This window comes from Diuraphis noxia, unplaced genomic scaffold (assembly GCF_037042655.1).
Source record: "Diuraphis noxia isolate RWA-SAM2 unplaced genomic scaffold, SU_Dnox_SAM2 contig0002, whole genome shotgun sequence".
NCBI lineage: Eukaryota > Metazoa > Arthropoda > Insecta > Hemiptera > Aphididae > Diuraphis > Diuraphis noxia.
Window position 1 is genome coordinate 55,012,764 of NW_028301712.1, and position 116,450 is coordinate 55,129,213.

The 116,450-nt window shown below is 31.4% G+C and overlaps 4 protein-coding genes across 10 annotated transcripts; 1 reads left to right on the plus strand and 3 right to left on the minus strand.

Moving 5' to 3' along the window:
• Nucleotides 1–3,543: 3,543 nt before the first annotated feature.
• Brf (Brf RNA polymerase III subunit) lies at nt 3,544–7,115 on the minus strand. Of its 2 annotated transcripts, none has more exons than XM_015509375.2 (3): nt 6,740–7,115; nt 5,167–5,831; nt 3,544–4,675 (listed from the first exon to the last, which is right to left on the minus strand). In XM_015509375.2, exons 2-3 carry the CDS (start codon nt 5,813–5,815, stop codon nt 3,849–3,851), a joined length of 1,476 nt encoding a protein of 491 aa, XP_015364861.1. In that variant the 5' UTR covers nt 5,816–5,831; nt 6,740–7,115; the 3' UTR covers nt 3,544–3,848. The 2 variants fall into 2 exon arrangements, with proteins under 2 accessions (XP_015364861.1, XP_015364862.1); XM_015509376.2 differs by having other exon boundaries at nt 6,768–7,114.
• Nucleotides 7,116–17,704: 10,589 nt separating this feature from the next.
• On the plus strand, nt 17,705–21,824 carry LOC107162450 (abasic site processing protein HMCES). Of its 3 annotated transcripts, none has more exons than XM_015509353.2 (9): nt 17,705–17,946; nt 18,010–18,146; nt 18,227–18,378; nt 18,481–18,574; nt 18,869–19,103; nt 19,286–19,480; nt 19,887–20,108; nt 20,194–20,339; nt 21,638–21,824. In XM_015509353.2, the coding sequence occupies exons 4-9, from the start codon at nt 18,555–18,557 to the stop codon at nt 21,738–21,740; spliced, it is 921 nt and encodes a 306-aa protein (XP_015364839.2). In that variant the 5' UTR covers nt 17,705–17,946; nt 18,010–18,146; nt 18,227–18,378; nt 18,481–18,554; the 3' UTR covers nt 21,741–21,824. The 3 variants fall into 3 exon arrangements, with proteins under 3 accessions (XP_015364839.2, XP_089077601.1, XP_015364840.2); XM_089221475.1 differs by having other exon boundaries at nt 18,010–18,126; XM_015509354.2 differs by lacking the exon at nt 18,227–18,378 and having other exon boundaries at nt 17,705–18,146.
• On the minus strand, nt 21,750–24,366 carry LOC107162446 (nucleoside diphosphate kinase-like). The gene is made up of 5 exons (XM_015509347.2): nt 24,199–24,366; nt 23,284–23,450; nt 22,353–22,454; nt 22,171–22,283; nt 21,750–22,096 (listed from the first exon to the last, which is right to left on the minus strand). Exons 2-5 carry the CDS (start codon nt 23,416–23,418, stop codon nt 21,973–21,975), a joined length of 474 nt encoding a protein of 157 aa, XP_015364833.1. The 5' UTR covers nt 23,419–23,450; nt 24,199–24,366; the 3' UTR covers nt 21,750–21,972.
• Nucleotides 24,367–25,221: 855 nt separating this feature from the next.
• Nucleotides 25,222–108,095, minus strand: Egfr (epidermal growth factor receptor). 4 transcript variants are annotated; one of them, XM_015509360.2, is made up of 18 exons: nt 61,830–62,170; nt 42,377–42,976; nt 31,861–32,196; nt 31,464–31,789; nt 31,174–31,371; nt 30,811–31,112; nt 30,505–30,740; nt 30,311–30,443; nt 29,950–30,238; nt 29,458–29,823; nt 29,223–29,365; nt 28,865–29,141; nt 28,477–28,774; nt 28,179–28,409; nt 27,806–28,089; nt 27,512–27,725; nt 27,210–27,392; nt 25,222–26,893 (listed from the first exon to the last, which is right to left on the minus strand). In XM_015509360.2, exons 2-18 carry the CDS (start codon nt 42,513–42,515, stop codon nt 26,574–26,576), a joined length of 4,275 nt encoding a protein of 1,424 aa, XP_015364846.2. In that variant the 5' UTR covers nt 42,516–42,976; nt 61,830–62,170; the 3' UTR covers nt 25,222–26,573. The 4 variants fall into 4 exon arrangements, with proteins under 4 accessions (XP_015364846.2, XP_015364843.2, XP_015364845.2 ...); XM_015509357.2 differs by having other exon boundaries at nt 28,865–29,144; nt 61,830–62,169; XM_015509359.2 differs by lacking the exon at nt 61,830–62,170 and adding an exon at nt 44,585–44,730 and having other exon boundaries at nt 28,865–29,144.
• Nucleotides 108,096–116,450: the final 8,355 nt, after the last annotated feature.

The window sequence follows — 116,450 nt, forward strand, 5'->3', positions numbered from 1 at the left end:
TTTGTGTGTGTTGACGTGAATATTGAGTGTTTTTGAAAAGGAGCTATTTTTTCAAAGTAAGTGTACTAAATATTACATATCTTCAAGTTTCAATTTCATGCTTGACAATTTTGTCATTTAGAAATAATAATGAATTTATTTAACTATTTATTTAATTTCAATAAATGATTTAAACGCAAGATTGAACAACGAAATAAAAATATTTTTGCGCATCTTAACCATACGAACCACATTGAATTACCAATTTTCCTTATGTTGCTGATGTAATTTTTCTCTCAAAAAATCTCTTTAGAAATAATGATCCTGTCCTCTAGAATCAGTAGCGAGCCCAGCTCCAAAAAATATTCAAAATGTGGGTGTAGTATGGTGGGAGGGGGAATAACTAATAATAAATTGTAATTAATTATGTTAATGAAAATATTATAATAATAAAGATATAAATAATGAAATTTATCAGGCCCGTATACAGGGGGGGGGATTTAGGGGTTTAACCCCCCCAGAATTTTTTTAAGTATTTATATATTTATAATATGTTAAGTATCGCAATCTTGTCGGAAGACGGACTTAAAATATTTTACCCTTCCCCTCCCATCGAAAATTGATCCTGAATACATGCTTGGAAGTTGGAATTTTCAATTTATAAATTTTCAAGACTCTAGAGGATATATATATTGTTAACCTTTTCTTCAGTACACGCCATCCACTGTGTATTATTAACCAAATTTGATTATCTATCCTTATATATAAAATAAAATGAAAAATCTAAGTTCAATTTGGGCTGTTAAGCCTTCCGCTTATAAAAAAAAATCAAACTTCAAAATCTAATGACCACCCGGGATTTTTAGCAATATATCCTTGCCACACATACACAAACACGTGTTATAACTCAACCCTACCCACTTAAAAGCCTATAAACAAATATACAAAAATAACCCCTACCGTACTACCCCACACCCAATGGCCTATGTTGCCGCGGGTTCTCCTTACAAAAAAAAAAAAAAAATAGTCAAGACTAGAAGATATATATATTGTTAACCTTTTCTTCTGTACACGCCATCCACTGTGTATTATTAACCAAATTTGATTATTATTTCATTATTTAATAAAGGCAAATGTTCTAAAGCTTACAGGCTTACAGTGAACTCAGTTCTTCAAAATTATGATTCCAATAAGATTAATAATATTATGTATGTATTTAAAAGTTTAAAAAATTAATGTTAAACTTTTTTTACAAATTAGGTATTTTATCGGTATCTACCATTATATATAAAATACAATGAAAAATCTAAGTTCAATTTGGGCTGTTAATTCTTCCGCTTGGGTAATAAAAAAAAAAAATCAAACTTCAAAATCTAACAATTCTACGAGACTTGGAGTTTTTCATTTAAACTTGAAAGTAATTTATGTTAATGTAATCGTAAAACACCCTTTCTCATAAATAGGTATCAGGTCCAGGGTCTAAGGGGAATAAGAGAGACAGCCTTTTTTAAATGTTTAACATAAACATAAATTATACTTTTAATAATTAGATAATGTATGTTAGAAAATCATCAGCTATATCGCCAGGATAAAATCATTTGACTGCCACTGAGATCAGGAAGTAGATAAGCGAATGTGTTATAAGTAAGGCGGTACTCAAATTTAAAATATAATTTTCAATTTTTATGAACTAGCGAAATATATATTTAGAAAATCGACTCCCTCTTCCAAATTTAAGTATTAAGAGTAGTCAATGATATTATGTAATACAATACAAGAACAAAATCGTTGATTTAAAAAAAAAATACCAGAAAACTAATTAATAGGTATAAAGTAATACAGTATTAGTATCATTAATTACAATAATAGCTGCAAGGTCATTTATGTATTCAAAAATAAAAGTTTTATTCAAAAACCTCAGCCTATTTATAAAAAAATTATTTTTTGTACTTACGTTTACGAAAATATGTTTCCATAGTTAGAAAATACTATTACCAATATTTAAGATAAAAAAAACATTCATACTTGACCATACTCTATAACATTCAAGCCAATAGTCAGGATGAATATCGAGGCCTCAACACTATTGTAGGTTTCTAATTCTATCACACATTTGACATTTGAACATTTCTCTGTATATTATGATTTCATTATCAGTAACTTGGAATATCGAATATTATGATTTCTTAGATACTAAAAAGTGAAAAACTTTTACTTATAGAAATAAAAATATAATTCCCAATAATTATTATTTATTCTATTACAGTAAAACTTACAAACAATACATTTTCATTTAGCCGCAAAATTTTAGCGAGATATTGTTTGTGAACCAAATTAATTAATTTCTGTTAATTTCTCTGTAATACAAAATGTTGTTTTGTTACTCACGTCATTTCAATAATATGAAAGTTTCACTGTGTATGCATTCAAATAATAAATTAATTGTATAAAATATAATTTATATAAGTCTAGTACAGAGATTAATTTTCCTACTGGAAAAGATGCTGTCATGCTGATGAAGAAAATCGTGGCATTTTTACTGACCCAAAAGGTAATGAGACTCAAAAACAACATACATCACATTAATTAAAAACCGATTGTGATTTTTTTCATTAGTAATATTTTTATATTTAATATGACAAGGTTAGAATAAAGAATTTATATTAGTGTATTAGGTTTAATAAAATTAGTTATAAATAAGTATTTTTCTGTCCTGTCTTCTATGGTATTCACAGCAGCTGAATTAAGTTAAAAAATGGGCACTGTGGAACAAAGTTTGGGAACAGCTGAGTTCTAGCCTAAGCTAAAAAAAAGGTTGGAAATAAGTGACTGTAGTGTAAAAAATATTATAAATCACTACTATAGAATACTTTTATCTGCACAGCTGATTTGTATTATCTATGATTCTGTACTGTCTAGTGTCAAGACTGAAAGCCAAAGATAGCATGATATTAATAATACAGTATGTTCATAACATTTTGACTACAGATCCTTTGACAAGCATGTGGAATCTAGTTTAAAAAAAGTTCAGGTTAGAAGTTTTTGTCTATGGGGAAGATTAAATATCATTAAATATATAGTATATTCATTATAGTAGTTATTAAGTAATTTTAGGTACCAAAAAATAATGAAATAATACAGTACATACCTTATAAAATTAAAAACAAATTAATCACATCTTTATAATATTTCGACTTACTGATGTTAAAAAAACTATAAACTATTACACTTTTTACGCTCGTATTTTATACCTACATAAAAAACTTATAAATCTAGTTAACGTTTTCCATGGTAACAGTTTGTACAATCTTTTTTTCTGCTAATTGATATTTGATTCTCCTACAGCATCTAAACATTCTAAGCCTATTCAGCTTCATCCGTAGAAACTTTCACTTTTATTTTCCTAATTTATTTCCAATAGATCTACTTTTTGTAAGTGGACATTTTCCATGGTTATTTTTACCTCAACTCAGGAATGGGACAAAAGAAAAATGTTAATTAGGTCTTATTTAGTCTTGTATACAGTAAATATAATAAAAAATATCATGAATAATATAAACTCAATTAAAACAAATAAATTTAATAAAGTAAAACAAATTGAGTTTGTAACAAATAGAATGTAATTAGACGAAAAGCTTTTTTTTTAAATAAATGCTTGTTGTAAAGAAAATATTAGAGTTTGTGATACTATTAAGTGCAGTATTAACTCATCTAGTTCTTTTCGGTTTTAAAGTACATTATTTTAAAACAATATCATAAATAAATATATACATTCTTAAAAAATTATATGTACATGCCTAATTTATAAAGGAACTAAATAATATAACAAATTTTAATTTATAAGTTATATTACTATAAAATAAATCAAGTTATAGTCCAGGTAAAGATGAGGAATCAGAATTAACAAAACTGTCAAGATTGTCAAGTATATCATAGTTAATTTTTGATGATAATTTTTTCTTTTTCAATACTCGTTCCACAGCTTCAGCTGCCGTCTTTGCTGGTGTTCGTAATGCATTTTTGGCTTTTTTTTCTTTAGCTTTGATAACTTTTGGGTTTTTAGCTCTTTCTTCCCTACTCAATTGCATCTTTCTGAAAGCAGTACCATGCATTTTCATCCACATATTTCTTTTGATTTGATGGCTTTCTTTAGACAGAATATAAGAATCTATTTCATCTTCATCTATTACAACATCACACAATGAATCCTCTTCGTCATCTTCTTCATAAGATCGTTTACTTTCAGATAAGCCCATAATTTCTAAGGAAGGCCCTACACTGACAGGTTTGCAACTGCTTCCAGGTTCAGGGGATGCTGCTGCTGCAATTTCAACTAAGTTGACACCTAAGACTGAAGTATTTTTTTTCTTACTTAGTTCTTTTTCAATCGCAGTTTTTACTTCATCAATCACTTTTTCACTATCATTAGCTTCAAAAAATTTGTCTATGCGCTCTTTGTCTCTAGCACGGGCAACTCGATAGGATGGAGGATCGTGGGTTTCCTCCAAGTCAACAGTCATAAACTCTTCAATTGACAACATACTAGAAGGTGTATCTTTAAATTCCAGTAACCGTTTCTTCAGAGTGGCATGGTGACAGTGAACAACTTTAATAATGTCATCAGTTGTACGATTAAAATCGTGCATACGCCCCGAAATCAATAAAGCTGCACCACATAAACTTGACGGTCTTCTACCTAAAATATGAGACAAAAAATTAGAGATAATTTTAACGTAAATTGAATTACATTCTCTTCCTCATAAGCTGTTATTCATATTTATGCATAATTAAATAATTTTTACAGTAAATAATGTGTTTAGTAATAACAGAAACAATTTGACTTCAACTAATATAACTATGGATTAGCATTCTATTTTATTATTTAAAGTCTGATAATAGATATCTATCTCTGGTTATTATGAAATCTAATTAATATTTGATTTCATCTCAACTCTCAATATTGGTGTAAGAAAAGAATTATCAAAATATATAAAATCTAATTATGAATTGATTAAGTATTAAACATAATATTAACTATGTAAGTTCATGATTCTAATCGAAACATTTACAACTAACACTACGATTATGATAACTCTGCAAAGGATGTCATGGCATACCTCCTGAACACACCTATGATGCAGTAAAATTAATGATATAATGATCAATAGGCTTTATTAATAAATTTACCTGTATGAATTGAGTCTCTCATCATTCTTTGCAGTAATCGCATTGCTGTCGTATACACAATATGGGTTTTATCACCAAAATCCAGAGAATTAACGAAACGCATAAGGAAAATACTGGGATCAAGACTAGGCACTGTTAGAGTCAATGTTTGCATCATTCTCAGGTATGTCTTTCCTAGCTCAAATGCATTAACTTCACTAGCATCAGCTACATCTAATAGCATGTGCATAGTGCCTTCCATACGGCATGCTATGTAAACAGATGCTGCATAAATTAAGGCATTCTTTCTGCCTCGAGTGAAGTGTCTTTTCAATGCCATATTGTAATAAACGCAAGCGTTTTCCAAAGTTTGAGGACTAAGGTTGAGACTGTTGCTTAATACTTGTATACCACGCCTAGCTTTGGCTTGAGTCATTTCTCGAGATGGTTGCTTCATGCCATGGTGGAAAGCACTGCCAAAGTTATGGAAATTAGCAGCTTGAGAATCAGATGATAAAAACTGTCCAACAGCACGCGATCCATGATCAGTTTCTTCAAATTGGACTTCAGAGACAATATGAGATTCATCCATGACTCCACCACAATCCATGCATACTGTTGGTCCATCGCTGGAATCGAGGTTCAGAGAACCACAATCTGAACACTTCATGACTGCTGTTATAAACCTAATTATTCAAAAATAAAAATATTAATTATTGGTAAACAAAAAAATGTATTTAAAACGAACATAACTAAAACAGAATGACATAATGTAAATTATTAAATGTATATACATATTAATTTTCAAAAAATTATAAACCAGGTAAGAGTATGTGGTTTCATATTTCAAAGAAAACATAACTGATATAGATATACATTTCTCATGGAAAACAAAAATGCCAACTAGCAAAATTGAAAATATGTAGTTCAATATTTGGAACAAAAATTAATGTGTGGAGTAGGTATAGAAAAAAAATCAAAACCAATCTCATAAAGTACCAGAACAATATACCAGAATATTTGGAGATAGGAAGTTCGTTAATAACAGTGATGAAGTCTGTACTTCTAAATGTCGTTTTATATCAATGTCAATGTTAGTTGTCAGGTGAGGTAGTGTACAAATGTGAGTAAACAGTAAACACAAGTGAGACTGGTTGATGGAAGTATAAATGTTCTATGGAATCAATTCATTTAAAGAGCAACCCCTAAGCGTAATAGGTAACACATCATAATTAAGTGTAATGTATCATTGTATTCATGTCCAAATCAATGTACAAGGACTATTAGACTACAATATAATATCATTGATCGCTGCATAAAACAATACCAAACTCTCATATGGCCAAACATGCCCCACTGTTTAAAATTGATGAAAATTTACAATTCAACATTCTAACCATCTGGAACTGGAGTGGGAATTGGAAATAAAATAAAAAATAATAGTGTCTACTTCAACTGACAGATATTTAATTATTGTACTTTCGGTGGTGAATGGTCCAAGTGTTTCAAAAGTGTACTGACCACCTGGAGTCGAATCACATGGAATTGGTTAGTGTCGAAAATAGGTTAACACTTGGCAAAAAAAATAGCTTACTTTATAGTAATTAGTTAAGTAGTTTCACCTTTCAAGTTCGATACTTCGTAGTTTATATTTCTACCACATTACATCTACATACACTAAACGACTGTCACAGTGCCACGGCTACCAGAGATAAAGAATAAGAATAATCAAACTTGTCCAGTGGAGTACTGGTTGCTGAAGTGCTGAACTGACGAGTGACGAGTGACGAGCGCTGACGTGCAGAGTGCTGAACTTTAGTCTTTACTGCTGACTGTCTCGGTGTTTATGAACAGTGTAGGGCCGCAGGCACGGGACACGGGTATGTTGGTATGCTGACTAGACAGTCAGTGACTATGCTGAGCATAGAAAAGAGATTATGCTGAGTATGCTGACAAAATATAGATCACGCGTAATCGGACGATCCCGGTAACCATTCTGATAAGAATTGATACCAGGTCTGGGTCATTCAGATCCAGAGACAAAATGATACTGAGTCATATACTAATACCACAGAATAGATGAAAGCAGAATGGACACTCTCGGTTTTGGCTGATAACAAGCTTAAGTCGCTCAGTGTTGCCACGTAAGAAAAAAATATTTTATTTTTATATTTAGGTTGGTTTTACAATGATTGATAAAAGGAAATAAGCTTTTGACATAGCTGAAAAATTTTCACTGGTTCATAATTTTAATAAAAAAAAGAAAAACGAAAGAATAATTTATAATAATGATGAATCAGGTTTTACTACTGTAAAAAAAAAATTCAAAAAGTGATCTCTTTAAAATGTAAACAAGTGGAGAAAGAGGAGTTAATACTAACACTGTTTGCTATCTGGTTTCTATATGCCACCAATGATTATATTTTAAATAAGTTAAGTTTGGACTTTTAATTTTCTAACAATATTTAATTAATAATATTGTGATATTAATTCATGTTAGATTGGTCTTTTATATAAGTGATGACGTGATGTTATGTTTTGTATCGGAAAAAATGTTAAGTTCAACAATTAAGTGCATTTTTATTTTCTTATAAATTTGTTTTAAGCAAGGCCTGTTAGTATTGATTACAAATTTTGATAACTTTGGTAAATTAGTACCTACTCTTTTATTTGATTGTTTTTTTTTTTTATAAAATGTTATATTTTAAAATAAGTTAAGTTTGGACTTTTAATTTGTTAACAGTATTTAATTAATAATGATGTGATATTAATTTATTTACAGTAATGTTCCTATTGGTTTGTTGACAGAAAAAAAAATTTTAATAAATTTGAATGAAGTTATTATTTTGATTGTTTTTATAAAAGGTACATGTAGTCTATTTTAAGATACCGGTTGCTTGTATTGGACCACTTAAAACATTTTTCTTAAGTTATAATATTTCAGAGTAAACATTATACATTTTAAAGAAATGATCTGTGAAATTGTAGCTTAGAAGTCTAGATATATTTGTAAATTGTAATACAGTTTCATGAAAATCTAACAAAAAAATTAGCAGAAAAACTACAAAATGTCATAAATGGTTCAAATTAGGTGGCTCTCCTCTATATATATACACGCTATAGAGTATTATTTGTTGTAGTTAATGGTTTATTTAAATATTTTATTGTATAACTAAATCTATATATACATATATAAATGAATTTTTGGCTGTTTGTTGTGTATGCTTTGATCTTTACTACACTATTAATTCGGGGTTGGCCACATACACCACGCTGTGTGGGCATAGCTATTAGTACGTATATGTAATAAATAAATAAAATCTATAACAGATTATAATTTTTACTATGCGAATATCGTACAATAATTATTCTGTAAATATACATTTAGAGTTCAAATCAACCGTCGAGATAAAATTTTTGTACGGTACAATGGATTATGTACAATTTTTGTTTTTCATTGTACTGGTGGTCACACTGGGGGGCATTTAGCTCAAAACTGTCGTACTCCCATAAGACTACATGTAAATTTTAAAAGAGTGTCCATTCTGCTTTCATCTATTCTGTGCTAATACTACGTTTACATGCACAATTAAGGTCGGTTTAAAAACTTAAGCGGTTTAATCATGCATCATGTAAACGCGTTAAAGCGACCTTAATTACTTAAACCGCTTTTATTTTAAGGACGCTCGAATATGTGGTTTAACCAAATTAAATCGGTTTAATAAATAAAGTCGGATGTATTTTTGTACATGTAAACACTCTAATACAGATCCACCGACATAATATTATATTAGTCTATTTGAGACATATATCCATTTGCAATTACGGCGGTATTTTTAAATTTGTGAAATTTCAAATCATATCACCCAAAGTTTGTTTGAATATATATTATGCTGTTATCCCAATTGCATGTAATGAGAAATTCTTACTACACAATGGCTGGATTGGACGCCATCACCAAAACGGTATCATTGAGAGGCTGAGTGATGACTTCAAAATCTTCAATATGGCTTGTGGGTGCAGCAACTGGTTCAGTGGCGCCGAATTATATTTTAAAAAGGGGGGAGCAAGTAAAAAGTTATACGGACCACCACCCCTGTTTACAAAATAAAAACCATATATATTAATAGCTTGGAAGTTAGGAGTTAGGAACATAAATCATAAATAGTTTGTTGGGGTACGGAACTATGGACTCCTACGACCCCACACACCGAAAAAAGGGGAGACGGTCGCATCTCTTGGGTTATAGGTTCGACGCTACTGATACTGGTTTATTATTATATTTACTGCATCAAATTTTGGTAACTTAGTATTAAAAATGTATTCCATTTCTAAGTTCTAACTTAAAAAGTTCTCCTGAATAGTTACAAAAATTACGTTAGAATCTTTTCATTCTGAGACGACGAATTTAGTGCTTTCAAGCAGGGGTTAAAGTGGGGGGGACGCAGGAGGACTCAGTCCCCTTACCTCTGACGGCGGTTAAAAAGCGTCCCCTTTAACAAATTAGGATTTTATACATTAGACATTATACCTAAAATTATATATGGAACAATGGAACGCTTAAAACTTTATGGAGACATTAGTCCCCTCTGGAATTTTACCCCACTTTAACCTCTGCTTTCAAATACCTACATAAGAAGTGTCAAGTACTACGATTTAACATAAATGTATCTGAAGACTGAAAACTTTCTGTTTAGAATAAAATGTACGTATAAAGTATAAATAATAATTGTTGAATTTTACGGGGCATAATACTGTTTATAATTATATTTACAAAAATAATAATCACATTATTTTTATACTTCAATGCAGCAGTATCTGATGCGTTTCCATGTCAACGTCGAGAATATACATACACGTCACGGACTCCAACAAAGCCCGAAAGAATTCATATTTAAGGTACCTAACATTGTTTTCATACCAATTTTTTGCAACTTAAAATTATATTTTCTTAACTGATAATAACTATAAAATTATCAAATGCTTTTGAACATAATTTATTATTATTTAAATAATATAGGTAATACTTTTTTGAAACACAATGTAAAAAAAAAAAATAGTTAATTTTTGTAATTTTCATTACCATACTAATTAAATAAGTATAATTTTATTAGGTGTATAATTTAATCTTATTTTCATAGTTTTTTTTAAAAGATTTTATAAAAATGATTGTAAGTTCTGGAATGAGTTTAGCTTTGCACAATGAAATTAAATCTTTTGTTTTTTAATTTGCAAGATTCCGGGCTCTTCAGTAAATGCAAATTTCAAATTTATGTTTGATGATTTTATTTTTGAATATTATCTAGTTTTCTTTAAAACTATAATTTCTTTAAAATCTGGCTGCCCATAATTTGTTTGTTGTGGTATAAAATAACCTGTCAGAGAATTCTTTTGTAACTTTAATAATTTTAATATCCCTCCATAAAAACATTTGACCCATAGTGATTTTATTAAAGTTGTTACCAAAATCTTTACTAAGAAACCTTGTTCATTCATATAGGTAATCACTAATTAAAATGTCATCACATTCTGGTTTAGACCTTTCTGATGATGTTTCTGAGCTTTCATCTTCCTTTTAGTAGGTACTTACTGTTCTCATATTCAGGTATCACTGAAGTTGTAGTATACTAGTATTTAACCATCCAATTACTTTATTTCTCAAAATTTAATAGCTGTTAATAGTGTAATAGCACAATAACACAATTAATTAAAACTCGTGGTTGTTAAGGATTTTGTATATTAGAAATTATCAGAAAATCATTTATTGGATAAATTACATTAGGTATTTATTATGGTACCTATATAATATTATACAATATGCATACAAAATATATTATACATTAAGCCAATAACTCACATAGGTTAATTTATTACCTACTTATACTTTATATTTATAATGCATATTGCTTAATAGTTTAAAAACAATTTTATATTAAATTAAATTTTTACAATTTACTGGTACCTAAACAATTTTATAACTATTTTGTATATTATATATTGGAATTGCAATTATCATTTATTTTCTAAAATTAATAAATAATAAATTGGAATAATATTTTTAAATTATTAAAATAAAATAAATAAACAAACTATAATAAGCAATAATAATTAAGCTTTGTATAAAAAATTATTAAAAAAATAATGAACTGATATCAGAGTTCTAGTAGCCAATAGGCGTTGTTGCTGCTATTGAAGAAATGTTATATCTTTATATACATACAAAATTGATAAGTTCTTGAATAAAATATTTAAAACACATATAATCATTAGTTATATACGGTAAAAATTAAACATTAAATGGGTTATTTAGCTATATTTTATATTATCTGTAATGGTTAAAAATGAATAGATCATAAAATATTTTATTGAAATTTCAGAAATGGTATTCATCAGTTAAAATTTTCCAATTAAATATCATATTCAGCTGTGAGACCTGTGCGAAATGTGTTAACAATGTTTCGAAGATGAAGTTTAATAGTAGATTCAGATATGGGGTAAGTAATCTTCTATTTTTCAGTAGGTCTTTTTATATTATTAATTTATATATTGATCAAGGGATAAATTGCCTGCAGTCTTTATAACCACTGGTATAACACAATTTTATGATTAACAATTAAATCATGATAAAAATTAGGAAGTTGGTCAGGTGTAATAATTAAAATTTTTTTTAAAAATATTTTCACCAATTATCAGGTGACCTGTAGGTACTATAGTGACTGGAAGTGTGAGAGAGGGGTAGAGAAGGATAGGTAGAGGGGATGAGAGAGAAATAATGAGAAGTAGAGTAAAGAGGTGGGATCAGTGAAGCAGATGAAAAGGCGAGAGAGAAAGGGGAAAGGGTGTGAGTGAGAGATAAGTGAAGAGGAAGGTTAGGTTAGGTTAAGATAGGGATAGGGTGAGAGAGAGGTAGTGTTAGGTGGGGGAAGTGGAATAGTTAGGTAGAACAGTTATGTTAACAATTTAGAATACGTAGGTTAGGATCTTGAATTGCAAAGGCCACTGGACCCTTTGAGTGAAACTACCAGATTAGGTAAGGTTTACAACCTTCGACTTATGGGATAGAGTAAAAAGAGAAGGTTGGTTAGGCCGTTTAAGAGGATGTCATTGCATGATTATTGTGAATGTAATATTTGGTAACTATGTTGTGCGTGGGACAAAAAGAGAGAGAGAGTGAGAGAAGTAAAAAATGTACTGACATCCTCTTAAGTGTTATCAAGTTGAAAAAGCTATTGGTTGTCGATTGTTTACATTGTGAAACTTGTGTGACTTGTGAAAAGTATGATTTTGGTCGATATGTATTTTATTAAAATATCACATCAATCAAATGAATATTTTATTTAAATCTTTAAAATAACAAAATTTATTTATATTTAAAGATTTACAATCTCATTAAACATATTATAATTTTTATTGTCTAAAAAACAAAAACGATTTTAAAACTTTAAAATTAATAGCATAATACATAATGATAACTTTTTTTGAAAATGTGTGTTTTAAATTCTTTAAAATAAAAAACACATTAAAAAAACGTTCACACTATTTTAATTATGAAAAGTATTGTAATACTCAATAAAACAAAATGTACTAGAATTTTTGTTTGATAAGTAAATATATGTATACCTATAATACTCAAAATATTCATTTTATTAGAACTTCAAATTAAAAATAAAGAATTTGAATACTTTTATTTAATAATACTTTACAAGACTGGACTATAATTGTGATTAAAACAATAAACTTGAAAGTAGACATGATTGGATGTAAAAGTAATTAATAACTGTGGAGTGAGGACTTTTATATACTAAAAATTCATCAAGTACCTATATGCAGTTGAATATGCCTTAAAAAAAATTACATTCTTTTATTACCCTAAAAACTCCTTAATTCAATTTTCTATGTATCTATTATGTATGTTTAAATATATATACGGTGTGTACCCTCTGTTTTTTGGGACACATATATTTAAAAATACACAAGATATTGTGTATCACAATCATATACAATATATTTTAAAACAAAATTAAAGAGCTAAGTAGTACAAATTTCACTCTTCATCCATATTTAATATATTTAATGTAATTATACCTTGATTCATAAAAATATTTACTTAAGTGCTTGATTTTTGATTAACTATCAATATAATATGCACTAAAAACATTTATAATTTGATCACATATGTTTTGAAATATGCTGTGTACAACTACTAACCTAGAAATAAGCATATAATAAAGCTAACAAAAAAGAAAAAATACACAAAAATTCCTTGTTCTAGTATATATACATAAAATATTGTAAAATAAAAATGCGTAATATTAATTTATCAAGGTAAAAGAAAAACAACTTTTGAAGGTGATTAAGAATTATAAGAATTTCGTTACGACATTAAAAGCAACTTCTATTAATAGTTTTTTTAAAATTAATCCAAATCTCTAATACTGAAAAGAAATAAGATCTTGTGATAGGTAATTTTTCTGAGAAATACAATCATTTTTAAAGTATTATTTTAATCGAGTGCTGGAATCTTTACTAGTTTTAATAGTTTACTTTTTTGACTAGGTAGTCTAATTGACTTTTTAAATTTAAGATTTTAGACAAATTAAAAAAAAAATATAGTATACCTATTTCATGTACGTATTTATTACCTGTACAATATTTTAAGTGAAATACGTGTTGTTATTATTATCTAGATAAACAAAAAAAACATTCTCGAACTTGATGAAAAATAGACGGTGGTTGGCCGAAGTCACTTAATTGTTCTGAGGTCAACGTGAACGCATAGACCGGGGTCGCTAGCTCTCGGATGGGTGACCACCTGAGTTCTTAGTGACGAATCCTCGTCCTATTTACATGTGTTTTAAACCAAACTGTAAAATCAGGCCATGCGGTTGATCCCTTGAAAAAGAATTGCCTCTGACCTGGTATATGCACACACTAGTCGTATACTAATGTAAGAATAGCAAAAAATAACATTTATATTTGGAACACACAAAAATGTATATTGGGGCCTGGTGTGGCGCGATGGTTTGCCTTGGTCAAACATCACCCGGCGTCACTAGCTCCTGGATGGGTGACCACCTGGGTTCTTAGTGACGAATCCTTAACCCACATGCTCACGTGTTTTTAAACAAACACACGTAATATGGCCATAGTTGCCGATGGATTTGTTAAAAATAAGAACGTGTATTATGTAATAATAAAAATAATACTAATCAAATTGTACATTGGTTAAGTCTATGTAAGATATTATAGTTAATGATATAACTTTTCAATAATAATTATTAACAATAAGTTTGTAGGTATTTTGAGATATTTTAGATGATTAAATTTTCTTTTGGCCACTTGAACCTTATCATTTAAAAAAATACAGACACAACGATGTAAAGATTACCTATCACACAACAATATGTTATGTAATATTCAAAACCGTAATAATTCAGATTTTGGTGTCGAGAGTCGTTATTTTAGTTACCATATAAAAATTTAAGATAAATTATCATGATGCCACATGAAGTTTTTTTGGCCAGAAAAGCGTAATAACTATAATTTTAATGTGTTGGAAGAGAACATTATTTAGATATTACCCAATTTATATAATCATATTACAAAAGTTGTTTTGCTTTAATGGGGATGTCTCACTTGTATATGTATTCAATTATTCATACAAGTGCAAGACATAAATAATTTATGTTCAGCAGCTCCCAATAGGATCATAATTATTTAATATGTAATAGATATTTCTCTTCAACAGGACTTTTCAAAATGACAACAAGTCGAAGACAAAACAAACAGATAAATCTTTAATACTTATTAGTTATTACTTCTACAATTTACGTCCAATCATATTTCCGAGTTTAAATCTTATTTTTTAATTAAAAATTATAGTATGTACTATGCGTATGCGCCTATATTCATTACGGTTCCTCTCAAGTCATTACTACCAGACACTCGTCTTATGAATATCTGCTTGAAATTATTTACACCAAAAAGTTTGGCATTGCTCTATCCATAATATACCGTATTATCTAAGAGGTAGTGGCATCGAACTCCTAAAAATCTAGTATCGCGAAAAAGGCCCATGTCCTTATAATTAAAGGTGTTTCTAAGAGGTTGACAATCAATAGAACAATTTGATAAGTAAACACATATATCGGAAACCAACTAAGGATCTTTTTATTCCTAGTGTCCTAGTTAACCATCCGTTTGTCACGCGTTACACAAATACTATTAATCTTTCTACAAACATTCAGATTGATACTTGAATTGAAACCCAGTGTCATAGTCAGCCTTTTTGAGGGGTATTGGGTGTATAGTACTGTATACACTATTCCCTCCCTAAATCCTAACCCTGGCCTATGACACTGCCTTCCCCGCGGACATGCAGATGGTTAAACAAGTCGTAAGAAGGTTAGTTTAGGTTTAGGTACCTATAGAGAATGGTAAGTTGAGCTCAGTTGATGATAGATGACTATCATCACTGGTCGTGGCATTTGCATTGATCTTTTCCTACTATTAAGGTATTCGAACTTGTAAGCATAACAATGAAAGAAAATGTTTAAAAATTAACGGGGAAAATATTAATACAATACTATTAATATATTAATATATAATACATACTTCTTTTTTTTAGCTTATGCAATAAAAAAATAATGCTTAAATCTTAATATTATTTATGCCACATGATTAATATTTTCGTAATCTTTATCACGGTTTTAAGTCCAAATAAGTGTTATACCAGTATTTCATAAGTACTTAGAAATGTAAATTACAGTAAATAATGCATCCTCTGATCATAATTTATAATATAATTTTGATTTATACAATACAAATTCATATGTAACTTAAAATTGACGGCAGACCATATGACTACAAGCCAATATATTTCCTAATTTTTAAAATTGTTTGCAATTTAAAGGGGTTTTACTCACGTTGCTGCCTTCATAATATATTAATATATATATATTCATTTAATAAACTAAAATTGGTGTAATCGTAAAAATTATTCACAATGATTAGATATTCAATAAATTTTGAATAATTTTCTTATACATCACATTCTATAAAGGAGCTGTCTTAATCTTCATTCATCAATGAAATAATAACTTTAAATAAGTTTTTGGGTTTATGAGTTTGAAGATTGTGGATTGCAGTCATAGGTTAGGTTTCCTAATTTTTTTTTTGCTTTTCGAAAAACATTTGCCTACAGGCGCTAATCCCCCCTTCCCATTTTTTTTTCATTATTTAACATAGTTTATAATTTTGTGTACACAGTTTTTGAACATTAGTAATCATTTGTCTCAAAAAAACTCATTCTATCACGATTTTATTATTCTCAATAGTTTATTTCGTTTTTTTTACTGGAATTATACATATTGCAGTCTTCAGTGTGTATTCTTACATCATAATTTTTCAAATTTTTTATTTTTATGGCTTCTTGAAAAACACTTGCCTGTGGGCGCCAATCCCCCCTTCCCATTTTATTTTTTGATAATATAATATAGTTTATTTTTGAGTACACAGATTTTTAATTAATTATAACCATTTAACTGAAAAGACAATTATATCACGATTTTATTATTCGAATAGTTTATTTCGTTTTTTTTTATCGGAATTATACATTTTGCAGTCTTTAGTATGAATTCTAATATTCTAATATTTCAAATTTTGTTTTTGCTTTTTGAAAAACATTTGCCTGCGGGCGCCAATCTCCCCTTCCAAATTTTTTTCCATACTTAAATATATTTTATTTTTTGTGTACACATTTATTGAACATTAATAACCATTTTACTAAAAAAAATTCATTCTATCACGATTATTATATTCTCAATAATTTAAGCTAGAAATTCATAAAAATTTTTTTTTAAATCTAAGATTTGAAAATTTAATACAAGATTCCTTACAAATTTGTCAACCTTTATCACAAAAAAAAAATGTCCACCGGAAATTCAAATTAAATTTTTATTAGCATTTGAATTTCAAATATTGACAAAAATTTGTCAAAACCATGAATATTTGCAAATTATTTTGTAGTTCAAAATTCCTAATATTGTTTGTATTTATATCTAATGTTATAAAATTTAACACGAAGTTTTCCATAAGTTTTGCTTCAAATAGCTATACGGAAAATTTGAAGCGTTAATATAGGAAAAATGTTTTGAGCGTTAGAGTTTTAAATTTTTATGAAATCGCGTAATGATAACGATTTATCCTCAAACCAGGTATATATATATCCATGATAATATAAGGTAATATGAATTATGATAACTATACATGCAATGTTTTTGGAAAAATTGATTAACCATGCCTTATGCAAAATGCGTCTTAATTGAAAAATAAAATATTCGTTTCAAAATAGAATATATGACAATATTTAAATATAATATATCCTAGACTGACAAATTTTATTAATTATCATCTATGGTTATCAAATTACCGCCAAATATCATGATTCAAGGCGATTTGAATATGAACAGTGATAACGAATTTGAATAATACATTATCACAGATTATATAATCTGTGATATTATTATATCTATGACATTATATTATTATACACTATATTATTTTACTATAATATTAATAATATCATACACACTACACAGTAACACAACCACGTGTTTTAAAAATTATATTAACTACAAGTACCTAAACTCAAATTAAAATGTGTTGGTTTAGCTGTACCAACCAGTAAATATTTGTAGTAAATACAAAAAAAATGTATTTCAAAATATATTTATAACATGGTCATCTTGGGTTTTGTAAAAACAATTTAAAAATATTAAATATCAAATATGGATGTTTCAGGTGTTAGACATCTAGATAGATAAGAATACTTTTATATTATTTGTATTCTTATCTTTCTCGTAGGTATTTGACGTCTGGTTTTTGGTGGTGAATGCCGAATGTTGATGCTGTTGATGGAGTGATGGTGATTCCAACTTTCAATTCCCAAGTCCAAACAAATAGAGAACATGCAGTAATACGGTATTGCTATTGCACTAGTTGTAAGTTATGGAGTGTAGACTGATATACTTATATTAAACATACCTACAATATTATATTATTATATTCTGTATCTTTGTAGGAACTAATAAACACGGTATTCTCAACTCTTCATTTACACTAATACTCTTCAGTGTTTATATGATTTTTATCACTTTAAAGTCTGAATTTCTTAACTTGAATTGAAACTACTGAATTTTGGAGTAATTACTATTTCATACCAACATACAAATGGTGATTAATATTTGTTTTTTATTTAATGAATGTGGTAGTTCAGTAGCATATTATTATCATATATTATTTATTATAATTCATAATATTATTATTTATTTTTAGGGGAGTAGTTGATATTACTTAGATGGTGAAAATTGTCCAATTGTTTTGTGTCAGAATTAGAACATAATAAGAAAATGTGCGGCCGAACTGCTTGGTGAGTAGCTTATACCTTTATCATTTTTCTTTAAAAACGTGGAAAAATGATTCACATTACAGCATAAATATATTTACTTTTCATATTATGTAATAAATAAATGATTTTTCATTTATTTTATTTTCATCGTCATAAATGCTGGATGTTGACAGAAGACTAACATAACAATATTTTGATTTTTTTGACTAATAAGTTATGACACATTTTAATATAATGTGTCATAACTTATTACCGCAGTCTACCAGTTAGTGATCCCTACACTAAATTATAAGTATCTGTTTTGTGTTTTATTAGTAACTTGAGACGTGAAACTTATTGCAAAGCGACAAGCTATAAAAATCGTAAAGGAACATTGTATTGTCAACCGGAATGGCATGATGAAATGAATGGTAACATTGAATTTAAGCAGTCCAACAACATAGCGCCTACTGATGTAACACCTATTCTTGTTTCCGGCGAAGAATTTGTAGGCTACCCGTCCAGGATACTGACACCTATGGTATGGGGTATGATACCTCCCTGGCATAAGGTATTTTACTAGAAACATATTAAATTATATCTGTAACTAAAAAAAAAAAAAAAAAGCATTGAGTAAATTGTATAATATAATTTACTCAATGATAATATAATATTATATTATATTATCATTTAAATAAGAAAAATTGTATCTAGTCATCTTATTTTTAATATTAAATTTAAAAATATTTTTAGGGAAACTTTAACAATCATGGATTGAGCACAAACAATTGTCGAATAGAAAATATAACCACTTCAAAACTGTACAGTGAACCTTTGACTAAAGGAAGGAGGTGTGTTGTAATTTGTGAAGGTTTCTATGAATGGAAAACTACAGAAGGGGCTGGAAAAAAAAAGCCTTACTTTATACACATGCCCCAAAAACATGGAGTTAGTAGTGAATTAAGTAATAACTTTTTTGTGATTAATCAACAGTAACAGTCAATCACTGAACAAATAATGAATTAAAAAAGTTATAACTAAGTATAAAATTGAAACATAAATCTCTAATTCTCCCTCTTTCTCTACTCTTTATATATTTACCTAATACAGAATTAATCATACTTTAGCCAAAATATTTTATTGGTTGGGGTTCAATAAATATTACCTAATTGTTTTTAGAATCAAATTAGATTTGTTTTTTTCATGGCCTACCCCTAATTATTCCATTAATATTTTATGATTTATTATATATGCCTGTTTTTGAAATACCCGGACCAGGCAATACATCCTTGATTTGGTATAAATAAAAAATAAAGTTAAAAATATTTATCTTATAAGAAATATTTTTACGAAGGTTTCAGTATATGATACAAATGCTTGGGAATCGGCTTCATGGACAGAGCAATCTGGGTGGAATGGACCATCTCTACTTCAATTAGCTGGTATTTACAATAAATGGAAGTCACCCAATGGAGAAGTTTATAGTTATTCAGTTATCACTATGGAATCGAGTAAGACATTTTCTCAACTTCATCACAGAATTCCAGCAGTCTTAGAGAATGGACAACTTATAGAGGTTAATTTTGGTCTATGTAATTAAAATATACATTTTTAAACATTTATAATTTGTGATTTTTTGTTATACAATTTTAACTACCTAGGATTGGTTAGATACCAGAAGAGTATCTGCAAGTCAAGCCATCTCTATGCTTCGTCCAATTGATAATCTAATGTGGTATGAAGTGTCAAGTATAGTTAACAACTCTCGTAACAAAAGCGAAGATTGTAATAAACCAATATCAAAAATGTAAGTGAACATTTATTTTGACAATTTAATTATTTGTTTGATTTTAGTCTAAATGAATATTTATTAGTGAAGATTATTTTTATTTTAAGTTTTTAATCTATCAATATCAATTTATACTAATATTATAAAGCCGAAGAGTTAAAAAAAGTTTGAATTGCTGGTTCGAATTTTATAAATTATTTTATTGTTAGGTTTTCCATTTATCGACTATGGCTATAGGCTATAGAACATTTTTTGACAGTTCACAGGTTAAGTCAGGAGTCGGGATTTAAGATTTTATAAAATATTTATGAACTAGCTATTAAAAAAGCCATAAAATTATTTCCGTGTATCAAAAATTCTATGATGCAGTGGCACTTCAGTAGGATCAATTTACTGAGTATCTCGAATTCAAACCAATTTCGATGGCCCAACATTTTTGAACCGTTTTTACATTTTTTGTTTTCTTTATACTTAATACTTTTATACTTATTTCAGTTGGTCTAGAATTCGTCACATCTCTGGAAAGTTTAATATATAATAGTTCATTGGGTCAGCTTTAAATAATAAAATAATATTTTATCCGTTAAAAACTATGCGTAAAATTCCGTGAGAAATTAATTTTGATGTGGGTATACCAATGATATGATAAATATATTTTTGTTTATCATAGGGTTGCTATTGGTTATACAACATATTATGAATGAAAAAAATATTAGCAATTTATTATTAGGTACAAATTTTAAAAATTGTTTCACCTTTGCAAAGCTTAAAATTCGAGAAAATATTATGATTGAGTATAATTATAGTCCTGTAAGATTAAGATAGTGAAAAATTCACAGGAATTTTTCACGAAAAGTTTTGAATATGACTAGCCAGATATTAAATGACGAATTAAACACAAAATATGAATCATATAGAGTTGGTATTTTTAATAAGCAACAAAATGCACGGGGATCAGCTAGTATTATTATAAAATAGAATTATTGAACATAATAATTTTAAAAATACAAGGGTTAAATAGTAGTATAAAATATATACTTATACAATATTGAATATAGGCTAAGGATTTGTTCTAAAGCACTAGCCTCACTTGTCTGGTTATTGCGGCCAACTACCATTCTTATTTTGAAAAGAATATAGTCTAATTACAGCACAGCGAATTGAAGACAATAATTTGGGTGTTCATATTATAATTTAAAATACATTTGTTACAATAATTTATATTATTATTATAATCAATTAACTATTTTAAGTTAACTTGTTTATTTTAAGATTTTCAATTGAAAAGCAGTTTTAAATGTATTGTTTATTTACAGAATTAACAAAAGCAGCACTTTTATGACGTCTTGGTTAGCAGGAAAAAATAAAAAAAGTGATAGTAATGATGAAGATCAAATGAGGAAAAAACAAAAAAAATAATATTCAGTATTATAAAATTTCAATTGAATAATATATTTATAAGAATAATATTTTCAAAATAAAAGATTTTATATTTAATACATATTTTAAAGAATTTTAAATGAGCACGGAGCATACTTCATAATTTTCATAATAATTAGGTACATTTCTATTACCCAATTATAACTAATTTAATTAATGACTAATGATCATGTAATAGTTTATAAAAGCTCGAGAAATCAATAGTTATATTTTAGTTTTCGCCATACAACCAAGAGTCACTGGACCTTGACCATGATACTACTTCATTCTCTGAAAACCACAAAGCAATTTCTTTGTTGGCTGATTCTACAGCATCCGAACCATGAATTATGTTGCTAAAGTAATTTTAACCATTATAAAATAATTATTAAAAATATCAAAATTTTTTATAGGTTATAGAAGTATTTACCGGCCGACTTGAACACATAGATCCCCCCTAATTGTACCAGGGTTTGAATTTTTTGGGTCAGTTGCACCAAGAATGAAACGTCCAGTTTTTACAACATCCAATCCTTCCCATACCTATAATACATAACATAATTATTACGAATTTTAACCATATAAATTATAAACAGTATAGTGCTTAATAACCATTGGTACTACTGGTCCAGAAGCCATGTATTTGACAAGACCGGGAAAAAATGGCCTGCTTGATAAATCAGCATAGTGTTTTGATAACAATTCTTCAGATGCCTAAAATAAATAATATTAGGGTTAATAAGTAACTTGATTTTAAACTTTAAATACATTTTTTTAAACTTAATATAATATGTTACATGATACATATTTATTATTTTTCAAAAGAAAACGTAAGAAATTAACATAATAAACATTAAAAAATGTTAAGCAATTTAAAAGTTATTTTTAACTACCTCAATAGGTACTATTATTAATTAAATTTTTTTATATTCTTCATAAAAACTAAGTTTATTTAGTATTGCCAAGAAACAAATAATGTATGTAACATTATTTTAAAAAAAAATTGAATTTGTTGGGATTCTAATGTTCTACTTAAAAAATACATGTATAAATAGATATAAAAAATATGAATAAGAATGTTCCAAATAGTGCTATCTGACAAGTTTAAGTTATGCTAATCTATTGTTGTTTTTAGCAGTTCCCTGTATCATTGTATCAATATATCATTGGCCTGTATCATTTTTAACCTTCTGGGTACATTTAAATTGTTGTGCTATTTTTTTAGTTTAGTTATAGGACTGAAGGCCCCCATCCCCCAGTCTTGGGGGAAAACCCCAACTAAAATTTTGCATTCATTACTCATAATATTTACAATTAAATTAACCTAACTCACAAGTTTGAACTTGATAAAATTATTACTGAAACCTAACTTTTATTAATTAATCCAAGCTAACACTAAAAGTGACAAATACCATTACATTTTATGTACATGGGTAAAAGTAGTATTTGTTTTTTATTTAGTTTCATGTCTACTTTTAGGCATATAATATTTTTTGAAAATAATAAATGCTGTTATTGAAGGTTCTTAACTAGGAGTACTTGCCCACATAAACTTCATTGCGACTAATTTGAATCCTTTTTCTTCAAAGCGCTTAATTATCTTGCCGACCAGGCCGCGTTGAACACCATCAGGCTTGACCATGATGAATGTACGTTCTGAATAAGGGTCACCGCTCATTTTTGTGTTAATTCACTTAACACAAACACAATCTATATGAACAATTTAAAAACATAAATGATCATGTACCTTATTATCTTATCTTTGTACTTAAATAAACTTTTAATACTGAGAAAATTAAATAGGAAGTCACAAAATTGAAAAATTTGATACCATTGTGTATTTTATAAGGTATTGTCTATTATTATTATTATTATCATTATTATCATAACACAAGGCGTTGGCTGTCTCAAGTCTTAAACAATACAATGTCATTGTTTTTACAATATCTGGATTAGGGAAGTATGTAAAATTTATATTTTAGGTATATGATGTCGTTAAATGTTTTAACTTATACATACCTAAGTTATTATCGAGGTTATTACGTACTACTAATTTGTTTGTTACTAAGGTACAAGTTTTTTTTTAAATTTATTATTAGTTTTCAAAATTTAGACAAGAGAGTAAGTGGACAGTGGACCACTAATTTTGCATAGTAACTAGACAGATTAGTGAGTAAGTAATTTTCACATTTCTGTCAAAAGTGAAAGAAAATAATGTTTAGTAAGTTTAGTTTGAATTTTGAAATTGAAATCTAAAGAACTTTAAAGGTACCAACGATAAAGAAATACAGATGTCCTAATTCATACATAAAAACGAACATTGTCTTAATTTGATATTTTATGTAACTTATCGTCTCTAATACTGAAGTCTGTAAACAGTATTATTGTTTATTTTAATGAGGACTCGCAATCCGCAAAGGTTTGAAATAATATACAATTATTGAGAGCTAGTACTCACCGAAAAAACGAATATCGTCAATAAAACGTCGGGCGATCGACAAGCGAACAGTGTCGACGAAACAGCGTGTACGTCAGCGGATAATGACTACAGAGAACTGAAGTCGACTGAAATCGAAGTGCCGAACCGCCGAATAGCTTACTACTGTTACTACTCTACTAGCGAGTGTGAGTGTGTGTGAGTATCGTACCTAACCAATGACGCAATTGACGCGTGACGGCGTAACGCCGAAACGACAAAGCACTCCAACGGTAAACACGCTAACTAATACTCACTTATAAAAAATAGTCGGACAGTCGGCGGTAGCAATGTAGCATACGCGGAGAAAAACAATAAGCACATTAATGTCGGCAGTAAAGTTGTAGTCGCGGTGAAAACGCAAAACTGTGTGTTCACTGTTCATCTTATATTGTGTACTTTTGTCAAAGTCTTTGTGAGCGAATAATACCGGCCATCGACGAGACGACGCCAATGACAAAATGTGATATATAAATATGATAAAAAAATATATATATATATATTTGTCACGACGGCGCCAACAATAAGTTGTGAGTACATCAAAAGATATATTTATAGAATATTATGGCCTCGGATTAAATAGAGTGGGAGACGTATAAAGACAATCGACAAAATTGAAATTCTCTTATCAAAGAGCAATAAGAGCCGAGGAAGATATTAATGTTATAAAATTATTAAACATTAGTTATTTATAATTAGTTGTTTAGTTCGCGATTTTATTATGATTAACTAATTTAATTTATCATGGATTTTTATAACTTAACTACTTAGGTCTTAAATATATATTATTGCCTTTAAACTTATTCAACTGTTATCAAAATTATGTAACAAGTATTTTATCAAGTACCAATAATTATCCATGTGAATATTACATTTAATTTATAATTAAATCTATTGGCTAATATATATATGAAAAAAAAATTGCCAAATAGGCACTGGATCACAACTTAATTTTATATGATACGAGTTATGATAATTTGTAAAAAAAATAACTAAAACCATTACTTATATAAGATCAACTTGTTTTTATTGACACTTTACAGACTTACAAAATGAATATTACAAGTATACGTGTAAGTATACAATGTACACAAACACACATAGGTTTATAAATCACAAACATGCCTATCAAACAGACTCATTAAAAGATTAACATTATAGTAAAAAAAAAAAATGTAAAATTAATAGCTACCGCACAGTAATTCATTTTTCTAATATTCATAGTGAAAAATACATTAATAAATGGCACTTACTATTATTAGGTAAATTTATAAAAACTAAAACAAAATAGTATCTTTATTCTAAACACAAGTAGATATTAAGTTCAAACTTGTTAAAATTCATACTCAGTATGTGTGTAGCCAATGGCAAGTATTGTTTTTGTATGTGTAATCCAACAAATACAACTATAAATTATGATGATACATGGAAAATTAAGAGATCTAAAAAAAAAATTATACAATCAAGGTTTAAATTAATATTATATAAGTACAACAGGTCAGTTTAAAATCTCCATGTATCCACCTATTAATAGGTACCTAAAATCTGAATAGGTCACACATCATAAACTAATGGATAGCTGGTAATTATGTATGCATATTCATATACATAATATGTTCGGTAAGAGTCTATCTTAAAATAAAACAAAAATATTGCCGTAGTTAATAGTAATTACAATGAAAAAATATATAGTTTATTGTTTTTTAAGCCTAAAATTTATGCAAATAATACAGTAAATATAACTAAATGTTTTGAATAATTTCAAGAAAACCCTATTTACATTAATAAAATAAATATCACAGCCTTTAAAAAAATATTTTTAAATATATATTTGTTTGCCCACAGATATCTTAAAGGCAATCGGTTTTCATTTTGGTGTAAATATGATTTGATTCTTTTTAAGTACATTAACTCAGAGGAAAACGGTTCCATTGTTTGATCCGTTTTGCTACATTGTATTATGGGCAAACTACATAGTCATATTACACAATAAAATTGTTGTATACGCTAACAATAACAAGAACCTTACAATTAGTATAAAATATTTCTTTACAGTTATCAAACGATAATGATAATAAAAATAATAATATAATGTACAGTCGGGATAGAAAATGGCACAGCGTCATACAAACATAAATATATAATAGTTTTAAAAATAAAAATATAAATAAAACAATATTATTATATGCATATCGTATAATAATATATCGAATAAACTTGTAAAAAACTTGTCGTTTCATGCGTCATCTCATAATAATTTCTTAATAATTCTTAAAAACGAGTCAACAGAACAAAACTTAAACTTCTACAAAATGGTTCGACGCCACCAGGTGCGTACCCGGTTTGGTAGCCGGTCGTCAAACGGTTGTTTCGTTTCGTCTAAGCGGTTGGAGCTCTCTTTGCAGACGATCAAAGTCGTTGTAGTACTCATGGTCCGACTCATCCTCCAGACTTCGGCCGTTGGAGGTAGGCGCAGGTGACTGCGGTTCGCAGGACGCCTCTGCAACAGAACCGCTACCGTCACCGGAGATTGTAGATGGTGTCACGGCGGAAGGTTCGCCACCGGTCAAATGGTACTCCGGGTTGTCCACGCTGCTCACTTGGACTGGCAAGAAGTCTGGTTGGTAGTTTTTGGTCAGACCAGGAGGCCTTGGGAGGCTACCGTTGGCGTATTCCACTGCAACGCAAACGTAATAATATTTATTATAAGGAAAGAATCACAATGTAGATAGCAAGAGAGGGAATTTATTATTGATGCGATAAAAGATTTTATTGTTGGGAGCAGAGTTTATACTTCGTAAGATTTCGGAGAGCCGAATAATTTCTAGCTTTAAAGTGGTTCAACGGTTAGGTTATTTTTGAATGCTACTTTGGTTAATAATGTAGGTTAACTATACCTAATAATACATATCTACCATAAATTCTTTTTTCAATTCGACGTCTTCTGATTTTATCATTTACAAAATGAGATATTAATAATTAAGATGACTTACCTTCAGCGTGTTGATGACCAATCAAATCGATATAATTGGCAGGCGCGTGCCGTCGTTTGTTGTCGATTTCGTCGTTGGCTGGAGACGGCATTAGGTAATCGTCCTCGTCCAATGGCAAGTCTAATTTTAACGTGCCCACTTGCGCCTTGCTTCCATTGCTGAGATCTTCGGAAGTATCGCAATCTACCAAGAAAAGTAATTTAAGGTAAATATAACTTTTTTTATAAGTACTGTTTGTATGTTATTGTGGGCGAAGCGACTATCACCTGTTATCATTATGAATTATTAAAACAATTTTTTACCTAATCGATGTATGTCACCGAATTTTCTGAGCTCTCGATCCCAGTTGTGTCTACCATGCATAGATCCTAACATGTCAGCACCCGCCGTGCTACTCGATCCAAGCCTCGACGGTCCCGGCATTCCCATTTTTGGGTTCATGCAGTACTCATCAGATTCCATGATACTCATATCTGCACCTTCAGTCGCCAGGTTTGATAATATCTCGTTTTCGTCCTACGCGATAAATAATAAATAACCGAACCGTAAAAAAGTGAATCAACGGTCAAAATCTCAAATAATTATCGACAACTTACCTGCGACGAGTACGACGGCAACCTCATGTAACGGTCACCTGGTATGACCAGGTATCTACCCGGATCGATTGCCATTTTGGCGAATTCATCGGCAAGTTCCTCAAAACTAGGACGGCTATCTTTTTCGATTAACCAACATTTTACCATCACCATGTACACATCAATGGTGCAAATTGGTGGTTGCGGCAATCGTTCACCTTTTTCTAGCAGACCCAAAACTTCTTTTTTGTCCACGCTTTCATACGGTTGTTTACCGTACGTCAACAATTCCCATACGGTAATACCTGTAAAAAAAAAAAAAATATGAAAAATTGTTGATTTACTACGGGTATGTGGTTGTACTTGTACAACGTGACGACGAAAGTAAACTTACCAAACGCCCAGACATCGCTCTTGTGAGTGAACACCCTGTACTTAAGACATTCTGGGGCTAGCCATTTGACCGGCATCTTTCCACCGTCAGCAGTGTACTCCAGTTGGTCAATTTCCAACAGTTTAGCCAAACCAAAATCGGTGATCTTCACGCAGTTGGTGTTCTGCACGAGGACGTTTCGGGCTGCCAAGTCTCTATGCACTAGTCGCTTTTCTTCCAAATAAGCCATACCTGCATGAAATCGTTTGAATTTAGAACATCCATTGATCACTCTGCATTTATTTTTAAAATCTCTTACCTTTGGCTATTTGCGTGCACCATTTTAGGAACGTTTTGGAACCAATCTTGTCGTTGTTGTTTCGCACGTACTTCAATAGACACCCGAGTGGCATGAGTTGGGTGACCAACATCATCTCGGACGTCATACATACGGCCAACAATTTTACTAGATTGTCGTGTTCAACACTAGCCATTATATAAGCTTCATCTAAGAATTCTTTGCTAGTATTTTCGTAACCACACGTGTCGTCTTTTTTGTGTAGCTTTTTGATTGCTACTGGTATTTTAATGTTCTCGCCTTCAACAACCCAAACGCCCTATAAACGCATGATATTATTATTATTTATCCAATTCAAATTATTTAAAATCATTCAATACTAGACTGAATATTAAATTTTGAGTAATACCTTGTAAACAACTCCAAAAGCTCCATTTCCAAGTTCAGCGCCTATTCTCAGGTCTACTTCTTTGACGATCCTTAGTTTAGCCGTGTTGGGTTTGACATTCGAAGGCCTTAGTGGTTCGTTATCTTCCATACCTGTTAGTACCATTGTCATTTTTACTGCTGTCTCTTTGGCTCGTGCACGTCTTCGCCAGTGCCATACAAGAATCATGAGTAAAACCATCACCAAAAACGTGAAAACTACAACCGCGCTCAGTATCAATGGTATTTGCTCCGAATCACTACTAAAATCAAACAAAAATAATGTCACGAATGGTTAGAAATTGAATATCAGAGAAGTCAAAATATTACGACGAACTTACAGTTTAGAAGCCATTCTGACGTCATCTGCGGAACAATATGGGTCTGGGTCGTCCTTAGTGTACACCTTGTATGGAGCAAAAGACGGGCAGATAGGACCAGAGCAGTTGAACGCCGTACGGTTATCCGAAGGGTTGCCGCTGAGCTAGAACGTTAAAATAGAATGTACCGTTTAGGTTTCCTAAGGATTTCACTATTTAACTACTCTATTAAGACTCGTTTTTTTGTGGTACTTACCTCGAATATTTTGAAATGCCTACACGCCTGGCATTGAGATGCGTGTGGTCCGTAACATCCTCTACATAGAATGTCACATGGCATACATTCACGCTCTATTTCTCCATTCGGTAACTTGTTGGTTGTGGCATAGTACTCGATTGGACAATCATCTGCACAGTGATCACCACGTTTGTAGCCCGCGCAACGTTGGCAGACTTGATCGTGGAATCCGAAACCTGTGCACCTCAGACACCGCGGATGACATTTTCTGCATACAGCTTTGCCGGCTAATGCACGTAGAGCAGCACCACCTTGCTCCAACGGTCCAACCCATTCGTAATAGTAACCATTTGGACAAGTTTCATTTTTGTGTAAACATCTCTCCTATAAAAAAATATATACACATTACACATATATTATTTAAGTTGTACGAAGGAAAAACATTAAGACAGACTGTTAGATTTTCTTATAAAACAACAAAAAGTAAATTAATAAGAGACAAATACTTACGACTGAAGCATCGGCATTCAAAACAGCTTTGTGACAAGATCGGCACCCATTAGGTCCAATTGTGTTGTCCGGACCACTACAACCTCCAACACAGTTCAAATGACATGGTAAACATTCACTGGGTCTGGATTGGTTAGCACTGTATTTATTCACTGGACATTGAGATACACAGTGAATACCGTCGAGAAGATTGCGGCATGATGTACAGTGTTCGGGGCCGGGCCCGTGACAACCACCGTCACATTCCGGATGACATGCCGCGCAAGTCTTATCACCAGCTTCGTATAGCCTGCATAGTAAATAACAACGAGAATAGTAAAAATCAAAAACTCACATTCATAACCTTAAATGTTTTACTTACCCAGGTACATGACTACAATTAGGTAAACATTGATTTTCGTACTGAAAGTTTCTACAAGACAAACACTGATGAGGTCCAGGACCCCAGCAACCTTGTTTTGAACACTCCGGATCGCATATTTCATTCTCTAAAACTATATAAATACACCATGAAAACCTTAGATAAGTGTTTAATAATTATAAATAATGACTTACTGCAAAGAGATTCATTTTTGTTATTTTGCAAAAGCTTTGGATGTTCCGATGATTTTTTTATGGACTCCCAGTCAATAGTTTGGGCGTAACAAAGTCTTTTATTTTCTAGTATTGCAACACTCCCAGAATGGATTTTCTTTAGCGAACGCAAACCCAATGAAGTCAACGAAGTCTTAACAATATACAATGATGCAAAGTATTCGGTAACAGTGCGACCACCGATAACTTCCAAATTCCTGTTGAAGTAAAATATAATTAATTTAAACAATAGGTATATTATTGCTATTGTAATTTTATAAGACTTACCTAAAGTATGACAGGTTTTTAAAATCTTCATGGGATCCTTGTATGTTTATGTAACCTGTCACTTCTTTCAACGTGCTAAACACTTCCAAACGGTCAGGATGCATAGCTTTGATACGTTGGCCGAAACTGAAGTTAGCAAAAACTTGTTGGAAACCTTTGAATGTTTGGTCTAAGATAGTTAATGAACCCTCGATTACGGTGCAGTCTTTAAAACCATCAATGTTGCTATCATGTATCGTAGTTACACCTTCACAAGTTTTCGGACATGGGCCGTCACACAATACACATTCGCCATTTACAGCCTAAAACAAGTTTTAATTTAGAAAAATATATTTAAATTAAATTAAGCATAATTATTATTACCTTTTTCTTTGGTGGACAACTTCGTACACACGCCCCATTGTCTTTGAGCAAATGTTCCGGGCAGTTTTTCACGCAAGTCGCACCATAAGCATACTTTCCATTTGGATTTGTTTCCCAGGAGTATGTTATGGAATTATACCGTTGCATCGCCGGACATTCTTGAGTGCATACACCGTCATCGTAAAAATTTCGACAAGCCTTTAAAATTATAAATATAATTATTATTTTTAATTTAAGACATATTATCAAGATTGAGTTATAATGAACATATTATATTGTAATATACTTACGAGGCAATCACTTTGCTTTGGTCCCGTACAACCACCAGCACAAAACAAATGACAGCAGTCTCTTGGCTTTGGTCCAAAACAACGGCCCTGATAACATTGGGGACTACAGTTGATCTTTGAGAACTTTTGGCAATTGTGTGGACCTTCACCCCAACAGCCACCCGTACACGACTTGTCACAAGGTGGACATTCCCGTTCAGAGTTCGAGAAATTATACATGTACATCCACTTGGCCCCCGGTCCGGTGATGATCTCATCCCAGTTAATGGTGCGCATATGGCACAGATTATAGTTATCGATCATGCCCACATTGCCAGCTAATATATCTGAATAAATGTATGGTATGAGTAATGAATATTAAAAATTACATACATTCAAGAATAATAGAAATGCTTACCTCTTAGAGCTGGCAATTCGAGATTGTTCATTTTTGATAACATGACCAGTAACGAAAACTCTTCTTCCTTGACGGCCAATTTGAATTGAGTTCGGCCTCGAATGATTTGCAGCCGAGGTAACACGATTTTGTTGACGTCCACATGAGTAATCAAAACGTATCCGGTAACTTCTCGTATGTGTTGTAAGAAACTCAGATCCAAGTGTTCGTCCTGCAACCATGTCAGTTCCAGGTTGCCATCCACATAGGTGCAATTGGTGTAACGGTCCCTGAGGTTTCGGTAATGATGATCCCGATTCGACGGCACAGAAAGACGACCGTTGGTACCAATGCATACTGCAAGATAAAAATAAAATCGAAATTTAATAACATGTAAAAATTATTTTAAATTCTAAGGGTTGATATAAAATACATTATGCATGATGTATACAACCGTCACACACAGAACAGTGTGTTTAGTAGCCAGTAGGTATAAAAGTATTTAAAATATATAGTAAAAAATTATAGTTTGTCATATTATTACATAATACTTTCACTGGAATTATGTTGTTTTTTATGAATTCCATCGCGGAAACTCCTTTCGATCGGGAAATACCATTAACCTTTTCAATATTTTCTTATACGCCACGCTCACCAGTCCACCCAATATATACATACACGTCATATACTCCCATAATAATTGTGTTAATCCTCATCCAATGGTATGTGTGACCGCGACGGTTTTGAGTACCAACCAAACAACAACAAATAACAATGATGATGACGATGATGTTGTGGACGACGCTAGTCATTCTCACGTTATTGTTATGTTCAAGCATTGTTGTCGTCATCGTCGATGGTAATATTAATAATAGTAACAATAATGAAATAATATTGTGTGTATTTGTAAAGCAATACGAAGTAATAAACGGGCGTTGTGTTATCAAAATTTTAATTAAAATTCAATGCACTGCAGGCGCCAAAAGGCAGTTTATTTTGTCCTACTCTGCTTCTCCGTCCACTTAAAACCGAATTCCAAAGCGCACAATACAAAGTTTTGACAGAAACAGTTAATTAAAAACTGTCTTGTTCCCCTAGGGTATTATTGACTATTGATCGATATACGTATGTATATTGATCTTGTGCTTTTTTACCATCTATTGCGGGCTTGTTAATTGCGGAAATACCACAAAAGTCTCAACGGTTGGGCGAAGATGACCGACCCGATAGAAATGAGAAGACATTGTAATATATAGAGAGGAGGAGTATATAACAACAGGTACATCTATACAGTTCGATATCAATACGCATCTAGTCCAATAAAATGTCAATCTGATTGTTTAGTAATTTTCTTATATTCCATACCTTTTGCAGCTAATAACAATAAAGAAGAATTTTCATTGTCGAGTTTACAATTAAAAAAATATGTAATACAATACACTAAATACAAAGAAATGTATCGTTCTTATTTATTTATATTGTTGCAGTACACACTTTTAAGATTCTACTCATTTGTATTACGAATAAATGCAAGCCAATTAACTTGGAAATATATGCTGATAGGTATCCGTGTAGACTGTTGTAACCAACAACACGTGTAGTAGAAACTATTAACATTATATTACTATCGAACGTTTCTGATATTATCATAAAATATGTCTACGGTGCTTAAATGCTAACTGAGCTCGATTTGTATTAACCTATAGCGATTCGCACGAAAAGGTTTTTAATTGAGTCTGATTTGAGAAACCAGTCGTGAGTTCTTTGCCGTTGTAATTTACGGTTCAATGTGGCTTTTATCGGTCTACTAAATTTTAAAAGAATTTGCAAGTAATTGAAAATACCGGTTTTGATTTCATGTTATTTTACGTTCGTTGGAGTATAGCTTTATCCACAAAATTCATCATATAGCAGATTATTATTGCTTTATAGCGAGAAAATAACTGGTTTCAAGATTTAAATCGGATACCTTCAATTTTTGAAAACACTAAAGTCACTACCTATATATTTTTATTATTATTATATTAAAAACTATTTTCTCCTCTCCCTTTACATCGATTAATCACATAGGTATTAGTCGGTATTATCGTCATCATTTAACATTATTTTATCCACTAGTCTCTATGCAACGTCCAATTTATATTATTTATAAATATTATTAAGTCTTAGGGGAAATATAATATGTATATAGGTATCTACTTAACAAGTTGTCAAAATTGTTATTAATAAGAATGAATAATTTTTTGATATAACGTATAATCCGCAAGGGGTCTAAGATATTTTTCCCCGGCATACAGATTTAAAATTACTTTGGTGTCCTGCGGTGAGGGATCCCACAAAAATGCAATTGACGAACGTCCACGTCTCGTCTGTATCATTACAATAATCAAGACGCAAAGAAATAAAACCGTTAAAAATATAGTTTTTATTATGTGCAAAACACGGATGAATACATAAAAGAATAAAAGATATAATAATTTTGTCAGGGAATCTTTTTTTTTATATTATGTTACCGAGACTTTAATAATATTACGAGCGCAAGTCAAATTCTAGTAAATTCCATTTTGAACACTTTCTCTGTTTTCGTGACGGATGTCTGAAAATATGTCTAAGTCATAATTTAGAAATAGAAAATCTCAAATCAATTTTTCAGTAGGTATATTTAATATTCGATTTACTTATTGTTATTTGAAATTAGTTGTAGTCTTTTCACTTGATGACACTTAAATTGTTAGTCTTGGAAAAAAAATGGGAACCGTATATAACTATGAGTATATAGTAATAGTACGCATATAAAATACCAAAGAAAAGAATTTACATACTACTTTAAAACCAACGGACAAAAAAGTGATAATTCAATTAGGAATTGTGTTTATTTTATAATTTTATGGCAACATTTCATCACCAAACAAATAATTTGTAACACCTGAAATGAAGTGTTAAATCATTGAAAAAGAATTTAAAAAACAATTATATTACCAACTTAGTTATAGTATACTCGCTAAAGAGTTTTAAATATTTACAAATATTTGAATATATAATGAAGTAGATAGTTAGGTAATATACCTATTTATTATACTGTATATTACATCCAAGTATTAGACATAGCATGCATTTTTATTTCTCAAACAAGTGTAATGTCTATATGATATGTTTTTAACTATATTCGAGTGACATGGTAAACATTTTCATTGTAGGTAGTAGATTTGTACGAAGCTATGATGACTACGAAATTGTTGCTTAAATTAAGTATAAAACACCAACCGTATAGTTTTTTTACAACTGTTTGTGCGTCAATTTTTTAACGACGTGTCTTAGAGTCTTTCATTCGGGATTTCACAAAACGATACGATACAACATTTAGAATCGTCGTGTGTTTAGTCATGAATTTGTCAGTTTTATCATTTTATACCCATCATACAATTTAACACATATTTTTAGATCACTTGAATTTTAAAATATCGTTGTTTTACAGGGTTGGTTAACAAGTTCACTGTCATGCTAAAAATATCATTTTTTTTTATTATTGCTTTGTGCGGTAGTTTACTCAAAAATATACAGTTACATCAGGCTGTGTGCGGATAGTATTCAAAACTATATTATAAGTTAAATTGATTTATAAACCCAGCAGGGTTATGAAAATCGTCAAAATAAACTGATTCGTATGGAGACATGTTTAGACAATTAGTATTGGTCTCCTTGGATATCTACTAAGGGCCATTCTTACAATGCTCGGTTAGTGCCTGATTACACTAACCGGAAGAATTTATCATGAGTTAACCGATAGAATTCTACCGGTTAGTCTTAACCGACACTTAACCGGACATTGTAAGAACGGCCTTAAGTGAGATAATAGAATGTGTTTGACTTTTTTGAAATTAATTTCTAAAAGATTAAGTTTGAGCCGTTTGAGAATAAACAATAAATGGAAAATTTCAATTAAAACGATAGGTAAGCGTAAGCGATGAGTAATAGGTCCTTTATGTGAAATCAACCTATTAAAAAAAATCATTCACTTCGCTTTCGTCCAGATTTAAACGAAGAACCATACTTAAAAAACATTATATTAATAATAATGCTATAACAGTAAGTACCTACATATTATAATACTCGGCCTGTTCTCGGAAACATATATAGTTTACCGTCATCGCACATTTACGATTGCACGTATACTTATATTATACAATATTATCAACGTGTAATAGGCATGTAAAAATATATGCATTGATAAAAAATATACATTATAATCTTATATAATATTGTGCGGTACACATAGGTAAAACGCAGATTCGAACCAATGCCATCTCTCAACTACTCTCAACGTGACTGTTGACAAAAATGCGCGGGTCGATCAAGGCCAACAGTAATTATGATATTTTTACACATAAATACACGATTATTTCGTGAATATATACCATCACCGAATTGGCTTACCAAAAAATACACGAAATTTGTATAGGTACTTTGTTCAAAACACGTATGATAAAAGAGATTTGGAAACGAGTGCGAGTGCAGAACGCGATATGCGACCGGTGTATTGCACTGATCGGGTCTTAGCAGCAGCTGTATGCTGCGGGTCGAGGGGTGGTTGTGAGCGATCCGCCGGTCGCGATAACGATCGTTTTCGGCCTCAAGAACCGCAGTTTCGTCCGTCTCCACGCTTGCAGTCCGTCCGACCGGTTTTTATCAGTCATTACAGCGACGACGAATAATTATAAATTATAATATTTGGTATAATGTTTTTATATTATTTTTATACATTATATCTGATAAGGTATAATAATATTTTAGTCCGACGAGAAACAACAACGCGTTTACAGGATAAAAATATAATATAATATTATTAAACCTACTGCACATTATATATCCATACGCACACGACTTGATCACACGCGAGTCTGTACCACCGGGCTGTATCATGTTATCCCTACCTGTACGCAACACGACGAGAGAAATAATATAAGACATAAAAATATAATACACTAGAACCACCTGCAGCACACACGCGGCGGTGAGCCCCGACCAAGCCGGGGGCCACCGGTGCACACACACACACACACACACATAAGCACAATACAACACGCGGGCGCACAGACTTAAAACCGGCCGTCGCCGAGTACAATAATAATAATATTAATAATAATAATGCGTACGATATGTGGTACATGGTATTCGGTACGCTTCGAGTGGATAGGTATGTGCCCAGTCATCGTCCCCGGAGGCTTTGTGTATAATAATTATACATATATATGTGTGTGTGTATACGAGTACGGTTTTTTACATTCTATTCGTTTTTTCTTTCCATCTCTTTCTCGCACTCTCAAATTTTTATATTTTTGTTTTTGTTCTACGCATGGAGCAAGGACCATTACGCAGTAATATTATGTATATCGTAGACTCCCGTTTAGTTTGCAAGAGCAAGGACACGCAGTTGTCTACGCTCGAAGGATATGAAGAGCCGAACGAGCCCTCGAGTGCCCTCTCCTCGATCATCGTCATAGCTACCACAATATCCACCACCCCAACGGCGAGATTTTTTGATAAAAATTATAACAACGATTGTATTATAATATATCGTAATAATAGAACGACTGGACGCTAAAATACGAGCACCGTATCGTCGGCGGTGTTCGTGAGAACCGCCACCGCGTCAACATGTAACGCGTATACATGTATATGGGCTTGAAAACGAACTAACCCTCGAGGTGTAATTATACGATTTTGATTTCTGACACGTACGGAACGATTAATATAATATTATGATATTGTATGTACTCGAATTATATACGTGTATAACGTCGATTCAAGACGATATCTGTTGTCTTATATACAATGTATATATAGAGACTAGAGAGCAACGATTTTTGAGCCGTGCGGGGTATATAATTCGTGGTTACATGATTTAAGATGATATACATAAATTAAATTAACCACGACAAAAAAAAAAAAAAATACATAATTATTCAAATACGGTTATTGATATATTATTATAGGGTAAAAAAATGTAGGTACCTATATACCTACATAATAACAATGCATTTGATGCCGGAGGAAACGACAACCCCGACATAATTATATACATAGGGTAGTAAATAGTAATACTATAACATAGTCTCGGACAACATAGGTATAAAAAAATATAGCTTTACCTATAGAATGATATAATATATTCACAACACATTGCTGCAGGTGGTGGAGTTTAAACTCCACGCTGAAATATACTTAGCTGTAGTAAGTCCGTCTCTCTGCGTATTATCATATTTAACTATAATACTAAAAATATAATGTGCAGGTACATTATGAACGTAACTACATATTACACATAGATACGTTTTCCCCGTGTTATGATATTGAAATAATGATTGTATGAAATGAATGAAACAATTATGTACTTGTGCATGATGTGCATAATATAAATAATATATATATATATATAAATTATAAATGTTATTAGATGTATATTATTATATTATAACTAATAAGGTTTCTTATATCAATACATATATAATATTTACATTGCAGGCACGTTACAACAACAGCTAAATAGATTACAAGGTTGTTAATACGCGCTGAGAAAATATTTGCAGAAAAATGATCCTGTACGACTTAAAATATTAATACTGTACGCGATGATTCACGCGGTTCGTTATATGCACCTGTACATATTTTTGTAATAAATATTAAAATATTATTAATGACTGTCACTCGTACATTTCTAACGATTGTAAGCCTCTCGGGAAATAATTCAAAAATTTAATATGAAAACCAGTCTGGGGAATTAATCAGAAGTTTTTTTTTTACATTTTTTCAAAATACAACTCGAGTAGGCAGACAAATCGAAATAAATGGTCATCATAGCACAAACACATTCATAGAACTCGGAAAAAGTTTATATTTAATTAATTTTCAACATTTCGAAGGATTTATGTATAATATTATACAACGTGCTGGCTGTGAAGTGGCCCGTCAAACGCGAACGGACGCGTGTGCCAACCGGGTAACAAGCTGTTCTTATATTCTTGACGGCGGTCCCGGATTGTCCGCTCGGTCAAGCGTGAATTTTTTTTTACATTTTCATTTATATAATTCAATATCTGATACGCACACATTAGCAAACCCGTTCTTCCTTTATACTAAAGTCCGAAGTCATGTCCGAAATAATTATATTTTATTCATCGTTATTATTGTTACTGTTAATAATATTCGATATTAAAATATGTTTGCATACACGATGTGACTCGAGAGTCGAGACGGCCCAAAGCCCCCTTTACAGGACACATACGCACGAGAGATCGGTGAGTGGTTCAGAAATCGCACACTGGCACACTATATGGTTGGACATAAAAAAAAAAAAAACGTTCCGAACATGGTGCAGTATACAATGGTGTGTACAATTATATACATATAAATACCTATAAACCTTTATTCAAAATTGCAAACAATTGTCGAGTATCACTCACATCCCACCAATTTTTATATAAGTATATAATATGTATTTATAATAGATTCTATTGAGAATACAGTCTATTTGTAGGCATAGTTTGTTGCGAGCATTATTTACTACTATACAGAGTGATTCTTATATACATTTTGAATCAGGTATTATCTTAGGATAATGCATTAATGTACTTCATCCCCCTCAAAAAATAACAACATTTATATTAAATAATAAATCATGAACTTTTTTTAACGAGGCAAACAATTAAATGAGTATGCGCAAAACTGTTTCTCAAATTTTGTTATTATTTATCTTTTATATTAAAAGAGATGTTATCAATTTAATAAAGAATGATAATTATATTGTAAATATATCATTTAAAAGTCAGTAAATTTTATTAATTAAAATTAAAATTTGTTGGCTAAAATAAAATAAAATATAAATATGTTACCTATATAATACAGTATTATATTATTATATTATAGATATTACAATGTAAATTTATATTTATTTTAAGATAATTACAAATATGCAAACTTAGTAGGTACACTAATTCATATACTATAGATAGATTAGATGTAGTCCCTATTGTCAATTGCACGGGATTTTTCATAGAGATTAATAAAGAAAAGTATGAAGACTATACGTTCTCTAAAAATTTGGTCCTAGTTGCACCCATATTCCTAAGGTATTCTTTGATTTTCAATAAAAGAATCACTCTGTATGTATATATTGGGCGATTGCCGATTTGAATACGAATACCAAAATGGTTCAATGTAGGTACCTATAATGGATACAGAGTAATATAATGGCGATGACACGATTGTTTGGAAATCACTAAATAAATTCATCATATTATTTGTTACGAGAGTAAGACAAAAATATGTTTTAACCAACGGAAAAAAAACAAAAATAAATTGCTCCGCTGCTCGGTTTTGCTGCACTACGGCGAACCAAATATATACTGTCTGTATTTTAAAGGTTTACGAATTCCATATAAATTTAGGTATAATACTATCTTACAGCTAACATAAGTTATAATATTATGACGACCACACCATAAAATAATCCTAACCAGCATTTTATCACATGTACATTTTTTCTCTACCATAATATAGGTACTAAGTACTCACATACACATCACACGAGAGACGTTGAAATTAAAACTGCTGTCATATTCACGACCTCCGAGATTGCGTTCGACACGTTTCGCGGGCGTTTGGTAACACGTATTTCATATAATAATAAAAACATGTACATATATACGATAAGCCTACACAATAATGTACGACTTTGCTGAGAGTCAGCTAAACACGCAATTTTGTGCGAACTTATCAGCAGCAACGCGCCGTCACGAGACTAAAGGTACACGAGTACTCCTCAGGCTCGACAGACGTGAAATTAGTCGGAATAACTATATTATGGTTTATATCAATGTCATTATATTCATTATTGTCACTGTTTATGTTTATGGTTTACAGACATTAGACATAACTCACATAACTAAATAGATTCAAAATTTGATACAGCAAAAGAAAGGCATGATGGTTAATATAAATGTTAAAAAATGACATCCCCTGATTCCAGATTAACGTAATGCTACAAAATAATTACGCTACGGTGATAATAAGTTAGGAAACAACGAATTTTATTTAAAAAAAAAGTATCAAGGAAATCGCCCGCTGTATAAAAGGTGTCAAATATCATTGAGTAATATTATTGAGGTAATTCTCTAAAATGGGTGTGTTAAATTTGAATTCAATACTAAGTCATTGTATAATAAAAACGATTTTGAGTAGAGGCTGCAGTCTAATAAGGTCTTAATTTAGGCATTATAATAAAGGGTATTATATATTAAATCATATTTATACCTATTGCTATAAGTATTTTTTTTCCTATTATAGTCATAAGGTGGATTGAACTAATTTTTACCAAAAACAAACTTTTAGCTTTCTGTAAAGAACCATTTGAAGGACATACAATATGCATAAAATTAAATGATTCAATTAATTGAAGACTTTTATAAAAACAAAATAATAAACATACTTTTGTGCCTCTAAAATTAAACGAAATTCGGAAAACTTAGAATTGTAAAGATGTATAAAGAAATAAAATTGAGGTTATCTATTTTTAGTAAAATATCTGGTATGATACCTACATGTTGTATGAGACCTCAGATTGGGAGACATATTATACTACACAATATAGATGATTTAAAATGAGTTATTTTAAAAATAACAAAAAACAAATAACTCTAATTATTACTACCTAATGGTAGGTACTTCAATTATTGTACGATAAATTTATAATTATTTTGAGATTGCTTAATTGCACACTCCAGAAGATATTTATACAAGGAAACTATTTGTAAATTCTATCGCCATTGCCACTATCATAGTGATATACTATGCAATTTTCTTTTATTCACTCTATACATACGTGTAGGTAATTAAATTAACAAAATAATATTCTAAGATACTATTAGTTATTACTTATTACTATATAGAACAACAGACAAAAACAAATTAAGTGTTTTTATAGAGTACAGACGTTAGTTGTAACCTATAAGATAAGATAAGATGTTTCTTGTATTATTTTACAATAATTATAGATAGGTACCTATTAAATAATACGCATCACTAAAATATATTGACCAGTAAATTAAAATATAAATATTATACATTTAAATCTAATTATGTTTTATATAAAAACGATTATTTTCACTGCTTATGTACGCCGATCGTCATTCATAACCACAAATTTAATTTTTAACGTTTATAGTATAATATATTATATTATATTTACTGCTCTGAGCAAATAATCATCAATTGATGTAATTTTACTAATGATCACGAAAAACGAATAAATAACACACGATAAAAATATTTATAATTAATAAGTAAAGTACATTTAGGGTTATCAGAAATAAGTAATAACAATTGGGTACATTGAGGGAGGTAAATATCTCTTTGCAACTCTTTGCGTGCTGGGAAAAGGTGGGCAATAAGCAAATTCTAAAAATAAGTAGCAAAAGCGTTAAGCATAATGTTAAAGGTGTAATTGTGTAACACACAACGGCGATCGGAAGATAACACTTACTTTTTCCTTTGACGAACTCTGACGTTTTCTCGACACCGGCCGCAGTGGCCGTGGCCGCGTGGAACACCAGGACGGCAACTAGCAACAGCCTGCACCGCCATAGTCGCCGGAGGAAAACGAACGGGAAAACCGCATTCATGATAACATGTTATCACAGTGCACGGACTGTGGTTACACAGGCGCATCGCTCGTCGCACGACATGGTCATCGCAAAGTCTATACGAGATAATACGATTCGTAACGGGAGACTGTATTGTGCCGTTCTGTTTGGATTTTATTTCTCAAAACAATCGGAGGACCATTACGCGTCGTACTATTATCACACCATCACTGCGACACGACGGACGAAAAAAAAAAACGATATCTATTGTGCCTGTTATGAGAATAGTGTACGACCAATATATGGTGATACGTCATACACGAACGAGTTAACGCGGCCGTCGGAGAGTTCACGGTTTTTATTTTTTCCACGACGCTCGTCCCTGCGGTTTCTGTGCCTACTGGTTATAAACAAAATAAAGCTGAGGTCGGCAGGCGCTAATGTCGCGTGCAATGCGGTGCTCTGTCGGTTCGGACTGAGCCACAGGCGCCTTATCGGTTCTGTAAAAGAAAAAAAAAACATCACACACACATATTCTGTATAGAGTTTGTTATTTTAATTTCTTCCGTCGACGGACGCGACGGGGGAAAAAATGTATTCAGCGCGAACACAAATGTAGGCCATTGTTTGAGACGTGACCAACGTATATGTTTTAATATTATATCACGCATAAGCGAGTTATTTATTATTATTATTTTTTTTTTCACCACCGACCGCTCGAGAGAGTATATGTGTATAATGTCATAGGATCATAAACACTGACTGCGGAGTTTGCCGATTTTGCATATTATTTTGTTATAATATTTGTTGTGTACACATTAAAAAAAAAAAAAAAAAACTCAGCGTAACGTGTTGCTTATTGTTTCTTTCTGTTACAACCCCGAATAAAACAAAATACATTTTGTATACACTATACTAATAAAAATAATATCGTGGCATTAGAAAACACAATACAAAACTATAGCAGCAGACATTCCGCGGGCGTCTCTACGCAGTGCTCGTCCCCCGGGGGCGCTGACGTTGATCCCGCTGTGCCAGTGCGCCACGCCGCCGCCCGATAACGCAATGACGAATATATGTATACATATTATATTAATAACAATATATGGCCACAGCAGGTACTATTTGCCGTATGTGCACCGTATATGTAGGTATAATAAGTATAGACACCACACACACACACACATATAATATATATATATATATATATATATATATATATTTAGTTTCGGCCAACAACCATCGCAGGAGAATCCACCGTCGGAGGGTCGTAATTAAATTTTTCAACGTGACGAATTATTATTATATCATGCCACTTCGATAAATATTATTATCGTATATACCTACATGCACGTTTGACCGAGAGCTGGGTCTGCAGAGAAAAATCACAAAAACCAATTACGTTCCACGTACGCGTATTATATATAACGATATATAATAAATATACCTATATGTATGTGTGTGTGTGTGTGTGCTTCGAGGGGTCGGGGGAGGAAAAACAATGATGCGCGCGCACAGCGACGATCAATTGTACGAATATAATATATCGTTATTGCCGCGAGCAATAAGGATACATTTTTATAATGAGATATTGTCAAATTGTCAAAGGCGAAGAATTTTCACCGCACGGCAGAGTAGGTAATGAGCATGATAATAATATTATTGTGTGTAGATATTATGTTTATATTATACCTACGCGCAACCGAGTTCTGCACCGTTGTCTTGTATATTATATTATATTATTATAATGTTGTTATTGCCTACTTATTAAGTATGCTAAATTCGGCGTAACTATTCGTAATGGCAATTATTTTCGGGGACCGTTTTCAACTGAGAAAAACATTTATAAAAACGAAATCGCAACAGTTTATGTTTAGATAGATTTTCTAAAACTATATTATAATATTAACGACTCAAATGTATACTATATATACCTATATGTACCTATATTTACAATTTGTCTATACGTAATACTAAACAATCCATGACTAATATGCTTCATATTTCGTGTCTGTGTTACAATCGAACAATATTATAACACCACATGTTATAATATATCATACCTACGTTTAATAATTAAATCAAAAAACCTACCTATAATAACGTACCTTAAATCATAGTATCTCATCATCTATAATGGCCATTGTAGCCGTTGGTTTATTTAAATAATCATAAAAAAAAAAAAATCATAGATTTTATAATAGAAGTTCCTCGAAGTATATTTCAACTTAATTCTTTTCAAAAATGTATAACTTTAACGGTGGCGCACTGACAACATTCGTTGGCACACACGTACGATCATATTGTGTATACTACATAATATTATTATTATTCGTCGACTAACGCTCTGCTCGTTATCATTGCAGTTATTATGCTGTACATTAGTCACATTACAACAGTCGTGTTGTGTGCGCAAACGTGCAGTCGTCAGATTTTCCGATTATTTATTATAAGTGCGTAAAATTACATGGGATTGCGTAAGCACATATGTTTAAAAACGGCGCCGTTAAAAAGTGTTAATTAACGTTCGCATTGAACGAAACCAATATAAATGGCTTTTAATCGGCGAATTCCTAAATAATGATTTGAATATTTGTCACAGCAGTTAAACAACTAAATTACATGTATAATAATAGTTGTTGTTACAAAATATCGAAATACTTCGCCTCTTCCTCCATCAACCCTTACCCAACCTCCAAACTAATTTAATATATGTAAGTATGTAATAATCGCTGCAAATGCGACCGCGTTTATCAAAATGGACAGTATATATGGCGCCAGAAATATTGCTAGATATTGACATCAGCTGTATCATATAGTCTTGAAATTCTTGCCGGCCTTGGTATACGGGAGTTCGTATATAGTAGTGGAAAACATGCTGTACATGCTATCGACGGCATAAAACTACTCCAGTAGACTTTATATATTATTATTATAAAATAGAACACTCCACTCATTCTATTTTATGTTATATACATATTAATCTTTTTATTATACGTGCTCACTAAGGCTTTGGTTGTTTAATAATATTATACATTATTTAATTGATATAAAAACGAATTTCCTAATAATCATAAAAAATGTATAGTCTATAATGAGCTCACGAGTGCTAACAGAAGTTAGCTCTTAAAAGCATAATGTATAATATTATATATATTTAATGGCTCCGGCTAAGTTTGTAATAAATTACCAACATTATTCAAATTGATTACCATCGCAGAATGTCTGTGTGTTGTGTTTAACACGCAGTAACCCGTCATCGTAAAATTTATTTTAAACATAATATACTTATAAAAACCAAGAAATCACATTTTGCAATGTACCTACATCGAATTATGAAAAACAAAATACGTATAATTTATGGTTTATTATCACATTAAGAAACATACCACATATTGTGTAACTTTATTTGATTAGACTATAATGATAAGCCAATGCAGTTAATTTTATTTAAATATATATGTATATTATCTATATAATTATAGGTACCTATAATATGTTTTAATAGATAAATGATTTTTAACAACTAAAATTGTTTATAAATATTACGTGATTAAATTTGTCTACTGCAGTGCACAGTTTCACACGGGAAATTTAGCGTAGGAATTCAATAAAATATGTCAACAAAAACCCACCCACACGACCATACACACTAATATTATTATATGTTAATCGATAATAAGAGTATAAGACCAAACACTATTACGACTTTTAAATTACATGTTATGAATAATGACATATTTAAAATGTTATTTTATTACATCCTGCATATATTCCATTGATTATGTTTTGTAGCGTGTACGCATTGCTATATGAAAGTATTATACGTATAGATGAAAAAAATTGTTTTTCTTATGGGTGCACAAACCGTTGTCCACACGATACAAGAGTCGATGTCTTGTAGCTTAAGTGCATGTGACAATACGTGCGTGATGTTATTAAAAGAGAAAACGTGCAATCTGCAATCAATAGGTGTGTTCATAATATCATATAAACATGTTTAAAATGTATAATCAACGAATCAACCGATATTATTTCGCCGAATCTATACATTAAATACGAGATAAAACATAAAAATGCAATGTAATTGTCGAAATATCGTGACTAAGATACATATAGAATATAGAATACTATATAGATATTTATCAAGAATTCTTTGATTTTTTTAATAGTTTAGTATCAACGCAACATATCAGATGAAACGAAAATTTAGATTTCAGACGTTGCTGCAGGTATATACTACTTAGTATATAGGTTATACGTACTAGCTGTAACAGGCTAGTGACAACGGTTACTTACTCAGTAAATAACCGTGTTTGGGACCAACGCTGCAGAAGATATAACAGAAATGGAATACATAATTTAATGCTCGACGCGGCGGTCGTATGGTTTAAGGTTTTTAAGTTTTTTCGTTTTTCTTCTAGAAAACACGTCCGACCAGCTCCGCCGCCTTGACGGTGGCGACATAGTACGTCAGTAATACCTCCTGAAGGTGGTAGAGGAGGGGAGTGACGTTGGTTCTTATTTCTGGCCAAAGAGAAAACAATAAAATATTATTCTTATATTTATAATATATACCTACATACAAACGATTTTAATTTTTTCAAAACGGGTCGTAAATTTTTTGTACCCTTTTACCTATATAATATAATATTACTATCTATATACCCTATTGTATACAACATAATATATATATACCTGCTTAATGTGCATAATATACTGCAGGTACGTAAACGAAAATGTGTATATGCGCAGCCTGTATACTTTTTAGCTGCTTTATACTCGTAATATATTATAAGATGAGGAGGAGGACGCCCGAAATTATATATTAATAAAAATGACATGGGTTCACCACTGCAGGAGGTGATTCGAACGCGTTAATTTTAGGCCTACCGCCAGTGGTGTAGCCAGGGAGGGGTTACAGGGGCCATGCCCCCCATGGGCCGTATCATATAATATCATACAATATAAAAAAAATAATCGTAAAATTATTAATTTTGGCTATGTACCGGTTGGGTGTTAAAATTTAAAAAAAATGTTATATTTATTATTTATTAAAACACCGTAGATTGACGAGCGTGTCATTGTCATCAATATTTTCCAAATATATGGAAAATTAAGAACACTGTTATTTGAACATTATTTATTTAATTTTTGTTTGGCCCCTTGTGAAAATTCTGGCTACGCCACTGCTCCTACCGCCGCCAATATCGACTGATGCTGTAACGGCGGCTTCAGTAACAATATTTACACGTCCAACAGTCGACGCGATAATTACTACCTTTGGGACAATGTTCGGCGATGGCAGAGGGGAATAAAACATATTTTGGGAACCAAATTGACGGCGGTAAACGACGTTTAAAGTGGCGGTTGCGGCACTAAGGGTAATAAAGAGTATCGTGGTTATTATTATCGATAAACTATTATACGTCGCGGACGCTTAACATGTAATAAATTATGTGCATGGGTAGACGGGGGGCGGTTTTTTTGGCGAACGGATTTTTTTCGGCATTTACTATTAATCGTTTTGTACACGCCAATAAGAATGACCGCGGAACGAAATGAAATATAGGTATATACATGAAAAATAATTTAATACATATATGACCTGATGGGTAGGAAAACGTTTAGGTACCACGAGCGACCGTTTTCGAATGTAGCGGTGGCAGATGGGTTTCGCCTCGGGATAATGTCCGCCGCCGGCTGATTTTTTTTTTATAGTTTTCGCGGCGAACTCGTAGTATATATTATATACATTCGATTGCCGGTGCACGGCAATAATTAGTCAGACGGCCATACATTATAGTATATTATTATTATTATTACTATAGAAGTTAACCGCTGCCTGTGTCTTTATACATATATTCTTCTTCTCCTCTTGAACACATATTTCTTGTCCTTCTCCGCAAGTCCTCGTCATCTTCGAACCACTCATTAGTCTGACACACACTATACCTTAACATTCGACACGATTGCTCGCTCACGACACTCGCCACACGCGTTTTTTTCCGTACACGTATTTTCATCCTCTGATGACTGTAATACGTATAATATACTATTCAAAAATGTTACACCAATCGTTGAACCTGCACGGCCTGTACATTTATATAATATTTATATATTGAGCCAAATGATAATACACGTGTGAGCTGCCTGTAGGCATTATTACAATCACGTAAACATTTTCGGATCTATATAGTCACTGCAGCGTGTGCTCGTCGAAGATAGGTATACTTGGGATCCTTCGCGCGATTGAGAAATCGAAATTTTATGTAAATCTAATTTTCGGTTTGGTTTCTTTTTCTAGTCTTATTGTCGTGGGCGGCTATGATATTGCAGCGCTGTATATATATATTATAATAATATAAACACTACCTACGTAAGTAACAGTTTTAAAATAAAATAACGCGTGTGTTCGTTTTTATATTTTTTTACCAGTGATGTCAAAACACGGTACACAAGTTTAGGCAATATTTTGTTGAATAAAGTAATAATATTCTAGTAGAACAGGCTACACCGTTGTCAAGTACCTACGGCACTGTTATACCTTGTTCACTATATTTAGGTTGTATAAAAACATTAAAAACTGGACGGAATATTTGTCAGAGGAGCAAGCACGTTTTCGATTTGATATTTTGGTGTGCAGTATATACAATGACCAACAGCAATGACCATAATATAGTAACATCTAGTATTTCTGGGGTCGGAATTATACATGTATCTGTCTGGAGATCAGGTGACAGTGGTGTTTCTGTTTTTTAATGAACTCATCTTCGTATAGCGTGTATATATAATATAATAATATATTATGTAGACACGAGTAGGTACAGCGGTCACCAGTCGGGTTTTTAATGGATTTCAAACAATAAACTGGTATTCGTGTCCGACATGAGTTTTAATGGCGCACACGATTTACACGGATTTGATAAATAATATTATAATGCACATACTATAGATAATGATGTATTAACACAAATAACAAAATATTATGTCTGCACTTAAAACAACGGCGTACTTTGCAATTATACACAAACGCACACAAATATAGTTAATATACGAAAACGTCGTAGTGGGGTAGTGGACGAGATATGAAAATTATATTATTATTATTATTAAAGCTGCGAACGCGCCCGTGATACGCGCTATCAGTGCGTCGTCTGGTGTCCTTGGAGCGAGGAAGAGAGAGCGAGCGGCGCACCACTTATAACAATAGTGGGCTGGAAATATCGTACCTATATATGTTACTATTATAATACGGCTGCACATAATAATATTATGCGATCGTCTTATACGTTATATATATTATAGTTATTATAATACGCTTGTATATATGGGTATGTAAAGCGCACAAGCGGTGTTAAGATTTATGGGCCGGTCAGAGATATATAATATAAACGGGCGGGAAAACAAACCCTGTGCTCCAGCGTGTATCGCGAAGACAATGGAAGTGCCCACGATTGTCGTGATCGCGTTTACTCTCCATCCCTATCTCTCTCTCTCTGTCTATCTCACTCTCTCTGTGTATAGGTACTTATTGTATACACATACATATTATACACGTATAAATACGCGTGTAAATATATACATATACACGTTATATTATAATGTATATATAATATCTAGACGATCTCGCGCGAGCGCGCCCCGCCCACACAGTCGCCAATTAAACGACACACGGCGCGGAGATCCGACTGTACGTGATGCATCCGTTGCACTCGCGCGCGCATAACAATATATATTATTATTATACGTACATGCGTCGTCGGTATTATATCGCGCGAGGTTATTTTGCATACGCGCCGTATTTCATGCCACACATATAGATACAAATATATTATTATCATTATGTGAATATACATTGTACCAATAATATCGTATATTTGTGCGTTTGTCGTTTGTGCGCGCGCGTAATGTAGCATTGTGTTTGTTTCTCCGGACGACTCGCTTTGGCGTATACAACTCGACCGTGATCGTCGTCGCCCGAGCAGTACCTACAGCAGCAGCGCGGGGAAACTGGTCCGGCGCATTCCGACGAGAACGTTTTTACACCGCCGCCACGGTGGCGACCAAGTCGAACACCTCGACTTCAGTATTTACCGCGGTGCCTCGTGCACACAATACCTACATATTATACTACGAGTGACGGAGGACGGACCAACACACATAATAATATATTATAACAATTTATGTAATGAGTGGTGTGTGTGTGCCCCGAAAACACACCGCTGCACACGCTTGTATGTTATATGTATTATGCTTAGAGAGGCGCATATGCTGCAGGAGCAACGGTCGTACTCGCTCAAGCCCATAAGTACATAATATTATGTGAACGACGGGTGGCGGAAAAATTGTATACAAAAATGAGAAAAAAAAATAAGAAACTCGCGAGTAATCGCGTTATAGGTACCCACTAATTTTCGACGGTTGCCGCGCAGTGGTCGTGATGTACGACCTGCCGGATTATTTCTCTCTTTTTTCACAGTCTTCGATTTCAATATATAATATTATGTATATCAGTATATCTAAATATATTATTATTATAATGTACCGTCGCGCATGGACACCCGGTACACGATGCAGCAGTAATAGCAACTATACTACACATAAATATATACCACCTATGTATATTTGTAGCGTCTCTATGTATAATATTTAGTACTCCGCTGAGTCAAAATAATGATCAGTTGTCCATATCAGTGTGTTAAGATAAGATATCGTCGATCGTAGCGATACAATAATTAATATTTATAAATTTGTAATTTTGTATTAACAGTTAGTCGTCGTCTGCAACGGTCGAAAGTTGTCGTTCAACGTCCGTGAATCGTAATGTCGCTATGAGCCGATATTAATTAAGTGTTATTAATTATAAATAAAAACAATAAAATGTATTTGATAATAATAAATTATAATTATTAAATCGAAATATACAGCCCACTATCCACGAATTAAATACATATTCTTCATGGCTACATATATTGTATATCATATAGGTACATTATACATTTATGCATACGCATATACACGCTAGTCCAACGGTGGATACAACACGCAAAAAAAGATTTATGCGAAAGAAAGAATCTGACGTCAAGAGTGACAAAAAAAACATCACAAGTTTCTCGTCTTATTTTTTTCATAATTTCCATCCTTCATCATATACATATATTATATTACGTCGTGCCTGCGTGGAATGAACGACGGTGGATGATGTAATTCTTACGTGCATTATAATATTATATACAAATACGAATCTGCAAATATACGTATTGAATATAATATTATAATCGTATTATTAGTATTATTTATATATATATATATATATATATATATATATATATGTAGACGATCGCGATGAGCCGATATACATATTATTATTATATACTCTCGGGCGGCTCATATAGGGGTATATATTATGTATATTAATATGTCGTACTGCGGTGATATTACAGCTCCGGTCGGCGGAATCCGGTGCCGGCGATACCATCGATAACCTTGGTCGAGGAGAAGAAGAGAAAAATACAAACCAGAATCCAATTAAAAAAACTTTTACATATTATATTATTATCGTGCATGTGTCTATGTGCATAGTTGTCCGCGGGCCGCCGTTCGAAAACAAAATAATATCTTGCCCGGACAACGACGGCGACGATGATATCGATCTGATTCGCACTTTCGGTCGAGAGCGTTTCGGTGGCTCTGGTAATTAGCCGATCGAACTACCCTCCCCCCCCCCCAAACGGTTTTTGGTTTTTACACGGTGCGTGCATGCTCGTGACTCCTCCCCCAAATAATATATTCGTCGACACGGTCTGTTATATAGGCAGCGCGCGCTTATCGTCTATATAGGTACGTCGCCGACCCAACGCCCAGCCGAACTTCCAAAGTCTTTGCTTTTACCGTTTCCTCTCTTCGTCGAGGACCAACTGTTGCCGCCGTTTTTGGTACGTAAATCACACGCGGCAGTGGTCAAAGTCGTACGCGCGTACACAGATACGCGTATATTACACTTATTATTATTTATATTATTATAAATACATACACTCATCGCACGCACGAATACGCATAATATACCTATATAGAAAATATATACGCCCACGGGCAAGTTCCACCTATAAACCAGAATCGTCAGTCTGCGGCGACGAACAGGCCGCGGGTGCCGGAGAGGAAGGTTCGGAGACCTTGGACGGTACTAACCTCCGAAAAAATGCGCCTATGCGTATATCTATTATCGTTATAATTATTCAACGTCCGACATGAGTCCGCATCTCGTATACCTTTATACATATACGAGGTGTATGTGCGTATGATAGGCGTGTTTGTGACGCGTGGATATGCGTACCGACGATCGTGAAAATGTATATAATATGTATAGATGGCCAGCCATAGGTGGTATTCGTCGAATAAATAATAATTGATTGCTTTCCGATGAGAATCGTCCACGCGGGATATGTTATATAGGCGGTTATTAAAACGGCGGCGGTCGAAAGGTCATCGCGCGCGGCTTATATTACACATATGTAGCTTAATAATAATATATATAATGATAATAGTATTATATAGAGGTATAGTACTTGTGCCGACTGAATTACTATGAGCGTGTGCGTGTGTGCACTGTGCGTGCGTGTGTGGCTGTTGAAGAGACGACCCCGTTTTAAAAGGGAGAACGCCGACGAATTAATACACGACTACATATAGGTACAAGCGCGGCGTGGTGCTGCGCGCCATATTACGCCGCGGTGCAAACGGCGTGTCTGATTGTTTCACGTCAGTCATTTTATATACGATGATAATAATATAGCCGTATACACGTCTCGCGTCAAAACTGTAGCTCTAAAACATTTTAATTTCTCACGCGTCTTTATATAATATAATAATGATCTCGAGAACGGCCCGCAAAGATATTCGAATAGTCGTCGATTATAAACTGCAGCGGTATATACGGCGCGTACAATGCAGTACATGAACGATATTAATGTACATCATATAGACACACTCGTGAATCGATGTGTATGGAACAAAGGACGAAGGTAATATTACATATTATTATAAATGTATAATGAACGCTATTGGTCGCGTGCATGTTGTACGAATAGAACTTCGACTGTACGTGTATGTATATATATATATAAAAATATATAATTATAAAGCACTTATTAAACGCGAGTAAAATGTAATAGGCTATATATACACGCGGAGAACGAGTATAAAATGATTTTCGTTCATTCGATGTACCTATTCCTATGTTACGCCACTATATATGTATGTATTTATAATGTATGCACGTTGGTTATGACGTACACTGAGATGTAGTGGTTCGAGTGAGTTCGACGATATAAAAAGAATGCGTTGGAGAATTAAGAAGAATAGGTATGAGTCGTGAGGTGTGGAAATAAAACATCGCATCCAGGCAGTTCTGTGCAGTGGCCACAACACTTTGATATCGCCACCTTCGTCGTTGTTTTTTCTCTTATTATTTTGCAAATCTCTGTGGGTGAACCTGCATGCTGCAGCCGCATACACTCGCGAGCTACACTTTCACCTATTTTCAATGAGTGTTGATATACAAACACGATTTGGCTGGTTCTAGAAAACATTTTTTTCTCATTTTTTTTGTACGCGGGTGGCGAATATGGGGTTTAATGGATGCCAGTGAATGATAACACTTGCCACTTGGGGTTGAATGGCTTGAACACGAGATATTGGATTGCTATCGCTTGTTTAACGAACTTTTTTAGGAGGAATATAAACGCGGGTTGTATGTTATACGAGATTAAAATAAATTAATAACTATATTAACTAAATACAATGATTATATTAAACTTACAAACGAGTATAGGTATATTATTATAATATTAACCGAAAACAGTTGTCATACATCTGAGTATATTGATATGAACACAGGTGGAGAAACACGCGGAGAATAAAGAGAGTGCAATATCAATCAGTTGATTAAAGTATGACGTATACTTTAGCGTCTTCGTCATCAGCTCGCCGTGAAATAATATAATATAAGTATATTCATTATCGTTTATTAGATTATTATAATATTATGAATAGTTTTGGTTTTTAACGTCTACGAATAGAGATGGGGATAGGGAGAGACTGGAGAGAGTGATTGAGAGAGAATACATCGTGGCGGCTCGCGATCACCAATGGCAAACGAAGATTTCGACAGGTGTGTGTGTGTGCTTGTGATTTATCGATTCGGTTTATTGCCCATTTGGCGTTCACGGTTTAAGTTTCCTCTGCATAATTCCCTGCAGCTCGTGTATTCTAGTAATCAACAAGTAACAATCCCCCGCTGTGAGACGGCTTCACGAAGAGGGGAAAAAAATAAATACCAATATTTTTCATTTTCTCGTCGTATTATAATATTATGCATCATGGAATCCACGGACGTTCCTAAAACTATCTTTACTGCGAACGCGCGAATGCAAAACGCTTGTTGGACGGTTATTTCGCATATACATCGCTCGATACATTATTGTTGTCTAATATTTGAATAAACAAATGTAATTGTTTGTACATAGATAATGGTTATACATGTAAGTTATTCTTGTTTATTATGGTAATTTTGGTTAGTTAAACGGAAACAATCAAAATAGCTCCCATTATTAAGGATATTCAAAACTGACCATTGGATTGGTATTTATATAGTTCTATAAGATAATAATATCATTTAATAATTGGTTCTCAAAAAAGTAGAGTAATTGACAAAAAACTTGGTATTAAAAAAAAATAAAATATAAGTCTATAACATTTTATACGTATAGTGTTCAAATCTGATACAATAATTATTGTAACCAACACTAATATAATAAAACTTCACAAGAATTTAAATTTTTAGAAAATAAAACCTAGAAATATGATTGGAATAATTTTATTATTGTTTTAATAGTATATAAAACATAAAATAAGACAATGTTATCAAGTAATTAATTTACTTTTTTATTTATGTTTAATAAATAAATTTACAATTAATATTATAGGTATTTTCTTTTATATTAAGATTATATTATTTTAAGAAATATATTACATAATATAATGTAGAATATACTATATACAATATACTTAATATTAAAAATTATATAAAAACATTATTTCTAAAATGTCAAACTGGAGATTTTAAGTTTCATTTTTTCTAACATTAGAATATAGCTAAACTTAATTATTTTAATACCATTATGGTAACCAATATAACTTTAAAATACATTTATTGTGAGCCAAATAGTTAGCCAAAAGTTTACAACCAATTCAATAATACCATTAAGATTAAAATATTGACTACTAATAAAACTTAGGTGCTAATTGAATTTTTATTAAAATAAGAGGCGAAAATGCTGAATTCCATGATGTATAATTACAATTATTAATAGTCATTAACGTTGATATTTTATTGTTTTATTTCTGTATTAGTGTTCTATTTATATACATTTTATGAAGATTGCAAAAAGTAATAAAATTAAAAATGTTACCACAATAATGAGAATAAGATATAAAATGAGATATAAAGCTAAAATGGATTAAAAAATATACAACTTTCCACTATAACACTATACGATGCATACATATACGTGTGGCAAGTCATGGCAACTTGATTTTTGGGTCAGGAGTAAGAAATAAATTAAATATTATTCCATTTTATTTTATTATTAAATACTTCAATTGATCAAATGTAAATATATGAACTCAACATGACATCATCCTTAACAAAGATTTGGTGTCTTGTTAGCATTTTCAGTTTTCACAAGCTATTGAGTAATATTATATTTTTTATATTGTAGCAGATAATTAAGAAGCTTTTTATAACAATAATGCAGCATAAATTCTCAAATAGCCATCCACTCAAAAACTGAAAATTACAAAAGGAAAACTATATTTTGCTCGTATAATAATATATCGTCGACACTGTATGTTAAAAAAATACATACATACATTCGACAGTTTGTCGAATTAATCAATGTCTTATAAATATTTTGCATTGAGGTATTAGTTTATTTATTTTTTCTAATTAATATTCAAACATTAACCAACATATTGATATTATTATAAAAGTTTATCTTGTCATAAAAAATGAGACGTTTAATATTATCGTATAATGTCGTATTTTTTTGTTCGATGAAATAAAAAAGGCTAGCTTTAATCGGTCGGCACAAACTTCAGAAAGGAAGGGTAAAAAAATATTGCATGAAAAATGTTATTTGTCTTCGAGAATTCGGTGTAGACAATCGCGAACAGAATATATACTTACACTTATTCTTTATGCCGATTCCTCTTGGTCGGTTTTTTTGTCTTATATAGCCCGTAAACAAAGACCAATTTAAGTTACCCAAGAGAAGGGTATAGGGGAAGCATGGGAACCGGAATTTCGACATTCTAGGCCGTATAAGACGTTTTGACACTTCCAAAGACCTTTCTAAATTGTATTCAAATATTACGCTGTCGTTTAAAATATTGTACCCCTTAACATCGTATACATAAACTGAACACGAATGTTAAGAAATAATATTTTTAGAAGAGATAAATGCACAGCGGAGGGAAGAAAAGTTGTAAGTACTAAGATGAAATCACTGACAAATGCATATCTATATACATATAAAAAAAATATTTTTATTTTTTACGACTCAGGCACGCATAAACCGGTTGAATAACTTGCGTAAGAAGTATACTCTCGCATTTTATTGCCTACACCGACGGTTGACTGTACGGGTAATGAGAATTTGTTTAAATTGTTTAATAATTCCATTAAAATCTCGAAAACCCATTTTAGACTTAACCTAAAATCATAAAATAGTCTTCGTGTATCAAAATAACTGCATGTGTGAAACGACAATATAATATATAATTTTTATTTTCTAAACCAAAATATCTATACAAAGCAATATTTATACAGCGGATGTTAAGAAAATTAATCATAAATTTATATTTCTATATAATATACAAAATAATAATATATAGTTATTTAGGTATATTATGATAGATGAAGTTTTTTAAGTAATTTTAATAAATTTTAATATAGTAAAATAATATTTTTCAGTTAAAAATGAAATTAATATCAACTATCAATATCCTGAGGAGTAAAATGTATGTATATATGATTAATAGGTATATAATACACGTATAGAGCTAATTTTAGTATGGTAATATTATTTCTTCTCCTCCTAATATTTTTGTAAGGATTTAACTAATCTATGATTACGTTATTATGATATAGTGGCCATAACAAATCATGTACTCGTATAACTTTCAACAAATGCTGATCGTGTTTTATTTTTCCGTAAAAATAAAAAATTTCTCTGGTGTAGAAAGAATGCAGTCGTGACTGGTGTGCGGTGTGAACGTGTATAATATATATACAACTCGAGAATTGCTGTGAACTATGCAGCTGTCATTTAATTTTTTGATCAACTTGTGTCTTCCAAAATATGAAAATTATTCGGAATAAAAACAAAATGTTAAACAAATGTATTTATTACACGTATTAAGCTGACAGTAACATATCAACTACGAGTATATATTATATTATATTATTCAGGCTTTGAATTATAATTTCTAAACATGAAAATTATTTTTATTTGTGTCGATTAACCGAGTTATATAATACAATATTATTTATTATACAAATAAAATAGTATTAAAGTGTTGAACTTTTATATTATACATGGGCGCTTCAGCCTAATACTTCCTTCCCCTGACCTAGTTTCTGTTTGTATTTTGTATGGGTGGGTAGTTCCTCTATCTACCTACACAGATTTTTTTTTTATAATGCAATCAGCAATCGCTGTTGCTCGTCCAAAAATCTACATACAACTGCAGCTTAAGAATAAATTGTAACAAATGATTATTTTGTTTTTGTCGATTTCATAATGTTGTTTACTATATTTTTACTTGTATTTTAAAATGCAAATAATTATCGAGTATCAATATATTTTTAGATAGGTACAAACGATAAAATTCGAACAATAGGTCGTTTGATTATTTACTGATATTGGCTTCAACTTGTTTTTCTAAACTGTATAATGCGTATATCTATATACATTTTTTTAAATTTTAAACACGTTTTATTGCTGCTATCACGCAAAAATGTTTAGTTAATATGTGAAGATCGTTATTTAAAATGCCTCACGCGTGCAGACACGAACTAGATCAAAATGTTCATTATAAGAAATATTATGTTGTTCGTATATATATATATATAAATAAATTTTATAAGTATTATATATTAATATTATCATGTTATATACAGACATATTTTTATCTTAGTCATGTCCATATAAAATGTATTATATTAATGTTTAATTTAACACTGGCTAATAATAAAATAGGTACGCTGTATCTTGGCCGTGTGATCACGAAGTGTTCGTGGGCGGTTACCAAATAATAGCAGATAGTAATTTAATTTTGGGTCTGGATTTTTTTCGTCTCTCGAACCGAACATAACAGGTGTAAAAGATGTATCTGTGACCCTCGCATATGACAGTGGTGTGGGTATTTTGGCGCCAGCCGATATAATAGCCCCTCGGGCCCCTCTTCTTCATACACCTACCTACTACACGCATAATCTCTATTGTGCGTACCGCCGAGGTTCGATTATTAATATGAAGAGATGCGTGTATATATAGGTACTCGCGAGAAAATGAAAAGGGTCTCTAGATGTATTATAATGATATATAATATTACATTTACAAGCACGCACAAAGGTATATATTATATAATATATATTTTATAAATACGGGTGGGTATAGCGCAAAAATGTTGGCATTTCGTTTAAAAACTATTTTCGTGAGAACCGAACACATATAATATTTCGATGTGTTATTCATATTCACGAGCGCTCGATGGTAGTACATTCTAATATTATAATCCCAATAAGCTACACTATCAACTGTCCATATCATGGTTTATGGCCGAACCGTGTTGAGTCTTCGTGTACTTGGCTCCCGAACTGATACACGAATAAGATATGTACAGCGTGTTTATGTATTTTTATTTATAATAATGTAATGTATAAACAAAAATAATATATAATATAAATAATATATTATATCTATTATAAACATATACATATATGAACATACATTATATAATATATGAGAGCGTGTGTATAGAAATTCAAGATTGAGAAGACCATTGTATGGGTCAACAATGTACACCTAGAAGGGGCTGGTTGAACTGGAGGAGAAACAGAGAAGGAAAAAAACCGAGCCTTGCGAGATAGGACAATGGAACCGGTATATCATGGCTCCTAGTTCCTACCCCCGCACTTGCATAAGCACATACTCACATCACGGGCGCGCGCGCGCTCACACACACACATACTTGTCATGTGTTATTGTTATTTATAACAATAATAGTTACGACTGGCATTGTGTTTGTATAGTTTAAAAGTATAGGCCACCGATCCTTTTCAAAAAAAAAAAAAAATATATATAATTTAAAAACACAGGCATAATATGCATCTCAAAGCTTGGGCGGTGTTTACCGCAAGTTCTTCCGGCTGTCGGAAAGTATCATGCATATCTATACGGCGACTATACATACATAAATACAAACGACAATTCTTTTACAAAATATTGTGGTTCTTGATTTGATTTTACACAAAGTAACATGCGGCTGGAACATGGCACTTGAACGTTGTAATAATGAACCTATTTATATACAGAACACATACAATGCGATGCGTTATATAGTACATAGGATCGTTTTATATTATGAACGACTTGGCAATAATAAAGAAATAATTTGCACAGTTAAAATGGAAATTGATGATAATAATAGATCAGCCCGACATAGGTATTATTATTGTTGTTATATTACTACATTATATACATTATTTATCTATTATTTTGTTTTATTATTGGTGTAGTGTACTAGTACGTTGTAATGTTTAGTTTGAGAAATGAATGATACATTTGGTTACATTTGTATTGACGATAATACGATTCACGAATGAGTTTGTAGGGAACCGGTAGAAATGTCACTTATGTGACCTGGAGACTTTAACGATGGTATAGCTGGAACGTTGATGTTCACAATATATTTTACCATTTCAGATAAATTCACGCTGGGAATATGATTTTTTTTTAAACACCCACACTATTCACTTTCCTTGGCGATAGCGATACGCGTTATTTCTGACAGTTAGGATCTCTCCGAATTTAGAAACACAGAGATGAAGAAAATGACACATCTCGAGTGCAGATATATATAATGCAGCTCTTGGTCGTGTGTATATGTGAATAATAACATAATATTAGGTCGAACCAAATAGGCCGTACAGTGCGTGTGTATAAATTGTAATGACGTATACGTGTATGTGTGTGTGTGTGCACGCGCTACCTCCACAAAACGCCTACCCACCTTCTAGAAGGAACGACATGTGCGTGTGTGTGCTGCGCGAGTGTGTATCGACATTGTGAAATAATTACAATACGAAAACGAGTATATACATCATTTAAGCTATATATAAATGCGCGCATATGCATATATTTAAGAAAATCCGGAAATGATAGGTGTATTATTTGATGTTATTACGACTTGGTTGAACAAAAATTGAACGTATAACATTAGTTTGTAAACATAACTACAAAATATGTACGAATTCAAGTATAGTGTTGCGTGACTGTAGTCCAAAGTACCACATACACTAACACATTGTATACATATTATGCCAAGCAGATACTTCAATTTGCGTATGTAAGTAATTTTTTTACACAGAAATAAAGTTATATTATAAAAACAGCAAAAATTTAAAAGTTAAAACGAAAGTACAATAACAAATAATATCATTGTACAGCTACCTATATATTAAAAATTATATCATATCTATTACACGTAAGTGCGTAATCGAAGCAAAAACGTTGTCGACCTATTATAATTATTATAGAGCTGTGTGTTTGGTTTGAATTATATGTATATATTAATGTGATCACGCAGTTTTGAATGTTAATCGTGGCAATAACACTCGAACAAGTATCGCATTACTATCATATCATCGTCGTCGTATTATTATTGTACAGTCGCGAGCATCATATTATAACAGGACGCTTGAAGTGGTCGCCCGCCCGGCGTACCTGCGTTTATTTGTTCAACACACCGTGTCAAAATTGCGACGTTCTGTAAACACGGATTTAATCGTTCACCGTATCGTATATACCGTACATAATATGCGGCAATCACGTTATGATAACGACGACTTTGCAGTGATGAAAACTGCAGTTGTATAATATACTCTGGTCGGGCTGTGATGGTCGAATGAAAAACTGTGGGTATACACTAGGGAACCGGGTCATGAAAGTTGGTCACGTCTCCTGTTCGTTTTGTTAAATAAAATATAATACTGTCTGGTAGACTTACCAATATTAATATAAAACAGCCTTTGGCATTGGTTCCGATGACGATAATGTCGTTATCCTTTTCGCGCACAGACGAAAAACAGCGCGCACTAAAATTGAATGCTGCATAAAAACGGTATGCCGAAAGACGGCAGGAAGGATTAGTAAGAAATTAATAACTAAAAACAATATTATTATTACAATTATTGTACGCAAATCGGACGTTTACTTAATTATATTATTATTAATGCAAATTACTGGGCGAATCGTTACGCGTACGACGACGGTCCGAGGATTCGGTTACAGCAGAACGAACGACGACGCACCGACGGGTCGGGTCGCGGACACGGACTGAAGAGCGCGGTCTTGAAAGGAGGCGCGGAGGCTGTGCGGCGGCGGATTGGTCCGGGCACGCGTTGGTGAGTAGGAGTGAGAGACCGCGTCGCCGTCCGACCATATAACATGTATACACTTACAAACATTACCACCAGGTATGTGTCAGGTAAGTGGCGTGCACGCACGCACATGTGTGTGTGTGTGTGTGTGTGTGTATGCGTCGAATGGCGTTGGTGGGTGTATAACGGGCGAACAACAACCTGGTCGAGTGTGTTCGAAATCTACATCGAGTTTTGCGCGCATCAGCCCTCGTCGACGCCAATGTTTGGGATCAAGGGTTTCAGAACACGGACGACGGGAGGGGCGCGTGCCCTTATCCAATATTTTTCGTTCTGTGCGTGTATTGAGTGAGTGAGTGAGTGAGTGAATGTGTGTGTGCGATCTACAGTGTGCACGAGGAGTGTATATAGTATATATTATATAGTGTGCCGTGAGTGATTGTGTATTTGTGAGTGCGTATGCGCATGAGACGTGTACACTTGACGACTACGACGACGTCCAAATGTCAATAATACTGTATATGAAGGTTGTTTGTATACATAATAAAAATAATAATCGGCTGGAGATAAGGTGTTATGCGTATTTACCGTGAGCAAACGATATCGGTTCTTCACGTCGTGTGTACAGAGTATTATAATCCTTCGGTTGTGTTGTTATTGTTTTTATTTTTCTGGTGTACAGCCACACCGCATCGACTTATTATATATATTATCGGCGACGAAGAGTCAATACTCAAACCACATTGACACATACGATCACGACTAATGAAAATTTAACCCATGAAAAAAACGTGTACACGACATTTAAACGTGAACGCCGAAAAATCAAAAAAAAAATCTCTCTAATTACTATTTGTATATTAACGTGCACCGTTCGAGACGGTCGTTTATAATTTTATATGTATATATTTTTCGGTGTATGTCGTGACTGTGAAATAAACAAATTATAAGGTTCACAGAGACAACGAAAAAACGCCAGCGATGTATAATACACCTTAGCTATTATGTTATAATACAGCGCGAGTTGAAAATTATCGCCTCGCAGTGTTTATAATTATAGACATTCCTTTAGTGAAGTAGGAGGACCGCGTATTATCACGAGTGCATAGCGTGTTACTTATTCTTTTATGAGGAACGTTGATTTTTGATGGTATTTATCTCCGTTCAGTTCAACGATGATAACACCGATACACGATATATATAGTTATTAGAACAGCTTTAAGTTCAGTCTTCAAACGATAAACGTATTTTTTAAGTAAAAACTCTCCGCGTATATCCTAAAATTCACGTTGATAATATTACGATATATAAATTTAAAAAAGAGATAATGTATACATAAAATAAAACCATATATTAAGATTAAAAGGGATATAGATGGGTTTATAATAGTGTTAAATTATGAATTATTCGAAACGCACAGAATTCGTAACTTAATACAGACTAAATAGAACGGGTGCTATTATTAGGAAACCAACACTATAATATATGACGTATATGATAATATTTTATAAAAATTAAAACGTGCTTATATATCTAAACAAGAACCTGCAATGTATATCTGTAAAACTCGCTATATTTGTCCTAAGCATCAAAAGTAACTAATACTTCTAAAACCAGATTCAGACCCGAATGAAATATCTATTCGCTGGTGCTTATATTATACACACACACACACACACACACACACACACACACACGACGTATATTCATCATTACGGTCTGAAGGATGCGACGACTGTTCGAATGACGCGTAGTTTAAAATTAAAACTCCAAAACTCATCATAATGCTTATAACTATACGAACACACAATAATATATACATAAATGCAATGTACTAGAAGAACCAAGAAAGATTGTCCGTCATTGTACGCACATTCCATTTCAACATTCCTATTATACCAGTACAGTATAATACCTATATACGATTTTATATGTTATTGGTGTGCCGCGGTAAACTGCGTCGGACACAGCATATCAATAACTAATAATTGACGCGGCATGCGCATATTATGTATATTATATATAGGTATAAATAATTTTTAATTAGATGCTAATCGGATTAAACGAGTTGGGTACAAGTCGTGTACGAAGCGGTCGTATATAAAATAAAATATAAGCTATATATATGTATAAATTATATTATTAATTATAATATAATATGAATGTGTAACCTACAACCATAAAAATTAAAAAGTATCTATATAATATATGTTGTTATAAAATACGTGTATACACGATGTGTTGGATGTATTATACAGTCGAAAAATAGCTCTGCAGTGTTGGTCGCCCGTCCGTCGAACATATAATATTCTAAAACCTACCAATATCATATTATTTCCCATGCGTGTACCCGGCGCCGATATGCGCGGATTTTTCGAGCCGCCCACAATAACTCGAGCGCCGTTTTTTATCTGATGCTGCCCCGGTGCAACGCACACAACTGCACGCTTTTGGCTGGTGCGCGAGCGAACAAAAAATGTAGAAACAAAGAGAGAAACAAGGTGAGAGTAATGGAGACGGCGGAGAGGTGAGCGTATAGGAATGCGTACAACATTTAACTATATAGGTTAGGTATATATAACTACGTATATACGAAACACACATTTTAGTGCAAACGGTCGGAATATTGGAGACTAAATTAAAGGTATATACAGGTAGGCACGTCAAAGAGGCCGTCCAACGCCTGTACATAATATATTATTATACATATTATTACATGGCCGAAAAAACTAAATACGTAATTAAAAGGAATTGTTTACCTGGTAATTTTGAAGACCGCATCATATAAACCGGGGGGCAAAGCACGCTAGGACCGGTTGCAGGACGAATTAAAAGATCTATTAAAAAATTGCAACCCATTTTTTGACCAATTATTTATTTGTACGGGAAAATTATCGTTTTTATAAAATGTCCAATCTATAAAATAATATACCTATTAAATATTATTTTTAATTGTTTGTTATTTTTTTGTAAGTAAACCTGAACGGTATTGCCGCTAATTTAAAGCACAGTTCAACACAAATGCTGAATTATTTTATTACAATCAATAGAAAAAAGAAACATAACATGTGTATTTTATCATTGCAGGTGCTAACTTTATCAGATCAATTACTAAAATATTAGATAGTATAGTGGTAGAACTTAATATATGCACAGTTTTTATCTATACTAATTACATCGTCATAGGTTTTCTGATTTGTGTAATCTTTACTACATGCATATATAAAAACCATATTTTTAGACACCTAATTTGATATTTTATACCATTTAAGAAGTGCCCTGCATAGTAGAGAACTAGAGATACAAATATATTTTGTAACGTTAAACAATAAATGCTAAATAACCGTCATTTAAGTCGCTATTCCTACTAAAAACCTGCAGTAAACAACATGGGGTGACTGTATAGATGATGTGCATCCGACACTTACGTAAGAGTGATACTGATGAGTAATTGCGGTTCTAATAAAACTTAAAAAGGAGTAAGAATTTACTATTTAGTACCACTGTCACTGTATATGTTAGAAACAAATATGCAACACTACCTAATTGTTTTTATCATATCTTGCCAAACTTACTCTCGTTAAACTTTAATTTTTTTTTTATAAACTTTATTAAAACGTTATTATTTGTGATATTTAAATATTAAAAAGAATTAATAGGTTAAGTTTCAGAGCGACCAATCCCCAGAAAATCGCCAATTAGGAATCCTAATTTAAGATGTGACTCGTTTGGGACTTTGTTGGTTTTGGATCGAAAATTGTGGCCAGAATTTTGCCACACTGCTCGCACTCTACATAAACACACTTTTGGACGTTGTAGACCATCGTCGTACTGTCGTAATTGTGAAGCCGGATTTCCACTATACCTGTCGAGAAATGTTGAACATATTGAACTTTTTAATAACGAGTTACCAACATTCAAGAAAGAACATCAATGAGAACTTTAATACCTCTCAGGAAGTATACCACGGTATATCGATGTGTACGGTGCAGTTCGTCTAGGCCGAGCTTATTACGAACAGTGTATTCGATTTATAGAACGTATCGGTTGGTATATATTGTAGAATTCTCGGGTGGAAAATATAGTCGTCGAAATATGTATCGGCTGAATTGCACGCGATTCGACCGACCGCACATATTTTTTATGGTATACCGTGTACATAATCGTGGAAAGCCGGTAAACGCGATATTTCTCAACGGTCAAGGAGGATTTCCATACTGAACACGTTCCCTTAAATTCTTTGCTTTGGTTGTGGTTGGTTATGTTAGATTATATACCACACAATTAACCACGTTACCGTGTTGTTGTTCATGAACATTGTTCGTGTATACACACGTATATAGCGGAAACCCGTCTTCAGTCTTATGAAATGCTGCAGGTCGTCGAGGCCATAGACCACGTCCAATATTGTTAACCGCGCCGTTTTAGCGTCTGCGAGTACGTATATATTATGCATATAGTGTAGCGTGTTGCGTGCAGTGGTCAGTGGCAAAACTATACACGAGTGCAGTTGATCACACCACCGGTACCACATTTTCCCGTGGATTACACCGGACGTCAAGGTACGATGCTCAAAGTCACACATATTATTCATGTGTTTTTTTTGTAGAAATAGTGATGACTTCACACGCCCATACGACCGTTATTTATAGACATTTGAATTTATCGTACCTATATATATATATATTACAACAATACGCGTATAATTGTAACACGCGGAAAACCTTGGTACTGCGATATACTGCGATTACTCCAGCACGCTGTACCTATGACCATTTTTGGCACATGCAACGTATCACATCATAATAAATATCGAGTTTTATCGTGCATTAACGTCGTTTTATTTATAATCAATGAGCCGGTGACACATATAATGCACAATTGTACCTAACTGATATGCATGAAGACTAGAGATATCTCTAGTCTTCATGCTGATATGAGTATTGACGATGATGGTACTCACAGTTTTCACGAATCTAATTAAATGTTAATAGGATCCGCGTTTTTATTATAATAATTAATAGTTAAAACGATAAAAATACCACACAAAAATTACTTAATTTTAATGTGTCCCCACAATCGACCCAAATGGGATGTAATTTTGTTTTTTCGGTCCAAACGTGCCCTGGCCCGTTACACCGTGCAACAACAGCAGTCCACCGCCACCACAAAATATGTTAGGTACAACAACATAAAATAATAAAAATATAAGCATGCTGCAGCACATTATATATTTATAATTATATATATATATATATATTATATATATTTATGTTGGTAATTATGTTAAAGCGTATTATACGATGGTATACAGTATTATAACTTATATTATGTACGTGTACTTACAGTAATCAAAAGAGTTGCAAAGAGATTTTTCGCAGGGGTAGTTATATGTGGATATTGTAAAATACACCTGCAAATCGTGTCCTTACCTGAAAAATAAAAACAATGCGTTAATATAAATAAGATAAAGTATACAATCGTGAACGACGGAGTTAATACAATATATTATTGTAATATAATATGATCAAGATAAAATATGCATGTATATAAATATCGTGCGTATGATTGTTGTAGAACAAGTCGTTCGCATTATAATAAACGGTGCTGCGCAGTGGTACATTAGTTTTTAATGCTATATAGTCTATAGTACATTATTATTTGAACGCGTGTTTTGAATAATATGCGTCCGTTGAAATAATATAAATAATATAACAATATGCGTATTGATTATAACGAATATCATAGAAATCGTTTTACAACGAGTCGGTTTTTTTCTTGTTAAGAGACGTTGTGCAGCTATTGTAAAAAAACGTCGCATCGACAAAATACAATATGTATTATTACCATTATTATTTTTGTATGTACTGTAAAATATCACACGCGTAAACCACCATGTTGCGGTTTAAAATATTACAATTTAGCCGAAACAAATAAATATATCGGTATATTATGTATGGTTTATATACGATTGATAACCATGTTTACGAGACCATAAGATGACGTCTCCCGCATCCATCATGTAAAAATACGAGTTTTTTTATCGTTGTCAACAGTTTTATTGTTCAGTCTAAAACAACTAGAAACGGGCGAGAAAAAAAAAGAAAAAATCGCCCACATTTGCGTTTTGACAGATTGGTAAACTGATATGTAACCGAAAATGGTCTAGACAGAAAAGAAAACTTCAGCGTTTGGTACCATAAAAATTATAATATATAATGATTTTAGCTGATTTCGTTGTATGCGCGGAGCGCGTGTGTAAAATGTATTATCTGTACCTTAATCTTTTAAATTATGTTTGTTAATTATAATATTATAATAATCGTTATCGAACGAAAAAAATACACGTGTTTAACATTATATAATAATATTCTCTCCATATACAATAAAAATAAATTTTCAACCTACTATTTTTCCACACGCTCGCTATTGGTATTCGTCTTTCAGAATTTTGTTGTTTACGAGGTGTGCCCGGGAGATATTATTATTATTATTATGTATTATATATTTATATAGTGTTGTGTTTGCTTGCGAATGATACCTTTTATTCAATTATTATTATATACGTGGAATAATATTTCGAGGGTTCCTAAATAAACCCGAATATATACATACAAGGTATACATTGAAAAGGGCCGACCGCGGCGGACAGACGATCCCAGAAATCCTTTAGATGCGTCTTTTCAATCAAGTGATGTTTTAGGTAGGCCGAACCCCGACGAAGGGACTGGTCTCGTATGGTCTTCTGTTTGCGAATTCATCGATGTACAACATTTAAGAAAACAAGTATTGTATGAATATGAAAAATAGCCATTCTTTATATTATTATATAGCATGTGAAGTAGGTACCCGGTATATCATCGACAAGACTACACAATAAAAACATTTTACCAAACTCAAACTAAAACACTCTGATATAGCAACACCCTAATAACATCACCCTTGACTACATATCGGTATTCGACGAACACAATATTTTCTAGATAAAATGGAAGGGCCAACATCAAAGTAAACATAGTACATATACACATATTAATATTACTTCCCTTTTCGATAAATATGCAGATAAAAAATAATATTGTTTGTATAAATAGCAAATATTATACGTATATTTTTTATAATAAAAATAATATTTTAAAATATCTATATGAGTATAATATACAGACATTATTATATTGTACAGTATTCTAAAATATGCGAATAATTATTTCTTCGAAAATAATCTAATATTTCCTAGTTAGATTTATAAGTGAGATATAGCCGATATAGGTAATACGCTTATAGGTATATTATAGTATATTATATTGCAAATCTATTTGAAAACCCCGATTAATATGTTATTATAGTATAGCAATATTAATTGTACATTTTAACAGTATTATTAGTTATTAGTTTCAACAAATTATATACTACCCAAATAGGTTCGTTACCCTCATGTGCGTGACGTGGTCCATCACGGACCACGGTTCATATACATAAACATAATATACTCTATACATATATACGTAATAAAATGTATTATATATATACACGTTATATTCACACGGTGGGTTTCAAAAATATATTAAATATTAAATAAGATACGAAGTTTATCATCCAATATTCCAATTCGATGAATTTATCTGTATTTTACAAATGCATTTTAACGATAAGCTGTTATACGCGCAAACATATTTTTATGAACAGCATATCATTATAATATACATAAAATTATGACGCGATTACAAAATCAAAAACAAACATTTAAACGATAAAAAAAAGTTAAATATTCAAAATATATATAACGTACTATATTATATATAATACGTATTTCAAGTAATGTCTCGTATATCCATATATGCACCTATACCTAAATCTAAAAAGGTGGGCATTAACTATTAACTTATTTTCTACTCAACTTAGGGACTCAACTAGTTTAATTAACAGTTAAAATAATAAAGTTTTTTTAGTTGACTTAAAAGTAATCTATAAGTTAAAAATATTTTGAAATTCTTGTTTATACGTAAAGATATTAATATAAAATAAATAAATAATCTAATGCTATAATAATAACATTTCTGTTCCTTTTCTTGATGAAATAATTTTTTATGTTGATATATTTTATAAGAATAGATAGACATAGTTACTGTTTATGTAATTTACATACTAATTAAAAATATATGTATTACATGAGTAGACTTTTTTTTTAAATAAGTTATAAGTTAATATTTGTTTCCAATTTTCCATATTAACTTTTATAACTTTAACTTAACGATTATGACATGTCCTCTTAACTTAACTCGAGTTGATTATTTTCATTATATTTGGAACTCACCTTTGCCTATTTATAATAATGGGTACTATAGCAAACGGTTCTTGAAGTATTTTATCAACAATTAAGACTGAAAACGTCAGTTGGTGACATCAACAATACACGCACAATGATAATGGGATTATACATTAATTGTTCGTAAGTGAAAAAAAATCGTTTAATTAGATCCTGACCTTATCCACAAAGCGGAAATAATTGAAACCGTTCGTTACATAATATAATTACGAGGTCGCGAAAGTGTTGGTTTTTTTAATTTGTTTTCAATAAACATATAATACGCGTGCCACGTTCAAAAAAATAAAAAAGTAGTGCGTTTGTTAATGTATTACATCTGGGAGGTACCTACAGTTGAACTGGTTTTTTGATTCCCATTACTTATTATCAAATAACTGTTCGAATTGATCCCCAATTCCCATAGGTACATAAATATAAGTAATATAAATTATTACAATTTGATGATTTTAATTTTCCACCATAAATGTGCATGTGTCTAATTTTCATCTAATATTATCACAGAACAAATACACAATATTATTGCGAATCGTCCGAACGGAAAACTTGATTCAGAATTTTATTCCCATACAAAATTTCAAATGGTTTTTAATAATTGAAAAGGAGACAACATGTAAAACATATCAAAGAGGTAAGCTAAAAGTGAAGATTTTGGATGCGCACAAGCAGATGAGTAAACAACTTACTGTATATAGTGTTTTCACATGAGGCGCGCAATATCAAAAATGCAATAATATCATCCGATTGATTGCAGCCGCAGCGTCATCGCCAACGATCTACCTTATAGGGAACGAACAATTAAACAATACCTACCTACATTTTATTGTAATTTTTATAGTAGGTGTCAGTTAAGCCGCAAGTTGCAGATGTTATCTACATAGCACATACGATGTGATATACATATATATATATATATATGTGTGTGTGTGTAACGCGCGCATTTTTAAAAATTTACAGAGCTTTGCTAAATCAATGTCTGAAGAAACTGGAAAGAGAGTATTTCAGTATCTGCAGGTGTTCGATTAAATTTAATTGTTATATTTAACATGTAAACTACTGCGGAAACATCATCACTTAAAGTTGTACTTATTATTATACATTATGTAGACAAGGGAGGCTATAGATATAAAAGTATATTACCTACCTAATATTATGTATGAATCAAATCAAGAACAAACAGTGTTAGAAGCTTAAACTTAACAGTCAGTCAACACTTCTAAATAATACGTAGTATAGGTATATAGTACGCATAGTATATACCACTTGAATGTCTGTATATAATAAAAATTAAATGCTGTCCATTGGCGCTTATATAGCTAGGTATATATCTTTTGAACGGCTGGACCTTCGTTTCAAGTCCGAATGAGGTTTTGACGGACTGAAGTTGCACGAAAAATTATAGAATGATTAAGAAAAATTAAAAGTTTATATTATGATTAAGTAACAGCAGTTAAGATAAATCAGTATATACATACATATTTTTTTTTAGCAACCTATAACTAACCGTCTGTTTGAAATAAAAAAACTTTTAATATTTTCTATTTTGTTTTAAAGTTTTTAACACCATCACACAAAATATTAAATAATGAATTAAACTAAGTTTGAACCACATGAAAGAGTTGTAATTTTTTCGAACAAGTGCTAGCGCGCGGGGTCAGTTTTTACTGTTTTTAGTACAATATGATTACATGATTTATTAACAAATATAGTTTCAACTAACTTAAGTCAAATAATACTTTTTAAGTATATATATATATAATATATCAAACCATAAATATATCGTAGACACTATTAACAGAAATAAAAATGTCTGCCTTGATCAAGAATTTTTAGAGCCTTTAATAATTTTAGCTTAAAATATATTTATTTAGCACGTGCTTTTATAAATATTTCAAAGTGCAAAATATGCATACCCAACATAATCTGCAATTAATATACATTCCAGCATCCCAGCGGCCTCATTGCTGATTTAAATAGCGTCTTTTAAGTACAACAATCGTCCCTTCCGTCGGAGGATGTTAAATTCTATCCTTATATTTATATATATATATTATAAATGATGTACCTATAGAGGATATATGTATGTCTGTGTGTATTACTTAGTATGAAAACTGTCAAGGTTAAAAATAAACGACGGAGACGGTTAGAAAATATTTTCATCGTTGATGTACTACGCATTTGGTTTTATGGAAAATAGAAACTAGGCTTGTACCTATATAATAATAATTTATTCTACGGAACACCTTAAATAAAACAAAGCGTTGGATATATTAGTAATACGATACAGACTATAACCTTAGTGTTGTTATATGGCTGGATGGACGTACAAAAATATTTAAACGATCCTTCACAGGATCCGATAAAAGAGTTTTTAAATACCATCGTCTACCTTATTTGTGTACAAGATTATAATTCTGACTTAACCATAAGAGATATATCTTAGGTATTTGCAGCCTAGAGGTATCACAGGATTTCTTGATGGCCTCAACATTAATCAAGATATGTATAATAATTAATAATCGTCTACACGAAAGCTAAATATGTTATGGATTATTATTTAATACCTACCTTATTATTCTTGGTATAAGTGACGAGAATTAGTTTATTTTATTCGTAATTAAAATAATATACACAATTATAGTTTTTAACTTTTAGAACTGTGTATGTAATTATGTTTCTTAATCGACATCAATAGTTTTTTTTTTATCAGGTACAATGATGATATATGTCTAAAGCGCATTTAACGACTATACACTTAAGTGCCTATACATACATGTTTATAATATTATGCGCAAGTGTTTCAATAACGTCATAAATTACAATTTATTGACACATTAATCAATTTTTATCGAACTACTTCAACAGGTAAATACCTAATTGGCAAATACGTTTTAAACATGCGTGTAATGAAATGAAAACATAATATCCATAATGTAATTAATTGATTATATAATTAAATTATACGTCAAGTGCTCACATTTTCATTTCACGCCGTCACAAAAACGAAGATTAATTTATTGATTTTTTTTATTCAAAATCAGTAAATGACAATACGGGTTCTAATGATGTTCAACAATAACTATTACAGAATAACCAACGTTCTGTCATCAGTTTTGAGTTCGATTGTTGCAACATCCATCCAAAAGTATCAACAACTATAATATTGCATTTGCGTTTCATTTTGCGTCGTGAATACAACCTAGCAATTAATATCAACAATATTGTTAAACATATACAGACGTCATATTATTCTGTACGAACATAAAATGATTGGTTCACTTATTAAGTGATAAACATTGAGCCAAAAGTCCATGATATCTATAGTATATGGTATTAAATATGAAATATTGAAAAAGTATGAAGTATTAAAAAAAAATATTTTAAGTTTTTAAAAGTATTGAATAAATATAAAGTATAATATGTATTCAAAGCATTTATATATATTTTTATACTTTATTATTTCCTGGGCAGGGGAAATTTCCCGCTTACCCCTCCACCAATGGGCGCCCTTGACAGGAGTTTCGATATGTGCATCTAGCCATAAAATATGTAATCATTATTTGTCGACAATTTTGAGAGAATGAGATTTGAAAACTGTACATATAGTAGATGTCCACATTTATCAATATATTAATATATCATTACCATATAATGGTATGCCTATTTAGTATTTAAAACCTATATACAAATAAGCCTATTTTTAGAACAATTTCGCACGGACCTGCCCAGTCATGAGTTAAGCTTCTAGTCCTATCTATAAATTCAGTTCTCACACTATAGGTTGGTACCGACATCAAAAAATTCTAAAAATTAGTCTCAAGAGCCAATTTAAATTCATAGGTGCTGTATATATTATGGCCTGCAAATACCTATTTAATACCTATACATATATGTACGTAATGTACGTTTATACCGCGAATTGTTTGGGAGAGCAATAATTGCACAGTAAATAGATAATTAAAATAGTTATGGTTTCGAGGCTTTTTTAGGAGAGAAAAATTCTTTTCCGCGGACAATATTCGTTTTTCGTACACTGCGAAAGTTGAGCACCCGACCGACGCGACGTTGCCCGTTGGCCGAGTCTGATTTGGCGAGGAGCGAACAATCGCGACGGGCGGCGATACAAACACAATGGGGAACAACGAAAGGCCGGACAGGAATGTATGGCGTACGCGCATGCGCACATTTTTCAATAAGCGGTTTCCAATACGCCGTGTACAGGGCGGTTCGCGTGATGCGCATAACTCGACGGTTGGTCGTTGCAACCAACGTCGCTGACGGGACGGTCGACAGATAATTTTCTCGGAGAGAAAATCTGCCACCGGACCTAGAAGTCTGTATGGAAAGAGTGATACGTTTTTTTGAAATTTGTTTTTTTCAGAAACGAATTATTGTTCTAATGATATATAAACACAATCGTATCACATTATATATTATATCTCAACAAATAAATGCATAGCAATATATTGTATTACGTACAAATGGTGTGGATGGGGGCTAAGCCCCGTAGATTCGCGTATACTGCGGATAAAACTACGAGTGACATCGAGCACGGATTTTTTGATGACTGCGAAAGAGGAGCACCTGCCTGAGGGGTTCCAGACATCTCTGTAATTTATCCGATACGATATTTTTATAAATATTATAATTGGTTGGATTTCTTCGGTCATAAGTTACACGTCTTATTTCGACGCGATTGTGATGGACCGTGTGCCATTTATCACGCACGAGGGGGGGTGTGGAGACGATTAGAACAGGTTAGAGTACGAACATCGCGCCTGGAAGAGATGTCTTGGATACCGCGAGTGCATATTATTTTACCAGTAGTATATGCACCGAATTCTGAAATCACAGCCCAATGACGAGACGAGTGGGACGCTACGGCAGCCGCTACGAGCACTCTGTATGATACATGCGGCAAAGACGGCGGTGGTCGCGGTGGGGAATAGCACGGAGCATAGTACGTTAAAAATTAAAATCTCCTCACGATAATAATATTATTGTACACACGCGCGCAGAGGAGCGGCCAGCGTTGGGTGTCTTCCCCACTCCGACCGCCAAGCAGTTTACCTGTGCCGCCGCCGCGACGACGACACTTGCTCTTTCCTGAATACCTGTGCGTGAGTGTTGACCGGCGCGCGGCTGCGGCGGCGGCGATCGTTGCGCAGCGGTATAATAATAATATGGGGTTAGGTATGGGCTGGAAGGTGAGTAACGAACGATTGGTGAGTGGTGAAGGGGAAAACCAGTTCTCCCGCCGTCGGCCGACAACGATCGCCCCTCAGATCGGCGGCCACTTCTCATCGACCGCACCGGCGGATCCTATGTCTGTTGTTGTTATTGTATTGTTTTTTTTTTCTTCTCGTCGCGGGGCTACTGAACCGAGCGGCGATTGCGTCGCGGTACACGAGGCTGAGACCCGTCGAGTCGCGATACACGTGTCGCCATCTGCCTGCAGCAGTGTGTTTCGAAATCTCAGTAACGATTCGTGAACCAATGGGACTTCTGTTCTTGTCTTAGCCAGTCTGCTTATTCCATCCAAATCGGTATGATTATAAAACGACAGACTTCACCGAAAACATTTTCTATTGAAAGCGACTCGAAATCAAATAAATCAACGTTTTGTTCGGTAAAGAAATGCGAATTTTCACTAAAAATTCGTTCGTCGGTTACGTTACCTATCGTTAAATAATTATGAAGGGACACCGAAACACACTTATCGATATGTTTACAAATATTTTGAAAGCTTCAGAATCTATAATAGTTCCAACAATCTACTGCACTATTATGGTAGGCCATAAAACAATTTTTAACCAACTACACTTAACACAAGTTTCAAATAGATTTCAACAAGGAAAAAAACAACCATATAGGAGTTAGTATACGTAGCAGTTCAAGTGCATACTACACATGTCAATCTAAATTAAATAAAACTATCATTGCATCAAGATTATTTTAATATCATTATAAATGTTTTTATTCGATAATTTTAAAATAAAAAAAAAAAAAAAAATGTATATTAAATATGAGAAAATATAAGAGTAAAAATGAAATGAAAAGTTTCGTTTTTCAAACCTACCCATGACGTTTAAATTTCTCCTTCAGTTACCTATTTGGTCTTTATTATTTTCTGAATACTTTACAAATATTGTAACCTTAGGTCTTTTCTCGTGTTATAATCGCATTTCTATCTTCTTTTAAAATTATTTCTTATTATTATACATTTTATACGTATTGTATATCACTTTATATACGATGTGTTTGAAAAAACTGCTTTTATTGCAGCCTGTTATCAATTTACAAAATAAGTCCTCTTACATTTTGTCCATCTATTTCCAGAAGGAAATTATTGATCATTATCCAGTACACCACGAGTGACTTGCGCTGTTCACTTTATTATTAGACATTTTCCGACATTTATCTTTGTGTTTCAATAACCCAAACGAAAATCGTACAGATATAAGAGTAACATGAAATATTATTATTTATTTCGTACATGTTTCAACCGTTCGGTGATTATCGTAAATTGTACACTATAGTCGCGAACGGCCGTCATGGCATATACGTCAAGCGACGAGTGTAGAAATTGTTTTTTATCTGACCGCAGTAAATGCAGTCAAGTATGCAGCAATTTAAGTGCAACGGCTGTTTTTTTCTAAGCTTATATGCATATAATAATAAAAAAAATATTCAGACTTGTTCCCGTTTTGGTCGCGTTTCTAATATTTTATTCATAAAATAATTAGATTTAATAATACATAGATAGGCACTGGTATACTAGTTACTGTTATTTACTATTTAGCGCGACGCGTTGCTGCAGCCGATTATAAATTGTAACGATATATCATAATATTATTATTATTATATGTACCGCACGGAAAACGAGCTTGTTGACGTGTGTTGTAAAATATAATAATAATAGTTTAATATTATGGTCGGAAACGTAATTATACCTTTTCAATAATAATACACGTTGCACGGCATTAATGGCAATAATGATGCTTTGTGTCATATCTCGACTTTCGTAAATTAATATTAATTAAAGAAATACCCATAAACGTATAATATAATATTATGTACAATGTTCGTATAGACACGTAGTATATTATGCAGTAACGAGTACTCATTTTATTATTATTATTATTATTATTACTTAAGTCGTACGACGCGATGTCAATTAGTCACTGTTATTTTTCAACCGAAATGAAGCTCGTATACGCGTGCCACTCTGCGTTATAATTAAAACGTGTTTATTGACGTATTTCTTGCAAAGTTCATGGGATTCTGATGAAACGTCTAGAAAACACAATGTTATATTATATGCCATTCAGCGGGCAGAGATTAAAACGGAACAAACGCCCTCAGTTTAAAAAAAAAAAACCGACAACAATACGCACAGGAGACGTCATATTACATGACATTTTGGATAAATAAATTCAATAGGTGTCGGAATCACCACTAGAGCGCGTTGCGTGTTAGAATTTGTGACATTATATTCCCACTCAAGGCGTAAGAACGAGCTACACATTATACAGTAGTTTGAAATAGAATAGTATTTTGCTGTCCGAAAATTTACGACTACGAACTATAAATTATGATGTTATTATTATGCACCTAATGCGTTTAAATCAAAAAACATGTTCGAAAATCGATACGAATCGCGGCCAACAAAACTTAAAATGGATAGTAAAACACAATGAATAATTCTATAATAGAGGAAAATGGCAATTATTATAGTATTAACATGACAAGCAAACGGTCAAGGAGAACAACAACTACTAACCAGCGTAAACTGTAAACATATTTTTTTTAAATTGAATTCCCATCAAACGACGATAATAAATAATAACAATCATTTTTATTTTTTTATTTATGTGGGAGATGACAAATCGACTTTGAGCGTTTATATATTTTATGAGTGGATTGACCGAATAATTTCTACAGGCCATGTGCGGACGAAAAACCCCACCACCAGTCGTCAATGTGTAGAACATTGTTTTTGTTGGTCAAGGAAACGCGTAGTCACCACCGTCCACCACACAAGGAAACTGTGTGTTTAATCATATAATATGATGGCGTTTGGAATTTTCTGATTGTATACTGAAATATCATCGTACTGTACGAGCTTTGCTCATAGTCTAAATAATATCAAAATCTTCGAATTTCGAAAATTTCCCCGACTATCTGCACGTTACTAGGCACAGAACTCTGAGACAGTCGATATTAATTCAACCACATGATCTATATTATAATTTTTCTAATTTCTTATTAATTTTCTTCAAATTTCAGCTGTATTGTTTCCAATTCAATAACTGATCGAAAAACCTCTCATTCAAAAAGCACATCGAAATAAGTAAAAAAAAATATATTTTCCGTTACTTTTATTAATATTTATGTAGTAAGATGTGTTTTATACCAAGTCTCTTAGCTAGTGTCAGGGGCGTACTCAAGGGGGGGGGGTGTTGAACATCCCCCATGACCTCACTAACCTATGTAGTCTTGTGCTTTCATGATTATATATAATATAACTCACAGGAGCAATTTTATAAAAAAAAATTTTTTTTTAAGGGAAAAAATAAACAAAATATATCTATTTTAAATTGTATGTCAACGATAATAATAATAATAATATACAACGATTGCATGCATTATCTATTAAGAACCGTAAGATTAGATAGGTAAGTAAGATAAGTAAGATTAGATATCTATCAAACATCAATGTTGATAATCTATCAACATTTTTAAAAAGAAGGTGACTAAGTCCCAGTGATAAAAAGCAAAATGTTCAATGTTCCCCCCCCCCATTTAAGACTCTGGCTAGTGTATATTAAAATTCAACGAATAATATTCATATTAAAAAAATTTGATGGAGTTCATTTGACTTAAAATTATAATATATTTTACCAAAATATGTCGAATCTCATCTACGTGTTCTACTCTCGTGACAAACGTCTGTTACGCCAAGGGACCCTGCTACATATTATTATGAATCGTCGTGGCCGGAACCGATAGGGTTTATAAATGCGGGCGGGAGAAACGATATACGTATAATGTCATAATAATATTATAGTGCTGTAACAAAATCTATAAGACCCGACGACGATGAGGGATATCGTGTTTAGAAACCCACATCGAATTTGTAAATCTTTTCACGGCAGCAAGCAGTTGAGACGCCTCATCGTATTATATGTGGGAATTGACGAGTGTTGATAATGCATTATTGGAAGAGCCTATAACAGTTATAATTATGACGAGGAAAAATCTTACCGTGATTAAGCGTTCACTCAATATCACGGCTTAAGATAGAATGGTTGCACAACGAGTCATTATTTTGTGATCACCAATTGTTCTTATCAGAAATCTGTTAAAAGTTACGTTACACCGCTATCTAGTTGCTTACATATACATCATCAAGATTCTATTCTTATTTTATATTGTGGTATTCAAAAAGTACTAATTAGTAATTTACAAATTTTATGGATAATCCGATAAATGATAATCCTTTAAAGTTTCAAACTCATCAAATTATGAAATAAAAATTATTTCATCAATAATAATAAGGTGCTTATAGTGGCTTCGCATATGTAATAAAACATTATATCCCAAAAAAAATAAACACTAATTTAAAATTTACTATTTGGTAAATAGCAATGTGTGTAATAGCCTCTATACAATTTATACATATTAGTAAAAGATATAATATGTATCAGCAAATTGTAATTGCTATTTACTAAAATATCCACTGGGTCCACTGCGGGTTCTGAAGTTTCTGGTTCACACAATTTTAATGGAATTGCTCCCTTTCTTAATTTGTGTTTTTTTAAGCATATCGATAAATTAAAATAATACCTACAGACTACAACATATTTTAACACATAGGTACATAGTGTATTGAATAATATCATATCATTCATAATACAACAAATTCTTATTGTATGTAGCTCAATAAAGAAGTAAACTTATGGTGTACTTATTAAGTCCTTCACCAGACTCCCATGTGCTAATAATATCACATTCTTTAAAATGTGAGGCGCACACTCTAAAACTTTTTTTTAATTTAATACCTAGACCATCCTCCCAAAGTTTTTATATTTCGTCCTCTTTAGGAACGCCAAAAAGAGTTTTGGACGCACAATGAGACTCATGAATTGCACAATAATTAGGCATAATGACCAAAAAGGCAATAAACGTAATTGAATATTCACAAAACCAATTATCAAACACAGACTACAGTGATGAGATTTCGTTTAAAAGATAATACATAAACATAACATTGTCATTTAATTATTATATAGATAGAGTATGAGATCAGTGAATCGTGATTATAATAATTGAGTTACTTATTAACTCAATTATATTATATTTATTATTGAAAATGCAATAATTTAATATTATGGCGGGAAATGGGAATATTTTAATACTGTAGTACCAAAACAACCACCAAGAGCGTTAGTAGTAGTTCACTTTTTCGTTTGTTAGATAAGAACTCTCGTATACGGTATACCGCCTTCTAACATTGCGTAGTATAGCCCGATGTGCAACCATTCTATCTTAAGCCGTGCTCAATATTAACAGGCAATAACGTTCTATGATTATCGTTATAACATTGTGTAACTATTAACCGTTCTGCGCGCGCCTTCGATTATTTTATATTTGCAATTGTATCGCCGTGGCTTGTAAAACAACACATAATAATATTATCGTTACTGTGTTCGTATGCAAAAAAAGAAAATTGTATTTATTAGCCATCCGTTAAAACACAAATATTACACGAGTGGAGGCAGGAGGGGCATTATTAAATTGATTACACGCACATTTCTTCGTATTATCTGATATTGTTGTAGACGGCAAATTGTTATTTTGTATTGACACGGCGCATCGTGATTGGGTGAATATGCAACACGATTAATTACTATACCAATAGAGTTTTTGTCATTATGTTATTTCTAGTTCACTCGTGACTGAACAAGTTACCACAAGTCGGCCGATAAAATACCAAAGTCAAAAATAATTTATTACAAATAACTAACAATCGCATAAATAAAAATTGACTGCAAAATAATATGGCGCCCACATAATTATTAAAACTTCAACATAATATCAAAAATAATATTATACACGCGCGTACGACACACACAGTGACATATCACGAGTTAAATGATTGTGTTAACATTGTCATTTATTTAAGAGGACGTTACACCCGCATGACGTGATGTCGCCGACTCGACGTTGAAAGTACAAAATCGGTACAACATGGAAAATTAGCGTTAAAAAAAAAATCAATTTGTGTCCTTTAATTGACTATGAAAGTAGAATTGTTATCTAGGGGCGTCTCGCGTGGGCTTTAATTGATATATTGATTTTATAGCGAGTAATAACTAATGAGTAACGAGTAATAGTTTACGACGGTTAAATATAACAATATTCAGTGCACAAAATGATATGAAAAACCAAGTCGGGCGCGCGCACAACTCAACGAACACGTTTGTCGGCCGATGGCGGTCAAGTTGCCTACACAGTGCATCGTCAGGCGTGCTCGTGGTCTGTTGTTTTAAATTAATTTTTCCGCGGAGTGAGTCGACATACCTATTTTATCGACGGACAAATATATTGGTATTAATCGACATGGCCGTCGATCGGTGGAGGGAATAACCAAATAAATAACAGCCTAATCATCCGTCATACAACGCGTTAAGTAATAACAAGGATAAAGTCGCAGTATCAAACGACGACAACAACAACAAAAACAATTTAGAACATCAATAATTAATAATTATATTGAAAAAGACACTGATATAGAATTCATAGTGGACACTAAACATTTGTAAATTATTTCACTGACGTTTCGTTACTCGACACAATTCGGGAGTGTAAACATCGACGTCCGTGGAATGTGCGTTTTTAATTATTCTACATTTATAAACTTCAACAAAAATGTTTTTTACTAAGGATAGTATTCCTTAAAAATGTTACAATATCAAATAACTAGATATATTGTAATACGTGATAATATAGTAATATTAGATTTAGTATTTCTTATACTTGACTACTTGAGGTGATTTACAAATTATTCATATTAATCACCACAATGTTCATATCACTTTCATGTCACCTAGTCCCTATATCTTTCAAACCCATCATTATCGTAAACCTATTATCCTCAGTATACAAAGGTCAAAATACAAAACTACTCGTAGGAATTTTGATTTTAATACGTCAACAATTTCAGATAACTTGTCCATTAAATATATAATCTACAGTAGAGATAAGGGGGCGCGGTATATCTCTGTAAAACATTTCTTAATAAGTTCCAAAAAAACTCAAGGTGGTCTGTAAGTAAACTTAAAAATTCCAAAAGTTTGATTAAGAACAACTGTATTGTCTGATGTAAAAAAAGAGTGATGATCATGCTTGGTCATTTACGCAGAAAAAAATACTATAGACGATAACAATAAAGACAGTGGTGTCATCCGTCACCTATTGAATATTATAATAATTATAATTTATAAGTATACGTAATCGGCAGATTGAAGTATTTTAGAACGTCAAGTATGTTATACGAAAACGACACTTGGCGAAGCATAATATTGTAATAGCTAAAAATATTAACATCAATCGCGTGTTGTGATACGACTTGACATGAAAAAAGTAAAGTTAATATTGTCAGGTGACGTGGACTAAATTAACTGTTATTATTACACATTTTAAAACATTTGACCATCGATGTGCACGTGACGATTTTTTGCCTCGTAATAATATATAACAATATCATGTCTGTGTCGTGAACGGTCATTGGCGATGTTTTGTTTATTTATTTAGTTTCTCGCTGACGACGAAATGTGCTCGTTTCGGAGTGCTGACAACACACACACTTACGTAATTATATATTATGTATAAATATCTACCAAAAAATGCAACGACATAATATAATATTTTATTATTTTGACAGTCGCGCTCTCCCCGACGTCGTATGACAGGCCAGAGTAGAGGTGAAATAATATTTTGATGCGCGTGGGATACGACTACGGAGAGAGCAGCTTTCAAGTCTCCTCTATAGCAGTGGCCATCGTACCTACTCGACGGCTGATCGCGCATTACGATGACACGTTAGAAATACACATCGAAAACGGTTTGAGTGCGATGACGGTTACCATCATATTATGTCATGTATGCATGTATATTGGACCGGTCAAAATCTGTATACGAAAATACGGTGGCATGCTGCATGCACTGCTGGCACATCGTAGAAACAAATGCGTCTAACGTAATCATAGATATCGCGAAAAAATACCGCTAGAAAGAACGATCTCGTGGAAAAATAACCACGTTAAAAATAAACCCACATGAAGTCTTGAAATTTTTTACCGGTGTAACGGATGTGTTAAATTTGAATTCAAGTAATTCAACGATAGACAATATAAAATATTTATTATTATTTATTATTAGTATGATATACGTAACATGTTTAAGTCTCCAAAACGCCACGAATGTTTTTTAATTAAAATAAAATAACTATTGAAAAAAACTTTAAACATAGATTGGAAATTTGAATTTTTTGTTAAATTTAGATTCTTAAATAAATCATTTTATTCACTTACGATAAAAAAAAAGATACTATCAATTATTATGAGTACAAAAGTGTTTTATAGTTTATGTTAATAAGAATGTTATTGATTATTTTAAAGAGAAAAAATGTAATTGACACAATAATATGATCATTAAATAAAAATTATAAATTTAGTATAGTTTGATCGTACAAAATATATTAATAATACAATCAATTGTTTTAGCATTGAAATGAATATCAAAGTTGAAATATGGTATAAATTAAAATGATATAATATTATTTTAATATCGGGTACATATTATAACAATAATATTAAATTTAAATTACAATACACAATATCGACGGAGAACAAAATCAAGTACTGAAATCGGGCGATTGGTGCCTGCATTATCGTATTATCGCGTACTCTCCTCGGTTCAAGTGCCGTGACATTTGACCATCGTCAGACTATAAAGAAACACTATAAAACGAACATATTTTCATTGATTTAAAACGAAACCAATAATAATTACTACAAACTATTTAAAATAATATAATTGCGACGGTCCTATATGTATACGAAATCGTATTTCTAACAATGTTGATCGGAAAAAGAGTTATCTCGAAAAACACGAGACCTAACAGAAACTTGCTGCAATATTTTATAATCGGACAAACAAAACCACTATTGGCGGCTTCCACCAAGCGTGTGCATAATGAAATAACAGTAATAATAATAATCATAACAATAACATACTTTTGTAATCGAACCGCGACAATTAACCCAGAAATGACTACATTATAATAGTATTCACGCCCACGCGTCGACGTATCGGGTAAGCGGCAAACCGTGTGCGTCGAAGGACTTCCACGGTCTTCAGACGCGGAGGTAGACTTGGCCGTGGAGGCTCTGGGTGCTAAACGTACGACAATGTGCGCGGTCACACTGCGCGTAGGCATTAATTATTATTACGACGACTTACGAATCGGATATCTTGCGCCGTTATGATATTATTCTAATAATACGCAGCGGACCTGTACCATAATATTGAAAAATACCTATAAAATATGGCATAATAATATATTAAAATAACTGTATAATATGTATTATAGTACCCAATTGAATCGTTGATTATCCTGTACCATTGTTTTGGGTCGGTTTTTATCTAAAATTCCGATCCCGCCACCGACGACCACCACCACAGCAAGGATTGTCGACCATCATACCAGCCAGGAGGTAAACCACCGCGAGACGAAACAATATTATAATATAATATAATATATGGCATAGAGTGTGATGTATTATTAAATATAAATTATTTTTATACGCGACATTAATTATCCGCAGGTACACGCAGGATTATAATTTATGACAATGATGTATTGATGTCTAATGGGAAAGTAATTTTCCGATAGTAATTATCGCATCGAAACAACTTCCTATCATCGATAATGAATATAATATTAATTATATCTAATAAAATATTAATATCGCCGATAATATTTATAAATATTGTGCTCGAGTAATAAATCGATAAATATTGTGATAAAAATACAAAAAAAAGTAGTAGAACATAATTTAATATAATAATAATATCATAATAACTATACTATAAGGTATACGATGGTTTTAAAATAAAATAAATAGATGCCATCGCCATAACTGAAATCTTAATAACATGTAATCGCAGTCAATCGCAACTAAACAAACATACCTAAACGTTACCTATTTGAAATAGCATAAATCCCTCGCAGGTATGAACCACGCACTGCGCAGGCCTATGATGTATTATAATAGACAATGCAGGGCCGTATAATATATTTATTTAAAATATATGTAAGCGCTGAATTCTTACGCATTGTACTGAATTCCTTTTAAATAATTACGCAATAATATCTGCAGACGGAGAGGAGATTGTACGCATGCAAGACTTCTGTCCCGCGTTAACAATGTGCACAGCAGGGGTGGGCGCTATTGAGTGAGTCCGTATACATTATTTTACTCCCTGCACTATTCTCTTACACGCGTGTCACCGGCACGATTCAAATATTTTGTTATTACGTCGTTTTTTTTTCAAACAAGTAATATAGGAACGATTCTGTTTTGAGCACTGACATGACGCAAATTATAATACGTACAAATTCAACGTGTCGAGGGAAATGATAACGAAAAAAAATATTATGATGTCTCGAAAATGTTGTTTAAAAAATCACTTCAGATTGTGTATACAAAATACTCATACTTCTCCGTTATGAAGCTGAGTGGTAGCTGTTGAAAATAATCACTTGGCTGTGGATATACGTCATACGTGCTTATATGTTATAAGGAGATACATAATAATATCTACCAAAAATAGGTACCTATACTTAAGACGATATTGAAAAAATTGTTTGGTATTATATTGGGTAAAACGATCGGATCCATTTTTCAAAAAAGGTGTAGAGTTCGAACGAGTTCTGAAAGTACCTACGTGAGCAACTTGTCGGCACGGCGAGTAGGTACAAACAACTAATTTTTGAACGAATTATTTTTTTTGTTTTTATAGCTATTATAATGTGATATTAGGTTCGATATTGATGGCTAAATCATGCAAGTCCAAGAAAAAAATATGAAACCATGTGTTTAACTGCCTGACAATGCGTATTTTGGCGGAGTGTTAAAAAATTCATTGCCCAATAAACCGGCAAATTGGTATTTTACACACGGACCCGTCGGCGTCGCCGTTACATTTTGTCGACGTAGCATACACGCTCCATTGGCAATGTATCTGGCAGACGTTCAAAAGCCGCTGTCTTTGGTTTTTTTGTACTTGGTTTTTGTATTTTTTTCATTATTATTATTTAACAACAGCCTTGTTTACATGTGACGCGATTCATTTCGTACACGATTAGATTTCAAATTAACGTGTTCGTTTTTATTATTTTATTTTTTTTTCCACGGACCAATCGCACAAACATAATATTGCGGTCCATAATATATCTTTCAAACTTCTGCACGTGTTGATATTAAACGGTGTATAATAAATAAAATTCAATTTCCCTTGACTATAAGTCGCCGATTTGTTCAATAACCACTCAGTTTTAATTTATAAGAATAATTGTACAATTTTCAATTCGTAAAACAATGAACAATATTTTACTATTATTATCCACGGAGACTTATATAGCTACATGCCTACATGATATTATTGTATTTTTTATTCGCCAAGCTGTCTTATGATATTGCGTAATATATGCTGTTAATATAACTAACTAATTTTAACGTACGCATCGTAAACGGCGTCCGATGAAACTCTGGAGCACGTTTTGCCAGCTATAATTTACATGTATGTATATTAAATCAGCCATTTCTAAAATTGATTTTCAAAACAAAAAACAAAAACTATAGTGGTGCGACAGATAATGCAGTAGATTATCAATATTTCAGTGTATCTTTAGTACCTATACCTACTTCTTGTATACCTAGCTCGTAAGACCGGTGCACGACGACAGAAGGAATGAAACGTTTCGGAGAAAGGAGATATTTTTCCTTTCGTGTCCACTATATACGTATATAACACACACTTGTCACACACACACAGAGTAGAATTGTGCGCGTTCACTAGGTTTTTTAACTGTCGGCTCGGCTTTTTTCCTTTTATTCCCCATCAATCCAAAGAGTATTGACTTTGATTCGCGTTTCCGCGGTCATGAGTTTCGTTTCTGTAAATGGTCAACCGTCGAGCAAAACCGGTCAGCGGAGACCTGTTTTTGGTCGACGACCCCTTGCTTTCCCCGTTGGGCACAAGAAATGCGACGCTTGTGTACCGCGGCGGAGATATTGACGGTAAAAATATACTGTCACCGTTAGAAAAAGACCAGACTTATAATATTATATATTATTTTGTGGTTCACATAATATTATTGTGGTGTACATATGAGACCTGGGGGAGTACTTCCTATGTGCTGTTTTTTTTTTCTGGGGAAGCGAGATCGGGATCACAGGTGCAATGTTCCGGGTGCTTTGCACAACCTCCCTCCTCCGGCATTAAGGGACACCAAACAGGAAACACTAACGAGCCGTCAAAACGCGGTTTCCTCGGGGGGTACTTTTCAATAAACTAGACGTGCCTTCTGTATTTAAAAACAACCTAATGCTTGTAGTAATATAGTCGGTAGTAGGCGGTCTTGTGAGAATTTAATTGGTTTCACTTCACGGCCACGTGAATATGATATTCGGTGAGCCCGCAATAAGAATTTAAAAAAAAAATAGAATGGTCTTTACACATTCATTTTTCAAAAACAACGATTTTCAGTAATAGAATATCTTCATCCTCATGTCATAATACAATAGGTATGAGTAAAACAGCTAGTGTAATATATAGGTATTAACCTACGTCCTACACCTCAAATATCCTCAACAGATGCTCCACATTTCAAGATTTCCAGTCACCTATGCAGATAACATTGCTAAATTTATTTCTGCTTTGCAGTTTTTGACATGATAACATATGATATTACAATAGTCGTTCGTTAACTATTTAAAGAATTAGATCATATTCGTTTCATTTTGAATGTTGCTAAAAACCAATACATTTACTAGACATCAGCTCAGTGTTTCGGATCATAATACATAACAATTACATAGATTGACTTCGCACAAATATTTGTTTTTGGAGGATTTAAAGTAAAATGTAGTAATAGTTACATGGTTGTGATAAATGTTATTATTATAGACTAGTAGATTACATAATATAGGTACTTAATACTTACAAAGTACATTATTTTGAACATGTTTTAAATAAGTTACACCCTGCTCCCTCACCGCACCAAGTTGTAATTAATTTTCGCGTAACGTACTTAGATAATTATATTGCATTACATATTTGAATAAACTAGTAAACATTAAAAATTTAATAAAACTAAAAATATGGTGAACAAATATACATTGCACTTCTGGATTACATTACAGTTTAAATTATTTTATTTTATGATTATATTGCATGTGTTGCCTTGATATTTAACAACCGCGACCGAATTCACAAGGTTCATCTTAAGAATAATAATACAATCTGATGAATATTCTAGAGGCATTAAAATAAAAAATAAAAGAAGGGGAAAGGTAAAAAATAAAACAAAACAAATAATATAACCATTATTGTTACAAAATGGTTCATGGAGACAGACTGTAGCCTTACCGACCTAGCCCAGTTATTAACCTCGTAACAATTGCATACAAGTTATAGGAAACGCAATAAACAATACAATTCACAACCGACGAAGCTGCAACTGTATTATAATATGCATAAATGATTAAAGAATTGGCCATCGTATCAAACTATTGTTTTGCTGACTTCCATTATACTACACTGACATCTCTGTTTAGAATATATTATCTCAAATAGCAAGCAGCAGTTATGATTTTCTTACAACGCATATTTAATTTAAATCATTTCATTGGAAACACGTTAATATTTATAGATTTATCCGACGTAGTTAATAAATAAAAATGAGTAGCGTCGTCTGCAGGTCAGATGTAAATTCTAATGCATAATACATTTCTCTAAAATCAAAATCATTCTAAGAACATGGTATAATATGCGATAAATGATAACTTCACTGCGTCCCATATTAAATTTTCGATACAAACTTTAATACAAACTTTACGATACAAGTGACACAATATATTATATAATGAGGTGTATAAATGACTATCGGTACGCGCAGACAAGTACAACGTATACGTGAGCTATGGCCTATGAATCGCGGTTTAGAATAAAAAAGACAAATATTACACGAAGGTACAAGTTACACCAATTATACATAATATATTACCAGCAATGCAGCGAAGGTACTATGTGTACATGAAAACAAAAACGTCGCCCGCGCGCATATTTCAAAAAGAAACTCATTCGTTATCATATGATTATACACGTATATTGCAGCCACGTCGTGGTCGTGTCGTGACGTTTGAAGACCGCGGATCCAGATATAATATGTAATCGATTCGAAACGATTACCTAAACGGGTATGTGGTCGAAGGGGGTTGGAGGGAGGGATAATAATAATAAGAACGTGAATAACCAACGGCGGCCACTGAGAGGAACACACAAAATGTATGTTAAAAAACCATCATACCCGTATCGTACATAACATATAAATGTCTAATGATAATAAACCCATTTTATACACATACACATATTTTTATTATTACATGTACGCCGCTGCAATGACCGTGTGTGCACTCTGAGACGTTGCGGTCGTAGAATGGAATTCGGACGGGAATCAGTACAGCGATAGGTATTAGGCACACGGTAGCTACATCGGAGTCGCGACTACCTGTTGGAGAAGACGCACACGCGATGTCGTGCGGACCGGAGCAATGTGGCAACGTTGCCGGGACCGAAAACGACCGGAGAGAACACGGCCACGCTCCGCCGACTCCCCTTGACAATATAGCTGCTGCCGCTCCAACCGTATGGTGCATGTGAAGAGTATATGCGCCGCCGTATACCATCACAGTCTCACATAAACACACACACACATACAGGGCCCTCCTCGAACCCGAGACAAGTCTTCCTACCACTGTGGAAAAAAACGTTTATTCCACGAAAAAAATGATTTATTCTAGAAATCACGTAAATGCACTATAACATTGTATATTATATTTTATTATAATGGCTAGGTACTTATATGCTCTAAGCTACACTATATAAATTTTACAGAAAAATATATTATGGTAAATGACACTATCAGGTACTATGTTGTTATAGTGGATCATTTGTGCAAAAACGTGTTACGATTTTCGTTATATTTTAATATTTATAAATTTATTTAGATTCGAGTTAAATGAAAAATTTTAACGCAATAATTTTATGAAGTGTAAGGTCGTCACAATTTTATTTATTTTATTTTTATACGACATAATATGTGTAATGCACTTTGAAGATTCAAACAACTGAAACAACGAACGTTTCGAATCCCGGGACAACTGACCACAGCGAATTGCGATACCAGCTATTAGTAATTAGTTCATTACGTACCATTTGCAATGAGTATCTTGACAAATGCTGTTACCTTTAGACCTTTAAAACCTAGCTTATCCGGAAAACTTAAATTTCCAACTTTTTTACACCTTACGCCGATAGTTACACATATTATAGAGTATGCACTAGGTACGACAATGAATTATCAGAGTAGTTTTTTGTAGAGTAAAAAAAATAATGTAGGTAACGTTTTAGATTAACCACCTTCTATTATTGGTAGGTATTTTGACATAATCACATATTTTAAGTACACAATTGTAATGCTATATTTATATGCATATTTAATGACACATCCTATAAAGAATTCGTGCAACCGCCGTTCGTCAGCTCACCCCGTAGTATTCCAGCTTCAACAACACTATTAAATAGGTAATAGTCGGTTCAGCATATAAAATTAATTATTATTACATCATAAATTATAATATATATATATATATATGCTGCAAAATGTATGGAACCTCCGAGGCAGCAACCTAAAAACTCGATGTGAAGAAAAATCATCATTGATAATTTGAATTTGCATAAGTTACGACCGTTTTGTTTACATGCGTGAGCGTGGGTATAATATTAAACTCAGGTTGGTTTTGATTTTAACGAGCCACATTTCAGAAAAATGTACTGTGAGAAAAAAATGACGGACGCAGACGTGTGTAAACGACAAATGTGGGTCGTCCATATGGGATTTCCGGATTTCAACAGTAATTATAAGGGTGTCTATAATATAAATCCCGCGCTAAGTTGAAAAATATGTCTCAATGATGGAGCCGTACAATATTGTAATCCCTATAGACTATAGAGAATATTATTTTTATTTTTTATTTAAATAACATACATTTTTTTTAAAAATATTATGTTGAATATGTTGTGTAGCACAGTGTTGTGATTCAGTTGGAGTTCTAATGATTTCGTCGGAAGTGATATGATAATCGGTTTGATAGATCTGGATAAGAAGAAGAACCGGAGCAGGCGTGGTTTACATTTCTATTACCCTCGCTCGCTAAATAAATTGTATTGAGGAGGTTCTCATCGTGACGACCGGAACTTAATCAAATAAAGAAAATATAACGGTCTTTCGGAGTACAATACATTTTAAAGAAACTTCCTCGTGAATGTATATGTCAGTCAGAATATTGAACACATTTTTTAAGTTATTTTTTTCTTGTTTTTTACTGTGGGAACAATTTTTTTTCAACGTTCTTCAAAAAATCCTTTCTTCGGAACAATTATTTATTTAAATAATCTAGTTATTTTGAAATAATTACATTTATATCCAATTTACCATATGTACTTGTACTTGAAACAATAACAATCCTTAAGAACTACTTATTATGTAATTTAAAAACTACATATTTATAGCATGCAGTTTATGTGAATAGACATAAAATTTACTTAAACGAGTTTTCACCCATTTTTTAAACATCTTATAAATATTTAAATTGTAAACATAACTAAATTGTAATATAACTTATATAAGTATATATTATTATATAGTTATAAAATATATATATTATACCAATCGAAAAATTGTGAAAAAAATATGCATTTTATGTTGATATTAAAATATAAAATGAAATCATTATTTTTGTTACCTATTCAAGAAAAATAATTATTCAATGATATACAAAAAATATTAGGTACTTTAAAATTATTTATTACATATTTGCGTACACGACTCAATGTTTATGGGCCTCACTATTGGTATATTCATGCAGGTCTTTGAAAGTGAATAGTTACGTTATAATCTGGTCACGTATTTGCCTAGATTATTATCAGCGCCATCATCAAAATCTACCTCTAAAACAGGTTTAATTGTTTAGACACATATCTTTTTCTTTTTTAAAACACTAACTTTTTCATTTTTACAAAGAATATTAACTCTATACACAACACATTACTAAAAGTTATTTTGTTTTTTTGGTTTAAGTTAAATTTAATATTTAATAGAAAATCTAAGAACATACTGTATAACATGATAAATTTCGTTATTTTTATACATATTATATGAAAAAAATGGCGACAAATTCAAAATTAAAATTTTATAGAAATATATAAAAGATAAATAAAATATTATTTACCAACCAAAAATATTTAAATTTTAAAAGCATTTTTACGTTCACAAATTATTTATTTATTTATCAAGTACCATTAGAATTATTATTATATCGAATAGAAGTATATTATGGTATAGAAGTAGTGTGAACAAATGTATAAATTCTCCTGAAACAATAACATTTTTTTACAACTTTATGATAATCAATTTCAAACCTGTTTAATGTGTCCACAGATTTATAAGTAACAAATAAAATATAATTTAAAATTATTTTGAATACAATTTTAAATGATTAGATTCTTTGGTTTTATTGTGTTTGAAATTTAAATATAGATTAAGTAGTAGGTCTTATGTTTATTGTATCATATTTTTATAATGTTAGAATACAGTAACGGGCTTAAAATATTTTAGATGCATCGTGATGAATGGTATTTATATGTTATGTTTATTTTTTACGTAATTAATTAAATTTTACAGAAGTATAATAAGGTATTAAAACAAAAATATTAAGTTAATATTGTTCGTTATTCCATCTCAACATATCATACAGATGGCATAACATTGACATGGTTTTATCCGTTGGTTTTTTGTCAAGGAATCGAGAAAGTTTTGAAATAAGTTTTGTTTGTAGTCTTTCAAGTCTTTGACAATGAAATCGGTTCTCGTATGTATACTGAAAATATGTGAGCGAATCCAAAACCGGTCGATATATTATGTAAATATAACAGAATAATATTATGATGAATGAAAAACGAATATGTGGAAATAAATCGTGAGTAAATAGCTAACGGGGACGAGATTAAAAAGCAGAATAATACCGATTAATATAAATTAAGTTGTCGGGTGAGTTATATGCATGCAGTGGGTTACAAGACAATATAGGCAATAATTATAATCTACTTTGTATTTGCGCCTCCGGGAACGATGAAACCGGTTCTGTTCAAAAGTTCCAGCCATCATTATTATCGGTTAAAACAAACAAACACTCGAGGGGGTCTATGCAGCTGACGACGTCAGTGGACGACTAGTATGTGGTCAAAAATCTTCGTGTCGAAATAATCCTTTGACAATACACTGTATTAAACCATCTATATCAATTTACCAAATATTTTTTTTTAATAATCAAGTTGAAAAAGCAGACAAGTGTAAAAAAAATGAGTTCAGTTCTAATAATAAAAACTAGCCTACTATGACTTATATAAGTGTCTTCTTAACTAATAATATCTTTCTATTAGTATATTATAAATTGCTGCGTTTTAAATATAATTACATATACAAAATATAAAACAAACCTGTGTTGTTGAAGCCTTAACAAAAAAAAAAAAATAACAGAAAACCTTATTGAACTTACCTAACTTAAGTAACCCTAAGTGGTATATATTTTTATTCTCAAATCATAATAATAATATGGTGTATAATACATTTGTACTTAGTATTGTACACACATTGATTCTCAAATTAAAAAAATATAGTCAATACTTAATTGTACGATACATCTGAAATAGGTAAGTATCGAGCGAACAAGTTAACATGAAAGTGTCACTAAAGCTCTGTTAAATTACAATAATTCGTTATAATATACGTTATTATTGTTAGTATATCACCCGGTATATCATCTTAAAATGCAGAGATTATATATGATCAGACTTGGGTAGTATTCTTTATAATTTCTAAGTATTCTGAATACTTTTTTAACGTCCAATCGCATTTTAAAATAATTTCATTCTTTTTCGGCCATAGAAATTGCTTAAAAACTTGTATAATATATGTATATTGCTATAGAAAATATTTTACAGTATTATGTATATTATTTTGTTTCCTACTATTTTTAGTGGAATAGTAATGTTATTTTTCAATTTTGTAGCAATGATCTAGCGATGAAAATAAGATATTATTATGACTTCAGGATTTCCCTATAATAAATATCCGTATGCCTATTATATATAAATGTATACCCCTTCCCCACGCATAAAAAATAATCCTAGTTGCTCCACTCAATTTGAATATAATTTATTAGTTTATAACTAATAGATTGCTTGCTAGGTGTATATAATCGAGATTATTATAATATTTATTTATAAACAATGAATTGAAAAAATATAATACTGTTATTGAAATCTAATAAAAACTCACTTAATCTACTAAAAACAAAGTATTTGGAATACTTTTTTCAAAATATTCCGAATACTTAGGAATATTATTGTCATAAAGTATTCGAATACATATTCTGAATACTTTATTTTAATTATTCGAAATACTTTTAAAAATATTCTACCCAAGTCTGGATGTAACTAGAAAATACAGTAGATACCTAACTAATCCATGTGCAATGTGCCGTTTTTGTGTGAGTAAATTATGTATACAATTATTATGATGAAGTAAAGGATGTACACAGGTTGGATGGTTTGCATTTACTATTTTCAAAAGCATTATATATTTATATGTAAGCGGTTTGATTTCAATGTAATCAGCTGTGGCTAGGTATTCAACAACTTTAATACTATTTTGGGACAACTAGATTATTTACACGCGATTCCCACGATACAGAAAATGTAGAGACCAATTATTTTATTAACTGCTATTTTTTTTTTTTTACTATTACGGATATTCATAGCTTATTAATTTAATATTACAATGCATAGGCTATCATTTTTAATACGAATATAAATTATATTACTGTGTAACAATAAGTACTTAAATGTAGTAAGCCAATAATAAAACTTAATTTATATTTTTTAAATGTTACTCTTTTAATATTTTTAATTTTTTTCTGTGTCTACGTTTATTTATCATACACGATTTTCGACCATATAGTTTAAAATTTATAATATTATTAAATTAAATTAAAACTGTCAAAGACACTTCATTGAGACTTGAGTGCTTTACGAACGTGAGTATCTTGGGGTTTGGAATTCTATCTTCTTCTTGTAAGATGTTTAATTTTAATTTTTAATTAGCCCATAGTCGTCGAGAGCTACGACGTGCTTTGTGGTGGTACACGCGCAGCGTCTAATATTTTTATGCCTCATGTCCATACTGAAAGGAATTTCTATTCAGACGAGGTTTTCCTATAATATTATACACACTTTTTTTTGTACTTTCAATTCATCGTGTTCAGTGAAGTGTGAACGGAACATACCTTCATACCGGGCACGTCCAAGTACAATAACCCCCCATATACGCGCATAACACCGGCTGGGCCGCCTGAGCCTCATGACAGATCTCATTCAGTGGTTACATATAGTCGCGGTTACCATCGCGTGTCAAAAAAATAACAAAAATCTAAAAAAAAACTTAGTAGAATATTGTCTATCATATAAGACGAGTTAAAAATCTTTGTAAATATTATATTCACTGAAATAAAAAAATGTATCCAAGGTCGTGTCTGACGGTTGTTGTATGCTTTTCTAGATGAAATTAAATGTAAAAAATAAATCAGATATTTTAAAAAATATGCATCTCGAGGACACATTTCTATAAAATCACTAAAAATTATCGGTTTTTTTTTGTAAGTATATAAGAGAAAATTATTTTTTGATTTTGAAAAGACTCATTATTTTATGGATTGTACTTGAAAACATAATGATTCAAACCATACAATTGATGAAAAAAAAAAGATAGAATACAATAATATCAACTTTTCCTATTTAATCTCTTAAGTTAAAACTCTCTATTTATGTGCCTTCCCATTTAATCTGTGATTAAAAAAATGACAGTTCTTGAAGGGGATGATTGTCCATGTTATTATCACTCGAATATTAAAGAGGGTTTAATAAATGATAAAAAGTTATACCTTAATTTGAACTATTTGTAGCACGCTTATAATATAAAATATATAATTATATGTAAATTACAATTATTGTTATAGTCTGGTCGTGTCGCGAACCCAAAAATGAAATCCACGAAAACGGGACCTTATGCGTATATGATGTATAGAAGGTCGTGAGAACCCAAAGAAGTAAGGCCACCTGCTTCGACTCACACCTGCCCCTCCTCTTTTAGCTGCCATAGCCACCCACACCCGTCCCGTCTACACACCTGTCATCGTTGGCAACGTCGCATACATGCACACTTGCGCTACTGCTACGGCTCCTCGTCGTGGGAATCCTTCCGCCTCTCGAGATTATCTCGCGTGCACACGGGCACAAACAAGATCATCGTGTAAATATTATAATATACAATCGTAATATAGTATATAAAAACACCGGTCGTAAAGCTGAAGGTAATAACAGCGTGTTAGAGAGTAACTCGAGTACTTCCGAAACGACCGTATATTTTTCAATTGATCCCCAAAAAAATGTATTCAACAATAGATAGATTACTGGAATAGAAAAGATTTGTTCAGGTACTTCATTGATTTTCGTGTGTTTACGTGAGAGTTTTTTTCATACCTAAATCAAGTCCCCAAATAAGATCGCGCTCATTGGTGAGTAGGTACTATAACATATACCATATAGGTACGCATGTAATATAGTAATTTTTATTATTATTTTCTAATAAAATGTCACCAACTTATGTATAAATTATAGACACCTATAACAGTTCTTTTTTATTTAAAAGATACAGAATAACGATGACCTATCCAGATGATGAAATTTTAAACGGTAGGTAGATATAAAACTAAAATAGGTACTGCAAATACTTCATTTTATATAACTTCAAAAGTATTAACAATAGTAGTTCTGATAAAATAAATTCAACTTAATTTAAGTTGGATGGCTTATATTTTTAAGTAAATTATTGTTATTATTTAATCAAATATATTATAAAAACATAAAATTAAAATATTACTTACAGTGATACTGTTTTTAAAAGAATGAAACAAAGTGTAAAGCAAAATTAAATGATATATTATAATATCGAGTATTCAATTTACGTAATAATCATAAAATTATAAAATATCATTAAATACAATTTTTGCAATTCATACATTTTATTTGACTACTTATTAGTTATTCTTATTACTTAATACTTATTAGATATCTCTAATTAATTATAATAATTAATTAGTAATTGAATAAGTATGGCTGCTATTATTGGGCAAGTATGATAAAAACACATACAATTTGAATCAAACACCATTACCTAATTAGAATTAATTACTAACAACGACTACATACTACAAAGGCCATAGGCATATTCATATTATATACATATATATGTATTATACCTACATATTTAATATATTATATTCATTACATAATGATATCTTCAAAATCGACAAAATAAGTGTTCAATATTAATTGGGAATTAAATATAAATATACATTATTAAACCTAAAATATTTTTATATACACATAGTACATGCATTCTTTTTAATTATCACTTTAGTGAGTTTTTAAATTTTAGGTGAGCCATCCATACAATTCCGTGACCCAGTACTTAATTAGTTAATTACTGTTATGAACCGTTGGTGTGCGCCAATTCTGAAGGAATGTTCTTTTTTTTATATACATAAAGGATGAGAGACTAAGAAAATAAGTTATACGACACAATATATTAAATAATCGCCAATTGTCGATCACGACACTGACTTCGCAAAGAAAGTTCAAGGTTGAAAAAATATTTCACGAATAGAACACGGAGAAAACTTCCTTGAAGTAACTGGTTTGGCAAATTAAATTAACAGTTAATGTATGTAAGAAATAATTACTATAAGCAGTAAAAATAACGATGGGGCAAAACATAAAAACAAAATTCAATTTTTATCGTCTGTGTCACATCTGTTTTGTATTGGTTAGCGCTGATCAACATGCTGTTTAAGAAGAGCATGGAGAACAGATCAGCCGTTGTTTCTAAAAATAATAGTATTTTATTTATCCTTAAAAATACTTGAAATAAATTAACAATAACTCGACATATCACTTAGTTTTTAAAAACATACGGGCGACGGGCATGAATAAGAATTAGGAGTAACAAGTATAATTAATAAGACATGCTTTTTATTGATTAAGTACTTTTAGTTTATTGTTACGTAAAGTATAAATTAAAATTGAAGGAACCACTTAAAAAGCTGGAAAATATTATACATACGATTTTAATGTCTAGGTTACCTAAGGTTACAAACTCAAATATGTAATCTTTATAACAATAAAATAAGCTTTAAAATTTAGAAATTTGGTTCTAGTGGTTTATCGTAAATATGGTTCGAAATCGGTACAATGACGTATGGTGACTACAAACTAATATATTATTAATGATTTGTGAGATAATTTAAAATAATAACATTTCAATCACATTTGAATAGAATTTTTTTTATTCTTCATATTTTAGTTCAATGTTTAGAAAAATATTTAGTTTAAATACGAATAATAAATTTCAGTTACTTTTTTGAAACCAATCAACCAAAGTAAAATATTACATAATATTATATTGTTATTTAACTTAAATAAAATTACTACATTGAAATAATAATGGATTTTTAGATCTATCAATTTTATATTTTGACAAATACATATACTGCTCGAATTTATTTTTTATCGTTACAGTGTCACAAAACTCAAAATTCAAAAAGATTCTAAGAAAATAATTCAATAGTTTGCTATAAAATGTTCGACTTCTACACAAAAAAAATTGATATTGCCCAACCCAATGGTCAGTTGGAAGCCATCGCATTAGCCACAGGTACTGCTAGCAGTCGTTTTCCACTTAAGAACGCGCGTGAAGTGCACCCTATACATGATGATTATTATATAGGGAGGGTTGGGCGCCTGTTATAGGAATTCACATCCTTTCTGACCAGCCGCTGTCATTAAACCGATTGGTTCTGGTTTATTACGATCGCCGTTTATACGGAGGCACGCCACTTTAAAACAAGGTGGTTCCTATAACCCTGTTTTTTTTCTCCCGTTCACAAGTCGTGACAAGTGGCACCACACGGTATGCTCTCGCACTTGCACGAGTCTCTTAAATACGTCGTAAACATCTAATTCTTACGATCCTAATTTATTGGTTAAAAAATTGATTGTTATGACAAAATTAATTGTGCATATGATGTAACATCAATCGTGAAAGTCATTACATTATATTATTATTGAATAATTCAAGCGTATATTAAATTATATATGTACCTATCATATATTAAATAATTACGTTTAAATTACAATTAATAATTAGTGGGTGTTTAAGAATAATCATGTATAATAAATAAGTGATAAATTGTTATATAAATAATAGTAAATTATTATGATTACCTAATATAAATTAGAATAAAATTTTAAATTAACAACACAAAATAATTATTAAGCACCAAAGTAAATTTAAAAAAAAAAATGTTATTTAATGTAAAGATAAAATTCAAGCCTAATATACGTCATATTAAAGCTATAATATTAAAATATTTACACTAGGTATATAATAAACATTGTAAATACATATCACATTATATATTTAGTTTCGCCTAAATTTTTTTTTTCTCCTAAATTATAGTTTTTATAGCTTTTATAATGAAGAGTTAGTGTATTTATACAATTAAAAATAATTTTTAAATTGGTGCATCTTTTTAAATATACAATTGGCAAATCGATTTGTTTTGTTTAATTCCAAGTTGTTTAGAAGTAAGAAAAAATCGATGACATAATTTTAATCTAGATGTACGATTCGTCGACAAAGAACAAGCGTATATTATGTCGCCAATGGGTCGTATTAATCGACCTTAATCAGTTGCTCACAATACCGTTGTTAAGTTTTTTTTTCATTCTTTCACAGTTCGACGAAATTTGACACCAACAACATCATCATAAAGATAGTTGTACTCAAATTAAAAAAAAGTCCTAGATCTTACACACTTACCTAATCCAAGCAGGCTATAAGGTCAGAGAACTTGATAATATTATAATATAATTTGAACTATCTTTGAAAAAAAGACGTGATATAATGTACCATCACTACGTAATTTGAACCGTGAATATTGAATGCTAAATAACATTTTTTTTTATTATTTCATAGGATCATTAACAAGTTTATGTAATTCAAATATCACTTAACCGGTTCACGATGAACTATTCATTATCCGACCTCAACTTTTAGGCTCGGTACACACGTGCGTTATTTTAACGTGCGGCGCCGCTGCGTCATCGTAACTGCAAGGCGTTCTACAACCTTACAAACTTTACCTCTTTAAGAGGGGTGGGTACTAGTTGCGTCCCGCGGTAAAAATTTCTTCCGAATTGCGGCCTGAGTTTTTTTGGGATAAATACGAATTGCGGCCCGAGTATTTTTGAGTTACATATTATGAATTGCGTCCCGGAATTTAAAATTAAATTAATTATATGTATGTAATTATATTTTATTATGTTACAATATGCATGCATTTATGCATTGATTTTCATCCAAATATGCAAAAATATGCAAACAAATGTTAAATAAATTTATTTAGTTTAAAAATAACAAATATATATAATTCATTAAATGAGTAAGTAATATGGACAAAAAAATGTATTAAATATCTCTATTTGAAATAATTGATGTAGGTATACCTAATGTAGTTATTTAGCTATGTATTTTGTATAAAGTCGTAGGATGTTGCATTTTGAACATTCATCACTCATCTAAATAAAAAGTCATAAATAAAAATAAATTTAGTATATTTTTATAATATTTCAAAGTTACCTGAAGAGTTACAGTTGACTATTAAAGACTTAAATTTTCAGTAAGTCATCGGTTTTCAGTAAATATATTCTTAAATCGAAAAAACTTCGTTCTACATCCGTTGAAGATATTAGGACGTACTTATAAAGTATACCAAGTAACTGCATGATAGGTCTTTCGGTTAAGATTAAATTATCTAGAATTGAAAAAAACTCGGGCCGCAACTGCTCTGTTCCCAAAATAAACTCTGGCCGCAATTCGGATTAGACCTTTTTTTGTAGATATTTTCGGGACGCAACTAGTATGCAGCCTTTAAGAGGACGTGATACCCGTATGTCGTCTTAGTCTTACAAATGCGTAACATGGCCAATTTTACGCTCAGCGGATCACGTTTAGATTCGTTAAATTAAAAATTAGAGTGAATTGACCTCTTACAAAATATAAAGGTAAGAATACTATTTCGACAACCTCATAAAATTGTAAATTTTTTATACATCTTAAAATACTCATAGCTCGCTTTAAAATTAAAATTTAATAAAAAACCTATGAGAAGCCCTCGATAATGTTACCTTTAATTTTTATAAGAGGTCAATTCACTCTAAATTTTAAACTCACGGAGCTAAACGTGATCTGCTGAGCGTAAAATTTGTTATGATACGCACTTATAAGATGGAGATAATACATGCGGGTATCACATCCTCTTAAAATAATAAGTATAGATATGCTTGATATCCAAATATGAGCACTGAAGACTAATTAAACTTATAAGTGTACAAAATCACTATTTCTGTTAATTAATGAGACAGTTTAAAATAAATAAGTGCCGCGAATCGTGATCTGCTAAACGGTTAGAACAAAAATTTAGTTTAAAAAGTATATGTCACCCATATGATGATTTTTCCTAAGGATATCTACTATATTGGACATATCTTTCAAAAATAATATATTAATTTTAGATTATGCTTAGTTATTTTACTATTGAGTTTTGTTTTTTAGAATACTTATACCAAATGACTATAAAAATTAATAAAGGTTTACTATATTAGGCGTATTAGAACATAGGTTATAGTATCACTGTTGTCTGTTATACTACACACATACATATTAATCTAATGTCATATGTCCTTATATTGTGTATGTATTCCTTGCTTTTCATTGGACATTACGATGAATAGATACTACACACACACAGACGACAAACCTGACATCCTGATGGTGTGTTTAATTACTTGTATCCCTAAATATTAAAAAGCCCCGTTTAACGCTATATATAGGTACTTAATAAAGTACACGTATCAAAGCGGGATGAGGGGCCAACCCCATTATGGGCGCCACTTATGGAAATGTAAAAGGCTTCTCAAAAAACATAGGTACACGCACACTTCCAACTGGATCACGTACGAACCCTTAATCCGGGCGTTCACAAGATAATCCGTATACATAATATGATTATAAAATTATCTACACAAAAGATATAATATGTGTGTCTTCCGCAACCCTTGTGTGTGCACATTTCCTCCTTGGGCTCTACATCCTCTCATCAGTACCCCCAGAACGGAGGAAATAAACCGTAATCTTACACCTTGGATGTGCGTGACATCCATCCGGTTCCAATAATTAAAACCGTTGACGGCTTAATAGTGGGTTTTACTTAAAATTTTTTCAAAAGGATCCGAATTGTATGTGAAGCGCGTTCTCAGCAAAAGGGACAGACACGGTGACGGAAACGTCGCTGTAGCAAAGAGCAAAGAGGATACGTGATCGAGGAGAACAATGATTATAACTGTCATCGTATTATTCTACGATAATAATGCGGGCGTATCCTAATAATATGATGAACTGAAATATATATTAGCTATAGTTGACGCCATGCTAGAATTGTGATATCGGCAAAATTATAGATTATCAGTTCTGTCAAGAATTATTTATTTAATTTATATTATTAATTGGTTTTATTTACACTTAATGTGTTGTCTTCGTCGTACAAGTGCGTAGCATAGCAAATTTTACGCTCAGCAGATCACGTTTATCTCCGTTATTTTAAAATTTAGAGTGAATTGACTTATTATAAAAATTAAAGGCAAGATTATTACCGAGTGCATCTCATAGGCTTTTTATTATATTTTAATTTTAAGCCGAGTTATGAGTATTTTTAGATATAAAAATTATTTACAATTTTAAAATGCTCATTACTCGCTTTAAAATTAAAATATAATAAAAAGCCTATGAGATGCACTTGGTAGTAATCTTGCCTTTAATTTTTATAATAGGTCAATTCACTCTTAGTTTTAAAATAACGGAGATAAACGTGATCTGCTGAGCGTAGAATTTGCTATGCTACGCACTTGTACGACGAAGACAACACATGCGGGTGTGGCGTCCTCTTAATGGTAAATTATTAATATGTTGTTGCATATTACAGGTATTTTTCAACATATATATACTATATAATATGGGTAATTTACATAAATACGTATGTAATGTTCTTAGTGTTTATAATTTTAAACACATGAATATGAGCAATTGAAAAAAAAGTTTTTGGATTCCCTACATGACCACCAAGTACAAAACTGAGAGTAATGGAAAAATGAAATGTAGTGTTTATACATTTATTGCTTTTATTAATAAAAAATAAAATAATAGTCATTAATAAATGTTTATATTATATTATAAAATTAAAATTAAAATTAAAACTTAAATAATTTATTAGAAGGGCGTTTCAGGGAATACTGTAAGTAACCAGTAGTTCAATACATTTATTTTTATAAGACTCAATTATGATTGATGACGAAAAGTCGAGATACTCATGAACAAAAAGTGTATAGCATATTCTAACTTAGGCTAACACTAAATATTTTTATGGAACAAAATTCTAAAACTGATATTAATAATTAAGTATTTTTTTTAATTAAAAACTTCAAACTTTAAACGTAGATACAAAACTTGTTTTTTTAAATAACCTTGTAAATTTATTGTTTGTTAATTTGTATAAGACGTTCTTTAATGCAATTTTTCTTTTAAATTTTGATCTGAATAAGCAAACATTAAAATTTACCGAATAAGAGCAAGTTAAAGTTTTTACCCACAGTAAATTATAAAAATGTATATGTTTATTTGTATTAATACATTTAATATAATTAACCATTAATTTTAATACATTACCAACTTAGTATAATATGGTTAACACTTAATAGTTAAGATTTTGCACATAATATATTAAGTTATGTCATCAGTAGACATGTGTGCACTGATTATGCTGTACAAATCTGTACGTTAAATAGGTTGGTAAATTTTAGAGATTTACTTTAGATAAACAATATCCTGGTTTTTATTGTATAGTTTCTAGATATTTCAAGATTTTTTTTTTTAAAGTGAAAATGGTCATAAACGAAACACGATTGCGATTCTGATAACTGCTAACAATAATAATATAGATCGTATAATATAAGGATTGTGAGGCGACGGGACCTCTTGCTGTGACAATACAATACAATACGGTTGCGGCGACCATACGCTTTAAATAATATTATTATTTATACATCACCTAAGCATTCTAAGAATACCACTTGAAAATAAAGCACGTAAATTATTGTGTTCTGAAAGACAAATAATGCAAATTATTTAGCCTTTAGCCACGACCTGCTTTAGCATTAGCATATTATACGACTCAAAGTAAGTTATGAATAATATTGAGACAAGGCGAAAATTGCGATGAATAAAAATCCGCTTTACGTGTACCAACACGATTGTTGAGTCCGTGAGGAGATCTAATAAAACAAGACCTCGAACAAGACCATGGTGAATGAGTGAACGAGCTGTATTTTGAATGGAAATATGAATTCTTCTATTCACAAAAAGATTTTCCACCAGTTTATTAATTATTCCTCACGAACAAAGGTATACAAATAAACATAATATAATAGTTGTTGATAACATTTTCAAAACAAACATTTAATACAATGTTTGAGACATTTTTATTAACAGTTTTATTGTTATTATCACTTGTTAGACAAACAAATTAAGAATAAGATTAGTTAAATTAAAAAATTAAATTCTTTATTAACAGTAATCATCAACTAAATGTATATAATAAATAATAATTAATAATACACCAATACCTAACCTATAAGACATCATTTATTAAATATAATGTTTTCTTTAATTATAAACATATTACCTAGGGGATACTAGATATTAGATAAGAGAAGATCATGATTTTAATGTTTTTGAAAGTCACGACGTAAAACATATTTGAGTTATTCACTTATTCTATTCCCATACTTATAACGGTGTATGTATAAGATAATTGCAATTTATTAGCTAATTAGATAACATTAATTTATTTTTCGGTATTTGTACTGAGTAATCAATACGTTTTTAAGTACTGTAAATTTACTTACTAGAGTAAAATGTAAACGATATATTTTTACTTTAAGAATTTGAATAATTCAACTACCAACTTTTAAAACCAAATACTTACCACTTGTTTCAAAATATCTATCATACTAACAAATAAGTTTCATATTTCTGATGTTATAAATGACAACGTATCTAGAATAGTTTTATATTTTTAAAAATTTAATCACGTAGTGAAACAATAGTTTAAAAAAACAAGCTACTGTTTAATAATGTAGTTCGTAATAATGCGAATTAATATGTAAAGACGTAAAACTAAGGTATGTTATTTTAAGTGCCAATTAATCTGTCAGTTATTGTTATTTTTTGGATTGTACCTACATGAATTACAAGTTTTACTATATGAATAATTCAGTAGTGTCAAGCGCAGTATTTAAATATTATTTTTCAACTGATTTACAATTTAGGTAAACGATACAGTACCTAAATCGGTATGTGTACATATTTTCATTGTTAAAGAGGCAAATACTGTTCTCGTGCAGTAATGAGTTTATAAAATAATAATATAAGAATGCACTTTTATTATTATTCATTAAATTACGGAGTTAACAGTTGATTAATAAAAAAATCAAGTGGTTATTCGTAGAATTTAATGAATTTATATTTTTATAAGAAGTATGATAATCTATTCGATATTGAGAAATATTGTGTCGTATCAAACGCTGCATAGACACAAGATAGTAAAGAAGAATTAAAGGCATAACAAGCAAATAAAATAAAAGATACTATATGTATTACGAGATATCATGTTTTTGATCCCGTTATTGTAATACTAAATAGATAATTGCCTAATCTATCCGACAACAATGTACTTTATCTTCTAAGATATCATCATATGAACCGACCGAAGGAAGTTATTGCAAGAATTAATACCTAACCACAATACTTGAATATTGCGTGATTCTGTCCGTCTGGATAGATGTACAAAAAAACCTCGAAAAAAACCGATAAAATAATATCAAGTGTTGTGTTGATCAATCGATCTATCCGTTTAAATACGTCTGAAAAAGGCCGATTATGTGTTTTCGGCGGTCCCTTTCAAATTGTTCATTATGTCCATTTGAGTTCGCCTTAGTTTGATAAATGATAATATCATATATATATATCAAAATTACCCTCCACGAAGATTGTTTAGCGTCTAACTGGAAAGACATCAAGTGACCACCACCATCGCACTACATAATTTACACCAACATGACCCGTTGAACCATCCAATAAAAAACCTTATTGCATTATGTATTATTTATTTAAATGCCATACGGATGCCATACGTATACGACCCCGTGCAAATCAGATAAAATTATGAATATCGCAAGAAATATAGGTATTATTATAATGTTAGCACAACACAGTGTTATTATGCAAAAATATCGAATCGTTGTTGTCGTACGACACTCACCTCGTTCTTCCACCTGATGGGTTTCAAGCACTGCGTGAGTCAACAGCAACGACGCGAAAATCCACTGATGCAGACCTGACATCGTTTCGCGGGCACTTTGAAAACACGATAACGAGACGTAAGGTGGCCGGAAAACGGACGACGGCAGCCGCAAACGCGCTTTTTTTTACGTTTTTCCACAAACTGGATGTCCGTCGCTCCTGGTCACTCGGTCGCACAGAAGAGCCACGGCCTGTATGCCGTTGACGACGAAATTACCATCGCGACGAGACAAGATCGGAAACCATTTGCCGAGAACTACAGGTGCCCCGCAGCTCGATGGGTACTCGACTCAAGACGATATCGATATTTGTATTCAACCAGAAAACGCGATATCGCACATCCGTGGGACGAACGAAAAAACTGTTAAAATCATACACGGGAATCGGACACAAGACAAGAAAACGGAAAACCCGCACTGATACCGATCGGGAGGGCGACGACAGCGACGGCGGCGACGACGACGACGTAACACACAGAGCGATTGCGATACCGTACTGGTGTCTGGTAGACTGGTACTACCACACAGCGGCAGCGTGCGCGGACAATATTATTATTATTATTATTATTTCTCCGGCTGCAACCGGTAACACGTTACGCGAACACCCGTCCAACAACAACAATATTATATTATACTCCTCATCGACGGACACCACGCCATCTATCAGTCGAACGTGATCCTCTGTCGGTGGGTGGGTGGGGGGCGTCGCGAATGGGCGCGTCGGCATGCGAATTTTCCGGTACCTCTGCGCGCAAACGCACACGCACGCAGACTTTTACGGTTCGCAGGCTGTATAATGTTATATCAGTTACTGGCTTATTATAGGCATTGTATAATTATTTCCTTACTTCAAAATTTGAATAAATTATTATCATGTTATAACGTTCAGCTCTTTCGGACGACTCGAACATGCGAGGCGACCACATTCTTATTGTTTTTTGCGATTGTAGCCCGGGCGCGGACGCGGTGTCGTATTTCTCACAAAGGAATGGTCGATTTGATATTTATTCATGTCGTAGATATTATATAGCAATACTATGTACGAATTTAAATGATGAGTACCCGAGTGTATACGAGTGCAGTATATTGAATATACCAGGTATGAGGTAACTACTTGTACTACCACTATTACTTATACTGCCGTACTTACTATGTAGTAGGTACTATTGTAATGTAACTATACCAAATATCGTGTTTTATACAACCTTTGGTGTAATACAGGCATGGTGGTAACTGGGTAGGGTCACTTTGTCAGAAAACTAAAACCCCTGGCCTATCGCTAATGTCATCTGTAGATGTGAATTGGGGTGAAGTAAACAAATATTTGCAGGTCCCTAGATTCTTAACGGTAGAGAAGATACAAATCACAATATTTCATAAACTTTTACTTATAAATACGAGAATTTTTATCTAAATTACTTATTGTATTGTGTTATACAGATTGTATATTTTTTCTATTTTAATAAAAAAAAAATAAATAAATACGAGTGTACGAGTATACCACATACTTAATAATGTCGTTAAGTAATTTTAGTTATGAGAAATATATATTTACGCTATCGGACACAAATCACAATAATAATAATATAATAATAAGTACCTACCTACTGAAGATAATGAATTATCAAAATAAATTACTAGGTATTTACTATTTGTAATTATATGAATATAGAATAATATCTTATGTCAAACGGTGACTATTTCGTATACTACCTATAGAATATAAAAATACTTAAACTTTAACGAGACAATTTTACTAGTATTTACGGTACCTATGTACTTACGCATTGGGTCATAATATTACAATAAATTCTAAACTAGCGTAGTCAAGACGCACTAAATTGTTGTGAGACTATATTCCTAAAAGGGACCTGTAAATAATAATATAGTTAAGATGACCAGATATAAAAATCCAAAAAAAAGTACATTATAAAACTTAGGTCCTCCTCTGTCATAATTAATCAATGTGTGTACTTTACTACCCATTTTTTCCATACCATAGCTATTAGCGGCCATGGGTCATCTCTATTTGTATAATTTGTTTTTTTTATCTGATTACTCTATTATTTTTTTCCTACAATCAACAATTAAAACTTATTATTTGAAATTATGTCAACTCATTTGGCGTGTGTCTAAGATGAAAATACTTTAAATTTAAAAATTTTTAAGTAAACTTAAACTAAAGTATAAATTATTGTTTAAAGGTAATAATACCACGTGTAAAATTTTCTAAAATTATCTTCAGTTATGTTAGTTTTTTGGTTATGTCCATTGTTGTAAATATCTAAACGGTGGTAATAATCAAAATATAAAAAACCGTAAAACACATAAACACGTATTAGCTTATATATTTTTTTAAAAAGTGTACAATTTCATGTACTTAACAATATTGTTAAGGACACTAGGACACACATCAAAAAAAGAATACTGTCCTGCGAAAAAGAGTACGTCTGGTGGTCACCATAAATATAGTGCCTGTGAGATTATACGGGTAGATAACCGTGCCCGTGACTGATGTGCATTTTACGAGCACCCTGGCGCCTATAACCATATTTTGGTAACTGAAAGGGTGTGTTTCGTCGTGTTGAAGTTCATGTATGGAGGAGGCTCATTCCAGATTCGGTTTGCTGGAATTTTGTCGTTATGCACAACTTACTGAATGCATCCAAAGACAATAACGGAAAATACCATACTTAAAACCCAGTCGCCAATTGCAACTTGAATGTCGCTACAACATACATGCATTGACATTGATATAAACGGTGGTTATTTTGACCGACCATATACCACGGTTATTCGCGTACAGGGGATAGCGAATTAATAAAACCTTCGATTTGGATTTCATGGCCGGACGTTTTGAGAAAGTTTTTCTCCGGCGAGAAAGTGCAAGTAAGCAATTTCTTTTAATAATTAATATTAAAAACTTATTTCGCCAAACTCATTCCGAAAATAACATTAAAATATTTTATAATAATATGTATCAATCAGATTAGAGTACTTGACACTTTAATATAAATTCTATAAGTTACGTTTACATATTAAAATGAATAAATTGTTGTCGAGATGCTAAAATATTATAGCTATGATTTAATATATTTATATATATAATTTTAAATATATTGAACACATAATATAATCATATCAATATTTTGTTTGATAATTAGGTAATTTAAAAAAAACTTAAATAGAATCAATAGTGCTTAGTTATTATTTATTTTATTGTGCATTAATATATTTTATGTTTTCGTCAACTTGACTCTAACTTCAGTGCCTACTTAACAGTTTTAACACTCTAAATTTTATTACAATCTTACTATTTGAGGTTCACAAAAACGAATTTTAATACCATATTACCATATATTCATACAATATTAAATATATTTAAACGTTCGTACCTGACTGTAGCTTAATTTCAACTTGACATTAATATATATATATATATATATATATATATATATATATATATATATATATATATATATATATATATATATATATATATATATATATATATATATATATATATATATATATGTATTTTAATGGTAGTTAAAGTTATATTGTTTTTTAGTCCCACAGAATAGTAAATGTTCAATAAGTTTTATATGTAGTGATCGCTCACAAGATTATATAAACTATAGCCAATTAAACTTCAATAAAACACGCATGCTTAATGAAGTATAAATATATTATATCTACATAAAGTATTTAAAATAATAACCATGCTTCATTTTAATAACAGAATGTTATAGAGACAAACCGAAAACTATACATAACGTAATAATGTGGTTTATATTTTCAATTAGCTTTTAAATTGATTAGTTTTTTTTTTTAATCATGAGAAATATTTTTCAAGGCTTTAAATATATGTATTATTACTAACTATTTTTATAAATCATGTATTAAAATGTTCAAGTTAATAAAATTGAACGGTTTATGTATTTTAAAATAATAAAATGTGTGTGTGGTAATACAATTTAAATTATTCTGGTTGAGAATAGAATGATGTGACTACCTGTGTGATGACAACAATCCATAATGAGTATTTACCGTACTAATATAATCAAGCAATTAAATATTAATATTATTAAACTTCTTTCAAATAATAGGATTAATATTGTTATTTGTAAATCATCAATAATGTATAAAATAAAACTACAATGTATATTATATAATACATCGAGTGTCTAAATTTTAGGTTTATCTAATGTCCGTGTGGTAGGGTTTACCTGGGTGTCAAAATACCTCTACTTGAGCATTACAATGAAGTATTGTAGTGCAATAAATAAAAAAAAAACTTCATCTTTTAAAAACTTTATGTGCATGATATTTGGTAGGTAGTATTATTTTATTGAATAAGGATTCATCATTCATACATTCAACCGGTGCGAATCGGTTTTCAACCGTCCTGTATTATTATTTCACCCTTATTATTATACGGATCATCATATATTATATTCCTTAGTCTATTATTCAGTATCAGTATATAATGTACAACTTGTCTCAGGGTGGTGTGCGAAACGATCCGCTCCAGTTATAATATATATAGAAAAAAAAAATGATACTATTCATTTTGATGTAAGATACCTATAACACTGTACGTCATGTGAATATAGGTATTGTGCTATTCACGAGTTCGTGATTTTCAGTGTAAGAAGGTCTGTCTGAAATACAACATACTTATTACTTTATACATTATACAGAATACTCTAAATGTATACTAAAAATGGTATTTTCATGCATTTACTCAACGAATTAGACCTTTTTATATATAAATTGTATATTGAAAGTAAATTATCAAGACGAAAGTGCAGGAATAACAATTATTTACAAATACATATTTTGCAGTACTTAATATAAGCACAAAAAATATTATAATAGCTTACAGTGTTTAAGCACCTTATTAAATACAAATATTATGAATGATATTATGAAAAATTATGACCCAAATAAGATGCAACGACAATGTTCAATAGTAGGTAGTATAATATATTTTGAATATTAAATTAAATTCATAGAAACTTACTTTTGATTAATTAATTCATATTATTATATAGTAGATACTAGATGGCAGATGTCTTTGATTATACAACAAAAATCATACAGGATTAAACCATACAAAATAATAGTTGTATATAATTTATTATTTGTACCTGAAACTTTTTTTGATAATTATTGTTAATTTTCTTTTAATAGTCAAGAATTTCATTGGTCATTGATAATAATAAACCATGGAATATAAAATTCTGAAGTAGATATGTGTATGCTTATAATTTATAAATATAGTGGGTATATTAATATATTATGTAAATGCATTTATATAACTGAACAATTTGTATTGAAATATTACTTAACAAAGTTGTTTCTCACTAATTGACATATTTTCAGTTTATACGGTTGTCAATTCATCATCCAACTCGTTAAAAATCTGTCAAGGTCGTCTTATGTGTATTTGTGTATAATGTAAGTGCATATTCATCGCAAATTATTTGATTCTAAGTTCTAAAATCATATAACATACCTATTATGTAGGATGTTCTAATAAGTACCCATGTAAAAAAACCTCACTTTAATTAAAATATTGTACTCCAATAAAAAAGAAAAAATATAAAACATGATCAATGATCATTTGTAATAAATAATAGTATTTGAAAGCCAAATAGTATAATTGCTGTCAATTCTAGCATTATTGTGATATATTTTACTTAAATTATTTTTGAAACATAAATTATAAAAATACATATGATTTGTATTTTGAATTACATGTATCTCTAATTTTAAATCCATGTAATAAATTTTCTTTTTAATACTTTTATTGAATTATATACGAGTATAATATAATATATATAATACAATCGGTAAATTCAATATTTACAATAAGTATACTTACTTGTTCATTCATAAATTATAATACGATATGAATTGTCAATTGATATAAGTACACGGAAAAAATTTAGTCATTATATTATCATGTTTAATATTAATTATAGCATGGGTAATAATTTTAAATTAATAAACCTATAGGTAAAATTATATGTATAAAAATGATTGTTCAACATCGTTTATTCTGTTCTTCGTAAAGTGTATAATAAACTTATGTGCGATATATCCATTAAACAAGTTGAACAAACTCTCAGAAAAAAGTAGGTAATTTTACATGTTCAATAACGATTATGATCAAAATAGCGTCGATGTTAATAAAAAAGTGTATGGGTTCAATACTGCATTTAAGTATTGGAATGTGTTATTTAGATCGAGGTTTTCGATAAACTGCTATAGAGGTTTATTTATTTTGATAAACCTAAAGAATCGTGTTGATCGAATCCGATTTTATGCGGCCCACACAACTTGAATATGGTTAGTGAATAAAGATCGAAATCGTCAATATTACCCTAGCGTCAATACCACGATTAATAAAAAATTATAAACTCCATTCATCTTAAGTATCCCATTTTCTTTTTTTATTATTTTCTTAAGTAAACATGGCCATTCTATAAAATATCTATCATTTATAGCACAATCCTAAAAATATCATAGGATTTCAAAGATATAAAGAAATCTTTAAATCTTTAAAAATATTTTAAATATTATAGGTACAGTTATGTGATTTTTTTAAGTATAATTTATATAACTTTCGTTCTTAAAATAACTAAATGTGTATTATATGTATGTCTAAATAGTAAATACACATACAATCTTTATTTATTTATTAAATAGTCAAATAGTTAAACCCAGAACAAAAATACCCCGACGAACGACCCAGGAAAAAAAATCCCCATATTACAAATAGGTATATCATACATATCATAAAAAATTAATATATATAATTAAAAAAATTAACAACAATATTTTATATTATGATATAAATATTAAGATTGAAAGAACTTTATTGTGTCAGGTTTGTAAGTGGAAGTATAAATATTCCGGATTTTTTGAATTTTATTAGTCAAAATATTAGAAAACAATCTAGTAACTATAAGCGAACTTATATTATTTTTGCAACTACATATTATTATCAATAATAATTTTCATGTTTTTAAATGGACTGTGATCAATATTGTTGTTATTACTATCGAAATATTTTTTTATTACTATTTGTATTATTTCATATTCGTATCGTTACAGAATTTGTTTAAAATTATAATCTATTAATATTTTGAATGATAAATTTAATATATAATGATACCTATTTGTAATTAAATACTAAAATGTGGTAGTTATAGGTACTATTAGCCTTAAAGAAATATTTATATAAATAATTTTCATGTGGTTGTGAATAATAATATTGTAATCTGGGGATTTTTTTCCGTTTACTATTTAAGTATATTCCCACTGAGGCGCTAACTGCAGCTGGCAAGTAGCAACTGACACGAGTAATACTAACATAATTTTAAATAAATCAATCCATAGAAAATTATGAAGAATACAATATAATTTCTTATTCTACAAATACATTTAAGCCTTAAGGTATAACTACGTTCTAATTTTGCCTTATCGTTATCAGTCTAGGGCTCGGATGTTGTTGCACTAAAAATGTTATAAAATTGATTGCATTATTGCTGTGAAAAATACCCAAAATTGCACTTAAAAATTGCAATAAGAAAATATTTTGTACCAAAATAATTTAAAAAAATATAATAACAAATTATTTTATGAAATGGATTAAGACATGTTATTAAGTAATATTATAAAGTTTTATTAGATAGGTTTTAAACGATGAGTATATAATAAAAAAGATTCAAATTCAAATTCTCGGCAGTTGTCATTAAAAATCTGGTAAATTGTGCGGTCTAGATTTTTTCAGAAATCTACAAATAATTTTATCAAAATTTAAAACTTTTTATTTAAACTATTTTTTATTTTTTTTTTTTTTTAAAAACCTTACCTTACCTTAAAAATTATCATTGGCGCCCACAGGTTTTCTACGAACCAGTGCAGTTATAACTATAGGGCCCCCAAATTTATTTGTTTGCATATTTGGCACTGCCATCTCTTTACGCTTTATTCAACGATCTAAATATTCAGATGGACCAGATGAATAGTTATGTATTTATAGTGTCTGATCAAGAGACCAGAGTGGGGCCCCCGAATGTATGTAGGCCCCGGGACCTACGAGAAACCAGTGCAATTGCACCACTTGGTACCCTACGTGGGTGCCACTTAAAAGTATTGCACTGTATAATCTAACAAAAAAAAGTGAAAACATAAAAAAATATATAAAATTGTATTTAAAATGACGACAATCAACAAAATTGCAATAAAATTGAAAAATGGGCCAAAAATTGCAAAAAGTTGCACTTAAAATTTGTATATATTAATTGGTACTCGTTTGAAATAAATGTATAACTTACTTTGCAACGAATCCGAATAATAGAAAAAAATTGCAAATGCAGCAACATCCGAGCCTAAAAAAATTAGTCAACGTATATTAACACGTTACAGAAATTTAGTATTCGGTGTATACGAGTAGTGCTATTTCGAACATAATTTTTTACTTGTGTAGAAAGTGCGAAAATTACAAGTGACATTTTATGATACCTATGTTCAGTGAGATCTTTTGGAATAATTCCAGATGTCGGTATAACCATTATAAACAAAATATGATTCCATAAAGTTACGTCTGTACATATTGTAACGTTATACCTTATACCTATATATGTAGTATATTGTGTATACTGAATACTGTATTAGTTTTACCCATTTAACGACATAGGATTATATCATACATTATATATAATGACATTCAGTCGAAAAAAAATTGAAAATGTTAATGGCTGATTTTACCAATGTCTGTTTTGCATAAAACTATATTCCAGTTTTTCTTATTATTAAGAAAAACACTGATAATTTTTTACTATTG

Excerpts from the sequence above, each read along its gene's own strand:
- LOC107162450 (XM_015509354.2), top strand. The coding sequence starts at position 18,555 with ATGTGCGGCCGAACTGCTTG. Across the intron at positions 18,575-18,868 it reads ATGTGCGGCCGAACTGCTTG|TAACTTGAGACGTGAAACTT; the intron begins GTGAGTAGCTTA and ends GTGTTTTATTAG. Across the intron at positions 19,104-19,285 it reads TGATACCTCCCTGGCATAAG|GGAAACTTTAACAATCATGG; the intron begins GTATTTTACTAG and ends AAATATTTTTAG.
- Brf (XM_015509375.2), bottom strand. The coding sequence starts at position 5,815 with ATGAAGTGTTCAGATTGTGGTTCTCTGAACCTCGATTCCAGCGATGGA. Across the intron at positions 4,676-5,166 it reads GAGAGACTCAATTCATACAG|GTAGAAGACCGTCAAGTTTA; the intron begins GTAAATTTATTA and ends CTCATATTTTAG.
- Egfr (XM_015509357.2), bottom strand. The coding sequence starts at position 42,515 with ATGAATGCGGTTTTCCCGTTCGTTTTCCTCCGGCGACTATGGCGGTGC. Across the intron at positions 29,824-29,949 it reads TGAATGCCGATGCTTCAGTC|GAGAGATGTTTACACAAAAA; the intron begins GTAAGTATTTGT and ends ATTTTTTTATAG. Across the intron at positions 28,090-28,178 it reads GAGCGATGTCTGGGCGTTTG|GTATTACCGTATGGGAATTG; the intron begins GTAAGTTTACTT and ends TTTTTTTTACAG.
- LOC107162446 (XM_015509347.2), bottom strand. The coding sequence starts at position 23,418 with ATGAGCGGTGACCCTTATTCAGAACGTACATTCATCATGGTCAAGCCT. Across the intron at positions 22,284-22,352 it reads CTGGACCAGTAGTACCAATG|GTATGGGAAGGATTGGATGT; the intron begins GTTATTAAGCAC and ends TATGTATTATAG. Across the intron at positions 22,097-22,170 it reads CTATGTGTTCAAGTCGGCCG|CAACATAATTCATGGTTCGG; the intron begins GTAAATACTTCT and ends AAATTACTTTAG.